This window comes from Sminthopsis crassicaudata, chromosome 1 (assembly GCF_048593235.1).
Source record: "Sminthopsis crassicaudata isolate SCR6 chromosome 1, ASM4859323v1, whole genome shotgun sequence".
In the NCBI taxonomy this organism is placed as follows: domain Eukaryota; kingdom Metazoa; phylum Chordata; class Mammalia; order Dasyuromorphia; family Dasyuridae; genus Sminthopsis; species Sminthopsis crassicaudata.
In genome coordinates this window covers 697,116,233-697,220,316 of record NC_133617.1, presented here as the reverse complement: position 1 = coordinate 697,220,316, position 104,084 = coordinate 697,116,233, and the positions used below count along the sequence as shown (strand labels likewise).

General features: G+C 35.7%; 1 protein-coding gene across 1 annotated transcript; it reads left to right on the top strand.

Moving 5' to 3' along the window:
• Positions 1–17,641: 17,641 nt before the first annotated feature.
• On the top strand, positions 17,642–103,485 carry KBTBD12 (kelch repeat and BTB domain containing 12). Its single transcript, XM_074283760.1, has 6 exons — positions 17,642–17,743; positions 33,131–34,308; positions 38,002–38,272; positions 45,470–45,620; positions 90,703–90,900; positions 100,766–103,485. The coding sequence occupies exons 2-6, from the start codon at positions 33,227–33,229 to the stop codon at positions 100,930–100,932; spliced, it is 1,869 nt and encodes a 622-aa protein (XP_074139861.1). The 5' UTR covers positions 17,642–17,743; positions 33,131–33,226; the 3' UTR covers positions 100,933–103,485.
• Positions 103,486–104,084: the final 599 nt, after the last annotated feature.

The window sequence follows — 104,084 nt, the reverse complement described above, 5'->3', positions numbered from 1 at the left end:
ACCAGAAGCAGCCTGGCAGGGTGAGTTGTAAAATGCTGCTTTGTCTTTCTGAGATGTTACTTGAAGAATCTTGTCTCAGAGTTAGATACCTCACATGAATTTGTATCACGTGGATTCTACTGAGCAACTGTAATACTTCAGCGTGCAGAGGTCGGTCCCATCATTTCCATTTTGCTTGTGAGAATTTGACTCCTTCTGGGTGGGGAAAAAAAACCACACATATCTTGTCCTTTGGGTTCCTGGGAGAATGTAGATCCCTGTCCGATGGGAGTCAGCTAGTTGGTAGGTGCCTGTGCTGAGTAGGGGTGAAAGGCTCTAGGAGTGAGTTCAGTGTTAGTCAATATAACAGCCACTTACAAAAACTGACTTACTTGTTGATAGATTTGTGCTTGAGAATGGTGTTCTGAATCTACATTAGCATCTTGTAGTAAAGAAACCTCCCAGAAAAGAGACAGTAACATCACAGTCCTTTGAAAATGTGAATCATAAAAAAGAAGGAAAAATTTAAGCTGCAACTTAGAAAAGGATTAAGATTGAAGAGAACAGTGTAGGTAATAGTGGGAAAGATTAAAGATAGGAGAGACAGAGACAGAGAGTCACAGAAAGAAGAACACATCCAATTCCTTGGATGATGTAATAGAATCCAAAGTCTAGTGTTACTAGTTAGATTTACCAAGGACTAAGATATCCCTCCTTCAATTATGAAGGAAAAAAGTAGATATAGAGAAAAAAGTTATGTTAAGGTAACAAGGAAGAAAGCTGGGGAAACTCAGTGAATAGTCTCAGTCACAGAAATGCTGAGTTGCAAGGAATCCCAGATGTCATCAGTCCAAAAACTGTCTTAAGCAAGAAATTCTTCAATGGTTACTTGTCTCTTCTTAGACACTTCCAGTAATAAGAAACTCATTCCTTTATGAAGCATTCCATTTCTGGACAGCTCTGATTATTAGAAAGTTCTGTCAAAAATTTGTAGTCTTAAATCTCTCCCTTGGAGCCATGCAGAAGCCTAATTCTTCTTCCATACCAAATACTAGAAGACTTAAATAATAACATATCTCCTGGATTTTTTTTCTTTTCCAGACTAAACATTCCTAGCTCCTTCTACTAATCTTCATATGACATGTTTCTTCATTTTTAGGGGTGCATTGCAATTAAAAAATAACAAAGATTGTGTGTGATTGAAAGCTTAAGGTTGGAGACAAAGGTCCTAGGAGCTTAAGGAAAAACATGAATGTTGAGAGTGAGCCATGAAGTCCAAAAGAAATGAATAGTAAAGCTGATTAACAGTATACAAGGCCAAATCATAGTTGGAGAACACAAAATTATATGGGTACAATAAACAAACCATTAATTTTCCAGAAGCAAGGTTAATAGCAGTACAAGCTATGAATGTGCTATGCTAAAACTGCACATGAGTTGGCTACACAATTTTGGCCACAACACATTTCTGTATGATGTGGTATATAAACTATACACATTAATTAATAGTTATAGTTTTATGGGGTCAATAGAAGCAGAAATAAACATTTGTAAGCCCATGATCTTATTTATTCCTACTTTATCTAGATTATCCTTGAAGTATGAGGTAAAATCTGTGTCCTGGGATCTTACAAACTCTGTTTCAGTTTTCTTCCCTGAAGCCACATGGGAAAAGTCTTGTTCCTCTTCCGTATCATGGCTTTTCAAACTGGCACTGCTGAAGCTACTCTTCTAAAATTTTAAAGAACATTTAGAAAATTTTATCTTTAAAATCTGTCAAATTCAGGACTTTTCATGAAACAAAAACTAGGGTGTATGTGGCCTCTGGCATGATGATGATGATTATAATTATGTAATACTATAATATTTACCAAAGAATATATATTGCATTGTGTATACATACATGTATATATCATATATAATATCATTTATAATATGTATTTTTATAATATATGTAACTCTTCATTTGCTCCTGTAAGATGGGTGCTATAAGTATTATTAACCTATTTTACAAAGTATTATTACCTATTTGCAAATTCTTTTACAAAGAAGTGAAGAAATTGAGGATCAGAGAAGCTAAATTACTTAGGGCACATGGTCACTAGTAAGTATCAGAGATGGAACTAGAGAACAAGGATTTCTTGTCTCCATTTCCTATATCCATTATAATACCCTGCCACACAATGACATCATTATGATTTAGATGGAAAAATGATCAGTATTTCAGACAATGAACTTTGATCTTGATTCCATCACCTGATCCTATCACAACATTTCAATGAGGAAGTCGTCTCTAAAAAGATATAATAAATTCTTCTGCCTCAAGAGAATACAGGACAGTAGCTAGGGACTTTCTTTATTATCACAGAGATCAATGAGGATAGGAATATCCCTTCATAATCTATTTAGCTGCTGGATAAGTAAATACCTTCTGGCAGTGAATACAGCAGAAAGAATAACTTTAACGTTTTCTATATAATATACTCCTATTTATTAATGTAATAGCAACACAAATAAATCAGAACCACAGCTCAAAAAACTTAAGAGCAAATTCAGCTGAGCAATGGGTTAGAGTGTTAAGACATGACTATTTCTATCTGTGGTTCAAAAAGCCTGGAAACCAAGATCATGGAAGTTGAGTAGATTGAGAAACTAGGAGATGGATAACAGATAAGTGAAAGGAGTAAATAGTCAGCTTTGGCATCTTCAGGAAAAAGCCAGATTTCCGGAGCACTAGAAGATGAAAGGAAAGTGGAGACAAGGAAGGCAAGCATTTATTAAGCACTCACTATGTGCAAAACACTGTGCTAAATCCTGAGGATACAAAGAACCATAGTCCCTGACTTCAAAGAACTCCCATTCGAGATGTAGAGTCAACCTGGAAGTGCCATAATGAACAGAGCAAGCATCAGGTGTGTAGACAGAAAGACTCATCTTCCTGAGTTCAAATCTGACCTCAGACACATAATAGTTGAGTGATCTTGGGCAAGTCACTTAATACAATTTGCTTCAGTTTGTTCATCTGTACAATGAGCTGGAAAAAGAAATGGCAAACCACTCCAGTTTCTTTGCCAGGAAAGCCTCTGATGCAGTCATGAAGAGCTAGACATGACTGAAAAATGACTGAATGAATACATGTAAGAAATAGTATTGACCTAAGGACTTGAGAGTAAAAGAGACAGACAGACAGAGACACAGAGAGAAAAACTGTTCAGGGAGATATTTATAAGAGAGAGAATAGATTTTGGAAAGCAGACTTATAAAGGAAAGCCAGTTCCTTAATATGTCCTTGATTTCCAGCTTGCCTTCTTAAAGAATTTAGGTCATTTCCCCTTAGATGAGATCAAAGACTATTTATCTAATTAAGATATCCCAATGGAAGAAATTATTCATTCTGTATATCTTCATATATAGAGTAATCTATAAATCTCTGATTTTTGTTTGTGAGGATAAATGTGTTTTCTTGCTACTAATTATTTTAATGGATTTTTGTGTCACTAACATTTAGTGGGAAGGAGTCAAGCTTTTATACATAAGATTGAGGTACACTTTCCCTTTGAGAGGAAGCCTGGAAATGACTTGAATCTTTAAAAAAATGAATAATTAAATATGAATTTTCTTCAATGAACAGTAATTAGTGGAGGAGCCATCTATAATTCTAGCACCCCATTCTCTCCTAAAAGAGGCCAAATTGGTAAGCTTCATGGCCTCTTCCCCTATCCCTATTCAGTCAGAAAGCAAGTTTCTCTTGGAGAGGAGTAGGTAATATTCCAAAAATCCATGCATCTTGAGAGCTGGATCTTTAGAGACATACAAGAGAATACATATACCCCACATGCATATAAGACAGAAACAGTGTAAAAGGACAAAAATCTCAAAATTAAGACACAAGCAGATGAAAGGTGGACACTAAGAAAAACCTACTGAATTTGATTAAATTTGAGCTAACTCTTGAAAGAATGAAAGAAAGCTCAGAAGCAGAATTAAGGGAAAAAAAAGAGTATGTCAGACACAGAGGAGGAAGATGGAGGAACAATATAGGTCAGTGTTAAATGAACTGTAGCCTATATGAAGAAGACTAGAGAGGTAGGAAATAGCCAGGTTGTAATTGTCAAACAGAATTTACTGCTGATCTTAAAGATAAGTAGAGATCCATTGAAGTTTATAAAGTAAGGAATGACATGTCACAACCATGATTTTGGAATAATTTCACTTTGGCAACTATTGGATGGACTGGATTAGAGAGAAATTAGAAGGTAGGAATATCCAGGCATAAATTGACAAGTGACTATAGAAGAGTAGTGCCTGTGTGAGTGAAGAGAAGGGATCATATATTAGAGGCTGCATAAGTACAAAGAACAAAATTTGAAAACAGAATATAGACAACTTGTCAAATATGGAAACTTGTTTAAAAGGATTGTACAAACTATATCAGATTACTTGCTGTCTAAGGAGGGAAAGAGAAGGGAGAAAAGGAGAAAAATTTAGAACACAAAGTTTTACAAAAATGAATATTGAAAATTATCTTTACATGTATTTGGGAAAATGAAATACTATTGGGGGAAAGAAAACAGAAGGCATGTGTGGGGTGAATGCAAATGAGAAATCAAGGTAAAAAACTCAGATTGAAAGTTTGGATTAATAGAAAGATGATGACAGTTTTGTAAGTAATAAGAAAGTTGGGAACTGGGGAAGTAAGGGAAGATAATGAGTTCTGTTTTAGATTTGTTGAGCTGGGAGACACTTTTAGGATAATCAATTTGAGAGATATAGAGCCAAAATTACTGTGCGGTGGGGTGAAAAGAGAAAGTGGCCAACCCATGCTACTTTCATCACTAGTCCAACTGATGATCCCAGGTATTCCCCAAAAGAATCCCCAAACTAGGTAGTCTTTCAGGGCAATCTCCATTTTACAGATGAGGAAATTCAGGCAGTAAATAGTATCTCAGGTCACACAAGTAATATGAAAAGTTAAAGATTATTTCACAGGATCAAAGATTTGGAAATATCAAAGACTTTAAGGTCCAGCCTCCACAATTTACAGATAAGTTAACTGAGGCCCAGAGGAGTAAAGTCATATAGTTACTAACAGAGCTGAAATGTGGGTTCTTAGATTCTAAATCCAATATTTTTCCTACCTAACATTTCCATGGCCAAAAAAAAAATGCTGCAGCCAACAGTGCTGGATAGGTCTCTCAACACTTAGCTGGACTTGGAAAAAAGACAAACAATCCATCATTATGTGAGAACCCAGAGCCTTTCCAGCTGGGGAGAATGTGTCAGAGTTTATGTCCTGCTGGCACAGCCTTTGGGAGTCATGGGACAGCATGGTGACTATAAAAAAGAAGTTTTTTAATGCAGCTATTTTATAGGTGTGTTTAGAAGTGATCATTAAATTTGAGATATATTTTTACTTTATATCCCTGGCCTCTGAAAGGCAATGTAGTATGGTGGCTAGAACCTTGCACTGGTCAGGAAGATCTAGATTTGCTGAATGATACTAGTTCTATGACTGCAGGCAAGTTATTTAACTTCTCTGAACCTTGATCTATCTATTAAGTTACAGGGAGGCTATAATCTGTATTGATGAAAGACATTTCTTTATTGATGAAATCACAGATCCTTGATGTACCGCCAGCACCCGTACAGTAACATTTGAATAAGAAGTACTGAACAGGCATCTAGGTAGCACCATGGTACACAGCGTACTACACCTGGTGTTAGGAACATCTGAACTCAAATCCAATCTCAGATACTTACTAGCTATATGATCCTGAGCAAGCCATTTACTCTTTCTGTTTCTCAATTTTCTCATGTAAAAAATAATACAACCCAGGATTATGAGAATCACAGTTTGTATTTTATAAATCAAAGTGATACATGAATACTATTAATAATAACAAATATTTGTTATTGAATTGTCTCCTAGTTCAATGGTCTTTCCACTTTCTTTCAACCATGGCAAATCAAAATTAAAGCAACAAATATGTATTAGGTGCCCGCTGTTTGCAAGATACTTTGCTAGGAAGAAAGGGAGATGAAGGGGTATGGCTTCCGTCCCCAAGAAGTTACAATGCAGATAGGGAAATTAGACATGTAAAGAAATAACTACAACTACCAAGTAGAAATCAAATAAATGAAGCATGCCTTTTATTCAGACTATACAATGCAGCTAATGGCCCCATGAACCAGTCCATCAGGACACTACAGATGGACTATGAACTGGAACTAAAATTATACAGATAGACCACATTTGAGGACATGTACAGTACTTTCAACAATCCCAAACTTTTTTGTAACAAGAATTTATCTTTTCAATGCTAATATTCTTCTACTTAAGAATGACAATAATAATAATAATAATAATAACCAGTTTTTATATAATTTTAAAGGTTTATAGAGCACTTTACACATGTAAAATCATTTGGTCCTCACAACAATCTGATGAAGCAGGTGCTATTATGTTCCTATATCCCCTCCAATATTTATCGTTATCTTTTCCATCATCTTAGCCAATCTGAGAGGTGTGAAATTCTAAGGCAGGCTGGTCATGGAGTAAGATCAAAGGAAAGCCAAAATGCTTTATTGATATTTCATAATATAAAAGACCCAGAGCAGCACTTCTAATATATTGAAGGAATAATTTCTAGTCATGATTCAGGCAAAAAGAAAAGATGTGGATAGATTTTGATCAGCAATGGAAGGAGCAACCCCATCTATTATATCTTCAGTCTGTGAATGTTCCTGGTATAAATGATTTAGACAAAAAGTGCTGCTTTTTGAAACAGAAAACATCTGCTCAAGGTCATAGAAATTAGAGAGAGAAGGTATCTTTAGAGTTCTTCTAGCCTACTTTATTTTTCATAGCTGGAGAAATTAAATCCCAATGAGAGGAAGTGATTGATTTACCCAGAGTTACATACGTAGAACCAGATTTTTTCCCCTTTTTAAAAATTAAAACTTTTTATTTTTCAAAACATATGCATGGACAATCCTTCAACATTAGTCCTTGTAAAACCCTGTATTCTAATTTTCCCCCTTTTCCCAATACCCTCCCCTAGATGACAAGTAGTCCAATATATGTTAAACATGTTAGATATATATGTTAAATCCATATGTACATATTTATACAATTATCGTGCTGCACAAGAAAAAAGAGAAGCAAAATAAAATGCAAGCAAACAACAACAAAAAGAGTGAAAATGCTATTTGTGAACCACACTCAGTTCCCCTCTGGGTGTAGATGGCTCTCTTTATCACTGAACAAGTGGAACTGGTTTGAATCATCTCATTGTTGAAGAGACCCATGTCCATCACAACTGATCATCACATAGTCTTGTTGTTGCCCATGTATAATGATCTCTTGGTTCTGCTCATTTCACTTAGCATCAATTCATATAAATCCCTCCAGGCCTCTCTGAAATTATCCTGTTGGTCATTTCTTACAGGACAATAATATTCCACAACATTCATATACCATAATTTATTCAGCCATTCTCCAACTGATGGGCGTCCATTCAGTTTCCAGTTTCTTGCCAGGTAGAACCAGATTTAAGGAAGCTTATTCTGTGACTCTAGAGCTAGCATGATTTTCACTAAGAATGCAATGAAGATGCTGCTAATTCCCAATCTTCCCTAGTTTCTAGTCTCCCACAGCAGTCCTTATACAATTCCTTCTTCAATTCAATGTGAAAGACTACCATGGGAGTGGAAAGTAACTTTGGAACCCAGAATTGGACTAAGAACAAATTCCCTTGGAGATAACTAGCATTTGGGGAATGAAATGGAATTCAGGAATGTCCACAAGGTTAGATCAGTCCCTTTAGGGAACCTTGAAGTAGAAAAATAAGGGCAAGATTAATTTTAAAGTAGGTTATAAGCAGATTATTTTATTGAAGATGGGAAAGTAGGAAGAGAGTTAGAAAACCAAGTGGCTTCAGGTGAAAAGAAAGGCTAGAGAGAAAGAGAACTGATTAAAGAAATATTTAAAATGTTTTTCTGCTATTTGAGGCAGGCTGTGTGCAATGAAAGCTAGGCAGGGAGATACTATCAAAAGGCACTGATTAAATGTTCAGTTGCATTCAACTCTGTACTATACTCTGTATAGACAGAATCATCCTGACCCACTTTAAACCCCAGAGGACCTCACAATCTAAAATAATTTAAGTCTGGAATGCTTAATCTTTTTGTAAGAAGATCAAAGTGCATTTCCCTGAAGGTTTGAGATCATAGGAAAAGAGACTAGAGTTGGAAGAAAGAAGAAATAATGACAGTCAAATCCCTAAATAGAATCTAAGGTAACATTTGGTGATTATACCTAGTGACTGCAATTCTTTCCCTGATGTGTGTTCTGGAACACCTACAAGAACACCAAGTGATGAAAAGGGGTGACTGACAAATAGTACATATTGTATTGACTTGCAGGTGCTTCCCAAAGTACCTTCACTAAAAGTCAGAATGATAGAGTTACATTAGAAAGGTTTCAGTGGTCCTCAAACTTTTTAAATAGGGGGCCAGTTCATGGTCCCTCAGACTGTTGGGAGGGCCGGACTATAGTAAAAACAAAAACTCACACTCTGTCTCCGCCCCTCAGCCCATTTGCCATAACCCAGAGGGCCGCATAAACGTCCTCAGCCTGTGCATCTGTCCTCTGGGTCGTAGGTTGAGAACCCCTGTGTATAGTGGATGGCCTAAGTCTTCTCCTGAGTCCTTGTCTCACCCATACTTTTCTTTGTTCTGGCATTAATGATATCTCCTTGGCAATATGTGAAACTCCCTTAATAATGCTGAGTCTTTAAATTCTTTTTCTTGTCCAGGGTACTACTAGTAATCCTATTAATAATATTTTAATGATGATTGGTGAATGATTCACAGCCAATTTGAATGTTTTGGCTATATTAGGTGTATACTCCAAAGTCAAAAACAGAAAGAAATGTCCTGCATATAGCAAAATATTCATAATCATACTTTTATAATAGAAAAAATAGAAACAAAATCAATATCTATAAACTGGAGAATAGCTAAACACCTCTCAGATTATCTAAAATGATAGGAAAAGATAATGATAAATGTTGGAGGGGATGTAGGAAAACTGGGACACTGGAGTTGTGAAATGATCCGACTATTCTGGAGAACAAATTTGAACTATGCCCAAAGGACTTTAAAACTGTGATTATCCTTTGATCCCAAAGAGATCATAAAATTGAAAGGGAAAGGACCTATATGTGCAAAGATGTTTATAGCAGCTTTCTGTAGTGGCAAGGAACTGGAAACTATGTAGAAAACCATCAGTTGAAGAATGGCTAAATAAGTTATGGAATATGACTGTAATGAAATATTATTTTTAAATAATCACTTTTTATTTTAAAATATATTCAGCTAGTTCTTAACATCCATCCCTGCAAAATTCTGTATTACAAATGTTTCTTCCTCCCTTCCACACCTTCTCCCCTAGACAGCAAGCAATCCAGTATGTGTTGAGCATGTACTTTCTATAAACATTTCCACATATATCATGCTGCACAAGAAAAATTAGATCAGAAAGGAAAAATGAGAAAGATAATAAAAAGCAAGCAAACAACCATAAAAAAGGTGAAAAAAAAACTGTTATATGAATCAGTCCCAATAGTCCTCCTTTTGGATGCAGGTGGCTCTCTCTCCATCACAAGTTCTCTGGAATTGGCTTGAATCACCTCATTTTTGAAAAGAGCTACATGCATTAAAATTGATCATCACATAATCTTGTTGTTGCTGTGTAGGATGTTCTCTTGGTTCTACTCACTTCACTTAATCTCAGTTCATGTAGGTCTCTCCAGGGCTTTCTGAAATCATTCTGCTGATCATTTCTTATAGAACAATAATATTCCATAACATTCATATACCATGACTTATTCAGCCATTCTTCAATGGCATCCACTCAGTTTCCAATTCCTTACCCCTACAAAAAGAGCTGCCACAACCATTTTTTCACATATGAGTCCCTTTCCTTCCTTTACTATCTCTTTGGGATTTGCATCCAGTAGAAAAATCTGGATCAAAGGCTATGCATAGTTTGATAGCACTTTGGGAATATTGGAATATTACTGACATATAGGAAATGAACAGGCTGATTTAAGAAAAACCTGAAAAAAAACTTACATAAACTGAAGCTGAGTAAAGTAAGCAGAATCAGAACATTGTAACAGTAAATAGCAAGATGATGTGATGATCAATTGTGGTGCAGTTGGCTCTTCTCATCAATTCAATGATTTAAGATTTGAGATGGAAAATGCCATCTGCATCCAGAGGGAGAATTATGGATACTGCATATGGATTGAAGCATAGTATTTTCATTTTTGATTGGTTGGTTGGGTGTTTTTTTTTACCTCTTGTCTTTCTTGTACAACACGACAAATATGAAAATATGTTTGAAAGGATTGCACATATTTAACTTATATCAGGTTGCTGTTGTCTTGGTGAGGGGGCAGTGAGGAAGAGAGGGAGAATATCTTGGAACACAAAATCTTACAAAAATAAATGTTGAAAATTGTCTTTACATGTATTTGGAAAAATAAAATACTAGTAGCACAGTGGATAGAACACCGGCTCTGAAGTCAAGAGGACCTGAGTTCAAATCTGACCTCAGTCACTTAACCCCAATTGCCTCAGCAAAAATAAAATAAAATACTATTTAGAAAAAATAAATAAATAATGCACTAAAAATTTATGGTACAGTAATATAATTGAAAATATTGTGCCACAGGAAATGGTAACTTTTAGGAATTCAGAGAACACGGGAAGACATATTTGATCAAATGCAAAATGAAATAAGCAAAATCAGGAATATATTTATTACAATTTAAACAAAAAAAAAAATAAGCTGAATAGTGAAATAATTAAAGTGGCCAATCTTAGTCACAGGGAAGTTAAAAAGGAATATCTTTGGAGAGGTGTGGGTTTATAAATGTCAAATGTTGCTAATCCCAATGTGTTGATTGGCTTCTTTATTATGATGTAAGGTTCATTAGGATAAGGGTAGGAAAAAAAGGAAGAAAAAGGTAGGTCCAGAAATTATTCATATAAAAATAAAAGACCTAAAAATGTTTAAATAAATCAAGAACAACAGCAATAGCAAATTACAAGTGAATAAGAGAGAAAAAGAAAAAAATGATGAAAAAAATTACACACATATTGATGAATAACACATACAAAGCATAGACTCAGTCTCCTGAAAGGCATTCTATAAATTGGTGTGGATTTCAATAGATAGAGGCAATATCAGAACACTGAGTAAGCTCCTGGATCAAAAGCCCTAGGTTCAGAGGAGGAAATACTGGAACAGTCTGAGTACATCAACTTCCTGGACGCAGTGGAAAAGTTCTTATACCATACAAGAGTCAGGGGTGAGGAACAGCAAAATGTGACTGCTTGTTACTGGTACTATGAGTTATAAGGACTGCTACAGTCCAGGAATAATGAGTGGTTCTCTAGTGATCTCTAAATTCTTTATTCATGTGGGAGATGCAAGTCACAGTGTAATATTCTTAAGTCTAGAAGACTATATAGAAATTCCTTGGGGGGAAAGCAGATTACTAAAGAAAAGGAATAATCTGGACCATATGTAAGCTTGGGTGCAAGTCCTTTATGTTTTCTTGTTAAGTTAGATAAAGGTAGTCCTATATTTGATGATTTGTTTGCCTTAGTGCTTATGTGGGAGCTGAAAGCCTTTTTCCTCTTGGGGAATTCTAGACAAGCCAAATTCTGATAAATCCCAGAGAAACACTGAATAGGGTTATGAATTTAAGAGGAAAGTCTCAATACCATACCCAGTCCATGTCAGCTCAAACCTTTAGTTCAGTATATGGCTTACATTTGTAAAAGTACTACTAGAGGGGGAAAGTAGAGAACAATTTAAGATGCTTTAGTTTCTTTTTCTATTATTTTCAACAGGAAATTCTTTCACAATAGGAAATGAGGTGTTTGGGTTTTATTTATATGTGCAAAACAAGACACTTTGCACATGAAGAAACTTGATAAATGTTTTTCATGCTTCTGGTTTAACTCCAACGGTACTAAACTCTGGAGAAAAGAACTTTATGACTTATGTTAGGGAAAAAATTAATACTAATATTGTATTTAGGCTCAAGTCTGTCATAAACAATTTTATCAATTTAATATTAATCTATACCCAAGTAAGTTCTAGCTTGGAAAAAGAGATATCCAGAATGGCATAACTCTCAATGCCCTTCCACATGGCTTCCTTGTCACAAGACACTTTAAAGTAGCAGTTAGAAGAATCTTGAACAAGAAAAAAATCAGAAAACATTAAAATACAGTAACAATGTAACTCCTACAACATTTATGACAACCCCTAATAGTCCACCAATGATGTCTATGTTCAGAGGCCAGGCAAAGCAAACTTAATCCTTCCTAAACATTATAGTCTTTTCTATCCTTGAAGGTGCCTATCATGCCTCCCCAGGGCTTTACCATCCTCAATTGCTCTCCAGTTCTTCAGCTGTCTTATGATATCATCTCCTTCAGATGTCTTATGACATCATCTCCTGCCCCCTCAGCATCCAAGTCATCATTTTCTAAATACACCAAATTGTCTTCTCTAAAAGAAAAGCTTCAGTGACAACAGCAGCCAGAAAGGCCTACTTGGTTAAACAGAACTCTCTATTTCCCCACCTCACAATCCCATTTTAATGAGGGAGGGAGGGAGGATAAAGAAAGGATAAGAAGAGAGGAGAGGAGAGGAGAGGAGAGGAGAGGAGAGGAGAGGAGAGGAGAGGAGAGGAGAGGAAGAGAGAGAGGAAGAGGGACAGGGAAAGAGAGAGGGAAAGGAAAAGAACTATTGCCGTGCCCAATTTTTATTCTATGTAAATCAATTTAAATTTGATTAAATTTAGGGAGGAATAAAAGTATAAAAGAGAACTGAAGCAAAGAGAGACTTTGACCACCTGCCAGGTACTTTTCATTCTAGGGACAGAGAATTTTAAGCAATATAGGGGCCAGACATATTATACCATATGGCTCAAAAAAAAATTGAATGTAATGTGAAGTTGGGAACATGTTTTTATACTGAGGACATTGTTGCAATCTGACAATATAATAGAGCTTTTGGTAAAAGAAGAATGGAAAGCTCAGATTTGAGGAAATGAAAGGAACAATTAAACAATTGAGCTGATGACCTTTACCCCACCCCCAAAAAAATACAGGGCACCTATTATGGGCGGTAACAGATGGGGGCAAAAGTAAAGAGGATGTTTTGAAGAGAGAAACTAAAAAAGATGGATTCCAGGAGGCAGTAGATCATATAGTGCATCTATCTGAAACAGAGTACAGATGAACAATGAGTTGAACCCAGAGTTGTACATGAGGAGAAAAGGCTGGATTGCTTTCCAAAAATCTCAAAGCTCTTTTACTGACCTCAAGCTTCCCATGAAGATAAAGCATCATCTTTTCAACATTAACATTTCACTGATGTTGCTGCATAGCAATGAGACATGAAATACCACTGCCTAAGAAAAATTCAGATGTGTACCAGAGAAGACAAGGGAGAGAGACAGGTAATGGACGTGATCAAGCTCTAATATATATATTCAGTAAGAACTCTGAAGAAAGACAGAAGGATAGAATATCATCAAAGAATTTTATGACAGGAAGAAAAGGTAGACTGATCATGTGCAAGAGAGAAGAATGGCAGATGGACAGCTCCAAGGCTCTACTGGTATGTCAGGAGAAACCAAACATAATGGATGGACCCCACTTCTTCTAGAAAATTTCGGGGAGAGGGTAAACGAGTGTTGCACAGGTTGACAGGCCTGAGTAAAGTTGGGATTTGCAGAAGAAACTACCAAATCAATGAGATTATAAATCTATTTGAGATTGGTAAAACAGCAAAGGAAAATAGAAAATTAGCTAGAGATAAACAACAGGTACAGAAAGAAGACAAAAGAAAAAACAGTGAATGTTATAGTTAGAAAAGACCTCAAAGCCATCTTGTCCAACCATTTTGTGTTATAGATGAAAAATAGAGGTTTTCTGACTGATTTGTCCAAGTTTTGACAGAATGTGGGGAAAATGGCATTAGCATCTGAATTTCTATCTCTCATTCCAAGATTCCATTCCACAGTTCTTGCCAAGTGTGATAGAAGACCAGTCAATGGGAAACCCATCTAGTCCTCCATTACAAATCTATGATCTTGCAACAGGACCGTGCTGTTGACAGGATCACCAGGCTTACCCATCTATTTTAAAAATCATATGAGTGCCAGTGAAAGATTCAGACTTTCCATCTGTTATCCCTCACTCTATGCGACAGACACTCTTTTTAAATCATATATCCTGAAATAAGTTGTAGTATAGGAATACAATGGAACTATGCTGTAAGAAATGAGGAAATAAATTATTTCAAAGACATAGATGTAAACTGATGCAGAATTCGAAGAACAATTTGCACTATAACATTATTATACAAATTGAACAATTTCAGAAGCTTATATAAATCAGTGAAGTATGAAATGACCAAAATCAGAACAATTTAGATAATAATAACTTTGAAAGATGTGAGAACTATGATCAATACAATGACCATATATGATTTCAGAGGATCAATGATGAAATATAGTAACTACCTCCTGATAGAGAAGTACAGAATATGTGTCTGTACATGTATACACACACACATATATAAAAACCATCTCTTGATAGAGAAGTGCATGATGAGGCATATAGATGTCTCATCCTGCATGCTAATCCTTGTGTATCTATATAGAATGTCTAATTATATATCTATATTTGTCTCATATAGTATATACATGTCTAATTATATAATATATAATAATCTATACCATGTACATACACACACATACATCTAAATATATATGTATATATATGATATAAAATAAAAAATTTTTGGAAAATATTACCTGTATATATTTTTTGCTACTTCTTGCATACATCATTGTAAGTTATATATTATAGCCTACTTATGCCAACCATATAAATCTTCATTTTTTTGGAGATTGTGAAGTTTCATAATTCACAATTCTATAACATCAGAAGAAAAATATCATTTTTAATTTTTTTAAAAAAATATTATCTTTTGTTTCAGGAGCATTTGAAACTGCTGAGCCATTTCCCAAATCTGGCCCTGGCTGAAATAGAGTAGGAAATGGAGAACTGAATGATAGGCATAAATAGGCAGCATCATATTACTAACAATAATGTACTCAGCTCCCAACTCATTGACTACAATGTCTGTCCAAAGTAGTGATAAACTACTCTATGAGAAACCCATAATAGAAATAGCACCAGATAAATAGTTTATTGGATTTTGAGGAAAAGAGAAGTGATGGAAAAGAAGGAAAGGGGAAAAAAAGGAATAAATAGCTGAATGCTGGACTCAGAATCAGAAGACATGGATTTAACTTTGGCCCTGCTTTGGCTACTTATTAGCAATATCATTGGGAAAGTTATTTCGGCTTTCTGGGATTCAGTTTCCTATTTTGTATAATGAATGGATTAAGTTAAATGGTCTTTGGGATCTACTCCAGCCTGGACATTCTGCATTTATGAGGATTGGGTATGAATATGTAGGGAATGGGAGAGATTGTTATAGTTGGAGAAGAGTTGTAAATAAAAATGTAATGTATATATTTCATTGTAGAAAAAAAAGTTAAAAATGAATAAATGAAAGCTCATTTTTAAAGTTAAAAATAGCACTTTCCTGGTGTAAAATTTGCAGGATTTTTGTTCTGTTTTTGATAACACATAGGAGAATACTGTGCATATGATTGGCATTTAATGTGGCTCAATGAGGATCTTTTATACAGAGGCTCTCTGTAACCTAAAGGGTGTTCTGTTGGTAGAAAACCCTTTTTGGTCCCCATTCACTAGCCATTCCAATATTTGAAGTCATTCTAACCTGCCCTTGTAGAGCACAAGCTCTACAGTCAGGAGGACCTGCATTCAAAACCAGCCTCAAATATTAGTTGTCTGACCCAAATCACTTAACCCTGCTTGTGAGAAAGAATAAGACAGAAAAAGACAGAGAGATAGAGACAAAGAAAAACAGACAGACAGACTAGAGACAGAGACAGAAAAGCCTGAAGATATCCTACTGAGAGCTGTCTCTAACCTGGACTCTATACTTAGGGAGGGAACCAAATATCAGAGCACACAAAGACAAAATCGAGAGAGTCATATTTAAAGAGCAAAAAGATCTGGCTGTTTGGTCCAGTCCTTGAACAAGGAGAGGAAACATTTATCATGGAATTTGAAGACCAAAAAAAAAAGTGACTGAATTTGTGCATAACAATCTAATTAAAATGTGAGAAGCCTTTAAATATTGACAGCTTCTTCTAGAGAGACTAAATAAGAACATGATAACTAGATTTCCCTCTCCCATTTTTTCCTTTCTTTTTTTTTTCTTTTTGCATTTGGTTGAGTCTTTTAATTTCATATGCATGGATAAGTTTCCCTAAGGAAATTCCCTCCAACCCTGTACATTGGCAGCTCTTCTATAACTTAACAGTTTCAGAGAAAAGACTGAGGAGGGAATCAGTTACAGCTGTAATATGATTAGAAATAGACAATCTAATGCTAAGTAGAATAAGATAAAGGTAAGCCCACTGTTAAAAGTTTGTTTGTTTTTTCCTATTCTGAAAAATAAAGGCAAATACCTTCTACAGAGTCTGTACCTCAGCCCTCCAGGATCCTAGCTCTTTCCAGGTGGGGCTCTCATGAAAATGGGGAAAATCTATGTATTTATACATGTTGCGTTCTCCTAGATAGAACTTGAACTTTTTGAGGGCAATGGCTCTTTCATGACTTCATATATAGGATGTGTATATTTGTCCGGATTGCTTTGCCTCCAGATCCTCCTTCCCAACATTCGGACAAAGATCAGTCTCCAGCCCCACTTAGAAAGTGTATGAATGAGGGGAGACTGTATCCTTACTCCTATTGGATGCTTAATAAATGGATGAATACGAAGAAACTGTATCTTTAGCCCAACTAGGTGCTTAAATAAATACTGAATGGGGTAAGATTGTATCCTTAGTCCTACTGGGTGCTTAATAAACAAGTGAATAAGAAATTGTATCTTTAGACCAAATTGATGCTTATATTAAATGCATGTAGACTCCCCCTTATTGGGGGCTTAATAAAAGGGTGAATGAGAAGAAACACTATCTCTAGCCCTACTAGATACTTAATAAATGCGTGAATGAGGTGAGACGATTCCCGGCCCCACTAAGTGTTAATTAAATGTCTGAACGAAGAGAATTGTATCTCCAGCCCTATTAAGTAACTGGATGAATTAAAAACAAAACAAAACAAAACAAAACAAAACAAAAAAAAAAAAAACCAGCCTCCTCAGCCCTCTTAGGTAAGGAGACAGGGGATATACTTGCCTCTGCATACACAATCAGGCTGAAGCGGAGGGAGGATTTGAACCCGGGGTTTGTCAGTTCCAGAGGCCTCCACCTTTTTAAGGCAATCTGTCTCTTTCGCAGTCCTTCACTAGGAGCCAAGCCCCCCCCCCCTCAAACCACAGCCCCCGGGGCGCCGCCGCTGCCATAACCATTTCATCCTCCCCTCCCCCACAGCCGTTCCTCCCCCCCCTAATTCTCCAGCAAGCCAGCTCTTCATTCTCTTCTCCTCCCCCCTTCTATTTATATCACTGGCGGCCGCGGGGAGGCCCATATTGGGCACTGTGAGTGTTTGGGGATGAGTGTGTCAGGCGGGGCTCCTGCAGTTGCCCTGCGCCCCCAGCCCGGTGAGCGCCCACCCGGGGCCGCGCCCAACTCCCGGGAAGGTAGAGAAGGGAGGGAGGGAGGGGAGGGGCAAGGTCCTGGAGAGTGGTGGGGGTGGGGAGTGGGGTGCGTCGGGACTGGGGCGGGAAGGGGGGAGGGGGAATGCGGAGCCCACTGGTCCTTAGAGCCTTATTCAGCATCTAGTCCAACCTGCTCCCTCTGCCCAGAAGCACATTGAGCCCCTGAGAGGGCAAGGGGCTGGCCCAAGGTCATATAGCCAAGTTCATGGCCGATGGGGGACTCCAGCCCACTTCTACCTCCAGAGCCCTTTTCTTTTGCCTCACCAAGTTGCCAACAGTTTCTTAGGCCCCAGTAACTAAAATAAGTCAGTTACTCATTTAGGAAAGGTATTTACTCATGTCTTGGAATAATAGAAATAATAATAACAACAATTCATATTTATATAAGGCATTGGGGTTTGCAAAGCACTTCAGTGAATGAAATTTGTTAACCACTTAACAATGTGCTAAAGAGCTCACACTAATTGGAAGAAGTGTCTCAACCATCTTAGTGTTAGAATAGTTTTAAAAGCTTAAAAATTTTCCACAAGACACGTGAATGCTTTCTATTAAAGAAAACTTGGTTGTAGGCAAATGGAAGGGCCTGGAAGTCCTAAGGGGGCAGGTAGGGAGTGTGGATACAATGCTGGGATGTACATCAAATACAGGAAGTGTGTGTGTGTGTGTGTGTGTGTGTGTGTGTGTGTGTGTGTGTGTTCCCAGGATAACGTGAGAAGGAAAAATACTTTAGGTATAGTAGGTGGTGGTTCCTGTGCAGAGGCAGGAAACGGATGTCTGACATTGGGAATAGTGAGACTACTTTGTCTGGAGCATATAACATATGAGTGAATAATATGTAATCACAATGAAAAGAGAAGCTAGAACAAGACTGAAGATTTCAAAATGCTAAACCAAGGAATTTCCATTTTATCCTAATGGCAATGGAAAAATCATTGAAGCTTTTTCTACAAAGAGAGAACATGGTCAGACTTGTGCTTAAGAACAAAAATTTGAATTTTTTTTATTAAAAAAAAAATTTAACCCTTTTATCTAAAGTTTTGAGTTCCAAATTCTATTCCTTCTTCCCTTCCCCATTCCCTAAGATGGTAAGCAATCAGATATTAAGGTTATGCATGTGCAATTATGTAAAAACATTTCCAATATTAATCAATTTGCACACGACTTGAATAAAAGAAAAAGAAAAAAAATGAAAATGAAAAATAGCATGTTCAACCTGTATTCAATCAATATCAGTTGTTTCTCTGGAGGCAGCTAGTATGCTTCATCATTAGCCCTTTGGGATTCTCTTAGATCATTTATTGATGAGAATAGCTAAGTTATTCACAGTTAAGAACATCAGTTTGACACTGTTAGATCAATGTATTGAAGAAGAAAAAAACTGGATTGAAGGAGGTTGGTTAAGAGGATGTTGCAACAGCCCAGGGAAGATGTGATGAGGATCTGAACTAGGCTGTTTATGTTATAAGGAGACAGAATGGCATAAAGCAAGAAAAGGTATATATAATCTACAAGAATTGGAAACTCATCAGAGTTGGAGAAGAAATGAGAGGATGACTCAAGGGCCTGAACATGAGTGACTAGAAGAATAATATTACCCTCAACAGATTTAGGAACATTAGCAGGAAGGAGGAGTTTAAGAAGAAGATAATTGGTTCTATTTTAGAAATGTTGAGTTTCAGGTGCCTATGGAACAAGTAGGTGAAGATGTCTAGCAGGCAGTCTGAGATTGAATGTTACCACTTAGGAGAGGGATGAGGGTTGTATATGTAGACTTGTATCATCTGCACAAAGATGATCATTGAATCCAAAGGATTGCCAAGAAAGGTGGAGAGAAAAGAAGATAGCCCGCTATCTGAGGGATACCCACACATACCCGCACATAGGAGATGTAATAATCCTTCAAAGGACAGTAAAAAGCATCAGTTTAAAAGGTAGGAAGAGAAATGTGATACAAGAATATTATAAATATCTTGGGAGGAGAAGAGAAGGTCAGCACTGCCATGTACCCCAGACGTGTCATGAGAGATGAGAATTAAGAAGAAATCACTGGACTTTGTGGTAAATTGATCTTTGGTGACCTCAGAACAGTTTTCATGAAATAGAAGTGGCAAGCATGACTGTAAGAAGTTAAGACAGACAGTAAAGGCAAAGAATGTTGACTTTTTCTAGGAGCCAGACTAAAAGAGTTCTAGTCCCAAATCACTAGCCACCTATCAGATATTTTAAATTGAATGTCCCATAGTCATTCCAAACCCAGTAAGTCCACAGCAAATCTTCAAATTCAGTCTTTTGGACTCCCCTTCAATTAGGAGGGGAAAAACTGCTGTAGCAGTCACTCAGCTTTGAAAACTTGTCATTTCCAACTTAGCATTTCTACTCAATTTGCACATTCAATCAATTGTCAATTATTGTCATTTCTAATTCTCAAACATCTCTCAAATACATCCTTTTCTATCTATTCATTCTCTTTCAGGATATAATTATCTCTGGTATGGACTCTTGCAATTAGCCCATAGTTCATCTCCTTGCCTTAAGTCTTTTTCCTAACCTGTCCTTCACCAAGCCACTAAAGTGACTTTTCTAAAACACAGGATTTACTTTGTCACTTTGCCTCCCCAATTCAATAAACTCTGGTGGCTTCCTATTACCTCTGATATCAAATATAAATTTCCTCTGATTGGCATTTACAACATGACTCTATCCTACCTTTCTAATCTTCTTACATACTACTGTCTCCTTTGTCCACTATATGGTCAAACTGTACTGGCTACTCTCATCTCCATGCCTTTTCAGTAGCTGAAATTTTCTTCCTCATCAATTTCCCCTATTAAGGCTAAAAATACATAGCCTCCATTCAAACTCTACTTTTTCCAGAGTTAGTACACATTATTCTTCTTCACACAGTCTCCTATAAGTGTTTCATATGTGCTTTATGTATACATGTCTCCATCTTAGAATGTAAGTTCCTTGAAGACAGGAATTGATTTACTGAAAGAGAGGGGAGCTTTGGGGGGAAAGACAAGGTATTCTGTTTGGGGGCAGTGAAAGTACTAGGAGCTAGGAAAACTAGAAAAAGCTTGATGTGGAAGATATCACTAGTTCTAAATTGTGAAAAAGACTAAGAAGAGACCCTGATGTTGAAAAAGATGGAAGGCAGAAGAAAAAGGGAACAGAAGATAATGAAATAGCTAGATAGTGTCATGGATACAATGAACATGAACTTGGATGATTTGGAGAAATTATGGGGGATAATAGGGTATGAAGTGCTATGTCTATGAATCCATGAAGAGTTACTGAACAACAAGAAAAGGCCAAGAGGCAAAAAGAAGAGAAAAAATTAAAGATATAAGATAGAAACTAAGTACAGAGACAGAAAAAGGACCATCTGTGAGAATTTCCAGCAAAACACAGCTGATTTGATTGGATCATAGAGAGCCCAGTTTCTTAAACTGTAGTTCATGACCCACTATGGAATCTTGCAACTGAATGTGGGAGTTGTAAAATTATGAACAGTAAATGTAAATGTTTAATTTGCATACTTATTCCATACATTAATATACTCAGGGTCACATAATTTTTATTTTTTTTCTTGGAAAAAAGGGGTCATGAGCAGAAAAAGTTTAAGAAGCCCTGACACAGAGTATGAAGAGGAATAATATGTAATAAATATGAAAATGTAGGTAACACAGGGAGAATAAAAATTGCAAGAAGTAGAAATGAAGAAGAGCATTTTAGATAAATGGTCAATGAAAAGGGGTAGAGCCAAAAATGGAGCATAATGTGCAAGGAATAGTAATTGACTATTAGGGCTGAACCACAGAGTACATGAAGAGGATTAAGACATAAGAAAACTGGAATGATAGAATAGACTTATATTTTAAAGAGCTTTAAATGCCAACCAGAAGTATATGGGATCCTAGACATAACAGGAAACCATTAGAGTTTATTGAATAAGAGAGTGATACAGTGAGATTTGTGTTTATGAAAATCATTTTGGCAGCTATGCAGAAAATAGATTGGAGTAGGGAGAGGCCTGGGACAAGAAGATAAATAGGAGGTGATTGGAGATTATGGAAGGCTTGCACTAGGATGGTGGCCATGTAATGTGAAAAAAGGAAACATATGTGATAAATGTTGTGAGGGTAGATAGAACAAGATTTGGCTACTGATTGGACTGTGGGGTAATAAAAAGGGATGATGTTGAACCTTGGTGAACAGAAGGATGATAGTATCATTGCCATTAACAGAGTAGTATGAAGGGGAAGATGATAAGTTCTATTTTGGATCCATTGCATTTGACATGAGAATGGGATATCTAACTAGAAGATAGTTGAAGATGGGGGACTGGAGCTCAGAAGTAAAATTAAGACTGGTATCACCTGGTAAAGATGATTACAAAGGAAATTAATGAAATTACCAAAAGAATGAGTATAAGGACAGAAGAGAAGATCCAGTACAGAACTTTGGGTATTCTCATGGGGGGTCTGAATTAATGGATAGAAAATCTATATATGGAGTTTCTAACACTGATAAAAGGTTATTCCCCTCCTAAATACACACACACACACACACACACACACACACACACACACACACACACACACGGCACTGTGCTAGGTAGCAAGGGATATCAAAGAAAAACAGGTTCTACTTTTCAGGAAGTTACAATCTAAAGAGGGAAAAAACAAATAAATGAGATATAACGGGGAGTGAGAGAAGGCCAAGGAAAGAGTGGTCTGGGAATTAGATAATCTGAATTCCAGAGTGGGTGCTGCCACTGAGTAAGTGTGTAACCTAGTTCATTTTCATAGTCATTTCATTATGTATTAAGTGGAGATAATACCAATGTTCAACAGGTTGCTATCAGGATCAGATGAGTTATAATGCATCTGAGAGTACTGAGGAAAACACCATAAAAATGCAAAATATTGTGGTGATAATATTAGTGTAAAGATAGGTAACTGGGCTTGAAGAATGAAGGTTCATTATCATTATTATTACTAAACCCTCTTAAGTCTGATTGCTAACCACATCATTCAACTGAAACTTGCATTTTCATTTACTAATGATTTCTTAATTAACTAAATCTAATGTCCATTTTCTCAATCTTTATCCTTCATCTCTTTGCACCATTCAACATTTCCCCTAAAGATGCTCCTCTCTTGAGATTTCATGACAGTAGATTCAGTTCTCCTCCCTGTCTAACTGCTTCTTCTCAGACTACTTTGCTCTTCATCAGTATCACATCCACTAACCATGGTTGTCCCTCAAAGTTCTGTCCTGTATGTTCCTCTCTGCACTCTTATTTGTTGATCGAATTATCTCTGGTAGATTCAATTATCATCTTTATGCAGATTCTCAGATCTTTATATTGAACCTCAGTTTCTTTTCTGAGTTATTTTTAATAGTATTTTATACCCCCCATTACTTGTCAAGAAAAATTTCAGCATTTATTTTTACAAAATTTGAGTTCCAATTTTTTCTCCCTCCCTTCTTCTGAAGATGATAAATTGATACAATTTGTACATGTGCTATCATGTAAAATATATTTCCATATTAATAACAGTTGTGAAAGAAGAAACAGATCAAAGGGGGGGAAAACCACGAAAAAGAATAAAGTAAATGAAAAACATGCGTTTTAATTTGTATTCAGAGTCCATTCATTCTTTTCCTGGTTACGGATATTATTTTCTTTTGTGAGCCCTTTGTACTTTTCTTGGTCATTATATTGCTAGAAAGAACTCAGTCATTCATAGTGGATCATCACACAATGTTGCTATTACTTTTTTTCCTGGTTCCGCTCATTTCAATTTGCATCAGTTCATACAAGTTGTTCCAGATTTTGCTGAAATCTGCTTGTTCATTATTTCTTATTGTACAATGGTATTCCATTACATTCATATCCTACAGCTTGTTCAGCCATTCCTCAAGTGATGGGCATCCCCTCAATTTCCAATACTTTATCACCACAAAAAGGGCTGCTATAAATATTATATATATATATATATATATATAATATATTCTTTTTCCATTTTTATTATCTGAGCTTATTTTTAAGAATACTTCTTAGACTTCTTGAACTACATTCTCATAGTCATTTCAAATTCAACATGTTAAATAAAAAATCATTATATTTTTCCCAAACCTTGCCCACTCCCCAACTTTGCTAATTTTGTTTGAAAGCACCATCATCCTCCCAGTGACCAAGGGCTGCAACCTTGGTGTCTGTCATTCTCAATTCCTCCTCTTGGTTTCCCAGGCTTCCATCAAGATTTAGCTCATAACCCACCTTCTGCCAGAGGCCTTTTCCAGTCCTCCTTTTCATTGCCTCCCAACTGCTCATGCTCTCTCTCCTCTCAATTACTCTCCTATCTTTCCTGTATATTTCTTATATTTACTAAGTTATTTACATGCTGGTTCCTCCATTAGAATGTACACTCATCTGCAAGGGCTGTGTTTGCCTTACTTTATATTTCTAATGCTTAGGACAGAACCTGACATATAGTAAGCATTTAATAAATGTCTATTGACCAACTGTCTCTCATGCCCATCAGCCATTTCCTCCCCATCTTCTTTCTTGGAATTTTTAGCTTTCCTTGAAGTTCAAATTAATCACTACCTGCTATAAGGAGCTTTCCTAATCCCCAGCTGCTAGAAGGGGCAGCTAGGTGATACCATAGTGAACAGAGCACCAGAGACTGAAGTCAGAAAAATTCATGTTCCAGAGTTCAAATCTGGCCTCTAATAATTACAGCTGTGTGACCCTGGGCAAGTCATTTAACCCTAAATTGCCTCAGTTTCCTCATCTATAAAATGAACTGGAGAAGGAAATGGCAAACCAGTCCAGTATCTTTGCCGTGAAACTCCAAATGGGATCATAAAAAATAAGACACAACTAAACAACAATAGCTGCTAGAGCCACCCCTGCCTTATCTAAATTGCTTTATATTATTTCCCTTGTATATACAGGGTGTTCCAAAAGTCTTAGTGGAGTTTTAAGCTTTAATAACTTAAAACCAGGGCTTAGGACATCCTGTATTATGCATCCACTTATGTTTGTACATGTTGTTCTCCCCACATAAGATCCTTGAGGACAAAGACTGAATCATTTCTATCTTTTTATCCTCAATATCAACAAAATAAAGTGTCAACCCAGACTATGTGCATAATTAGGGGGAGGGAAAGGGAATGAACAAGTGTTTATTAAGCACTTATTATGTTCCAGGCACTGTGCTAAGCATTTTACAAATATCTCATTTGAGAATCACAACAACCTTAGGAGATATTATTATCCCTATTTTACAGATAAGGAAACTGAGGCCAACAGAACTTAAATCAGTTGCTGAGGATTACCCAACTCAGGCTTTTCTGACTCCAGGCCCACTGCACTATTCACTGTACCACCTACAATATTGAGACAGAAAAGCAGATAATTGTAGCATTGACTGTGACTTTCATATATAGTAAAGACTACCAGTGATAACGAATCCAATCCTACAAATGGCAAAACTAAAAGAATAAACAAAAGCTTGTCCTGCCGCCTTGCGTCTGAGAAGGCAATAGGATGGCAATATTGATTTTAAATATAAGTAGACTGTTGAAAACTTTGAATTCCCAGGTAATCTCAATATGGCTATATATGAATGCATTGTACTCTAAACCATTACCAGTTGCTTGGCTATGGCCACCTTAGAACCATAAAAACCCTTACTGAAAACAATGATTTTGTGCTACTAACCAATAACATTCTAACATCCTCCACTAAAGCCCACTTCAAATAATGGGTTACTCAGACTTCTCCAAGGCTGTGTCAAGCAAGTTATTGACTACAAGTCCAGGGATGACTGTGGATCTGATTTCAAAGAGCCAACTAAATCGGAACCACCATTGCCTTTAGGATAATCAATATTTCAGCCTCATCTACTCTGATGACCATCTACAATCATAGAGGAATTGTGGTTCTGCAGCAGCAAAGACAATGACCAAGTCAATAACATTTCAAAGTATTGAAGTAACTCAACTATACTATGAATAAAGGGAAATTAATGGCTATTCTCAGAGGAAAAGTTAAGTTCGGTGTCAATGGACAAATAGATCCACTGTCCTACAAAACAATAATCGAGGGTATAGGTTGAAGGCTAGGGCAGAGTTGAAGTTAATTGGAATAAGGTGAAGATAGAAGTTCTGTAGACAGTTTACACATATTCACCTTGACCACTTCTCCTTTCCCCATTAATGAGATGTATTGGCATTTTTTATATAACTAAATCCAAATGAGTGGGAATAATGAATGAAGTGGTCAATTGTATTTGAATTCACACTATTTTAAGTTATAATTATGTAATATGGTAATTTATTCCAATCCAATTAATATGCATTGCACATGCAAATAACTTCAGGGAAGCTTAGCTTATAGTCAGTCAACTAGCATTTATGAAAAGTATCTACTACATACAAGGCACTGAGTATTGGGGATACAAAAAAAGGGGCAAAAAACCCCAAAGACCCTATTGTCCAAGAGTTCACAGTTTAATAGTGAAGACAACATGTAAACAAACACGTATTAATGATGTATAATAGCACAAATGAGGGAGAGGGAGCAATTGAAAGGGGAGAAATATTGGAAAAGGTTCCTTCAGAAGGTAGGATTTTAGCTGAAAAGAAAGCCAGGGAAGCTAGGAGGTTGAGATGAAGAGGGAAAGAGTTCCAGAAATGGGAGCAGCCAGTGAAAAGACTTAATAGGAGACAAAATATGGATCAAAATACAGTATTTTCACTTTTTGTTTTGTTTGTTTTGACTTTTTTTCCCTTTGGGTCTGATTTCTTTGCAAAACATGACAAATATGGAAATCTATTTAAAAGGACTGTTTCCTATATCAAATTATTTGTTCCCTTAGGAAGAAGGGAGGTAAGGAAGGGAAGAAGAAAAACTTAAAACACAGAATCTTACAAAAATGAATTTTGAAAATTATCTTTACATGTATTTGGAAATACATTTAATTAAATTACATTAGATTACATAAATTAAATTAATTAAAATACAATTAAGCGGGGAAGGGAAGAATCAGGAGATGAAGGTCCTGTGGAATAGCCAGGAGGCCAGTGTCATTGGATCAAAGAGTATGTTTTCAGCAAAAAGATGTAAGAAAACTGAGAATATATGAAGGCCTTTGAAAACCAGCGGGTTTTATATTTGATGTTGGAAGTTCTGAAGTTTATTGAATGGGGATATGGGGCCATAGACAGTATGTTAGGAAGATCAGTTTAACAGCTGAGTGGAGGATGCTTAGAGTGAGGTGAGACGAGGCAAGAACAATCAGCAACCATTACAATGATTCAGGTCAGGAAGATGAGGTCCTACACCAGGAAGGTAGTGGTATCAGAACAGAGGAGGGGGAATTTGAACAGGTGTTGAGGGTAGAAATGAAAGGATTTGACAAGTGGTTGGATATATATCAGGAAGGGGCAAGTGAGGAGTTGAAGATACCTACATTTTTGAGCCTGAGTTACTCAGTATACTGAACAGCAATAGGTAAATTAGGAAGGAGGAAAGTTTGGGGGGAAATATTATGAGTTCAGTTTTTGATCTGTCTAAGATTCTTCTGAAATATCTAGTTTAAGATGTCTAGCAGGTCATTGGAATTGCAAAACTAGAGCTCAGAATAGAGATTAGGGCTGGACAAGTAGACCTGAGAGTCATTTGCATAAAAGGGAAAAAAACATATTATGGAGCATTGCTTAGCTATAGACTAACAAATCAGAAAGACATAACTCTAGACTAAGCTCTTTTTATAGATAAGAAAAGTGAAGTCTCCAGGGCTGTATACAAAGTCTCATGTTTAAAGCCAAGTCAGGGCTAAAATCCCCGTCTCCTTATCATTAGATAAATTATTCATAAATTGAAGTGGTACTTTGCTTTAAGATTGAAAATTATTCTTTTAAATGCATATTATAATGTGGAAATATGTTTTTATGATTGCATACATATAACCTATTTCAGATTGCTTACTACCTCAGGGAAGGAGAAAGGGGAGGAAGAAGGAAAAGAATTTGGACTCAAAATTTTAAAAAATGTATTTAAATTTGTTTTTACATGTAAGTGAGGGGTTAAAAATATTATTTTTTTAAATGTATAGTATGTAGGTCAGACATGAGAGGCAGCATACCATTATGGGTAGGAAGATAGCCTGAGAATTAAGAAGACCTAGATTTGAACTCTGCCTTTGACATATTATGGCCATATGATTCCAGGTAGGTCACTTAAACACTCAGTGATCCAAGTTACTCAGGAACACAAAATTGCAAAAACAATTTGTTGATCTCATTGATAAAAGGAGTTGTTTTTTTTCAACAGTTTCCCTATAAAAATGAGCTCCCAGGTCCACATCAAAAAAGTTAGGGTTCCCAAAGCTTTAAATTATATTTCTAGCATTAATCTGGCTTTTAATTTAGGAAGTATGGGCATGTTATACATGCAGTCATTATTATTATATGGAAAGCTTTGTACCATTAAAAATAAGTTTGGAGCTTGAGTAAGAATTATAAAAATAAACTATTTGAAAAGCAAAACATCAGCATTGGAAATAAATCAACAATTTTGTTCCAATTTGAAGTACATTCATTGGAAAATTTGTAATTGAATCCATTTATCAAAACTAAAAATGAAAATAGTGAATGTAGATGTAAGCAACATTTTGAATTTCTGGTGACACTGCAAGCAATTAGATTTCATTCTTTTGATTTATGTTTAACTTTGCAATTTACATTTTTACTTATTTTCTGTTATTAACTGTATTATTAACATGAATACTCAAGTTTAGTCCTCCATAAATTGGAGCAGAAAATGACTGTCATCAAAGGTAGTTATCTAGCTGTATGTTGCTGATAAAAGGAGTAACTCCCTCTCGGTCCTTATCAAAAGGAAAATTCTCCAGCTGTTATTTATTTGTGCTTTGTCTATACTTTAAAATAGTGTGTAAATATGCATATTTTAAAAACTATGCAGGTATACACAGAGTTTAACCAGAAATATAGAGAGTGTACCTCTGGGTACCCAGGATTTATAAAATTGGAAGCATCATTATTGATCACATAGCTCCATGTGTTCTAACTCAAACTATATTTTTTCCAGTTAAATATCCAAGTTCTCTGTAGAAGAATGCTGAGCAGCAGTTAAGGGTCCAGGGACTAAGAATCTCAGAGAAGGAAGCAGCTAGAAGAGAGAGTTCTGGGAGAAGACACTTTTTTAAAGAAAGCACTTTATAACAGCATATGATTTGTAATGTAATATAATGAGAATATCCAGATTTTCTACAGAGAAATGCTTAGACATCAGCTGACAGATGAGAAACTTGAGTTTAGGTCAAACTCCCTATTTTGCAGATGAGAAAATTGAAGCCTCTAGAAATAAAATGAGTTGGACAGGCTCATATGATCAGTGGCAGACACAGGGATATTAATGAGGTCTTGATCATTAGTCCATTGTCCTTCCACTACATTTTGATTGCCACTCATTTTTTTTTCTGAAGCAATTGACTTTCTCAGGGTCACACAGCTAGTAAGTGTCCAAAGCTGGATTTGAACTCATGTTCTCCTGACTCCAGGACTGGTACTCTATCTATTGCATCATCTAGCCACCCCGCCACTCAGCTTTTGCCCGTCAAATAGTTTTAATTCTCTGATTAATAGTATTTATTTAGTCTCTACTATGAGCAAAGCGCTGCCAGGTGCATTTTAAAACCTGTGGGTGTCTGGACTAGAGACCTTGTTGATAAGAATTTCCAATAACAAATCACCAAGTTCCATAAATTTGTAGTAAAGCAGGAAAGCTTTTAGGAATGGAAACCTTTGGGGATATGTATACAAATGTTTGACCATTTCAAAAAAAAAGCAACCACTGACATTTCTGCACAGTGGGAGAAGCAATTATTTCTGTTTTGAAAGTTAGTTCTATTGGAACAAATGTTTCGGCTTTTGGGGGACATCCAAGTACACAATTTACTTTAAGATGGTTTATATAAGAACATATTTGCCAAAATAAAGACAATATTGTATGCATGTGTATATATATGAGTGAGTTAGTGAGTCAATGAGTGAGTGAGATTAGATTCAATTTCCTCATCCATCTGAGGATCCTAGAAGCCAGCAAATCACCCTCAGAATGAACCAGACTCTCTCTCATCTGGACCCTAAAGGGAATTGCTTTTGGATCACAATACAGCAGTGGAAACATGTTTCAGACCATGATATATTTCATATATATATAAATATATATTTTAAAAATTATAAGTGCATATGCAAGTCTGTGTGCATTGTATGTATATATGTGAACATATATGTATAGACATGTATTGTGAAGTCATATGTATGTTATAGACACTCATGCATGCATAAATTATATAAGGGGCAACTAAGTGACATTGTGGATGGAGTGTTTGATGAAGTAAGGAAAACTCACCTTCCTGAGTTTAAATCCTTAGTTGTGTGACCATGAGCAAGTCCCTTAGCCTGGTTTGCTGCATTTCCACATCTGTAAAATGGGCTGGAAAAGGAAATGGCAAAGCACTCTAATATCTTTGCAAAAAATAAATAAATAAATAACCTAAATTGGGTCACAAAGTCAAACATGACAGAAATGATTTATTGTTGTCCAGTCTTTTCAGTCATGTCTAACTCTGTGTATATATGTATGCATAAATATACCCATACATATAAATGTATGTATACATACACACATACAAATGTATGAAGTATATGTATATGTGTGCATGCATATATATATATATGTATATATATATATATATATATATAATGTCTATTGTACACAAGGCACTGCTAGATTCAAGGGATACAATCCACACGGACAGCATCCTATCTTCAAGAACTTACATGGGGGGTGCACTTCAGACAAGAGGGCATAACCTCTGCAAAGGGATAAATGTGGGAGATGAAGCTGAATTCAGGGAACAGAAAAAGGTCAGTTTGGTCTAACTGTGGAACTGTGGTTTGTAGCATCCTAGGGCCATGTAGGAAATGAGCTGAAATGAGCCTCAGAAGCTATCCAACCCAACCTCTTTCAGAGGAAATGGAGATCTGGGGAAATTAAGGAATTTGCCCACAATCACACACATGATAAGTATCAGAAAAAGGGTCTGAACCAAAATCCTCTAACCTGAGTAAATGATTAAGCCAGAGCTCAAGGGTATTCAATGCCAATCTGAAGAAGTAATGTTTTGTGCCAGAGGTAATGAGGAATCACTGAATAATTATGAGCTAGGGGAATGATATTTTGAGATAGGCCCTATAGGGAAGGTTCTTTTGGCATTTGTATGGAAGATGAGTTGGAGCTAAAAGAAACAGAACATCCAGTGACACTGCTTCCTCACTGTATAGATGAAGTGTCCATGGGTAGAATGAAGGGAATGGATTCAAGACGTGTCGTGGTGGTAGAATTCACAAGACTTGGCAAGTTCAGGAAAATAGGATAGAGGAGGGAGATGAGGCAGAATGAAATGTTGTGAGTGACTCCACAAGAGTGGACAACCTGAAAGACTGGAAAAGTAGTGATACCCTCAACAGAAATATGAAAGTTAAGAAGGGCAGATTTAAGGGAAACAAAAATGAAGTCTGTTTTTTGGATGTGTTAAGATCGAGATGCTTTCAAGGACATGGACTTCAAGATGTCTAACCCAATAATTCTCCTAGATAAGGAGAGGGCTGGATATCAAAATCTGTGAGTTATCTGCATAAAGATAATAATTGAATCCATAGGCATAGATGATATCACCAAAAGAGTGGAGGAAGAAGAGGTTCCAAGAGAGATTATACAGAATCCCCTAATGTGAGAGGGCAAGCTGAGGATAATGATATAGCACAAGATCAGTCAGATGGGTCAGAGAAAAAAGATACAGAGTTAGAGACAGAAAGAAAAGCAGAGGGTAAAAAAAAAAAAACAAGAGAAAGAGAGAGAGGAGGAAAGAGATAAAGAAACAGAGAAAGAGAGATGGAGAGAGAGAGAGAGAGAGAGAGAGAGAGAGAGAGAGAGAGAGAGAGAGAGAGAGAGAGAGAGAGAGAGAGAGAATGACTTGCTATATGACCCTGGGCAAGTTACTTAACCCTATTTGCTTCAGTTCCTCATTTATAAAATGGCCTGGAGAAGGAAGTAGCAAAACACTCCAATATTTCTGCCAAGAAACCCAAATTGGGTCATGAAGTGTTAGGCTCAAATGAAATGAGTGAACAACATCATACATAAGAAATGTTGAAGCTTTTTTTTTTTTGGTCAACAGGGCTGGAATATGCAAATGGAGTGATATTTATTCTAGCTAATTCTATAAGTATTATGTTATCACTTCATCATAATTCCAGTTGTAAACATTTGCAAACTGTAAATATTCATTCATTCTAGTAGAAAGCATGTATAAATATCATGTGAGTTCTCTGAAGTTGATATGGAATTGTGTGCAAATATGATTGTGGCCTAAGAGAGTTAGCAAATTACCAAAGCATCTAGCCCAACATAACTGTTAAATGAAAAGAGATCATTCAAATTATGTATAGGTAGAGGAGCCATGAATTGCATCTCCAAGTATTGGGGTGAATAGTAAGTCTCAGAGGAACAGCATTGGTAATTAATTCTTTTTATCAAGTAGAAAAGATGGGATTTAGAATGTACATGTATTTTACATCCCAGATTAAAAGCTATAATGAAAAACAGATAGAGTAATAAAAAAGCATGACTAAAAATCAGGAGATTTGAGTTCTAATTCTTATTTTGCTATTAGCCAATTCAGTGCCATAAGCACTTGCTGTTGAGGTTGTCATTTAAATCATGTCTGACTCTTCATGACCCCATTTGGGGTTTTCTTAGCAAAGATGCTGTAGGAATTTGGCATTTCCTTTTCCAGCTCATTTTGCAATTGAGGAAACTGAAGCAAACACAATTGTGTGACTTGCCCAGAATCACACAGCTAGTAAATGTCTGAAGCTGGATTTGAACGTAGGTCTTCTTTACTCCAGATCAGATGCTTTATCTACTACATCACCTAACTGCCCCTAATCTGAACAAGGTCTCTAAAGCATTCTGTGAGTCTATATTAACCAAATAGAAAATTACAATTTTTTAGCTTAAAGCATCAAAATCCAGAATGAAACAAAACATGACAAACCAAATGTGTTCACTTAGGGATAAAACTATTCCTCATAGATCAGAATAAATAGTCCTTATTTGTAACTTGCCCTAGGAATGTTTTATGATAACTAGATTTGGTATTAATTCAGTTATGAAAGATATTTTTCTTATAAGAAAATTGTGCTTTTTCTTCTCTCTAGGAATTCTTTGTGGCACCTCTGCTGCTTTGTGAGCAATTAAGCATGCAAATAGCCCCTCAGAAATCAAACTGAATTCAAAGAAGAATCCTTAGAAGTATGGCATGTATCATGGAGAGCAAGATTGTGGGAAAGGAAAAACAGCAACATAGCTTGACCTTACTGAACAAAATTAAGAGCATGAAAGAATTAGCAGAAATGATAGATGTAGTGCTTATCGCAGAAGGGGAGAAATTTCCCTGCCATCGTCTGATTTTGGCTGCCTTTAGTCCCTACTTCAAAGCCATGTTCACCTGTGGTTTGCTTGAATGTGCTCAGAGGGAAGTCATACTCTATGATATCACAGCAGAGAGTGTATCTATAATATTAAACTATATGTACAATGTGGACTTGGACCTCAATAATGCCAATGTACAGACTGTAGCTGTTGCTGCTTACTTTATGCAAATGGATGAAGTCTTCAGCATGTGCCAGAAATATATGATGGACCACATGGATGCCTCCAATTGTGTAGGAATCTATTATTTCGCCAAACACATCGGGGCAGAAGATTTGTCTGATCAAGCCAAGAAATATTTGTATCAGCACTTTGCCGAGGCAAGCCTACATGAAGAAATTTTAGAAATTGATGTGGATCAATTGATGGGGCTTATTAAATCAGATGATCTCAATATTTCCAGAGAGGAAAGCATTCTAGACTTGGTTTTGAGATGGGTAAACCATAACCGAGAATTGCGCCTACAGTCCCTTGTTGAACTTTTGAAAGAAGTCAGACTGGGACTTGTGAATCCTTCTTTTTTAAGAGAAGCATTGAAAAGGAACACGGTGCTTCTTTGTAACTCGGATTGCATTGATCTCATTCAGGGTGCCTTAGATGCCATCAAGAAATCCAAACAGCAATGCCTAAATCTCCGATATGGAATGGAGACCACCAGTCTTCTGCTTTGTATCGGCAACAATTCCACAGGGATCAGATCGAGGCACGGCAACTATGGAGATGCCAGTTTTTGCTATGCCCCTACTACACAGAAGACTTACTTCATCTCCTCCCCAAAATATGGAGAAGGCTTGGGAACTGTATGTACTGGGGTCGTTATGGAAAACAACGACATCGTCGTGGCAGGTGAAGCCAGTGCCTCTAAATTATCTAGACAAAAGAACAAGAATGTAGAGATCTATCGGTGTGTACCTGAAGGTGAAATCCTTACAATTTGCAGATTTGTTGAAATCATCATTTCTTAAAATAAGTCACGTTGGACATAATCAAAATGTGGTTCATAGATTTCTTAGCTTCCAGGCATATGCTTCCATAAGATTTAACCCATAACATTAGTCTTTTATAAATTTGATTTGCCTTTTTAACTAAAACTAATTGTTTCTAAGGGCAGCTAGAAAGACCTGAATTCAAATCTAGCTTCTGATACTTCCTAGTTGTGAGATCCTGGGCAAATTATTAGTATCTGTATACTTCAGTTCCCTCATCTATAAAATGGAGCTAATAAGAGCATTTGCCTTCCAGAGCTGTTTATGGATCAAAGGACATAATAATTGGAAAGTACTTACAAGAGTGCCCAGTACATAGTAAGCAGTAAATAAAATATTGGCTACTATTATATGAAAGTGCTTAGCATTGTGCCTGGAACATAGTGTTAGCTATTATTATTATTTAGTATAGTCTTTTATACTCATGAAAAGAAAAAACTACTGCCAACAATGCAGATAGTAATTTCTCTGTGTCAGTTACCAGTGACTTCAGCTGTAGCCAATAATTTCATCATTACATGGTAGTGATACCCTCTGAACTAAGTTAGACTGCCTTCAGCTCACAGTTTATTCACATGAAAGTCATTGAAGCCTTTTTTCCAGATTTTAGGCTGTGATTCTGGCATAGGGTTTGAGAACCCAGAATCCCCTCCACACCTCAAGCAAGCAATGGTGTAGTACTTTGTGGAGAGAGCAGCATTGCTTAATGTAAGCTTCATTGGCCAGAAAGCACAGCTTCACTTTTATCCTAGCTTACCATGCTAGCCAATTTTCATTTTGCATCTTTGGTTGGTAGTTCTTTGTTTCTTTGATATTAATTTTTTAAATCTGAACTTAAAAGAATGGCAAAGACCAAAATAACATTTTCCAGCCAAGAGGTTGACGTGTCAGTCAGATGAAGAATGACATACATATTTACTGAGATCTGCCTGGCACAGAACTTAAAATCATTTAGAGTGATGAAACATAAACACTCTATGAGATAGACACACAGAAAGAGTCAGAGACAGAGAGAAATAGAGACAGAAAGAGAAAAAGAGAGACAGAGATAGAGAGAGAAGAGAGAAGAGATGGGAAGAACTAAAAGGAGAATTAGAAGATGACCTACTTTGAAGCACAGTTACCATAAGCTTAGGCATTTATCTCTCTCTCTCTTTCCATCTCTCTCTGTGTGTGTGTGTGTGTCTCTATGTCTCTCTCTCTCTCTCTCTCTCTCTCTCTCTCTCTCTCTCTCTCTCTCTCTCTCTCTCTCTCTCTCTCTCTCATCTGTCTCTCTCCCCTTTCTTCCCCATCTCTGTGTATATGTCTCTATCTCTTTCCGTCTCTCTTTATCTCTCCCTTCTCTCTTCCTTCCCTCTCCCCTCTCCTTCCTTCCCCCATTTCTTTCTCTTTGTCCCTCTCTATTTCTTTCCTCTTCTCCTTCCTTCCCTCTCTCTGTCTCTCTGTGTGTCTCTCTTTATGTCTTTCTATTTCTCTCTGTGTCTCTTTCTCTCTTCCTTTCCTCTTCCTTCTCTTTCTTTTTTATCCCCCCTTGTCTCTCTCTCTCTCTCTCTCTCTCTCTCTCTCTCTCTCTCTCTCTCTCTCTCTCTCTCTCTCTCTCTCTCTCTCTCTCTTTCTCTCTCTCTCTCTGTCTCCCTCTCACCTCTCTCCTCTCTCTGTCTTTCCCCTCTTTCTCTCCTTTCTTTACTTCCTTCCCTTTCTGTCTCTCTCTCCTCCTCTATCTTTCTCTGTCTCTATCTCTCCTCTCCTTCTCCTTTCTTTCTCCTTCCTTAACTCCTCTCTATCTCTTTGTAGCTTTCTCTGTGTGTCTCTTTCATCTCTTACCCTCCTTTCCCCTCTCCTTCCTTCCCCCCATCTATCACTCTCTCCTTTTCTCCTCTCTCTTTGTCTCTCTCTCTGTCTTCTCTATCTCTCCCCTTCCTCTCCCCTCTCTATCTGTCTGTTTCTTTCTCTGTCTCTCTGCCTGTTTGTCTCTCTATCTCTCTGTGTCTCTTTCTATCTCTTCCCTCTCTCTCCCCTCTCGTTACCTCCCCCCTCTTTCTTGTCTCTCCCTCTTCTCTCTCTCTGTCACTCCCCTCTCTCTCTACTCTATGCCTGTGTCTCTGTTTCATATTTCTCCTCCTCCTCTTTCTTTCCCTCTTTGTCCTGCCTTTCAATGGCACAATATCCTCCTCATACAGCCAAGCTTAGCATTCCATATCCTTCTTTTTAGTATTACTCACAGAGGTCTTCAGCTGGATGTTTATAAGCATTCTTTATGTTTCCAAAGTGTTTTAAAGCTTTTGCAACTATTATCCCTTTTAATTGGTCTATATGAATTAGGCCAGGCAGGAAAGATATAACAATCTCTACTTCACATGTTAAGAAACAAAACACAAAAAAGCTAACAGAATAATAATTAGTGATAACAATAATAGCATTTATACAGGCTTTATAAGGTTAGCAAAGGTTTTACCTACATTAGCTCATTTGGATTTCATAATATCCCTGTGAGATAGGTTTTATGACTGAGGAAGTCATAAGTCATTTTATGATTGAGGAAGCTGAGGCTCAGAGAGGTTGACTGATTTGCCCATGATCACATAGCTAGTAAGTGACCAGGTCTTCTGTAAATCCATCATTCTACCCAGTGTTATTACTGAGTCAGTCAGACACACTGTTTTGTTTTGTTTTGCCAAGGGTAAAAATATAGATTCAGTATTTATTTGTTTTATAGTCAAGCATCACCCACACTCATCTTTGCAAGTTACTTATTGAGAAAGATTGGGAGAAATAGGGCAAAATCAACCTCTGTTTTGACATGACATTCAGTAAAGCTCCTCCATGATACCTCTAAGGCTGGCACCCTTAAGGCACGAGTAGTCATAAGTGTCCAACCATCTATTTGAGAGAGTCTCTGTATTCCTCTCTAATTATTGCAATTTCCATTCTGGATCATGGGGGGGAAAAGTGCTAAAGAAGTAAAGTTATAATGGGTGGTGGGTATGTAGAAAAGCTCTATACCTTTTGTTTTCTTTAAAAAAGTTTTGAATTGTGGTTTTTATGTAAATAATTGCTTGGAAACAGGACTTATTCTCTATCTAAATCTCTAGCTTTTTTTGATAGGCTTTGATTTTAGGAAACAGATATCCCAGAGTGCCTCTTGTTGAGTTTTGTAAATGAATTGTTGAGATCTTTGCCCATTTTCTAACCTTGATAGATCAAAATTTCTTATCATTGTTTTCTACAAAAAACTGGGAAAACAAGGCTGATATTTAATAATTGATATGTCCCAACTTCTTGCTTTTTCTCTCTCAGCTTGTCTTCTCTTGTAAGTTTTTCAGACATTTATTAATCACTTATGCTCTTTGCTAAGGACAACAATTTTACTTTTATGTTAGCATTGTTCAGATAGAAATTATCACATTTTTTACATACATTCCATTCTCTGCATCAGTCTCTTTAAAAAAGTTTGTCAGTCTTAAAAACAAAGTTCTTTTTTGCCTTCAGTGTGAAGAACTATATCACATTATAATTTGGAAAAACTCAAATAGTTTTCAAGGGCAAGATATTTTAGCCTCTAGAAAACAATATCATCTCTAATCTTGAACTTTCTATCCATTCACTTACAGGTACCACAATCGGGGAAACAAATTTTGGGAAAAATTATGTGCCACTGAGTTTCGGGAGCTCTATGCCCTAGGCAGTGTCTATAATGATCTTTATGTCATAGGAGGACAAATGAAATTGAAAAACCGGTATCTTGTTACAAACTGTGTGGATAAGTATTCAGTGGAACATGACAATTGGAAAAGGGTGGCCCCTCTTCCATTACAACTAGCATGCCATGCTGTGGTAACAGTGAATAATAAACTTTACGTGATTGGAGGATGGACCCCACAGGTTAAGAAATTTCTTCTGTACCTAATCAGCATGTTTGCATGCAAGCTGGCTTCTCAGTTTAGAATGCTGACATATTCGTTGAAAACTAAAACATTGTGGCTTCACTAAGTTAAAAAAAAAAAAAAACATAAAAACAAAAAACTTTCCCTGTTTTAGAATGTTAAGTGTAAAGCTTCCATAGGAATTTAGAAGACTAATTAAATTTTAAAGTGAATTCAACATAGATATGAATTCACTTAATATTTAAGCATTTTTTCCAGTTGCCTTACTATTTTTACTCCTTATCAAAGATATTTGCAATAAGGGGCATTGAACCAGGTAGAACTGTATGTTAGGATCAGCTCTGATGCAAATTGCATCACCTTGGACAAATCACTGAACCTTTCAAGATTGGTGTCCTTATATTTAAAAACAAGGGGAGATAGATTAGATAACAACAACTCACATGCTTCATAGTCATAATACACTTCTACATATATTATCTCATTTAACCTTCACAATAATCCTATTAATTTGGGAGGGAAAGTATTAATATCCTATTTTACAGATGACGTAATTGAAGATTAGGGATGTTAAATGAGGCTACATAATTTGAAGTAAGATTTGGATTCAGATCTTTCCAACATGTTGAAGACCTCCATTGAGGGGTAATCAATCTCTCCAAAGGAACCCATTCTCTAATCATTACAAAAATTTTTGTACTAAAATTTGTCTCTTTGCCTCAATATACATTTTATTTATAGTTTTGCTATTTTTGGTTCAGATCAGATCAAAACAATACTTCTTTGATGTGAAAACTCTTCAAATATTTCTACAGCCATCATGTCTCTCTTCAAGTTTTCTTTCTCCAAGATAAATATCATAAGATACACATCATCATTCCTTCAAGTGATGATCATTTGGCAGGATTTCAAAGCCCTTCACAATTCCAGTTATTTCTTACCTTACTGAAATGGCTCCAAAAACAGAGTACCCAGACTACATACAGTACTCTAAATGTGATCTAACCATACCAGAGCACAGAAACACCTACCCAGTCCTGGATTTTGCTTTTTTTTTTGAAGGGGGGGTGAGGGGGCTCCTATATCACCCTATTGATTCATATTGAGCTTATAGTCTACTAAAAAACCCTGATCTTTTTCATAAGAAATGTTATCTCACCATCCCTCCCTCAATATGTGCTAGTGCTTATTTTTCAAATGCTTGTGTAAGATTTTATATTCAATTATATCTTATTAGAATCTGTCAAATGCTCCAGCTTATCAAGATCTTTTGGAATCCTAACTCTATTAACCAGTTCATCTACAAATTTGAGAGGCATGTTATCTCTCTGCTTTTATCTGAGTCAAACAGCATAAAACCAAGTGCTGCTCCCTAGACAACCCCACTACAGATCTTCTTCCAAGTTGATATTAAAGTATTGATGACGTCCAAGTTAACACCAAATTATTAAACTCTAATTAGGATCTGGCTGGTCATTCAGTTTAAAATCCACCAGCTTTCATCTCTCCATCTTTTTGACAGGAATAGTTTGGTAAACATTGTTAAATGCTTTTCTAAAATCGAAGTAAACTGTAACTACCACATCCCCCTCATTTTATAGTCTAGACTGAGGCTCCTCTTTCTGAGTTCAAATCTGGGTTCAGACACTTAGTAGCTGTGTGATCCTAGGCAAGGAGGCAGAGTGGAGAAAGTACCAGGCCTAGAGTCATAAAGACTCTTTTCCCTAAAATATTCAGCCTTAGTTCAAATCCAGCCTCAGATACTTCCAACATGTGTTACCTCAGGCAAGTCACTTTACTATATTTGCCTCACTTTCCTCATTTGCAAAATGAGCTGGAAAAGGAAATGGCAAACCCCTCCAGTATCTTTGCCAAGAAAAATTCAAATGGAGTCATGGAGAGTTAGACAACACTGAAATGACTAAACAACAACAAAATCTTGTTGAAAAAAGAATATGATTTAATTTGTTGTCACCTGTTCTTGATGAGATTATCCTGATTCATTAGAGTCACTACTTCCTTTTCTAGATGTTTACTGATCATCTCTTTAATGATCTGTTATAGCATTTTCCCAGGAAACAAAGTAAAATTCTTTACACCACTACCCCTCTGCTTTTAAAAATAATAATAATAATCATATATCCTGCTTTTCTCCAGTTGTCTAATACCTCTCCTATTCATCATGATCTTTCAAGAATCTCTAAAAGTATCTCAGCAATCTCATCTAACTATTCTTTTTATAATCTAGAATACATCTGAGGGATTTGAACTTATCAAGAACTAGATCCTCTTCTTTTCTGTGTACTTATCTAGGATAACAACTCCCTATTAACCATTTTTGTTCTACTATTTCCAATCCAAAAATAATTTTCCTTGGCAAAGAAAATAAAATGATGATTTAAACATTTTTGTTTTTTCTTTGCAATCTATTATAATCATCCCATCCACCCTGAGCAGTGGTCTTAATCATTCTTTGATTTACAATATGCCTTTAAAAATTTTGGGGTTTTGTCATCCTTAGCTTTCCTAATCAGCCTTAGTTCATTCTAAACTAGTGCTCCTGGTATTTTTATAAGACTAGGCAGGACCGTGCTTTACATTCTTCTTCTATTAATTGCCTTTGGTGACTGCCATCGTGTGTTTGTGTGTGTGTATACAAATATACAAACATGTATATGTATATGCATAAGAATGTATATATATGTACATATATATGACATGTATATGCAAAATTAATCAAGGAGTTCTCTAGCATCAATATCAGTATATTTAAATCAATCTACTTATTCCTCCCCACTGAAATTGAGTCTCTTTTTTGTCTTTACAATTTCATTCTTGAGATATTCCCATCCCATCTTGACTAACTTCTGTAGAAATTTTGTTCATGGAATTCTACATATTATTTTTCTAAAAGATTTGAATCCTGCTCTCCCAAAATCTTGGTTGAATGTCAAATTGCATCCAGTTACCTACTCTTATTCTCTATGAAAAATTCAAAGATGGAGTAATTACTTCTTCTCACTCTCCCCAACATTTTCACTCCAACAGCCAATTTTTCCTTTGTGATGATACTCAGAATGGTCTTTCCCCTTATTGCTTCCTCTGTCTTTTGAAGGAAGTATGAAAGTCAGGAAATTATTAGTTGATCTGGCAGAAAGAGAGCTCCCACAGATTCCATATCTTCTCTTATATTGTATCTCTGTGCCAGGCTTGTAATCTTTCTCCATAACTCTTCATCTTTTATGTGTCTGACTTCATTGATCTTCACCCAATGGTCTCTGCCACCCTGAGTTTCTTCACATGAGTATCTCTTCCTAATATAATCTATTCGATGTCTTTCTCCAACTTGTCCTTTTTGAATGATATACTAGATGAAGTGACTTACCTACAGACAATTGGCTTTAGAGGCAAGTTGGGACCAGAACTCCCAATTCTATGCTTTTTTCACCTTTCCATTCTGCCTCTCTCCTTGACTATTCCAGCACCCAAGGTTTTCTTCTATAGGCAGTGTTGTAAACTTCACACCTTTCTCTCTTTTTTTTCCCACTGGAAGTGTGGTGGGAAAGATTACTATGAAAATAACATCCTTTCCTAGATAATATAGTTGCATATCAACAAGAGCTTAATGGTAACCATACCTAATCTCAAAAGTAAGGCTGTGGGAAAGATTTGTTAAAAATCAAATTTTCTAACCTGCTGGTTCAGATTTAATGGAGACATGTATGACAAGCAATAAAGATATTTTCTTTCTGTCTTGATATTTTGTTCCTTAATAGGCTTGAATAACCTTTTATATTGACTTACTCAGAAAATTCAATTTGACCACTTAACAGAATAACCATTGTGAATGATGAAATCTTAATCTTACCACATTTTAAAAGTATTTTCTGAATTGAAAAATTTATAGTCTTCATGGGATGGCTAGGTGGCACCATAGTGCCCAGAGCACCAGGTTAGGAATCAGGAAGACATCTTCCTGAGTTCAAATCTGACCTTAGACTTTCACTAGTTATGACCCTGAGCAAATTGCTTAACCTTGTTTGCCTCAGTTTCCTCATATGCAAAATGAATTGTAGAAGGAAATGACCAACCACTCCAGTATCTTTGCTAAGAAACACACAACTGAAAAACAACTGAACAATAACAAAGTCTTCATGGTGACTCATTGCTAAAGCTTCTCAAATTGATTATAATTAAAATTATAAACTAATCATGGACCTAAAACAGCATTTACATATCAAGATTTCCCTCACAAAGCCTCAGAAAAACAATTCAGGAGCTATTCTTTTGCTTTAAAAAGAGATCAAATGCTTAAATAAAGAAGGAAATTTAGAATAAGAATAAATTTAACATATTGGTTTACTTCGAACCTTTGATTTTAAAAAGTAGAAATGTAGGGCTCTATTATGCAACAATCTTTTATTATTTAATTAGGTCCCTAATTTTTACTTCACTACCACCCCACAAAGTTCCATAGTATTTCAAAAGAGATTTTAAAATATCTTTCACTTTAAGTAAATTGAATGATTTCTCAAAAACTAGATTTACACAATTTGGAGGTGATTATTCACTTCACAAAAGGACACTTTATCAAAGAATTGCCACAATGTTATTTTATAAAATAATTTCCATTTAGAGTATTTTAGATATTCAGTTTTAAAAAATTAAATTTGCAGGCAGTTTTCCTAGAACACATCCATTGTCTACATACAAGCAAAGTAAAATTTGGTTGAGAAACTCTTAGATTGAATGCTCTGCTAAGTCTGTAAAGTATAATGGAGCTTAAATGTAACCTCTTTAGAAATACCTATCCAAGTAGATAGATAGCTATGTGTGGTCCTTGATGAAAGTAGGTGTATATGAAAGATTATAACTTATTTAGACATCTAATCCATTTTTCACTGATTCTTGATCCATGGATCAAAACCCATGCCATTCAGAATGCTAATAGAGACTCTGTTTCTCTTTCTTATAAAATTTATATAAATCTGTATCATTAGCTAGCCACAAAAGAAACAGTTTCTGTCATTGTTCAATATTTATTCAACACTTAATCTTTCCCTATATTCTCTTGTTGACTTCTATAACAACTAACATGCTTATTACTGAATACAAATATTCTTTACTCTATATGATATTGGATGACAGATTATAGTCCATTTCCCCATGCCTTTATGATCTTTTTATAACATCATTAACTTAAACTGGGGAGCCTAACAACTTTGTACCTCCCTTTATCCTTTAAATTTCAAATGTAACTCTAGAATTGAAAAGTCTAGATGCCTAAAGTCACTAAAATGTGCTCCAATTCCTTGATGAGGCCTGTGTCAAAAAAAAAAAACAAAAAAAAACTCAAAAACTCTCAACTCCCTACTTATTCAAAGTCTACAGAGCTCATGGCACTGTAATGTAAAACAGAAAAGGACAATTTCTTTCCATGGATGTATAACTCTTTTTACTGTATACAATGTCTCTACAACCTAATGTGCCAAAATATCAATTTATTAATGTATACTCATCATCAGTGACTTTATTACTTTTTTCAGGATACTTAATATTTTTCTCTATTCTGTCATTCCCAAGAAAAACAATCTTGGAATATCTGTCTGTTATTACTATTTGATGGAGGTATTTTATTTTTTTTTCTTTTTTTTTATTATATATATATATATATATATATATATATATATATTTTATAATATTATCCCTTGTATTCATTTTTCCAAATTACCCCTCCTCCCTCTATTCCCTCCCCCCGACGACAGGCAATACCATACATTTTACATGTGTTACAATATAGTCTAGGTACAATACATGTGTGCGAATATCATTTTCTTGTTGCACAATAAACATTAGAATCCGAAGGTACATGCAACCTAGGCAGACAGATATTAGTGCTAACAATTTTCATTCCCCTCCCAGTGTTTCTTCTCTGGGTGTAGCTACCCCTGTCCATCATTGATCAACTGGAAGTGAGTTGGATCTTCTTTATGTTGAAGATTTCCACTTTGATGGAGGTATTTTAAACATTCTTCATTTCTGTACTTTCAGCCTCTTCACATGTTGCCTAGAACAGAGGCAAAATCTTGGGCAGCTAGCTAGTGTAATGTCCTAGAGTCAAGAAAACTTGAATCCACATCCTGCTTCAGATAGTTGTGATGCTGCGCAAGTCACTTAACTTCTCATTAACCTCATTTTCCATATTTGTAAAGTAAAGAAAGTATATTCCTCACAGGGTTGCCCTGAGGTTCAAATGAAACAAATATATGAAAAGTACTTTATAAATGCTGGAACAAATTATTTTCTTATGGGAATTAAATTTTATTTAATGTTGCTTGAAATAAGGGGCCTATTTGATAGAATCTGGAAATAGTGTTGTATAGTCTTATTTTAATTTGTTCTTACTAGGTTTTTACCTCAGTTATTCATTTCATGTCTTTATTTAACTTAAATTGTAATTAACACTATCTTATGCAACCTACCTATTAATCCTGTGTATAAAATTTTAAATTACTTATTAAAATTATAGCTGGCAGAGGAGGTAAGTTATTAATAATAAAAAGCTTAATAGTAAATATATATATATAATAAATGTACAAACTAATAGAGCCAAGATGTAAGATTTTAGTCTGAAAGAATATAAAGTACTTTTCTTTAACAAATTCCACTTATAAGAAATTATAGTCTGAAAATGTTTAGCAAATGATTAAAACAAAGTATTGTTGTGACTCGATCAGTTTTACTTAAATAGATTCTTTATATAAAGAAGAAATGTTTCACAAAATGGAGGCTTAGTCTTTCATACCCCTTCTTCAAGAACACTACTATATACTTTAACAAAATAGATATGTTCTAAAAAAAAATTGGCTAACATAGTTTGACTTCATTTTTAAGACTCAGTTGCTGCTTCATAATAGAAAAAGGCGGGGGGAGCTATGTTGTGACAGTGCTATAATCACAGCTTGTTTGTTTTAACCCAGCACTTCAGCCCCACTGGACTAAGATATAAATTCATCTGATCTCGACAATGCACTTATAACCACAAGTCATGGAAAATTGGTGAATTTTAGTGAATCTGAGTCACTTCAGTTGATGCTATTTATCTACTTGGCTGTCCAGTTTGATTAATTGCATTCATGTACTCACATCCATCTCTAAATGGTATGTTGTTATATAGCTGTCATATTTCATACAGATGGATCTCCCTGATGATGAGCCTGATCGATTAAGCAACCGACTGTTGCAGTATGACCCTGGCCAAGATCAATGGAGAGAGCGGGCACCGATGAAGTACTCTAAATACCGATTCAGTAGTGCCGTAGTCAACAGCGAGATTTATGTCCTGGGTAAGGAGAAAAAGATTTTTTAACTGATAATATAACTACTTTTTCTTTTCTTTACCCTTTCGCCTCAGTAAAATGAAAAACTCTCCTTTCTTTTTGTATCATAAGCAAGGACAAGTGGAATTTGTTGTAGTAGTTATTTTCTTGCTTCCTAGAACCTAGTTAGGTGAAGTTGAATTATTCTTATTTATATAATAAATATATGTGCCTTCAGGCAGGGCTTCTTAATCTTTTTCCAGTTGTGATCTCTTTTTGCCCCAGAAATTTTTACATGACTCCAGATATATAGATATAAAAAATACAAATATATACAAATCAAATATTTACTGATAACAAATCATAATTTTATGACCCCCACATTTATATGACCCACACTTTAAGAAACTGTCTTAAACCTTAAGGTTTATAAAGCCCTCTACATGTGTTTTCTCATTTGATAAAAGTTCATTATCCTAATAAAGGTGGTTTTTGTTAATGATGCTCTTAAGTGCCCTAGAAAATATAGAAGTAGATGAGAGAGAGAGATAGGCCAGAGATCCATGCTTAACAATAAATACTAAATTAGAAATGTCTAGATTTCTTGTCAGTGAAAAGTGACCACATAAGTATTTTTATAATTATCTATGCTAATAAAGGAGATCAATACCATAAATAACTGAACCCAGTAACATAGAATCTCAGAGTTGAAAAAGGTACCTTTTGAGAGTTTTAGACTTGGATGGGGACTAAGCAGCCATTTAAACCAAAAGTTCTTAATTTGGGATCACCAAGAACCTCAAGGTTCTATCAATGGATTTCAAGATATACAGGAACTTAGGTTAGGATGTAGATTACATTTTTTTTATTTTCCCCACTATTTAACTGAATATTAGCATTTCTTTCAATTATTTAAAAACATACTGAGAAAAGATTCATAGGTTTTGCCAGATTCTGAAAGGGGCATGGCACAAAAAGAACCGAGGGTTAAGGACTCTGATCTAGACCAAGTCCATGTCTTAAAGGAATTTCCACTATGACATACCTAACATATGATTATCCAACCTCTGCTTCAAGATCTCCAATGAGAAGGACCCTAATACCTCTGGAAGCAGCCATTATATCTTTAGGCAACTCTAATCATTAAAAACTTCTTCCAGACATCAAATTTAAATTTGTTTCTTTGTAGCTTCCACTCATTGCTCCTTGTTCAGGCTACTACGTCAAACACAACAAAGCTAATCCACTTCCACATGATGGTCATTTAGATTACTTGATGAGAGTTTCCATGTTCTCTTTAAGTCTTACTTTCTCCAGATTAAATGTCACTTCAGCTGATCTCCAAGTGATGTAGATGGAAGGCCTTTCACTTTCCCTGATTTGTCCTCAATGAGGCACTCCACAGATCATCAATGTATGGACTAAGCTGCAGCCCACCAAAACCTCTAGAACTTTTCCAAATCCACAGCTAATCATACTTCCCTTGTTTTGTACTTTTGAATTCAAGTTTTTAAATCCAAGTGTAAGACTTTACATTTATCCCTATCAAGTTTTATTTTATCAAATTTAGCCTAATGTTCTAGCCTTTCAAGATTTCTTAGGATTTTGACTCCAATGTGATAGCTATTTCTCCCAGTTTTAAGTCACTTACAAATGTAATTAGCATGATATTCATACCATTAAGGGTCACTAACAAAAATAAAAGATGAATAGAAGATCAGTATCTGAGAAACCTGGAAAAAATAGTGATTAGAATTATCACAGCTGAGAAAAATGAAATGTACCAAAAGGATTGTTTTTAAGAAAGACTATGGAGAAGAGGAGTATTAAAGATGATTCAGTAAGACCTAGCCTTACTGGGCCTAGTCCAGTATCTTGGGACACTCCACTAGACATCCTCTTCCAAGCTGACATCAAACTCTTTGGATCAGCTAGTTCAGTCAGTTGGAATATACTATATTATTGTTTGACCCCTATCTTTTCCACAAGAGTAACCTGAGAAATAGTGTCAGAAACTCTGCAAAAATCTAGGTAAACTATATCTGTAGCAGTCCTCTGATCTAAGTGCCCAGTAATCTTATTTTTTTTAATGAAATTTGTCTGGTGTGTTTTACTCTTTATGAAACTGTGCTAGTTCATTATGATCAATACTTCTTTTGTAAATTAAATTTTATTTTATTTTCATACACCTTCTCTTTTTCCTTCCTCCCCCTTTCCACACTGACAAAGCAGGAAAAATAAAATCCCTATTACAAACACGCATAGTCAAGCAAAACTAAGTCCTGCATTAAAAAAAAATTGAAAATAAAAAATATATATACAAATACACATGCCAAAATACATATATATTTAGAATTGTATTAGTATTGTTATATATATGAGTATATGTATAAATAATATATAGTACATATAATATTTGTGTTTATATACATATTCATATTGCATATGTGTGTGTACATATATGTACATCTGTGTATATGTTTGTGTGCGTGTATATATATGTGTATGTGTGTGTGTGTGTGTGTGTGTGTGTGTGTGTGTGTGCACGCGCACATTTAGGGTTGTATAAGTATGTGTCTGAGACCAAATTTGAACTCAAATTTTTCTGACTGCAAACCCATGCTCTATCCATTGGATCACCTAGCTACCTCCCATTAGGCAATTTTGTTCTGTCATGTCCAATGTAAAATGTCTTTCTCCTCTCAAAATGTTTCAGAAAAATCAAGAGCTAAAGAAGAATTTATGTTTCTCTCTTGTCAGTTGTCATTGTTCCATCTACTCCAAGTAGTAGTCTTTGAATCATCTTTAATCCTACTCTTTCCCATAGCATTTCTTAAAAACAATCCTTTTGGTATATTTCACTCTCAGCTGTGATAACTCCAAATATTAATTTTCCAGCTTCCCAGATACCATGATCTTCTATTCATCTTTTATTTCCTGATCTTGCTAAAGCAAGATGTGCCTCTGTACATTTTTTTTTTGCTGAAGCAATTGGGGTTAAGTGACTTGCCCAAGATCACACAGCTAGGAAGTATTAAATGTCTGAGGCCAGATTTAAACTCAGGTCCTCCTGACTTCAGGGCTGGTGCTCTATCCACTGTGCCACCTAGCTACTCCTTAACCTCTGTACATTTTTAAAAACCTGAATTGTTGACAAATTTCCTGTGTGTCCATATTGATCTTTTCAGACAATTCCTCTTTTCCTCTTCATTAAATTTTCATCCAAGGGATCCTACCTATATTTCCTCTGAAAACTTTGAAATCTTCCCTCCCAAAATCTCAGATATGTATCAGAATATACCACTCTTTCCATCCTTCTATCACAAACTCTAGGAAGGGAATGTTCATTTTTCCCCAGGGTTCCCATAATTTTCATCCTAACCAATTTCTCCTTCATGACGATCAGTTCCAATCTAGTTTCCCATTGGTTTCTCCAACTTTTGGACTTTAGAGATCATCTATTCCCACCCCACCCTCAAAGAAGTATCCATTCTAAAATATTCATTCATCCAGCCTTAAAATACATCATCCTCTGAAGGCATCCATTCTATTCTTGGATAACTCTTATCAAAAGAAAATTTTTTCCTGACACCTATATATACCACTTTGTACCATCTACCAACTGCTACTATTTCTATTCTTAAGGTGCCAGGCAGAGCAAGTTTTATACTTTTTCTACATGAGAGCCTTTGAAGATGTCTAGCTATCACATTGTTCCTGGTTTGATATTATTTATATTGGGGAGAGGAGGTTCAACTATGAAGTTGAGCCTAAATTAGGAGAAGAGCTTTCAGGAATAAGAATTTGGTTGCATTGTACATTACTTTGGTCATATCATATCATTCTATTCATCACAATTCCGGAAGGACATTGGTAAATTAAAAAGTTCCCATGGGAGATCAGTTAGAATGGTGAAGATCTTGACTCTGCTATATGAGGATCAGTTGGAAAAACTGAGAATGTTAAGTCCGTAGAAGAGGAGTAAATTTTTATGTTCCCTTTTCCTTTTTTTCCTTTCCTTTTCACTATTATTGACAGTTTTCATCTTGAAATGAAGAGAAAGTTGTACTTAAATATTTGGTTTTTGAAAGCAAAGCACAAATACATTCCCACATAAATCATGGCTACTTCTGTCAGCAGCTTTATTTACATCTTAAATATTAAAAATAGTCATGTGAACAATACTTTTTACTTTGAAATGGTGTGTCATTATGGTTTCTAATGAAGAGCAACAAAAATAAGAGAATGAAAACTGATTTCTCAAAGACTGACCCAATGTACCTTATTAAGGATAGGAGGAATCATAGGAATAGAATGGGAATAAATTATTAGATAGTGACAGAATGAAAACCTTCTAAGAACTCTATTCAACCTAAATGGAGAAAGATAAATCAAACAATCCCCTGGGCTCAGAAATGTTTTGGGTACTGCTTTCAGTGTCTTAAATTTTTTCTTTTATTATGAAAGCTTTTTATTTTCAAAACATATGCATATAAATTGGATTATTAGTCATCTTAGGGAGAAGGTGGGGGAAGGGGGAGGAAAAATTTGGAACACAAGGTTTTTCAAGGATCAATGTTGAAAAATTATCCATGCATATGTTTTGAAAATAGAAAGTTCTTATAAAAAATATGCATAGATAATTTTCAACATTCACCCTTGCAAAACCTTGTGTTCCAAATTTTTCCCCTCCCTTCCTCCAACCCTCCCCTAGACAGCAAGTAATCCAATGTTGGATAAACATGTGCAATTCTTCTACAGATATTTTCACAATTATCATGCTACACAAAAATCAGATCAAAAAGGGAAAAAAATGAGAAAGAAAACAAAAAACAAGCAACAACAAAAAGAGTGAAAATACTATGTTGTGATCCATACTCAGTTCCCACAGTCCTCTCTCTGGGTGCAGATGTCTCTCTTCATCATAAGACCACTGGAAGTGGCCTCTATCATCTCATTGTTGGATGAGCCACCTCATCAGAATTGATCATCATATAATCTTGCTGTTGCTATGTACAATGATCTCCTGGTTCTGCTCACTTAGCGCATTTACACGAACATCCGTTCATGTAAGTCTCTCCAGGTCTCTCTGCAATCTTTCTGCTGGTCATTTCTTTTAGAATAATAATGTTCCATAACATTTGTATACCATAACTTATTCAGCCATTCTCCAACTAATGGGCATCCACTCAGTTTTCAGTTTCTTGCCAGTGTCTTAATTTCTGTAGCATTATAACACATCTCTCAATTTTGATTTATATAAGTGACAAATTTATATATTGTAATCTGTATTACTAATGGTTCAAGCCATGTCTTCAATTGGTTCATTACATTAAGTTTTTAAGGAGCTATGCACCCAAGACTGCGCTAAGTATAGTAGGATGATGAAAACTCTTGCTTTCAGTACTATTAGAGAGATTAGATTCCCATACTTGAAGGAGAAAAAAAATGGGATAATATATAGTAAAGGAAAAAATCAAATATAGTCAATTGCCAAAATACATTGTACAACAAAATAAGAAGGGCTCACTCTAAAGATTTATCAGAAAAGGAAGACACTAATATTGACTGCAGTTAATAGAAAAGCTGTCATAAAAGGAACAAGACCTGAAATGGCCCATTTAAAATTGCTAGACTTTGGAGAGAGATAAGGGTCAGGAAACAGCCTGAGGGAAGTTATAGTAACAGGAGTAAGTATGTAGAGGAAACAGTGAGGAAACTAATGACCAGCTTATTCCAACACAGTAGAGTGACCTATGAGACCCAGCAAGAAACAACCAGTCTAACCCCATGTTTATTAATAAAAGAGGCAAATCCTAAATGTACAGGATTAGAAATTAACTTAAAAGCAATTATTTAATTATTTGAATGTTTTTGTTTTTTGTTTTTTAACTTTGGATCATTTTTAGGAGTCAGTGCAATACAACAGAAAGTAGATTAGATTTGGAGTTAGAAAACTCAATTCTTGTTTGACTGATTGATCAAAACCCTGTAACTCTCTCCACTCTTGAGTCTTTGTAACACTACTCTCAGAACTTCTAAGTCTCCTTTCCTGATTCATCATTCATATCTTGCCCACTAACTGTGGATGTCCTCCAAGACTCTGACCTTCTTCTAGTCTCTCATTCTTGGTAACTTGAGATTAATTATCACTTCTGTGTATCTGATTCCTAAATCTAAATATCCAGCCCAAGTCACCTCCTAAGCTTCAATCGCTTATCTCTAGTTGCCTGTTGGATAGTTCAAACTGGATATCCAGTAGAATCTCAAATTTCACATGTCCAAAACCAAATTCATTATTTTTCCTCACCAAACCCACCCCTCTATTAAACTACTCTCTTTCGATCATTAATCACTACACTTCCAGTAATTCTACTTTGCAACTCTTCATGTTCCCTCACACGACACATCCAATCAGTTGCTAAATTGTGCTATTTTTCCACTTCCACCCCATACCTAGCATCCATCTGCTTCTATGTATTCATATTGGTACTACCCTAGTTCAGGTACTCATCATCTTTCCTTTAGACAATTACTTCCTAATTGGTCCCTCCCCTCTCCAATCTATCCCATAACTAACCAAGTGATTTTCTTAAAAAGAAGATCAAATTGTTTGACCTCCCTACAAGATAAATTGGAATGCTCCCTATTAACTCCGGAACTAAATATATAAGCTCTTTGTTTGGCTTTTAAAGGCTTTCAGAGTCCAGTGCCAAATTACTTATTCAATGTTATTATATATATGACTCCTCTTCCCATACTCTAAAATCCAGCCAAATCCACCTTCCCCACAATAATCCATCTTCTATACCTGAATCTTTGCATTAACTGTTCTTCTTCCCTAGAAGGGACTGCCTCCTCATCTCCATCTCCCTGCATTCTTTCCAAACTCTGCTCAAGAACTATTTTCTACATAAAACCTCTCCTCTGCCCCCAATCCCTCTCTGCTTTTATTGCTGTGGTGATTCAGTCAAATCCAACTTTTTGTGGCCTTCTGGACCATAGCATCCTAATTCTGTCCATGGGCTTTTCTAACAAAGGTATTTTCGTGGTTAGCCATTTTCTTCTCCACTGGATTTAGGCAAATAGAGTTAAGTAACTTGCTCAGGATCCCACCATTAGCAACTATGTGAGGTCAGATTTGAACAAAGTCCTTTCTAACTAATCACTGAGCACCCTAATTGCCTCCTGCTAATTTCCCTTAAACATTTATCATGAATATATTACTTTATTTTGTATATATTTTAAATTTATTTTTTATATTTTATCTTCCCTAAACAAATTTAAATTCTTTGAGAGAGAGAGCTGTTTCATTATTGCATTGATTCCCCAGCATTTACAATAGCACAGTGTCTGGCATATACAGTAGTAAGTTCTTCATCAATGCTTATTAGTTGACTTGGTGTGAATCCCACTTACCATGTGACTCACAGCAAATTACTTCTGAGCATCAACTACTTAGCTATAAGATGTGGTAGTTGGATGAAAGGGCCTTCTAAGTTTTTTTCTATGATCCAGTGAAATTAGGAATTAATGGTAAATTAACAAGTGAGAGACAAAGGTTTTTTCTATTAAATAAAATAAAAAGTTTAATAAAGTTTGAGCTGATATAGTATCTGGACATGGGACCTCCTGAAGAAAGGGACAGAACAGAGCTGGCAAATGCTTGGCTTCAGCAAGTGAAAGACCACTCAGACAAGAAAAAGAGACCAGTATGGAAAATAGCACTACTTTACATCACTCATTTTTTTGCCCTCGTGGGCATTGCCCTGGCTTTATCTGAAAAATACAGAGCAAAAGAGGAAGAAAACAGCCAGAGTCCATTGTAATCACTCTGAAGTGGCAAGAAATCCCTGTTCTACCTCCACACATTTTAAAAAGCCCAGAGCCACTAAGAAATCCTATTTCATTTGGGGATTTCACTTCCTATTCCCTTGATCCTATTCCTATGATCCCTTCATCACCAGTGCCTTTTAAATGAGTTCTGTAACTATAAAGGATGATAGATTTAGGGACAGAAGGAACCTTAGAGGACATCTGGGGCCACTCCATTATTTTATAATGAGGAAACTAAGACCTAAGGAGGTAAAGAAGAGATTTTCCCAAAATCATACAGGCACTAAGTAACATTTGAATCTGTTTTCTCTGATTACAAGCAAGTGCTCCTTCCAAAATGCTGTACTGCCTCATGTCCCTCACAAGAAGCTTGTCCCTTGTGTGCTAGCAATAAGCCATACTTCTCACTCCTGTAGTCCTTGGTCATGTAACCCTAGTTGAGAGACAGAGGAATTTATGGTTAAGGTTCAAACCATGTTTTTTCATCAATTAGAATTCAAGGGTTGACTTCCCAATTTGTAGATTCAAGCTTCTTTGCTTTCCCTCTTCTACCTACTTGTCATTTCACTTAGGAACAAGGGAAATTAAAGAATTTGAAATTCAGATTTTTTAAATAGATCTGATAGAAATGTTGATTACAGAAGTATATTCAACTACTGGCTAAAATGAGGATTTGGATAAGGTGTCTTTATTTTGTTCACCCTTTCCTGATTAGTGCAAGATATGAAAAGTTGACCTTACAATTCTAGCTTTTTGTTTAAACAAGGGTGTGGGAGGCTAACATTGTGGCTAGAAGTTAGCCTCAGAGCCAGGAAGACCAGGGTTGATTCAAGCCCTACCTGTCGCATATACCATCTGTCTGAGCCTGGACAAATCACTTACCTCTCTCAGTTCCAGTTTAAGATTATGTGGTACAAAGAAGATGTCCACCTGCATTTGCAGAAGAAATTTTCTCTTCTGGGAATTCCCCATATTAATGAAATCCCAGATATATTTCCCTATCCCTATGTTGCTACATTAATTTTTAATTTATTGGATTCCATCATTGTCATATGATGATAATATAGTAATATGAAAATCATGAATAGTCACAATCCATATTTTTAAAATAGGGAGTTACAAGACATGTCATTGGAACAGAAGGACAGAGATGTTCTCTATAGTGTGAGGGCTTAATTGGGAGGGGAAAAAACACAAATGACAAGAAGAAAACAGTATTTAAATTCAAAATTAGTCCTGTGTAGGAAGTGGGAAAAAGGAGACAGAAAGAGCCTAGAAAGCTTGAGCAGAAGATGCAACAGGAGATGTGTGAATGAAAGCAATCCTCAGCAAAATGGAAGAGCAAGAAAGGACAGTGGTTACTTTCTGAGAAATGAGAAGAAAGGATGCATGAGGTTTGTGCTTGTATATACATGTACTGTTAAATGATTAATTCAATTAAAAAAACAAATTAGTATCGGAATACAATTCAAGAAGAGCAGAAATTGTCTTAAGTTATAGTGAATAAAGTGCTCTATATCGTGTTAGGACCATAGTGAAAAACTCTGCCTTGGGATTTACTTTGGGATCCTTAGTAGACAAAACACTTAATTGCTCTTAGCCACTATTTTCTCATCTTTAAAATGAGGTTCAGGGGATCATCTATCTCATAGATTTATTGTAAGAATCAAATGAAATAACATATAAACCTTAAGATGCTATGTGGTGTTTTTGAGTCATTTTTCAGTCATGTCTGACTCTTCATGGCCCCATTTAGAGTTTTCTTGGCAAAAATACTGGAGTGCTTTATCATTTTCTTCTCCAAATCAGTTTACAGTTGCAGAAACTGAGGTAAAATGAGGCTTAACCAATGAAATCCCAAATCTACTTCCCTATCCCTATGTTGCTACACTAATTTTTAATTTATTGGATTCCATCATTGTCATATGATGATAATATAGTAATATGAAAATCATGAATAATCACAAGCCATATTTTAAAAATTGGTCACATAGTTACATTAGTCACATAGCTAGTAAGTGTCAGAACTTAAAATTTGAACTCCAAGAAGATTTCTTCCTAGGTCCTGGCCCTCTGTCCTCTGCACCGTTTAGCTGTTCAAAGTGGTATATAAACTTTAATTATTATGATATGAGTTCCTAGACAACCCCACATTCAAATTGTTTATTGTGTAGTCTGTACTTTTCAACACTTCTTTAATTTGTAATTTGTATTAATATCTATTATTTCTTATCTCACTTTCATTTCCAAAGACATCCTTTTCCCTTCTCCAACCCAGTGAGCCATCCATCCTTTGTAACACAGAATCTTTTAAAAGAGGAAAAAAAGCAGTTCAGTAAAAAAAAAAAAAAAAAAAAAAAAAAAAAAAAAACCAACAACAACAACAACAACAACAACAACAAAAACATATCCAGCAAGCAAGCAAGCCTAATCATGTATTCAGAGTTCCACATCTATAGTTCCCCACTTCTACAAACAAGGAAAGAAGGTAGATTTTCTCATCACTTCTTCATCACAACACTAACCACATATTTCTTGCCTATCAATGTTGTTAATGCTGTAGGATACAAAATAAGTCTGATAACCTCTGCTCATAAAAGTTTACATCCTTCATATTATGCATGATTATACATGAAACAGAAAATCCATGTTTACTAAAGTCTTGCAATAAAACAGGAACAGTTAAATTATCTAACATCGTTAGAGAATGAGAAGTTCCATCTAAGTAAATTATATATCTTAAAATAATCTCAAGGTGGCTTTCCTCCATTAAACTCTAAAAAAATTTTTTTTGTTTTTTTTTTTAAGAAGATATCTCTAAGATATACAGGGGAGGGGTCCTCATAATCTCATCAATATCCAAGTCCCTGCAATTATAAGGTTGTGTTTTGCTTTGGTCTAGACTTGATATTTCCCTGATATAGGGAATTCCAGGGAAAAAACCTGTCATCCAGTACAATTATCTATATTTATTAAGGGCTTTCTATGGGCCAAATACTGTTCTAGATCCTGAGGATAAAGTGCAAAGATAATGATTGCTGTTCACAAGTAGTTTGCATTTCAACTGGAGAGATAAGTACACATAAAAAGATATGGTCCATTAACATAAATAAATAGAAATTTAGCATTTAAATTTTATACTAGAGGCTTGAAGAGACAAATGGTCAGAGAAGCACTTAAGGAAAATTACTTTGGTAACTGTATATGATATGGTCTGGAGTGCAGAGAAGCTTAAGGCAAAGGGGCTATTAGGACGACATTGAAATCCAAGTGAGAAGGGATGAGAACCTGAACCAAGATAGTAGCCATTTGAATGGAGAAAAAGGGTTGGATGTAAGAAATGTTGTGGAAACGGAAACAGAATTATTTGATAACTCATTGGATATGTGGGGAAGAAATTGAAAAGCCCAGGAAGATGTCAAGATTATGAATCTGAGACATGAGAAAGGTGATGGTACCTTCAATAGATATGGGGAAGTTTGAAGAGAAGGAAGGGTTGAAGAGAAAAGACATAAGTTCAGTTTTAAACATGTTGAATTTGATATATCCTTAGAATCTAGTTTGAAATGTCTAATAGCCAATAGTTCAATAGTCAGGACTTAAGGAAGATACTGGATATATTTATGTGTGTGTATGTATATACATATATACATATATATATATATAAAGTCCATGAATCATTTGTATAAATATAATCATTAAATCCATGAGAATTTATCATGAGAATATATAAAGGTCAAAGAGATGAGGCACCTTGGAGATCATTCACAGTGATCTCACAGATTCACTATTCACTCAGAGATGAATGATAAACCAGCAAAGGAAATTTAGAAGGAAGAGAAGAACTAGAAGAGATTAGTATGACCACCAGGGAAGAAAAAGTATCTAGGAGAGAGTTTTCAGCAATGTCAAATATAATAGGTTAAGAAAGATTATCAGATTTGGCAATTAAAAGACCACTACAAACTTTGGAGAGAATATTTTCCATTGAGTGGATACATTGGAAGCCAAACTGCAAAGTATCAAGAAGTAAGAAGAGAGAAAGTAGAAGCAGAATTTACAGATTTTTCAAAGGTTGGACTAAGAAGAGTTGGAGAGATATGAGGTAAAACCATGTGGAGATGGTAAAGCCTACTGATGGTCTTTTAAGGATAGGGAAGGTAAAGAATACAGTAGAGAAGGAACCAACTGACATGGAAAGGTTGGAGATAATTAAGAAAGCAATCCTTTGAGAAGCTTGGTAGGAATGGGATGATGTGATCTGTAGAAGAACTGGCCTTGAGGAGGCAAAGGGCCACCTCTTTATTAATAGAGATTGAGGAGATGGGAGAAGAGCATGGGAAAAGCTGTCGAGATTTTGAGATTAAAAAGAAAGGGGTAAAGGGAGCTCATTTTGCATGTTCTAGATTTTTTTCTGGAAAGAGACAAGGTTTTCAATTAAGAGAGTAGGGGGAAAAGGGAAGAGAACTTTTGGAATAGCAGTAAGGTTAGAAATAAATTGAGGAAGAATTAGGATTATCTTGCTGCTATGGGGACCCACTGAGCAGTTGGAGTACTCAATCAACAAAGTTATAAGGCTTCCTCTAACTTCACTCAGTAGATAATGAATGAGAGCAAAGAAGAAATAGATGGTGGAAGTAAATGAGGGTTAAGGTTTGCTTTAAAAAAAATTTTTTAAGAAACAGAGGGGTCAGAAATTTAAAAACCAAGATGATGTTGAGTTGAAGCAGCAATCAGGTTGAGGTTGAGAAGAGAAGAAAATTAAGTAGGAAGAAGAAAATGAGAAAGTACTGAGGGGTGAAGGGAATGGAAGGCTTGATGAGAATAAAGAACAATTGTAAGAAAGGGAAGATGTAAGGAGAAATGGAATGACAGATAGGAGATTATAATCAAGTAGGAGAATGTCAGAGTTTCTCCCTGGAAAAATGGAATATTTGTTTGTAATGGCAAGTTTTACTATGATGAAGTGAAGAAATAGGTATGGGTTTAAAGGACAGAAGGTTAGGTAGTTTGATATTAAGATACTAAGGTCCCTTAGTATAAAACCAGGAGTTAGGAGAGGAAGATAACAAGCCAGATGCTGAACTCCTTGAGAAAAGATGGAGAATGACTTGGCAATCAGTGTGTTGTAGCTACCATAATTGTGATGGATGGAAAATTTTAGTAGAATGGATTTCCAAAATATGAAATAATACCCAGTAAAGGAGGAAAAGTGACCCTCCTGTAACAGTGTCAGGGTTAGTAGAATTAGGTAATACTAGAGAGAAGCCCATGGTGCACAATTCCCAAAGAGGAATCAGATCTGAATGAGGGGGAATAGATAGGAAGAGTCTAGGATGGATAGGGAGATATTTGCCATGGAACAGGAACTCCACAGACTTTCGTGGAAGGAGTGGGCAGGTTTGGATTGGAACTTGGGTGGGAAGTTTGGGAGGGTTCTCTAGAGATGAGTGAACATATGGAGGGGTCAGGGAACAGTTTTCTCCAAAATAACCAGGGGTTTGCTAACCATAAGAAAAGCCAGATGGATGATAAATACTGTTGGGAGGGAACTCACAGTCTCTAAGGAGTGTTACAGAGAGAACTAGCATGGGTCCTTCCTTCATCTGATTCCACATATTGGGGCTGGAGAAGGGAATTGGTCCTCTACAAGAGGGTGATGATTGTGAGCCAGGCTTGGGTCAGGGTTCCACTTGGGACAGTGCAGATGTCCCTTACCTCCTTCCCTAAGGTCACTAACAGAGGGAAGAGGAGGCTTGGCCCTGAGAGGTGGACAGCATGCAGGGGAAGCTGGTTGATGGGGAAGCCAACCTTCTGCCAAATATAACCTTAGAGAAATGTCTGAGGCCCTAAGAGGCTGCATGACCTGCCCAGGATCACAATTCCTGATTCTTAGGCCAGCTTTCTAGTTACTATGCAACACTGCTTTCCTTAGAAGAAAACATTAAAATACTCAATAAGAGATGATCACTATTAAAGTTAATCTTCACTCAAATATCTTTCTCACTGAACATTAGCTTCTGAGTCTCCAAATGATTAATTCACTGCAAAAGCAATGATTTGCACGTCTAAGAATTGAAAGGCTCTTGAGAAAATTGATGTGTGTATATATGCATATATATAAATGTACATACATATACATATATTTATGTATATTATATGTGTATATAATTTATATCCTCTTTATGACTTTGTTACAAAATTCATGCATAAAGGTAAAAATATATCAGGCTATTATGAAAATCTTAAACTAAAATGATCAATAACTTGGTATAGTTTTTGTTCATTCTAAGAATTAGTACATAGTTGCAATTTTAATCTACATTTTCTTAATATAAGCCTAGGGGTGGAATTGCTCAAGCAAATTAATCATTTCACTCCACTTAAAGTGATAGAATCCAACAATATCCTTAACCACATAAGAACAAACTCCAATTACCTAATAAAATGATTTGGTTAAGTGCAAATATTCTTGGCTGACCTGGAGGATCTTTGAGAAGAGGAATATTAGAATTAGTGGAAAAAACTTAATCAAATCCTGTAGACCATCTATAAAAGAGAAGACTAGTTCAGTACCCAAATTATTTTAGCTGAAGATTTGGATTCCACTAAGCAGAAAATGAAAGTATTCCAGCTAAAGCCACTGAAGAGTCTCTTTGGAGGAGAGGGGAGGGAACACTTCAGGTAAGGCTGGTTGGCCAGAGCATACTCACGATGTAACATATGCTCTGAAGCAACTATAGCAGCTCCCACTTTACACTGAGAAGCTCCCAGAGAATATAGAGCTCAAGGAATAGATCTAAGATCTAAGACATTATTTTTTAGTACTGTCTGCTCAAGCCCCCATTTTGGTATGTTTCCCATTGTGATTGTCAGTTGAATCAGTCAACCTTAAACACCTCTTAGAAAGGGGTATTTTACTAAGATGAGACAATAAGAAAAGTTGATACTTCAAAGTTTGCAAGATGTTCCTTCCACGGTTGGGGGAAAAGACCAAGTGTTCCCCTTCTCTGCAAGAGATTTCTTTTCAGGTGGCTTGGCCAAAATGTTATCTCTTCATTCCCCTCATTATTGCAATGTAAATCTCCTTGAGATTCTCAATTAACTTGAATTTTGAATTGTTCTGTTTCATAGATGGCCCACTCAATTTCCTCAGTTAATCTGAATATTATTCTTATCACTGGTCATTCCAAGATCTTTTATTACTTCACTTAAATCATTTAGTTGATAGAGATTAGTTCTCATCTGGTTAAAATATAAGAATATCTTATCACTTTTTAGTGAGATGACGAAATTGATTTATTCAGTTATCTGCACCTGTACATAAGATAAAATAAACTTTCCAGATTTTTTTATTTCATTTTTCCAAGAAAAAAATCTCAAACTCTTTTCTCCATTTACTATGAAATGTTGGTTTCCATTTTAAACAGATTCATTTTGTGACTTTTTCTTGTGCCTTAAAGTTATGCTTGTCACAAGAAATATCCTCTATTATAATTATACTCCCATGTCTTATTAAAGAGTACTCTGAACATAATTTAACTTTTTCTTAATGATTCAGGTTTATTCTTATTAGTGTCAGTTATTGTGCTGTATTGAAATACAATGGTCCCTTTAAGCTATTGAAGCCTATGTAAGCCTATTCATTCAAATTCACCTAAAGACCCCAAATTGCCAGACTTTAATAATCTTCTCTTTCTTCCCAGTATGATCAGCTATTGCTTTTCCACCTCTCTCCCCAGTCAGTGTGACCTTTATACACAATTCTAACTCAGTAGACTCTGGTAAAGGGCCTTAAAGGGGGAATACCTTTCTTTCTCCAGTAAGTGGATTTTGTGACAGCTATGGGCCTTTTTCCTATTTATTCTGGGATTCAGGGCAGTGTTCTGGATGGAGGAGGTTACTGGAAGCCTGGCCTCCATATGCTAGAAGACAGTTATTACTGTAAATTTTATTGGTGCCATAGGTACTGGAGAGCATTTACTGTATAACCTAATACTAGGAAGTGATCTAGGCATCCGAGAGAACCTATATCATTTAATTAATTACATTTGTTTATTTTACATGGTTTTAATCCTCCTCTCAAAAATTCAGAGGGCAGCCTGAAAAGCCTTTGATATAATTGGAACAATCATAAAAGGGAAAGGGCCTCATTCTGCAGGAAAACATGTTTGTTTTATAATTAACAAAGGATTCTTTCTGAAAGTTGGGGTTTTTTAACACAGAATTTGAACTTATACCAAGCATTCAGGCCAACTTGGCACTCCAAAAAATTATAGACCCCTTACTGACCATGGTTCCTGACATATAACCATATAGGAACTATCTTGATGTATCCAATTAGTTCGTTTGTTTCCAAGATTGGAGAAAAACTTATTTCACATAGTAAACATTCATTTGTTCACTCAATTACTCAACAAATATTCATTGAGCATCCATTGTGAACTAATGCCCACTTACTATGCCAACATATAGTTATACAAGTCTGATTTCCCCTCTAGAATGAGATATTCAGTATCACTAGGAGCATCTTTTTTTAAGTTGTACACAAGAGAGTTTCATAAATTCTGGACACCTAGAGATTTCATTAGGATGTCTAGTATCTCATAAAATCTTTATGGATTTTATGAGAAGTGGGTTTTACCACTTCGCTCTATTTTTCCTAAGTACATTCTCATTCTGGGTAGTAACCTGGAGGCCTCTTAGCTTTTTCAGGCATAACCATTCTAGCTTGAGAGTAGAAGAGAAAAGCATGGACCTTATAAGGGCCACTGGTGACTAGGCCCTACTAAGGGATACTTAGCTCTATCTTGGAGCACTGGAAAAAGATCCTTTGATACTCTTCTGTAGATTCTGGTGACCCTCATTTGGATCTCATCTTGGACTGGGTACCACTCTCCTGTAACATCATATTATCAATTTCTTTAATTTTTCTTTCCTCAGAGAGGACATTTACTCTACCTCCTAAAAGTCTGAAAATAAATTTTCATCATTGAAGAAAATGCTAAAAATGATGTTTAACACTGACCTGAATTTTTTTAACTTATACATTTTCTTTAAAAAGTAAAATTTTCATTTGAACCTGACTTCCACAATTAGCCCAAAATATTGGCCTTAGACAAAATTCTGAGTTGTTTTTATTGTAGAAAGTTGGTTTCTGAGAATGTGTCGGCAAAGATACTTCCTCTAAAGAATTTGAAATTAGGTGAAAAGAGCTTTCAGCATCATAGCAAACTAGCTGAGGGCATATCTTTATTGGACAGATGTTGAATAATCTAGCTTGAAAATCTTAAATGAAAATAAGATATAAGATGGGGCTAGATTGTGTGGTTAAGCAATTCCATTGTTCACATAATTGGTTATACATCTATTTCATTAGCTTTATAATTTCTTGGACTTTAAAGATACTTAAATATACTATATGGAGTCCTTCCAGGTAAACAAATACTCAAATACCCTTACCTAAGGCTCCCATCCCTTTGTTCTATTTACAGTTGACTGATTTTAGCTCTTTTTCAGAATATTTTCCCAGGAACATAACTATATTTGTTAAGAAGTGCAAGAAAGAGTGGTATTGTGTCTTTAATGACAGAACCAATTGAGATACTTTTGGAAAGGAACCAGATGGAAGGGTTTCGTTTAAGGTCATGCATTTTAATATGTTTTAAAAAGAAGTCCTTTTCATTGAGGACTGTGAAAACTCATTATAAGTAATGGTTAAACTACCATAACAAAAAATAACACCACTCCTTCTAATCTTCTAAAGCATTTTCAAAAGAACTACTGTCTACAAAATGTAGGTCAAACATATGAGGTATTACATCAGTGTGAAAATATTAACTATGTTTTTGTAAATAAAATATAAGAAGAAATTCTTTAGGAAAATCTATTAATAAAGCAATATAAATTGCTTTGCTAATGATAGAATCTCAGTTTATGCTTCTTGCTGTCCTATCTCAACTCATTAAAACTTAGTTCTCCCCTGAGGTCTTACTGGGAGCTTCTTGAGTTTTAAGTAGTTAAATGAAATTCAATTAAATTCTGAATGTCTCTGTAAAATACTGATCTGAATATAGTTCTCAGGGGTCTTGGGACAGGGGAAATTTGTAGAAAAGAAACTAGATGAAATCTTAGCTTTCAGACTGCATTTCAATAAATGAGCTGGAAAAGGAAATGGCATACTACTCCAGTATTTTTGCCATAAATCTGAATAATTGTTTGCTTTTGAAGTGAGTGCTTATGTTCAATTTTTAAAAGTATTTCAAGTGTTTACTCTGTGCAAAAAAAAACTGTTAGGCACTAAAGATGCAAAGACAATAGGAAAACTAACTGTGTCCTCCAAATGCCTTGGAGAAGGGAATATAACCTATAGTGATAGGACAAACAGGTGATTTCTGAGGCAGAGAATACTGGTTACTGGGAGAATCAAGTGAGTCTTCATAGAGGAGATGATATTTCAGAAGATCCTTCAAGAAAGATTAGGATTATTCAGATAATTGGAGATGTGAAGGTGCATTCTATTGCTTACAGATGCACAGAGGCAAGGGATACATAGACTGTCAAGTGCAAGAAACGGCTAATAGTATTTAGGATTTTTATCAGGTAATCAAATTTATCAAATTCTGGGCAAAAATTGCTTCATTTAGCGTGATTTAGTGGACAGGACACCCAACTAAATATCAAGAAAACAGTCCTTTCTAGGTCCTGCTTTGCCACTGGTCCAGACTTTGCCCCATATCTAAGCTGCCTTCCTTCTTTACCCTCGGAGCCTCCTTCTCCCATTGGTGAGTTCCTACCACCTCCATTTAAAGGGAAGGTTCAAACCAAACATGTTTCACTCTCCTTCACCACTATGGCTTCTGGGAATGCCTTTACTTTCTCCCACTTTTTCAGATCTCTATGTGTTTTCATCCCCATTAAAACATAACTTTCTTGAGAACAAAGGTTATCTTTTTTTGTTTTGTTCTGTTAATATTTGTATTCTCAATACTTAACAGAGTGTCTGATACCTAATAAGCAATTAATAGATGCTTATTGCTGTGACCTTGGAAAGTGACTTCTCTGTCTTGAATTTCTTCACTAGTAAAACAGAGAAACTTAAGCAATAGTTATTCACTGATTCAAGACACATTTTATTTAATATGTTACTGGGCTAGGCACTAAACATAATTCTTATCCTCAAGGAAATTACATTCTAGTTAGAGGGAAGGGGAAGAAGGGGAGAGAAAATGAGCATATATTGATCAAGTAATTTCAAAGAGAAGATGATGCTAATAAAAACTCAGGACGAGGAATCAGGAAGTTAGGTGAGCTGTGTTTTGAAGAATACTAGGGATGCTACAAGGCAAAAGTGAGGAAGTACATTCTGGTAATGGGAACCACTTATACAAAGGCATGGAGGCTTGGGAAACAACTAGCAAGCCAATCTGAAGCAAGACATCTCTGAAGGCAACTTAAATATTGAATAGTTGAAAAGGTAGATTTGTCATTTTTGTTCAGTCTTTTGTGACTCCTTGTGGGGTTTTCCTGGGAAAGATACTGGAGTGGTTTGCCATTTGCATCTCCAGCTCATTTTACAGATGAGAAAACTGGGGCAAATAGGATTAAATGACTTGCCTAGCCTCATACATTTAGTAAGTGTCTAAGGCCAGGTCTTCCTTATTCCAGGCTTGCATTGGCCATGTACCTGCCCATTTCAAACTTTATCTAAAGCCTATGATTGTCTGATTGACCCAAAGGCCCTTGTTCACTCTTAGTTCACTCATGGTTGACTGAGATCTCCTTTGACAAAGGTTATCAAGGTGTAGCACCTAGGGAGTGCTACAGTAATTAGTTGATTGACTCAATTACCCATCTTTACAGAAGTATTACTGAGGTCAACAGTGGCTATGTCTAAGAGGAGAAAACAATTCACAGTGCCAAAAGCTGTGAAAGTCAAATAGAAAGGGGGTAAGAAAAATCCATTGGATTAAATAATTAAAAGATTACTGGTAACTTGAGTAGTGAAATTGGAAACCAGTTTTTAAGGGACTAAGAAGTTAGTAGGAGGTGAGCAAATGGAGACAACAAATGTAACAACCTTTTGGAGGAGTTTGGTTGTGAAAATTAAAAGAAGTACAGAGCAGTAACTGAGGTTCTGACAGGGCTAAGTGAGAGTTTTTCATTTTTTCAATTCTATTTTCTCTCCTTTTTATTTTTTCCTCCAATCCCTATTGAAAAAAAAGAAAAATAAGACTCTTATAACAAACATGAATAATTAAGCAAAACACATTCTAGCACTGGGTATATCCAAATAAGATATGTCGTATTCTGTATCCTAAATTCATCTGAAGGTAGTTTGCATGCTTCAACATCTGCTCTCTGGAAGTATGATAGATCATCATGTTGATCAGAATACTTCTGTATTGTAAAATTGTCATTACAATATTATTACTATTTATTCTGATTTTGCTCCAAGTGAGAGTTTTTTAGGAATAAGGAAGATTTGGAATTATTTTGTAGAAGTAAGAATTGTTTCTTACTTTTTTGTTAGAAAGTACCCAAAGCATGAGGGGAAATTTAAGATGGGAGAAAGGAAAGAAATGGTAGAAGAGGAAAAGACTTGAAAGAAGCCAGAAGGGATTCAATCAAGAGCTCTTTGTAGTCTTTTGGAAGACTTGACCTTAGCAAAATGAAAGCCCTCCTCTTCAGAAATAATAGAAAAGACAATGAAAGATGATGAACAGTGCTTTAAAGGTGTAAAGGTCACCACTAAATGATCAATTCTATGATAGCTATAGAGTGTTTTATGTAGAGAACATGTATAGAGAATTTAAAGGTTTGCAAAGTATTTGATTTAGGTTAATTCATTTGATCCTCACAACAACCTGTAATGTTTTATGATTCAGTATAATGATTCACATTAGAAAGGTGAATTAGAAAATCCAAATTCTTAGAGATCTGGTCCATTTAATAGATCTGAAGGCCTAGAACTCCTGGAATTCAACTTTTTTTGTAGCATGTCAAAAAGCGTAGCATAATAAAAGCTACATTTCTCTTTAGAAAGATACAAAAACAAACAACAACAAAAGCAGGGCCTTTTCATTTCCCCTAAGGAGATTGCTGATATTCAAGTTTACCATTTGTTTTCTCCAGGAATTCATTTTGCTACACTGGTTTACTGAAAGAGTATCAACCTTATAAATGGCCTGACTCTCAGCTTGAATGCTATTAAAGAGCAATGAAGGAAAAAGTTACAGAAAAGATTGGAGTCATTATAGCTATTATGCAATTCAAAGATCACTTAAATGGTGAATGATTTTATAAGAAAAGAAAGCTTAGATTTCCGTTCCCTTCTGATAAGTCCTTTTTTCTTTTCTTACAAGTAAACACATTTTCAAAATAAGAATTCAGCAACTTCAAGTCTTTATAGCCATTGTGGGTTGAATTATATAATGAAATCCTCTCCAAATTGATAATATCCTCTTCCGGTAAAATATTTAATTTGATTTATATTGCTTGCCTATGATACTCCGATGGACACTTAATAAATGTTTGTTGAATTATATCAAAGCAAGTAAGGAAGAATAGAGAAGAAGCATTTATATAGCACCAACCATGTGCCAAGCACTATGCTAAAATACTTTTAAAATATTATCTCATTTGATCCTCATGGCAATCCTGAGAGACAGATGCTATTATATTGTCTTCATTTTACAATTGAGGAAACTGAGGCAAACGAGGATTGAGTGACTTTTCCTAGACCGTAATGGTCTGAGAACAGATTTTGAACACTGTTCTAACTCCAAAACTAGTGCTCTGTGCCCTATAGTGTCACCTAGCTATGTCTGAAACAGTTTCAGATTATTCAGTAGTTTATGTATGTTTTATCTCAGGAACTAGATCCAACTTCTCCATGACTTAAGAGGAAATGACACCTCCTATTGAGCTAAAACTAGAAGATTATATTCAAAAACTACTTAGTGATGGGCTGAAACTAAGAGAATTAAGTCATGATAACCAATGTTGAAATAGATAATTGGACTATCACCATTACTATTCAATATAGTACTAGAAACGCTAGCCTCGGCAATAAGAGCCGAGAAAGAGATTCAAGGAATTAGAGTAGGAAATGAGGAAAATAAACTATCACTTTTTGCAGATGACATGATGGTATACTTAGAGAACCCCAAAGACTCTGCTAAAAAGCTACTAGAAATAATTCAAAATTTCAGCAAAGTGGCAGGATACAAAATAAATCCACATAAATCCTCGGCATTTTTATATATCACTAACAAAATGCAACAGCAAGAGATACAAAGAGAAATTCCATTCCAAACAAATGTTGAGAGTATAAAGTATTTGGGAATCCATGTACCAAAGAAAAGTCAGGAATTATATGAGAAAAATTACAAAACACTTGCCACAAAAATAAAGTCAGATTTAAATAATTGGAAAGACATTCAGTGCTCTTGGATAGGCCGAGCGAATATAATAAAGATGACCATACTCCCCAAACTGATCTATTTATTAAGTGCTATACCAATCAGACTCCCAAGAAACTATTTCAATGACCTAGAAAAAATAACAACAAAATTCATATGGAAGAATAAAAGGTCGAGAATTGCAAGGGAACTAATGAAAAAAAAACTCAGAGGAAGGTGGTCTAAGTGTACCTGATCTAAAGCTATATTATATAGCATCAGTCTCCAAAACCATTTGGTATTGGCTAAGAAATAGACCGGTAGATCAGTGGAACAGATTAGATACAAAGGACAAAAAAAGGGTACATATATAGCAACCTAATCTTTGACAAACCCAAAGATACCAACATCAGGGATAAAAATTCATTATTCGGAAAAAACTGTTGGGAAAACTGGAAATTAGTATGGCAGAAATTAGATATGGATCCACACTTAACACCATATACCAAGATAAGATCAAAATGGGTCCATGATTTAGGCATAAAGAGGGAGATAATAAATAGATTAGAGGAACAGAGGATAATCTACCTCTCAGACTTGTGGAGGAGGAAGGAATTTATGACCAGAGGAGAACTAGAGATCATTATTGATCACAAAATAGAAGATTTTGATTACATCAAACTAAAAAGTTTCTGTACAAATAATACTAATGCAAACAAGATTAGAAGGGAAGTAACAAATTGGGAAAATATTTTTAAAAACAAAGGTTCTGACAAAGGTCTCATTTCCAAAATATATAGAGAACTGACCCTAATTTATAAGAAACCGAACCATTCTCCAATTGATAAATGGTCAAAGGATATGAACAGACAATTCTCAGAGGAAGAAATTGAAACTATATCCACTCACATGAAAGAGTGTTCCAAATCACTACTGATCAGAGAAATGCAAATTAAGACAACTCTGAGATACCACTCCACACCTGTCAGATTGGCTAAGATGACAGGAACAAATAATGATGAATGTTGGAGGAGATGTGGGGAAACTGGGACACTAATACATTGCTGGTGGAGTTGCGAAAGAATCCAGCCATTCTGGAGAGCAATCTGGAATTATGCCCAAAAAGTTATCAAACTGTGCATACCCTTTGACCCAGCAGCGCTACTACTGGGATTATATCCCAAAGAAATACTAAAGAGCGGAAAGAGACATATATGTGCCAAAATGTTTGTGGCAGCTCTTTTTGTTGTAGCTAGAAACTGGAAGATGAATGGATGTCCATCAGTTGGAGAGTGGTTGGGTAAATTATGGTATATGAAGGTTATGGAATATTATTGCTCTGTAAGAAATGACCAGCAGGAGGAATACAGAGAGGCCTGGAGAGACTTAAATGCTGAGTGAAATGAGCAGAACCAGAAGATCACTGTACACTTCAACAACAATACTGTATGAGGATGTATTCTGATGGAAGTGGAAATCTTCAACATAAAGAAAAACCAACTCACTTCCAGTTGATCAATGATGGACAGAGGTAGCTACACCTAGAGAAGAAACACTGGGAAGTGAATGTAAATTGTTAGCACTAATATCTGTCTGCCCAGGTTGCATGTACCTTCGGAATCTAATGTTTATTGTGCAACAAGAAAATGATATTCACACACATGTATTGTATCTAGACTATATTGTAACACATGTAAAATGTATGGGATTGCTTGTCATCGGGGGGGAGGGAATAGAGGGAGGGGGGATGATTAGGAAAAATGAATACAAGGGATAATATTATAATATATATATATAATAAAAAATTATTAAGTAAAAAAAAAAGAAATAGATAATTGGAAAACTGATAAAAAGTTAAAGAACATTGATGTAGAGTGATGATATTTTTGAAAGCTGGAAAATAACATGGAAGAAGATAGCTTCAGGCACAGATTTGCTAATATCTAAGAAAGCATGTTCTATATTCCTTTTAAGTAAAAAAGAGACAAGCAGTGGAATATTTATAAAGAAAGCAAGTTTTGGGGCAGCTAGGTGATGCAATGGATAGAGCACCAGCCCTGAAGTCAGGAGGACCTGAATTAGGAAGGAAGGAAGGAAGGAAGGAAGGAAGGAAGGAAGGAAGGAAGGAAGGAAGGAAGGAAGGAAGGAAGGAAGGAAGGAAGGAGAGAGAAGGAAGGAAGGAAGGAAAGAAGGAAGGAGAAGGAAGGAAGGAATCACATACTGAGAGACCATCTTGTTCAGATAAGGAAACTGATTCTGAGCAGAATTAAATGATTTGCCTAGGATCACACAGTTACCATTTGAAGCAGTTCTATCTCACTCCCACTCTAGCATTTACCTGATTTGATCAAACATCCTAAACCCTCTATTCTGCAGAAGAGTAATGATAAAACCTATGGTTAGCTTTCAACTTTTATATATATAGCCTGACCTGATCAAAAGACCAAGAACTGGAAAATAAATCTGTCTGGCTTCTTTGATACTTACTGAAATTTCTCTCTTCTTTCCCTTACAAATTAATCATAATGATGACCTTGTTATCTATATTAATTAATTATTAATGTTTGATAAACTCTGATAAAAAGGAGAATTTTTCATATTTTGAAAAACTTTAAATTTTTATTTTATTTAAATTTTATTTAAAGGGATTTTAAAAGGTTTTCATTCTTAAAGAACTTAGCCTTCAGTTAGAGAAATTTCTGCCATATCTTTCTAAACTATCATCACCCTTATTTTCTCATTCATTGGTACCATAATTCAGCTTATGCTCATTTATTAGGTCTGATTTTTCTTCTAGTAGTTCTTAATTGGATAAAAATGGAAATGAACCTGTAACTTAGACATAAAATTGTAGATGTTGAACACCTGTCATCTTCTTTGTTCTCTTGAGTTCGTTTCATGATTCTTATTTAATATTTTTCTTATTATTCATTATTAAATATCCCTATGAAAGTTTGCTTTCAGCAACTTCCTGCATTTTAAAACAGTGGAATAAATTTGATTAATATTTATTTGATAAAAATTAGTCTATAGTAATACTTTCAGAATAAATACTACAGAATAAACCAAGCTAGTGCTTCCTAAAATGATCAGAAATAGGAAAAACATATGAATTTAAGTTTCTCACTTATAAACTCTTCCACACAAAAACTATATAGGAAAAAAATCTATGTACATATGTGTGTGCATGTGCAAATATACATTTATACACACATGTATAGATTTATGTATATATATTCAAATATATCTATATATATGTGTGTGTGTATATGTATGTATCCAAATACATATTTACACACACATATGTAGATAGTTATATATCACTCTGATTCTCATTGATTGCATAGGTCTCAGACCAAGCCCCAATTGTTCATTCTTTGAGCCATGACTGGTCAATTTTTTGTGTGTGGACTAGGTAAAAGAAGCCATTCTTTACCTCTATTTTTACCTAGCTTAAATCGCTGAATGAGCATTGGCTCAGTCAAACTGAGATCTGTTAAAGACCTTAACTTAAAAAAGCCAAAATCACCCACTTCATTCAGGGCCATCTCCAGTCATCCTGATCCATGTTCTACCACTGAACTCAGATGGATCTGGAGGAGAAAGTGAGGCTAAAAACTTTGCACAGCCCTCCCTCACCTGAATCCAACTCATTTGCATGTCATGGCATTATCTCTCTGAGATCATGGTTCTCTTTGAGAACAAAGGAAAAATAACAGCAATAAAAACAATAGATGTATAGATACTTACACAAATATATAAGTAGACCTATACACAAATAAATATAGACTTACTAATAATGACTTTTTCCAGTTCCAATCCTAGTTAAGTTCCAATCTCATTAAGTTCCACTTAATGAGAGAATGAATCTTTCATGGTATTAGAAAGACTACATTTCAAGGTACTAGTGGATTAAAGAAGGGCAAATGCTATCCTGATTTTCCAAAAGAAAAGAGAATGGTTTGCATGCCCTAAATCAGTAAGTTTTTATTTAATCTTTTATGAAATTCTAAGTCATTTCTATTATTGTTGTTACTGCTATTTACTATTGTGGTATAGTATTGTTTACTATTATGTTCAATCATCTTTCACTCATGCCTGACTCTCTATGACCCCATTTGGGTTTTTCTTGGCAAAGTCACTGGAGTGGTCTGCCATTTCCATCTCTAACTCATTTTACAGATGAGGAAACTGAGACAAACAAGCTTAAGTGTCTAGCCTAAGACAACTAGTAAGTAGTAAGTGTCTGATATTGGATTTGAACTCATGAACATGAGTTTTTCTGACACCAATTAAAGCAATGTAATGAGCTTTTTAAAAGGAAGCAGTGATCCTAAAGAGCTAGAATAGTTTCATTAAGAATAGGTCATGCCCATTGTTGGTGGAATTGTGAATGCATCCAACCATTCTGAAGAGCAATTTGGAACTATGCTCAAAAAGTTATCAAACTGTGAATACCCTTTAATCCAGCAGTGCTACTACTGGACTTATATCCCAAAGAGATTTTAAAGTAGGGAAAGGGACATGTATGTGTAAGAATGTTTGTGGCAGCCCTTTTTGTAGTGGCCAGAAACTGGAAATTGAGTGGATGCCCATCAATTGGAGAATGTCTGAATAAGTTGTAGTATGTGAATGTTATGGAATATTATTGTTCTGTAAGAAATGACCAGCAGGAAGATTTCAGAAAGGCCTGGAGAGACTTACATGAATTGATGCTGAGTGAAATGAGCAGGACCAGAAAATCATTATACAGTTCAACAACAATATTATATGATGATCAATTCTGATGGGCGTGGCTCTCTTCAACAATGAGATGAACCAAATAAATCAATTCCAATTGTTCCAATTAATGAAAAGAACCAGCAATACCCAGTGAAAGAATTACGGGAAATGAGTTTGGAACCTAAAATAGCATTTCCATTCCTTCTATTTTTGTCTGCTTGCATTTTTGTTTTCCTTCTTAGGTTACTTTTACCTTATTTCTAAATCCAATTCTTCTCGTGCAGCAAGATAAGTGTATTAATATGTATGTATGTATATATTGTATTTAACATATACTTTAACATATTTAGCATATATTGGTCTACCTGCCATTTAGGGGAGTGGGTAGGGGGAAGGAGGGGAAAAGTTGGAACAGAAGGTTATGCAAGAGTCAATACTGAAAAATTACCCATGTACATGTCTTATAAATAAAAAGCTATTAAAAAAAAAAAGAATAGGTCATGCTAAACTAACCTTATTTCTTCCTTTGACAGGATTACTAGAATAGAGTACCTCAAAATGTGGAGATTAGTTGACTGTATCCATATGAAAAGCAGAAATTTGGAACAAAGGTTTTTTGTTTTGTTTTGTTTCTTAATTTATTTAATTATTTGTTCATTCATTCATTTATTTATTTATTTTTGCTGAGGTGATTGGGATTAATGACTTGCCTAGTGTCACATAGCCAGGAAATGTTAAGTGTATGAGGCCACATTTGAACTCTGGTCCTCCTGACTTCAGGGCTGATGCTCTGTTGGAACAAAGGTTTTGAGTAAAATGCTTGGCTGTAGCCTCCCACACATTTATTCTTTCCTTCCCACATACATTCATTTTCCTGGCCAGACCTAAAGGATTATCTTTTAACCTCTCAGTGACCCAAAAAACTCTTCCTCTATAAATACCTGCATCTTCTCTACAATTGAAAGTTTAAAGTTTTAGAGAAAGTGCTGATCTTTATTGATCTGTTGAGAGAATAAATGAATGAGTGAATAGAAAGTATCAATTAAGTGCTTATTATGTGCCATATTTTCTGCTAAATGCTGAGGAGATAAATACAAATGTGAGATAATCTTGTACTCTAATGGAGAAAACAACACATAGTGGACTGGGTATTTTGGAATGCTAAGTCACAAGAATAGTGAATAGAGCTCTAGATTGACGTGATCTTTCCAGAAGAGACAGTATTATATATGTGATAACTTTTCTTTAGGTAAGAGGTGGAAATTGGTGAGGAGGATGAAGAGAGAAACAGAGATGGAAAAAGTGCAGGACAGAATCCAAGAAAATGTCCAGATTAGCAAACTAGGTTAGAGTATGAATAATAATAATTATTATTATGCTTGTTATTATAATTTCTAACATTTCTATGACATCAACTATATGCCAGACACTGTACTAGCTATTTTTAAAATATTACTGCATTTGAAGTATGATCTCATATGTGATAGCTTATATGATTTTGTATTCACTTACCAATTTGTAGAGCATTAATTCTCATATTATTCAGATAGAGGCTCAGTGGATAGAGCATTGGGCCTGGAATCAGGAAACCTGAATTCAAATTCCACCTCAGATACATACTAGCTATGTATGGCATTTAACTTATGTTGGCCTTAATTTCTTCATCTGTTCAATAGAGATAATAACAGTACTAGCCACATCATCCCATGGATTTTTGTGAAGTCAAATGAGTTAATATTTACAAAGCACTTAGCACAGTGCCTAGAACATAGTAGGCACATATATTCGCTCCCTTTTATGAAGATAATTATAGATCATACATAAACATCTATAGAGAAATTCTACAAAGAACTCACTCTTTCCAAAGTAAATCAAACTTTAACCTTTAATAAACCTTTAATAATTGAGAGACCATGTGATTCAGTGGTTATAGAGGATAATCCCAATTAGAAAAATTATGTTCAAGGCTTTGCTCTGACAAGGTTATGTGACCCTGAACAAATAACTTTAACCTTTTAGTGCTACTGACTAGTAAACTTCCTAAATCTCAGCTCTTGCTCTGAAAATGCAGATTTGTAAGTAGGTCTGTTAGGTTTTATGTTTCAGAGATAGATCTGGTCAGCATTTAGAGGAAAAACAACTCCCCAGGAACTCACAGGTCCAATGAAATAAACAAGCAAATGAACAAAAATATTTTAATAGTCAGTGATCACAAGATAAATGTAGAAATAAAGAAGGACAACAACAATAACAAAAAGTCAGGAATAAGAAATAAAAGAAACTTCTGTATTAAACAGACATCCCATGCCTATATATCATAGATATTTTTCTCAAAAAGAGAAAAGGAAGTCACAAAACATGGGAAATACCAAATAACATCATCAAGAGCAAAAACCAGATAGGAAATGACTAGTTAATGATGTGGGAGTCATTCTCTAAAGAGTTATTTGTGCTTAGTTGGCCCACCAACTTCTCAGAGTCAATAGTAAACTCAATGCAAAAGAAAGAATTAAAATTAGAAGCTATAGTACATAACTGAGACAACTGCATCTTGACTTTATTAAATTGTTGATAGTGGGAAGAGAGAGGGACAGTAAATAAATTAGTAAAAGAACAGGATGCCACGGATGATTACCATTTCCTAAGGAAGTTTGACTAATCATTTTAAAAAGGAAATCAGAAGAACATAAGGACTGCCTCAGCTAAGAAGGACTTACAACCCCCAAGGACACTGGCTCAGAATATAAACTTGTTTGTAAATTAATGGAAGAAGATAGTGAAAGATAATGGAATGATGGGCAATAGTGTCTCATAAAACAGTGAAAAATGTTTTATGAATTTTCAGAAAAGTTGATGAGAGTTTCTGGTATCTAATTGAGAGGGCATTTTAAGATGAAATAGAAAGAACTACAAATGGCAAATGAAAAAATATATCATTATTAATTCTCTTTATCCTCAATAACAATGGAGTCATTCATTCTGTTCTCTAACATCACAGTCCTAGATGTGTTGAATAAGGAAGAAGAAAGACAAAAGTCAAAAAGAACAGTTGGACCAAGATCTATGCTGCAGACAACAGTCTGAGGGCATCCATAGATTAATTTTCAAGGTACCAAAGGAAGAGGAGATGATCAAAGGCTTGGGAAGGCGGGGAATTTTTAAACATTATTACCTCTACAAAAAAAGGAAACCAAGAAGCTATCAATCACTATTGATCATTCTGCCTACTTTCTTATCTCTACTGTGTCTTTATGAAAATATCTACACATGAATGAAGGGTATCCTTGATGGAGGCATAACAAAATATATACATAGAGTTTTCAAATGACATTTTCAGTAGACAACATCTTTATAGTAACACAATTGGCTGAAAGGAATAAAGAATACAAAATTGCAGTATGCTTACTCTTTGATGACTACAAAATATAATTTGATTCATTAAGGCCTTAAATGCTTTCCTCCAACAAGGCATTTACCATGCATATTTCAGAGAAGTATTTTTGAAAGATGTAACAGAGATATTGTTTGATGGCCCTCTGATCACTAATACCAAGTGAGACATAAGAGAGGGATATATAGAAGTTTGCTGGTGATAAGAGACACCATTGTGAATGCGCAAGAAATGAGAAGGACAAATGTGAGCTGGATTATCTTTGCAAAATTGTACGTTGCTTTTAATGATAATAACTTCTCCCTAAAACAAGGATCCAGATTTTTAATATTAGCATTCTTCTGGTAATTCTATATGATGATGAGTAATGAAATATTATAGTTACTAAAGAAATAAAGTTGAAAACAACACTAAAGTCACTGAAGGATCTTACTCATGACGAGTCTAAGTATTATCAATAAATTATCAGTATTATTATCATAGTCACATATTATCAACATATGACTGGAAAAATAAATGGGCCTTTTTTGTTTAGTGATCACTGGATGACAAATATGCTCCATTGGTATGCATGCAATAGCAAGAGAAAGACCACTACCATGTTGGATAAAACTCTTATAGCATTTCTATTTTGTGGCAGAATATGAACTTAAACAGAATGAAAATGAGGAATTCCAGAGTGATGGATTATTGTCTTCACCAGTGGAAGGAGTACATGCTGAACTGAAATCACTGATACATTAATGTAGGCTAGATTAGGGAAAGGACAGCTGGTAGTCCAGGAGATAGAGCAACAGTCAGGAAGACTCATCTTCATGAATACAAATCTGACCTCAGACTCAGTAGCTGTGTGACTCTGACCACTTAACCCTCTTTACCCCAGTTTTCTTATCTGTAAAATGAGCTGGAGAAGGAAATGGCAATCACCTTAGTATCTTTGCCTAGAAAATCACAGATGGAGTCATGAAGAGTTGGACTCAAATTAAGCAATTGAATAAGATTAGGGGAATGCTGTAGTTCTAGTTTATCTAGATTGTAGAAAATTATTTAACTATAGGTCTCATAACACTCTTATAGAAAATATGGAGAACCATGGGCTAGGCAATAGTACTTTTAGGTGAAGCCTGAGCTAGTTGACTGTCCAAACCCAAAGAATAGTAAATAAAGGATCAATATGAACTTGAGAGATCTCCAGTGGAGTGCCCCTGGAATCTAGAGCTCTGTCATTTTTATCCATGGCCTGGAAGGCATACTTATCCAATTTACATATGACATAGAGCTAAAAGGGATAGCTAGCACAGATCATAATCAATCTCTGAAAAGATCATGGCAGACTAGAAATTAGGTCAAATGTCATAAAAAGAAATTCAATAGGATTAACATAATAAAGTCTTAGATTTGGAAATATCATTTCACAAGTATAAGGCATTAGAGATATGACTAGACAGTAGTTCATTTGAAAAAAAAAAAAAGGGGGGGGAGAATAACAGTGGAAAAAACCACATGCTTTTGATTCCAAACATTTGAGGTCCAATCTTAACGCCTCTAGGCCTCCTTATCTGTAAAATGATGGTGTTGGACTAAATTACCTCTGAAGTTTCTTCCAGCTCTTAATCAATAATCCTATATGATCTAGGGGGAGGAGTGTTTGTGGGCAACAAATTAAATGGGAGTCTCCAGCATGCTATTGGAACATGGTTAAGGAAATGGTTAAGACTTTAGCCTGCATGAAGAAAAGCCCAGTCTAGGGAGGTGTTAATCTCACTGTACTTTAGTCAGTATTGTGTAAAGTTGCAGATGCCATATTTTAGGAAATACCATTAATAAGGTGGAGAAGATCCAGAGAAAGACAACCAGGCTCATGAAAGGTCCCTGGATCATGTCAAGTGAGGACAGGTTGAAGGAATGGGGGGTGAATAGCCTGGAGCAGAGAAGGCTAGGGAAGGACATGATTACTAAGTGTTTGAAGGGCTGAAGAAAGTTTTGGGTCCAGCAACAGATACAAATTGCAAGGAAGTAGATTTCAGTTTGATATAAGGAAAATATTCATAGAAATTAGCATAGAAATTCCAAAGTGGAATGGGCTGCTTTTAAGGCATGTTCCCTTTCACTAAGATCTTCAAGGAAAAGCCAGATGCTGTCATAGAGGTTAGAAAGATCATTCTTCAAGATTTTTTTTACATTTTTTTCTCAATAGTATTTTTCCCCAAATATATGTAGTTTCTTACATTCCTTTTTGTAAGATTTTGTGTTCCAAAGTTTTCTCCTACTCTTATCTCACACTTCTCCAAGATAGCAAGCAATTTGATATAGGTTAAATATGTGCAATCCTTTTAAATATAATTCTAAACTTGTCATGTCATGCAAGAAAAATCAGACCAAAAGGGGGGGAAAAAACCACACAAAAGAAAAAGCAAACAAATAAACAAACAAAAAATGGTGAAAATATTATACTTCAATGCACATTTAGTCTCCATAGTTCTCTCTCTGTATAAGAATGACATTTTCCAACCCAAGTCTCTTAGAATTACCTTGAATACTACACTGCTAATCATCACATAATCTTGCTATTAATGTGTACAATGTTCTCTTGGTTCTGCTCACTTCATTTAGCCTCAGTTCATGTAAGTCTTTCCAGGCTTTTCTAAAATCATCCTGCTGGTTGCTTCTTATGGAACAATAAAATTCCATTACATCCATATACCATAAGTTATTCAATTATTCCCCAACTGATGGGCATCCACTCAACTGAAAAGGCCATTCTTGATCATATTGGGTTTGGACTAAATGACCTCTAAACCCATTTCCATTTCTAAAATTCTTGATCAAGTTCTTCAGAGCTGAACTGTTGGTACTACTTTGTTATTTACAAGTCATATTCTGTGTGTTCAAGAGTACATAGGTAGAAAGCATTGGGAAATGGCCTGAAAAACATTAGAGAGACATGTTCTCCCCCTCTCTCTATCCTCAATCATATCAGCTAGTGTTATGCCACAGTTTACTTAAATTGTTCTACCTCATTTTTCCTGAATTGTTCTACTTCAGTTTCTTTGAACTGATCTGCCTCAACCCCCCTAGTTGTAATAATCCCCCTTCCTGACCATTAGAACTGATATAAATTAGAACAGAGATAACTGGCCCTAACCATTAGCATTCTTTAGAGCCATAAATTGAAGATAGGTTATTCAGAGATAGGTAAGTATATCTTCTATTTCAGACATCCTGGCTCCTAGTTATCAAGAATTTATGATCCTTACCCCCAACCTGTCAGAACCGAATTTATGGTCCTTTACTGAAAATTCCTGCTCACCAGTGCTTTCTTAACACTAAAGTCCTATAAAAAAAAATCCCTGGAATTCTTCATTCCTTGCTGGATTCTTTGAGATGTGAGTCCAATCCAGCCAATTAATCTAAACTCTCCAATTAAATATTTAAAAATCTCTAATCTCTATCTTGTCTCAATTTCTCCAACATTACACTAGAAATTATTCCTAATAATTTTGCCATTCATAAAGCTATTACCCTATTACATCAGAAAAGAAGATATTCTCTCCTGGACCCTGCTGCACACTGTAGCCTCCCCTTAAATATAGGACAGTTGTTCCAGCTAGGCATAAGATAAAGAAGGCAGGCAAATAGAGGTGGTTCACTTTGATGGACATTTTTTAAGAGTAATGACATTATGTCCTTCAAAATATACTTGGGACACATATTTTTAGTTAAGCTTGCCAAAAAAAAAAAAAAAAAAAGAATTCCATTCATTTTATTTTTTAATTAAGAGTCTTGTTCAACTCTTTTCTGGGGGCAAAGAATTAGAAATTGAAGGGATACCCATCAATTGGGGAACTGCTGAATAAAGTATGATATGTAGTTATGATTATGTTATAAGAAATGATAAGTGGGATGATTTCAGAAAAATATGAAAAGATTTCCATAAACTTATTTAAAGTGAATGTACTGTGTACAAAATAACAGCAATATTGTAAAATGATCAGCTGTGAATGACAACTATTCTCAGCAATATATTGATCAAAGACAACTCTAAAGGATCTATGATTTTAAAAAATTATATATATATATAAAATATACATATATATGTATATGCACACACACACACACACATATATATATATATATATATATATACATATATATATATATATATATGCATGTATGTATACCCAGAGAAAGAAAGAGATAGTGTCTGAATGCAAATTGATGAACACTTTTTTTTTTACTTTATTTTACTCGAATTTTTAGGGGGGTAAGTTTGTGTTTTCTTTCAAAACATTACTATTATGGAAATTTTCATATAATTACATATGTATAAGTTCTATTGAATTGCTTGCATTCTTAATGAGGGAGAATAGGGAAGGAATGAGGGGAAAACTTGAATACAAAGTTTTAAAAATGAATGCTAAAAATTATTTTTGCATGTAACTAGGGAAAAATAAAATACCAAACAGAATACATTTAATATAATTTAACATTAAAAAAATAATAATTTTGCTCAAAGGAAAAAAGTCATAATATATTTGAATATGACCTGAAACACCAAGAAATGATGACATTGTCAAAGCATTATATTAGCATTATTTGATGAGGTGCAAATGATGAGGTTAGTGGTTGTTATGATGAGGTGTGAGAATTGGGGTGGGGAATCCCCTTTGGTCAGCACAGGTTCAATGCAAAAGAATTCGCAAACCCAAAATTTTTATTGACACTGAGAAACCCACCTGTTAGGAAGACAGACTTCTCAGTGGTCAAAAGGTCCTATTTAGGAAGGTAACAAAGGTTAACACTGAGAAGAGAATATCTTCACAGTGGGCAGAAATCCTGGCAGGCAGCTTTACCAAGCTTTGGTAAGCATAATCTTGTTTAGGACTTATGCAAAGATTTGGGATTCAGAATTGTCTTTTATTAGCTGAGTCTTGGGCTTCCTTTCAAAATTGAATGAGATTTCACTCAGCATTGTTAATGCCCTGGGCTTAGATCTCTAATAGAAAAAAGATCACTTATTTTAGGAGTTTGAGCTCAAACTACTAAGAGTGGTTCCAGACTAATCTTCAATTCACTAGAGGGTGTTTGGGACAAAAAGACCTACCCAATTTGACTACTACAGAGATCACTCATAGAAAGCAGAATTATTTATTAGAATCTTGAGAAGCGGACCCCATCCTGGTCTGTGAGCCAAATTTCATAGCAGGATAGGGCCACTCCCTTGAAAATGCTTACAGCTTTTATACATTTCAAAAAACCTCCAAAATCCCACCCTCTATATGTTGTGATTGGTCATATAAGCCTGTATTCCCTTCTTTGGACAATGGAATGTAGTCCAGGCCTTATCTAAAATCATGTGACTCCAGAGAAGCAGAAACTGAGGCCTTTAAGGCTTCAATAAATTTAACTAATAGTCTCTGATCAATATCTGCTTGATCTGTGAGTTCTTCACCTTTCCACACAAGGGTGTGACCATGTCCCTGGCCACAATCTCTAACTGAATGAGACCACTTACCTGGGCTCTCTGAGGATGGCCTTCTTTCAGAGGAGAGTTTCAGGGTTCACCCCCATCATTTCCCCCAAAAAGATTTCAGTTTACTTCAATTTTTCAGTCATGTCCAATTCTTCATGATCTCATTTGAATTTTCTTAAAGATGCTGAAGTGGTTTGCCATTTCCTTCTCTAGCTCATTTTACGGAAGAGGAACTGAGGCAAACAGGTTTAAGTGACTTGCTAAATGACTAAATATCTGAAGCCAGATTTGAACTCATTAATATGAGTCTTTCTGATTCCAAGCCCAATGTTCTATGTACTGTACCATGTAACACCCACAGCTAGTATTACATTAAAATTCCAGTTATGTGCTTCTCAGAAACTGGGATTTCTGTCATCAAAAGATGCACTTTTTGACAGTAGCTTATTAATAAATTTTAAAATTGAACTATTTATGTGATAAGAATACATTTTAAATTTATATTCATCAGACCTGTTGCTGTCATAAAGTGTACTTGCAGGCTACCCTGCCCAAGTAGGATAATGTTCTTTGTTATTAATGTGTTTAGAGTCCAAGACAGAAGTGGTCTATTGGCCTATTTTTCTCCTAGATTAGGTCTTTCAAAGTGCCTGCCAACTAAGGAGAAAGGGCATATACTTAAAAGGTTAGGATTGTAACTCTAAGGACTGTACACAGTAATTAAATCCACCTTCAGTAACAGAACAATGAAGATGACAAGCATATTATTATTCTGAATAGCAAAAGAATAATACCTATTCTTTGCTTCTATTGTATTGGGGGGAAGTTTCTCTAATGGTTTTTAAAGGAGTTATTCTCAGTCAAAATTCAGGATTTCAGTGCCTTATTCTACCTCTGCCTGACTCACAAAGGTGACCCTTACTTCACCTCTGTTTGCTTCTTGGTTTTTAAAAATGGTTCAAATAACATTTACCTACAGCTGAGAGACTCATAGGTTTAGAGAATTAAGAGTAATCAGATTTAATCCTCTGGTTTTACAGATAAGAACACCAAGGTCCAGAAAACATATTAAATGGTAAAACTGGTTTGAGAACCTAGGTTCTCTGGCTCTGGATCTAATGAGGAATCCACTATATCACTTTACAAGATTGCTCAAAATCAATAATAATAATAATCAATAAACACTTATCAAGTACCTACTATGTGCCAGATCCTGTGCAGAGAAGCAATTAAGTCATTTCTGTATTTCCTTACTGGAGGACTGCTGACTTCAATTACTACAAATGGCTTCTTTATAGCCTTCTAAGCTGTTGTAAAAGTTCACCTCTTTGCTTAAGAATTCAACTCTTTACTGCCAGAGAATCCATGTTTTATCAAAGGCAAATAAAGAACAAAGAAGTGATTTTGACAGTTTGAAGGAGGAAAAAATTGAAATTTTCACCATTGAGAATGAGATAGGAAATCAATGAGACTCAAGAAAAAAATAAGTTTCTTATTTCATCACCACACTCTTTTCAACAAACCATTTTGCCTCCAAAATGTATCAGATAATAATTTAGTTTTAGAAAAGGGAGGATAAACATACTGTACTACAGAGTAATGTCATCTGTTAACTCATATTTCAAGCAGGCATGTACAAAAAGGAAGCATGTGTAAGTGAAGATAGAGGTCACATTTATATAAGGATCTCAAAGCATTTTATATACATTATCTTTTTTGAGCCTTGCAACAGCCTTGTGAGGTAGGTGCTATTTCTATTCCCATTTTACAAATGAGGAAACTGAGACTGAGAAAAAATACATATGCAAACACATATATGTATACTTGCATACATATATTAAGTATATATGCATAAAGAAGCAAAATAAGCATCAGGAGTGGTAAATAGAAAGAGATTCAGGAGAGCAATCAAATTCAAAAGAATATTATATACAAATAGAGATTCAGTTTACAACATAAAGAAATTATGTTGTGGGCATTCATATCAGTTTACAAAGTTTTGCTATTTATTATGTGAATAGCTCATAGGAGTTAGCAAGAAAAGGGATTTTTACAATTAACAAGAGGATAGATAAGTTCCCTAGTGGAACTCAATTAACCAGGAGGAAGAAGCTATTTTTTTATTAATTTTATAATTATAACTTTTTTTTGACAGTACATATGCATAGGTTACTTTTTTTTTTTACAACATTATCGCTTGTACTCCCTTCTGTTCCAAATTTTTCCCCTCCTTCCCTCCACCCCCTTCCCTAGATGGCAGGCATTCCCATACATATTAAATATCTTATAGTATATCCTAGGTACAATATATATGTGCAGAACCTAATTTTGTTGTTGTTGTTGCAAAGGAAGAATTGTATTTGGAAGGTAAAAATAATTTGGGAAGAAAAACAAAAAAATGCTCACAGTTTACACTCATTTCCCAGTTCCTTTTCTGGATGTAGCTGATTCTGTCCATCATTGATGAAGTGGAATTGCATTAGCTCTTCTCTATGTTGAAGAAATCCACTTCCATCAGAATACCTCCTCATACAGTATCATTGTTGAAGTGTATAATGATCTCCTAGTTCTGCTCATTTCACTCAGCATCAGTTGTAAGTTTCTCCAAGCCTCTCTGTATTCCTTCTGTTGGTCATTTCTTACAGAGCAATAATAATATTCATATACCATAATTTACCCAATCATTCTCCAATTGATGGACATCCATTCATTTTCCAGTTTCTAGCCACTACAAAAAGGGCTGCCACAAACATTTTGACACATACAGGTCCCTTTCCCTTCTTTAGTATTTCCTTTGGATATAAGCCCTGTAGTAGCACTGCTGGGTCAAAGGGTATGCACAGTTTGATAACTTTTTGGGCATAATTCCAGATTGCTCTCCAGAATGGTTGGATTCTTTCACAACTCCACCAACAATGCATCAAGTGTCTCAGTTTTTCCACATCCCCTCCAACATTCATCATTATTTGTTCCTGTCATCTTAGCCAATCTGACAGGTGTGTAGTGGTATCTCAGAGTTGTCTTAATTTGCATTTCTCTGATCAATAGTGATTTGGAACACTCTTTCATATGAGTGGAAATTTCATCATCTGAAAATTGTCTGTTCATATCCTTTGACCATTTTTCAATTGGATAATGGCTTGATTTCTTATAAATTAAAGTCAATTCTCTGTATATTTTGGAGATGAGGCCTTTATCAGAACCTTTAAGTGTAAAAATGTTTTCCCAATTTGTTACTTCCCTTCTAATCTTGTTTGCATTAGTTTTGTTTGTGCAAAAACTTTTTAATTTGATGTAATCAAAATTTTCTATTTTGTGATCAATAATGATCTCTAGTTCTCCCTTGGACACAAACTCCTTCCTCCTCCACAAGTCTGATAGGTAAACTATCCTATGTTCCTCTAATTTATTTATGATCTCATTCTTTATGCCTAAATCATGAACCCATTTTGATCTTATCTTAGTATGTGGTGTTAAATGTGGATCCATGCCTAGTTTCTGCCATACTAATTCCAGTTTTCCCAGCAGTTTTTGTCAAATAATGAATTTTTGTCCCAAAAGTTGGGTTCTTTGAGTTTGTCAAACACTAGATTGCTATTTTTATTCACTATCTTGTCCTGTGAACCTAACCTATTCCATTGATCAACTAGTCTATTTCTTAGCCAATACCAAATGGTTTTGGTGACCATTGCTTTATAATATAGTTCTAGATCAGGTACAGCTAGACCACCTTCATTTAATTTTTTTCACTAATTCCCTTGAAATTCTCGACCTTTTGTTCTTCCATATGAATTCTGTTGTGATTTTTTCTAGGTCATTAAAATAGTTTCTTGGGAGTCTGATTGGTATAGCACTAAATAAATAGATTAGTTTAGGGAGTATTGTCATCTTTATTATATTTGCTGGGCCTATCCAAGAGCACTTAATGTCTTTCCAATTATTTAAAGGAAGATACTATGTGGTAGAAGAGAGTACCTCATAGTAGGCTTAATCCTGAAAAGGAGTTAACAAAGATCTTCATCATGAGCACATCTTTTACAGGGGAAATTGAATCTCAGGGGTTTCACACCATTATTTGGAAAGTCTCAGAGGAGAAGAGGGAAATAAAGGCGGAAATAAGGATGTATAATGAAATCTTGGGACTGTTTTGAAAATGCTAACAAAATTCTGGGAAAGCCTGTGTTTCCCAATATAGTTATCTTGATGCTAACAAGGCAGTCTGGGTACATTATAGCTGCCTTAACTGTGGCAATAAGACAGTCTGGGAAACTATGTTTCCATTAAGGTTATGCTAACTAGAAAGTCTTGGGAAACTGACCTAGTTGGCAAAGGAGCAGGATGGGATTCACATCATACTTACATATGTAATAAAAATAATTATAAGGCAGAGGAAAAAAAGTTAGGAATAGTGATGGGAAGGATAGAGTCCCATAGATATTGAAAATAATGAAACTGGCTTTTTATGTTAGACATAAAAATCAACTCTGTATTGATCTTAAATTCTTTCTCAACCTCAAAGAATAGAGATGAGTACTTAATCCTGAGGGCACATAAATCTAGATACCTTATGAAGATGATACTAGAAGATGGCTGTTTGACTCCTTAGTAACCATGATTTCTTTCCCCACAATGGGGTGCTTTAACGCCAGTATGGCACTAAGAGTCAGAGACCATATAGCTTTTTATAAGCTACATAAGAGAAGAAAACTCTCTTAGTTGCCTAGGGCTGTATTCAGGAGTTCTTTCTATATTATGTTTCCTGCATAATACATTTATTCTATTTTCCTTGCTTTATTCATTTGATACTTGGAAGGGAACTGAGGACACCTAGAGGAGCACTAAAAACAAATTCTGTTCAGGTGGTACCAGGAAATACCCCATGTGGGAACACAAACAATGATGATTTTGTTCCAAATCTCCCAAGACTGAATTCCATCCAAGTAAATTTAGATCTTCTATATGGACTATTGATAATATATGACATGGTCATTAGTCTTTAGAGGTTTTTAATTTAAATATAAATACATGAAAACTTAAACAATACATGAGATGCTATGAGGTGATATCTGATTGTCAAATGAGTAATAGAAACCAGTACTTTTCCTTGGGTTTATTAAGTATACCAGATTAGAAGTAAAAATAAAAATTTATAGCATGAAGCTGAGGCAACTCCAGTGCCACTTATTTAAACAAGTTGTTGATGCCAAAACCCAACAAGTAGATAAAAGAACAGATAGTAACACAGATTATCACAATTTTCTCCAAAGAAGTCTGGTTTAAATCATTCACCAGAAGAGGAACACTAAAAAGGACTAGAAGTTTCCCTAGTCAGCAATCATTTGGCTCTCTCAGAAGAACATCACAGCCAAGAGTAAAACCAGTTAGCATTTATAAAATCTTGTAGAAAATAATGTTGAAAGATTGTGAACAGTAACACCATATAAAATATTAAGAAACAACAGAAAGAAAAAAAATATAATTATGTGAGAAAACTTGGTAAAAGACTCAACTGAACAAAGTCGTTTTAAATAAAAGCATGAAAGAAATAAACTAGAAGTAGGACAACACCAAATGAGAATGGAAAAGATGTGAAGATTTTATAACAAACTCGTTTCACCATCAATGGCAGTAGACCCACCAAAACACCACAGAGATCAATAAAAAAAAATCAAAATGGTAGTAAAGAAAACACAAACTGAAAGAGCAGATGGATTAAATCAAGCATATGCAAAGGAAATCTGTGCTACAGGTGATTAAGGTTGAGACTACTGAGGGACTGATTATGGAGATATCTGAGGAAGTGAAGAATACAAAAGGCTAAAGGAAGAATACAAAAGTAGAATTTTGTATTTACCCTCAAAAAAGGTTACCTTGAAAATATCAATAGCTACCAATTCATATCTCTATAAATTTTTTATGAAAATACTCCACGCAACCCTTAAGGTTATCCTCAATAGAGTTATGAAAAGGAAACAAGCCATATCTCTGGAGCCACATAATTGACTCAAAAGTGAAGCAAAATAACAATAAATGACTTCATTCTTGTACCTTGTGTAAAATGTAAATATTTTGGATGGAGGTAGTTATAAATCATTGTTGCAGAATATTGAATGACACAATGAAGTCCACTATCTAGACATGGGGAATAGACATTTAACTAGTCTTAATTAGTTCATAACTAGTTCCATTACCTATGCAAGGATGAAATTTGGATTGGTTTCCCACTTCTATTTAAAAAACAAAACAAAAGCATACTGACAATGGAGAGAGCAGTTGCCCATAATATAAATGTCCCAACACAATGATGAGAAAGAGTCAGGGAGCACAGCAGAATCTGATTGTGTCATGTCCAAAGTCAGCTTCTCTGGAAGATCATTCATGGAAGACATCCATTATCTCTTTGTGTAATAGTTCAAAGTACCAAGTTTAGTCTAACTATCCATATAAGAAAATTCAACTGGATGAAAAATTCCAGTATCCAAACTAGGCGATACAATTTAGCTGACCACCCATAGAACAAATCTATCAGTACATATTATCTTGGAAAGATACTAGAAGAATTTTAATTAAATATTTCTTTCTCCAATTGATAAAAAGATATAAATAGGCAATTTTCAAAGAAATACAAGCTATAAATAGCCACAGAAAAAAATGCTCTAAATCATCATCCATGACCTGGACACAGAGTTGAACAAAAAGAGGAAAGAAGGCTAAATTATCTTTGAAAAACAGCATGATACTTTGAATAATAAAAGAATAAATAAGTGAAAAGATATTTACTATGTCATATAAATATAAATGTGAAACTGTCCTTGCCTTCAAGGAGTTTTCATTCTAATAAGGGAAGAATACATATTATAGCCAGGGAGTTTTGTTCAGGGAAGTCACAACCCATGCTTAAAGTAACAATCTTTGTTGTTGTTTGTCCTTTATTTTTAGAAGATTAATGGCATCATGGGTGATATCTTGACTTGTGCATGAATTGGATTTAAGTGAGTCAAAGTTACACAAACTCTTCAGCCTCATTTTTTTCTTTCCGAGTCATCCAAGTCCAGTGGCAAGACAAAAAGTCAGGATGACTGGCGATGGCCTGGGATGCAGTGAATGACCTTAACATCTCTGATGTCTGACCAAGTTCTACTTGGTCCAGAGAAGCTACTTCAACTGCCTGTGTGGCTGTTGGAACAAATTGTTTTCATCTACTTATTCTGCTATGGAAAATCTCTGAGTGCTTGGCATAGACATCCCCTAACTCACCCAGTAGAATTGAGGCTTGTCAGTTGTCCTTAACCTGGTTTAGCCTGTCTGTATAGAATGTTTAGCAGTGTGGCTTCTGCACAAATTACAACTTCTTAGAGTCAACGGTGGGAGTTGGGTGAATCAGGTGGACACCAAAGGTAGATAAGAAACCCTGAAAAGAGATCAGCAAGTACTCAAACCAGGTGCCAGTCCTCCTGAACATCTCATACATTTAAAACAACAGTATTACTGATTTAATTGTTTGAACCAAAACATGAGGTGAGGAACGGAAGAACAGGGAAAGTACCTTGTAGAAAGAGAAAAGGCAAGATGGCCAGAGTGTAGAACATTGCCAGTAGAAGAACATGAAATAACTCCAAACTTTTCTCAGAATCAGAAGTGCATCTTTTTAACCATAATAATCTGTTGATAAAGTGTGACTTCAAGTCAAGAAATGCTATAATCTCTGAAAATTTCTAGAATTTAAGATCACCTAAGAAGGAATCAAGGGGTCAACCATATGATAGATGTGAACAGGTTGTAACATATCAATGAAACAGAGAAAGCTTCATAAAAGAAATTGAGAAATGTCTATCTAGGGGGAATATTATTGAAATATTGAATATTAAAAAAATAAATAGCTAACAACCCATAAAAACTACTTTCTCATCTCTATTAAATTTTTATGAAAAGAATCCACTCAACAAAAACAAAGAGAAACCAACAGACATCTTAAATGTCCCATTGTTACCCACAATGTATCAAGGCATTGAGGCTGAGAAGGGGGGATCCCAAAAGTCCCAGACCCGTGTGATGAGGTATCTCAAAAGAATTTGCAGGCTTGAACCCATCTCCTAGCTAAGGGGCAAAGTTTATTAAAAACAATGTGACACCATTACTGAGCAGACTGAATTCTAAGAGAATCCAGTAAAGAAAATGAAGCAAAGAGATATACTTATACAGCTTTCAATCATAGATAATGTTATGCCACAGTTCTCTTTTATTGTCCTGACTCAGTTTCCTGAATTATCCTGACCCAGTCCTGACTCAGTTTCTCTAATTGTTCTGCTTCAGTTTATAATTGTCAGCTCAAAGCTCAGTCCTGCAAAACCTCCCCTCCCTCTTTATCAGACTATTTGATAAAGATAAAAGATCTTATGTTTTAGAATATCAGAATGCCTCTCTCCATCCCAAGCTATCAGAATATCAGATACCACCTTATCAAGATGCCGCTCCCCATCTCCAGGGTGCCTCCCCCCATCTCCAGTGACTCACCTCACCCTGTCAGAGTCCCATTCCCACTCTCAGCACCCTGACTCCACCCCTGCTTCAATCTACCCCCCTGAGTCTGAGCCATGTGTATATATGTCATTGAGAACTCACATTGTTTGCTGGATTCTTGGAGATGATAGTCTGATGCAGCTCTAGGGACCAAACCATGGATCTATTTGGTCCTGTAAATCTCTCCCATTTAATAAATTATTAAATACTCTCTGATCTCTATCTTGCTTCAGTTTCTCCAGCATTACAATATGTTAATTCTATGACCCAAGGGTAAGGCTAGGAAGTGATCTTCCTAGAATTAAGGGTGATCTTCACATAGATTGGGTGTGCTCACTTTCCTGAGGCAGATTCTAAAGCCAGAAGACCAAGGACTCATTAGAAGGAAAGCCCCAAGGTCAGGGGACCCCAAAATCACATTATATCAAAGAGATCTACAGAAAGGCACCTGAATCTCCTAAGAATAATTTATGAAAGCACATGGACAAACACCATCCACTATAGCCAAACCAACTCTTCTTTAGCCACTTCTATTTAGATTTGGCCAGGAAGAACCATATGAAAGCTAGACACATAGACATAATTTTTCCCTAGAAATAATCTTGCCAGTAAACACTTGGCAGGAAAGAAAAAAAAATCAGAAATCACTTAGGAGTGTGATACAAATCTCCCTGAGAGTGTTCTGTCTAATGTAGGGTTTCTGCCTTTGATCCTTGGCCATTTCACTGATAGCCATTTCACTGATCAATATGTCATCTTCTGTAGGTGGAATCGGCTGCCTGGGTCGAGACAAAGGCCAAGTTCGTCAATGCCTTGATGCTGTGGAGATCTATAACCCAGATGGGGATTTTTGGAGAGAAGGGCCCAGAATGCCAACTCCCCTCCTCTCTCTTCGTACCAATTCTACCAATGCAGGAACAGTGGATGGAAAGTTATATGTCTGTGGGGGTTTTCATGGAGCAGGTATTGATTAAAATGGAAAATGTTTCATGCTTTATCTGATTTTTGCATTCCAAATTTGCATGCAGTTGTGGTTTTAAGTACCTTTTGGGTATTTACATCTGGCCAAAATCTAGACAGTGTAAATGTTCTCACAGAGTTTTAATGGTCCACCCTTCAGAGTTAGCCAATTGGCAGAATCCCAGTGACATCAATGACTGCAAAGCTCTTACCCTAGAAATAATTTGTCTTTTGGGTTGTCTTCTTGTATATTAAAATCTCTGAAGACTTTGGGTAGCCTTCAAGGCCCTGTTGAATTTTCCAATCCAGGAAAACAAAGCTTGCTCCAAAATTTATCAGAAAAAAAAAAAAAAACCCAGAAGAAAATTTAAAAACATTATGGAGGCCAGACACTAATAAGATGTGGTAGAAGACTTCTAGATTGAAGAGGAGCTGGAGACCAAACTCTTTCTTATTTATATGGTTTGAGTTTCAGAACTCAGAGACTGTCAGTCAGTCATTCAACAGGTGTTTATTAAGTGCTTACATATGTGAAGCACTACCCACAAGGAAATCACATTCTAATGAGGAAGGTAATATGCAGGCAATAATGCACCTACAAGGTATAGGCCAGATAAATGGAAGGTTATCTCAGGGCCAGGAGTGGGGGTAGGAGGAGTATTTTCATTGAAAGGGACTGGAAAAGGTTGATTGCAGAAAAATTTAAGCTTAGTCTTGAAGGAAGTCAGGGAAGCCAAGAGATGAAAATGAAGGATAAAGGTGCAAGCATAGGAAACATGAGATTCTTGTGCTTAGCAATGAAGACCATTGACCCAGGACCATAGAGTCAATGGATCAGTAGAATAAGATGCAAGGAGCCTGGAAAGGAGGCCTCATTTCATTAGCAGCACAAATTAACTCTTCAACTGAGATGTTGGGAAATCTGAATCTTATAGTGGATTTCTTACAATTCTGTTGTGATGCCAAACTAGAGCCTTTTTTCTCCCAAATTGTAGTATAGAAATAGAATTCAGAGAACTAGACACACACTTGTTTTTATCTCAGTCCTCCTCATACAAGTAGAATCATCCATTTAGAATTAGCACTGTAACCCTCATTTCTCCACCATTATAATAAATTACTTAAAATTCATTCTTAAATGCTGTCTAATGCACTTATATATTCATCAAATTAATTTCCTTAATGTCTCATTTTTAACATTAATGTGTGTGATGCAAAAGCACAAATTTGGATGAATTATCATTGTATGTGCAGAATGAGTCCAGTTTTTTAGCATAACAGTCAGATTTTTAAGTGGGCATGAATCTAGTAAGCAAAAGCTCAAAAGATTGATTGCATCAGTAAATGAGGTCTCTATATTCGGGAATGACTAACTGTTTAATTCTGACCTTACTAAGAGAAACACTAATCTAACATATCTATGAAAAACATGCTTCAGGAACACTTATGTTCTGGCAGAGAGCCAGATAAGAGATCACTATAACTGGAGACAAAGCAGAACCTTTTTTATGCTCATGTTTATATGTTAATGAATTCATAAGCAAATATAATTGAAAATAAAAAGTTTTCTACTTGTTCTAAGTACTTTCTTAAGAGATGAACAACTTTCTTATATGGCCTGATAAAAAAAATATTGCATGACAAGTATGTATATTGGTAGCCAATCCTCTCCAAGGAAAAGAAAGCAAAGTTCCTAGGCTCATGAGAACAGCAATCCTGAAGGTCTGGTGGGAAGAAAGAGAGAGACAGAGACAAAGACAAAGAAAAAGAGAAAGAAAGGCAGAAACAGAGACAGAGAGAAGAGAAAGAAACAGAGAGAGACAGAGAGAGAGAGAGAGACAGAGAGAGAGAGAGAGAGAGAGAGACAGAGAGAGAGAGAGAGACAGAGAGACAGAGAGACAGAGAGAGAGAGAGAGAGAGACAGAGAGAGAGAGAGACAGAGAGAGACAGAGAGAGACAGAGAGAGAGAGAGAGAGAGAGAGAGAGAGAGAGAGAGAGAGAGACAGAGACAGAGACAGAGACAGAGACAGAGAGAGAGAGAAAGAGAAGAAAAGAGGGAGGGATAGAGGATGATATTATCCAATATATAGATTGCTTTGTACATATTTGGTTACATGTTGTCTCTCCCATTAGACTGTAAGATCTTTGAAGTCAGGTCTGTCTTTTGCCTCTTTTGATAACCCCAGTGCTTAACATGGTGCCAGACACATAATAGGTGCTTAGTATATATATATATTGATTGATTGACTAATTGAAGGATGGATTGAAAAAGGACACTGATTCATTGGTTATTGTGGTCATGCAGGTAAGAAATATTAAGAGCCTGAACTTGGAAGTAGATGGTTTTGTTGAGGTTAGGAAGGGGACCCCAAAAATTTGGGGTCACAGACTGGTGTTGCGAGGCATCTCAAAAGAATTTGCAGGCTTGAACTCATTTCCTTGTCAAGGGGCAAAGTTTATTGTAATTATAATGCAAAAGTAGACTAAATTCCAAGAGAATTCAGCAGAGAAACAGAAGGAGGCACATTTATCCAGCTTTCTATCATTGGCATGCTAATTCTATGGTCCAGAGGAGTGGTCTCTGGAATTTGGTTCTCACTGACCAGATTATCAGTCAGCAATGAATTGAGGAGTGGTCTATTCAAAATCAAACAGATTGGGCATGGGAGTTTCCTGAGGCAGACTTCAAAGCCAGAACCAAAGCCAGAAGATTTAGGATTCCTGATTTATTGTTAGAACAGAAGCCTCCCTAAAATTAGGGGACCACAAAATCATTGCTATATTACATAAGTTTCAAGATGATTGTGGAGGCAGAATCATTGACTTTATCCTAAGCATTTCAGTCTGGTTTCTATACTGTAGATCACTTCTTTCATGATTCTTCAGTAACTTTTGGCTTGTTTAAAAAGGTTTGAAATACCTAGTTTCTAGATATTTTAATCATTTTACTAATAAAGCCAACAAGTTATTAATAAAATAATTTTATTTGGATGGATTTCTTAGACTAAAAACAATCATAGCTGCATGGCCTTATGATTTATATATCTTTAGATGTTCAACAAGGAACATGTCAAAAATATCCATGTAGAAGTAGCTAGATGGTGCAGTAGATAGAACACTGATCCTAGAGTCAGGAGTACCTGATTTCAAGTCCAGCCTCAAATAATTAATACTTATTAGTTGTATGACCCTTGGCAAGTTACTTTATCCAATTGTCTTGCAAAGCAAAAAAAAAAAAAAAAAAACACAAAAATATACTCAGACCACCCAAACCTTGAACTATTCACCCAAGCTTGAGTAGAACACAATGATCTTCCCCACTCTAGATTAAATTCCTTGTTAAGATTGGGTAGGATCTGACCAAGATGAGAAGAAGAGAGTTAATGCTATCTCATTATAATGTCCATCAATAAACTGAACTTTTTAAAATAAATAATTTAAAAGGGGAGAATTCTGAATCTCCCCAAAGATATTGGTTATTATTAACCATTTCATTATTGTTCATGTCTAATAATAGAAAACTCTCTTCCTTGAAGACTTTCAATAAGAATGTCTAGAATCTTGATTTCTTCTTTTGGGGTTTGAAAAATACATGATATCCAAATCATTATAAATATTATTAACTATTCCTCTATGTGCTTTAGGCTGTAAAATTGCTTACATTTACTCATTTGCATTTGCTTTAGGATAAAGGGAACCACAATTGATCAATGATGGACAGAATCAGCTATACCCAGAGAAGGAACACTGGGAAATGAGTATAAACTGTTTGAATTTTTGTTTTTTTCCCAAGTTATTTTTACCTTCTGAATCTGATTCTTCCTGTGCAACAAGAAATTCGGTTCTGCACACATATATTGTATCTAGGATATACTGTAACACATATAACATGTATAGGACTGCCTGCCATCTAGGGGAGGGAGTGGAGGGAAGAAGGGGAAAATTCGGAATAGAAGGGAGTACAAGGGATAATGTTGTAAAAAATTACCCATGCATATGTACTGTCAAAAAAAGTTATAATTATAAAATTAATTTTAAAAGAATGTAAATTAAAAAAGAAAAAATAGCAATTGCAACAGAATTTAAAATGTAAAGATCAGCAAATAAGAAATAAAATTATCACTATTCCAAAAAAAAAAAAAAAGGATAAAGGGGACCAATAAAACTGTATCCATCCATTTATTCAACAACTATTGATCAAGTATCTACTCTATGCATCATCCAGTGGTTTTCTATTTTTAAATACATCTTTATATTTAATGTTCATAAAATCATAAGTCTGGAGATGGAAGGGGAGCCTTAAGTATTCAGCCAACCTTTTCACTTTACTTTGAGAAATTTGAGGGACTTGCCCGTATAAGAGAAACAGCAATTGGCAGAGCTACTTTCAAATCTAGGTCCTCTGTCCTTAGGTCTACCCTTCTTTCTATCATGTTACTGTCCCATGTTATATTCTATCACATTAAATATGTTGATGAATTGACCAAGAACTCTAGAAGTCCCAGATATTCCTTTATTTTGTATAGTTTTGAGGAAAGGGCTTGATTGTAGACACATTAACAGGTGCCATAGCCAAGCTCTCTATTAAACTGACCAAAGTGGATTTTTTTAAATAGTGAGACAAATTAATAAATGAGGTAATATTTAGTTGGAAGAAAAATGTAGATATTTCAAAGCTGAATTACTAGGGCAGAGAAAGAGTTATGACTAGAACAGTCTGAAAAGCAAGTAACTTTAATAGGTTTTATTTGCAGTAAGTTGAATGGGGACTTTCTGTTCTGCCCCAAAATGGCAAAGTTTCCCACGATACTTTAAGAGAGCAGCATCTAACCTATCCATTGCCCTTTGCAGTAATGTCAAACTCACTAGCAGCATAAGACAGGCCTAGAGTCCTGTTCCAAAATACAGTCTTTAATCAATATAATCCTGACTGATTAGTAAAACAAACATGATGGGAATGTGCAATTCATAACATGAAGCAATATATTTCCTTCTGAAAAATGTTTTTAAACAGTATTTGACTTCTGGTGGGAATATAAGAGCCTGGATTTGCTCAGTGAGTTTACAGTCTGGCAAGTACAAAGACTAGGTCCAGTGTATGGAGCAGTGGGCTTAGAATCTGGAAGTTTTATCTTCCTGAATTCAAAAATCTGTCCTCATACACTTACTAGCTGTGTGACCATATGCAAGTCACTTACCCAGTTTGGCTCAGTTTTCTCAAATGTTAAGTGAGCTAGAGGTGCTGGAGAAATGGTAAATCACTTCAGTATCTTTTCCAAAAAATAAAACACCTAAATAGGGTCACAAAGAAAAGGACACCACTAAAAAATGACTGAACAAAAGTACAGATCTTCACCTCATGAATGTTTCTAATGATCTGGCCAGACAATTGAAAATAAGAGGGCAGACAGAAATAAGCATTTATTAATCACCTACTATGTGGTTACAAATATCTTATTTGATCGATGCAGATACTACTATCATTTTCAGTTAGGGGTTTAATTCCATTCAATTCAATATACATTTGTTAAATGCCTACAATGTATAAGATACCAGGAATATAAAGTAAAAAAAAAATAAAACCAAGCTCTTAAATCCTTGTTCCTCTTTAGGGAATGGCAATATTATATTCCTATTTATCATTTTATTATAAATATGAGAATTATGCTGTTTATTAGCAGTCACATCCATGTTTTTCCCAGTAGCTGTAGAATTCAATGTTGTGTTTCATCAATTGATATCTGGTCATCTCCTCAGAGAGTGTTCTTAGATCTACTCAATTTTTTCCTGTTACAGAGGTTAGAAAAGTGGTAGAGACCCTAGATACTCCTTTTAGCATCATATTAGTTATAGATTGCTTTCAGCCTGCACTGATGACCACTGGGGCTCTAGGGGACCCTAAAAAGCCAAGTCAGGAAGCTCTAAGTGGTAAATCCTCAGAACTGGTAATTAGTCATAAACTTCGTCTAAGATACACAAAGTCTCCTTAGAGACTACATGATCTGATGTGGTAAATCCCAAATTACTAAATCCCCAAGAGTGTTAGGCTCCATTTGAATATTTGAATTGTAAAATGTTAAGGCTTTAAGGGATCTTAGAGATCATTCAATCTATCCAAATCATATGAAACAAACTATTTAAAAGAGATTTAAGAATACATACTTCCTCTAGTCTGAAAAGATGGATCCTTTTGCATATATGAATATGTCACTGTGTATATACAGGTATGTCTGCAAAGAGGTAACAGGGCATGATGTATCTTCCATCATCATCTATTTAAATTGTCCCATTGAATGCAAATAAAAACATTGGGACAGCTCTCAGCTTCTAAATATATGAGCCAGTGTTGTTATTGCCATTTTCATGCTGACCTAATAAGTTTGCAACTCAGAAAGCATCCTTTTCTGACATTGGCAGAGTTAGGAGTTATTTATTTTGACTAATCTCCCATAAAAGTTTGCTCTCCTTCATCTCATCCATTATGTGATTTAGATATGAAAGTAGATAGATTACAGTAGTTATCATACATTACTGAAAACAAATTAAATTTAGACATGACGTATGATGAAGTTTGGCCCAGTGAATGCTGCAATTGATAAGATAAATCATTTCTGTAGCATCCAAGCACCATGTTTTGTGATATCCACTGGAATGGCTCTATCTAATTTGGGTTGAAAGCAGTTCTTCCAACATGTAGGCACTATTCTTTGACTAAGTCATCCATTGATAAATCTGAAAAAGGATCCATGGGCTTAAGGACAGACTCTGCCTTTATACATGGTCATGTACACAAATCAAAGCCATGCTTTCTGCATTAAAATGATACTGAATGATAATCTTTCATCCCATTTTTTTATTACTCATTAAAATATAAAAGTTGAAGTTCTTAAAAATAAGAGTAAGAACTTCTCAAAGGCGATGATGTCATCCCTCTATTGGAAGAAGATAAAAAAAAATTCAAGTTGAATAGGAATAAACGTGAAATCCTAGAAAAAAAAAAAGAATAAGAACTTCTCATGATGTGATGAAAATAGAGGAAGTATACATGGTGCAGGTTTCATTACCTAATAATGGTGGCTAATAAAATGATGTATTAGTTTATAAACACACAAATAAACTAATAAACACATCTGTCATCTGGTATGGACTCCTGAGATTAAGGTATCAATAAATTGCCTACTGATAGGCAGCTGAACAAGTCAATAGATATTTAAGGAACAAGTGAGAAGGGCCAATATTATGCTTGGAGTTAATAACAGGTAGCATTTACATAATTAAGATTCAGAAAATGCTTTCTGAAAATTATATTAATTTAATCCTCACAACAACTTTGATAGGCAGATGCTGCTATTGTTCCCATTTTTCAGATGAGGAAACAGAGGCAGATAGGTTAAGTGACTTGCCCAGAGTCACACAGCTAGTCAGTTCTGAGGCCATATTTGAACTCAGCTCTTTCTGATTCAGATCCTAGTGCTTGATCCACTGGTCCACCTTGCTGCTTCTAGTTAGGTGAGCAGACAAGACACTCCATCTCCCAACTCCTAGACTTTTCATTGTGTCTTATGCATAGAATTTCTCTGTCCTCATCTTCAAGTCCAGGTTTCTCTGGCTGCCATCAAGTCCCAGAAAAAAAAATTGCACCTTCTACAGGTCTTCCCCAGTCTTTCTTAATTCCAGTGCCTTCCCACTGTCGAATATCTCCTATTTATCCTGTTTACAGCTTGTTTGTTCAGACTCATTTATATATTGTCTCCCCATGATCTGTGAAGTCCTTGAGAGTAAGAGCTGTCTTTTACCTTTCCTTGTATACACAAATGCTTAGCACACAGTGGGTGTTTAATAAATGATTATTGACTGAATAGGGTCTTTTGTATTTAGAAGGTAGGAAAGAGAGACTATTCTAGAAGGGCTCAGGCTGAGTGCAGCACCATGGAAGAGTCCCTGGGCAGTCAGGGAACAGAATAAAGAGGCTGCCTCAGAATTGCCACAGCTGGGGTTGAGCTCTGGCTCAGTGCCAAGTACATAAGGAAATCAGAGAGAGAGACAGAGAGAGAGAGACATACACACACAGAGACACACAGATGGAGACAGAGACAGAGACAGATAAACAGAGAGCAAAAGAAAGAGACAGATGGACAGAGATAGAGACAGAGAGAGAAAGAGAGGGATGAAGCGGAGAGAGGGAAGAAGGGAGAGAGGAAGGAGAACAGAGAGAGAGAAACAGACAAAGAGAGACATTCAACTAGACAGACAGACAAAGAGACAGATAGAAACAGAGGCAGATGGACAGAAAGAGACAGATAGAGACAGAGAGAGACAGTCAGAGAGACAGAGACAAACAGAGACAGAGAGAGACAGAAAAAGAGAGAGACAGAAAAAGAGAGAGAGAGAGAGAGAGAGAGAGAGAGAGAGAGAGAGAGAGAGAGAGAGAGAGAGAACTCTCCACATCTTCTATCCCAGGCCCAGGGAAAAAGATGGGTGGGCTACAAGAAAGCCGTTCCTGACTTCATGTGGGTGGGCTTGTTGGCTTTGTGGTAGGCAGGGTATTTAACCTGGTGTCACTACAAGCACTCTCTGGTGCGCCCACCACCTGGCCCTACCCAGGCTGCTTCCAAAGCACAGTGACATCCCTCGGTGGGTTCACACATAGACTGGTAGCTGCCAAGGAAGCTGGACAAAGGAGAAAATTGGCAGGAATCTCAATTGTTCCTACCTCCCTAGAATGACAGAGAACTAAATCTAGCAATATGAAGGGTGCAAAAAAAAAAAAAAAGTTCCTCAATAGACAAAATGAATTTTATAGATTAACTAGATTTTTCTGTAAGAATTTTCCTTGGAAGAAAAATGCTAGAGGCTTTCAATTAAAAAAACAAAGCAAAACAGCCACTTAACAAAATAAAACAAACAAACAAAAAACAGTTGGATCAATAAATAGAAACTAAGATTTAAAAGTGTGTGTGTGTGTGTGTGTGTGTGTGTGTGTGTGTGTGTGTGTGTGGAGGGGAGTGTGTGAAAATTTACTAAAGTGAATACATTCCAATCTATGGACTCATATCTTGCCTTTCCCATATACTTTCCTCTCACATATTCTAAATTCCAGACACACCGACTTTCCTATTTGTCCCCCAAAAAGATCACAAATTTCCCTCATTTTCTGCCCTTGTGATGCTAGTTCCTAACACATAAAGTTCTTGAACTCTCTTCACAATACATGAATACCAATGTATCACCCAAATTCTCCATTAATATTTCTTGCTCTTATTCTATAACTCACCCATTTTTTAGTCATAAGTTTCTCAGATTCCATATTTTCCACATTCTTCTTGTGTAAGACTATATTTGTCATGTGTTGCAGCCTGCTTGTCTCCGCCATATGCCTCCTCATAATCCTTTGGGTTGTCCTTGATTTTATTTCCTTGGAAACTGTCAGATTCCGTGACTGGCAGCCATATAACATTTTGGGAATCCACTGATAAATTAACCAACAAGCATTTTTTGAGCCTCTTAAAAGTCTCTAAGTGAACCAATCTCAGTGGCTGGTTATCTTTTATCTATCTCCTCTTTGGGGGATAGAGGGAGATGGCACTTTCCCATGGTGATCTATATGTAATATCTCTAATTGTACATGTCTTTTAACAGCTGGCTCTCCAGAAGGGACCAGTTTCATCCTCAGTTTTCAGCCTAGACCTACTAACAGATCAAAGGGAATTCCTATTATTATCACCCCCCCTCCATGTGCATAGTATCACCATAAATTTTTAAAATATGGGCTCCCACTAGACTGTAAACTTCATGTTCTAAAAGTTGATCTAATGGTTTTGATCGAAATCAGTAACACCTGATCTTATCTTTTACTGTTTTTTTTCAGATCGGCATGAGATTATCTCCAAGGAAATCTTGGAGCTGGACCCTTGGGAAAATCAGTGGAATGTCGTAGCCATCGATGTTCTCATGCATGACAACTATGATGTCTGCCTTGTGGCCAAAATGAATCCCAGGGATCTTATTCCCCCACCTTCAGATTTGGTAGAATAAAGAAGTTAAAGTTGAAATACCATTACTGCAAAGATGCCAGATTGGGTTATAAATGAAGACTTTAAAACATAGAACGCCACATAAATTCACCTTTGTTCATTCAGTAGTATTGAGTGCCAGGCACTAACCTTACCCTCACTGTGTTGATAATCTAGTAGGAAGACAAAACAGGTACAAAAATGAACAACTTCAATACAAGGTAAAATATGATAACCAGTCCCCTCAAGAAGAACAAATTAAGTGTGGGATATATGGATGGGGAAAGACTTTATAAATGGATTATTCAGTAAGACAAAATGGAGATAAAGTTAGAACTTGAAAAGGTTGGTCCCTGAACTAGACCGTTCAAATTGAACTTTGAAGAGTGAGTAAGACTTTGACATATGGAAATGGGTTAGAATGGTATTCCCAACAGAGGAAATGGCAAAACATAAACATCAAAGGCAGAAAAGCCCAATGTTTAGGAAATGGTGACTAAGTCAAGTTGATTGAACTGGAAATATAGGTTGGAGCCTGATTTCAGAGGGTCATGAATGTGATGCTAAGTTTTTTGTAGATATGAGAAGCCAATGATAGTGGAAACATCACCATGGGACATTTATTTCCTTCCCTGTTTTTAGTGATGATCGCTTTGTTGGTCTGTTTTGTGCAAATTTTATCTACATCTTATTTACTATGTCTTCCCTTTGGCAACATTGATAAACAAAATAGAGAATACTGAAGTAACAGAGTCAAGAGCTCTCTAAGAGAGCTATATCTGCAATGAAAGTACATCTGGCTGCAGCAATTTTCTTGTTCAAATATTATTGCACTGAGTCCCCCATCCACTATGAGCCCAAAGAATATGTCCCAATAGGATTATATCTTCTGGGCTTGGCTACAGATGCTGACTGGAGATTTTGCTGACCCAGTCTGTAAAGGCTGATTCAACAGGGACCTAGACCAGTTGAAAATATGTTCAAGAGAATGTGCTTATGGCAACATTGATGGAAATGAGAAGAACAGATGGTAGGGCTGGTGACAAGGAATTTTGTTATCCATAATGCTGAGCAGTTTGAGTTCCCAGACATGTCCTGCTGTGGCATTTCCCAGACATGCCATGATGCTGTTTCTGAATGAAGAGGTCATGCCTCCTGGGAAATGGCTCACAGGACACATCTAGATGATCTGAAGAAATTTCTCACCATGGCAGTTTAAGAGAACTATCAACTTTCCCTTGTGACATAAATGGTATTATAACCCCTGGCTTATGAGGTCAGCTCTCCGTAGAAGTCAGAGAAATGAGATTGTTTTTATTCTTTTTTTTTCTTCCTTTTGTACCTATGGAAGAAACCACTGGCCCCACCCACGTACCAAAGGCTATTATCACATTTCCCTTAGATGGAAAAGATTTTGGTTTTCTAATTGTTTTCAGTAATCATGTAGCATTCAGACATTTTAGTATATTTCCTCTATAGCCCATCTAAGATATAGCTATTTCCTTTCCAAAGCAAACACTTTATATAGTATCACCAGTCATAGAGACAGTTACTGTATTCTGCTGATACAACTTCAGATGCTCTCAGTCAGTCAACCAACATTAAACAACTCTGTATGCTAGGAGATACAAAGATGCAAGTCCCTTCCTTCAAGGTGTTTGCCATCAATTTAGGAAGACAACAGTTTCATTCATAGAGAACACAAAAAGGAGACGAGAGAATTGAGGATTCTTAGCTAGGAGACTCAGGAAGAGCTGACTACTGGGGACACTAGACTGTCTTACATTCTGATGGGGGGAAACAGCATGTAAATAACTAGGTAAGTATAGCAGATATGCAGAATAGATGCAAGTAATCTGACAGGGGAAGGCCCCAGCAGCTGGAAAATCAGAGAAAGTCCTCCTGACAAAAGGTGGAATCTGAATCAAGATTGAAGGAAGCCAGAGAAACTAAAAGGGAGATGCAGGGAGAAAGAGTATTTCAGTCATGGGGGATCTCCAGGTCAAAGGGGAGAATAGGAAGCTGCCCAGTGCAGCTCTATCAGATTTTGTGGAAGGGAGAGGGTGAAGAGGAGGCAAGTTTAAGATGACTAGAAAGAAGTCAGATTGTGAAAGGTTTTCAATGCCAAATAGAAATTTGAGATAATCGGGAACTACTGGAACTTAGTATTGCAGGACAGAGGTGACATAATGACACCTGCTTTAAGGAAAATCACTTTGGCAGCTACAATTGATGTGGGGAGAGGTTTGAATCAGAGAGAACCAATTAAAAAGCTATTTCAGGAGACCAGAGGTTATGAAAGCCTGTACAAAAGATTCTAAGGAAAAGTACATGACAGATGTTATGAAGTTAGAAATGATAAGATATGACAATAGATTTAAGATAACTGGTTGAAGAAGGGAGAAGATATTTTTGTCCCACTCTCTTAAGTAATCCACTCAATTGCCCATGCCCTGGGATTTGAGGTTGAGCCATTTGATCTCATTACAATAGTGAGGATGGGAAAGAGAGGGTTTTTGTGTGCCATGTAAGTGTTGATTGCATGCAATCTTTTGTCATCCATAAACACATAAAAGAATTATAAAATACCAGCTTTTGAGAGAACTTTATTTTTTTAAGGAACTTTAAAAGCTTAAAAAAAAAAGCTTGTACTGAGACTTTTGGGACAGCTTGTATAACAGGAATAATTTAGATTTATTTATATAATTATATTTTTATAATTCAAAATATATAATTTAGATTTAACCCTTTACAAAAATGTTATAAAATAGTCTTATGAAGAATTGGTAGTACAAGTATTACTAGTCTAATTGCACAAATATAAAAAATTTAGACTTCAAAATGACTTCTGGCATAACCAAGTTATGGTTGATTAAAGATAATGCCAGATCTTTTAATCACCCATTTAGTGCTCTTCCCATTATACTTCACTGCCTTTCACTCTTTTATCCAGTGTTCAACAACACTCCTAACTCTTGGTCCTTCTGGTTTCTGACAATTTCTATGACTCTAGAAGATAATTGTTCTTATTAATAAACCACTGAGTTTAATAGTTACCACACAAAGAAAGAATGATCTTTTTTTTAGCATGATAAGGCAGCCAGACTTCTTTTATTTTTGTAATGCATATAATAATATTTATTGGATATGTTGAAATTCATTCATTCAACAAGT

Excerpts from the sequence above, each read along its gene's own strand:
- KBTBD12 (XM_074283760.1), top strand. The coding sequence starts at position 33,227 with ATGGCATGTATCATGGAGAGCAAGATTGTGGGAAAGGAAAAACAGCAA. Across the intron at positions 38,273-45,469 it reads TTGGAGGATGGACCCCACAG|ATGGATCTCCCTGATGATGA; the intron begins GTTAAGAAATTT and ends TATTTCATACAG. Across the intron at positions 90,901-100,765 it reads TGGGGGTTTTCATGGAGCAG|ATCGGCATGAGATTATCTCC; the intron begins GTATTGATTAAA and ends GTTTTTTTTCAG.